This window comes from Chiloscyllium punctatum, chromosome 42 (assembly GCF_047496795.1).
Source record: "Chiloscyllium punctatum isolate Juve2018m chromosome 42, sChiPun1.3, whole genome shotgun sequence".
NCBI classification, from domain to species: Eukaryota; Metazoa; Chordata; class Chondrichthyes; order Orectolobiformes; family Hemiscylliidae; genus Chiloscyllium; species Chiloscyllium punctatum.
The window spans coordinates 32,793,393-32,937,571 of record NC_092780.1 but is presented as its reverse complement, the minus strand read 5'-3'; the positions used below and the strand labels follow the sequence as shown (position 1 = coordinate 32,937,571).

The window sequence follows — 144,179 nt, the reverse complement described above, 5'->3', positions numbered from 1 at the left end:
AACATTTGCCCCTCATGTTTATTTTTAAATCTCTCTCCTCTCACCTTAAAACTATGCCCCCTAGTCTTCAAATCCCCCACCGTTGGGAAAAGGCACCAACCTATCCATTCCGTTCATGATTTTATAAACTTCTATAAGGTCATCTCTCTAACTCCCATGCTCCAGTGAAAAACCGTCCCAGCCTTTCTTTATAACTCAGCATTATCCTGGTAAATCTCTTCTGACCCCTTTCTGACTTAATGATATCCTTCCTATAACTGGGCGACCAGAACTGGACACAGTATTCCAAACAAGTCCTTGCCAAAGCCCTGTGCAATCTCATCATGAATTCCCAACTCCAATTCTCAAAGGGCGGAGCAATGAAGGCAAGTCTGCTGAATGCCTTTTTAACTTGCTCAAGGTTCCTCCATTCTCATGGTATACATGATTGAGTGAAGTAAGCTCAAACCACTGTGATGGTGTTGTGACTTGGTTAGGAGGTAAAATACGGGCTCATTGGAGTTAAGCTTAAGGCTAGGTATTCATGACAGCCTTATTATAGCCTTTTCTTCTAATTTATAAATAGTTTCAAAGGAGGAATAAATGACATTTGTTTACTTTATTAAACTCTTCTCATTATCACAGGAGATAGCTATCCAGCATACACAGGGGTCTGCATAAACCAGACCACATAAACCCCTAAAAAACCCACACACTTCAAATATATAGATGACAAATGCTGTCTTCATAGATTCAGCTTAAATCTGCTGAGAGTTTCCAATACCATCTGTTTGCTGTTTATTTTTCTCTCCTTCTGATCAATGTGTTCAGGTCAGTTTGATGGAAACTGATTTTTTTAAATTGGGAAATAGATAAATACAATTAAGCAACAGGATGCCATGTAGGTAGAAATAACCAGGAGAGAAAAATGGACAAGGAAGGAGATGATGGTATGTTTTGTGTTTTAAAAGCATCAATGTTGTAGCTATGAAGTAGAAGCTCTTGTAAACGAAAAAAATTAAAACAGACGATCATGTATTGATGTTTTTTCTCAACATAGTGGCTCAGTGGTTAGCGCTGCTATCTCACAGCACCTCCCGAGACCCATCTCCCGACCCTGTCCCCGAAACCCTGCATTTCCCATGGCTAATGCACTTAACCTACACATCCTTGAACAGTATGGGCAATTTAGCCTGGCCTGGCACGATGGCTCAGTGGTTAGCACTGCTGCCTCACAGTGCCAGGGACCCGGGTTCGAGTCCAGCCTCGGGCGACGGTCTGTGTGAAGTTTGTACGTTCTTTCCGTGGGTTTCTGCTAGGTGCTCTGGTTTCCTCCCACAATTCAAAGATGTGCAGTTTAGGTGGATTATATTCCCTACAGTATGGAAAGAGGCTCTTCAGCCCAACAAGTCCGCATCCACCCTCCGAAGAGTGACCCATTTCCCTACCCAAATGCACCCATCACTATCGGCAATTTAGCATTGCCATTCATCTGATCTGCACATCTTAGGATTGTGGGAGGAAGCCCACGCAGACACAGGGAGAATGTGCAAACTCCACACAGGCAGTCACCTGAGGCAGGAATCAAACCCGGGTCCCTGGCACTGTGAGGCAGCAGTGCTAACCACTGAGCCACCGTGCCAGGCCAGGCTAAATTGCCCATACTGTTCAAGGATGTGTAGGTTAAGTGCATTAGCCATGGGAAATGCAGGGTTTCGGGGACAGGGTTTGGAGATGGGTCTCATTGGGATGCTCTTCAGAGGGTTGGTATAGACTTATTGGGATGAATGGCCTGTTTCCACACTGTTGGGATTCTATTAAAGAAAATCAGTTTTGTGAGAGATTTGATGATTGGAAATACAGAGGCTTGAGATAAGAAAGAATACTTTGGCAGAGGTAGTTATGATTGTTTCAGCTGAGTCTCTTGATTGAGTTTTGCCTGACTAGCTACTTCTGTGTCAGTTTTCACATAATTTTGCCTGTCACAGTATTGGTTGTGGCTCCACCAGTAACAACAATAGTGCTGCTACTGGCTATGATTGTAGCAGTGCTGTTGGCTGGTTAAATGACCCAGAGAAAAACTATGAGATGGCTGTCGATCGACAAGGATCAAAGTTGTTAGTGTAGCTTAGTATCCACCCATCAAACAGAGAAGAGGCCAGTTGGGAGTATCCTGGATAAACAACCTCCCCACAGAAGTGTCAATGGTAGCACCCTGTGGTAAGTGCAGATGCCACATAAGATCCAGTTGTCCATTGGAAGAGACCCAATTGACTGTAATACAGTTCCTATGTGGAACTGGGTTTGGAGTCAGGCTCATTGGACTGGGGGATCCGATAAGTTGAAGACTAGCTTATTATTGAAAAGATCATCTGGACAGTCCACCCAATGGGTTGTAAAATTCATATCTTCTGTAATAGAAGAACCACATGAGGAGAACAGAATAAACATTTAAGTCGTGTTAAAACTTAGTCAGCTTAATGCCGTGAGTGACAAACATGTTCCACTTGGTGCCAAGGTATAGTGTATGTATACAAGAATTGATGATGTGCACAATTTTGGCACTTGCACATGGTATTATTTGATTGAGGGTTAAAGTGTGATGTTGGTTGTTATTGTTACTTGATGTTTAAAGAGGCTGTAATGGTGTTGGTATTACTCAGGAAAGTAGCAAAGGGCACATCAAATGATGTTTTTGGTAAACTAACTAGATCAGCTTCTAGCTCTATGTCCCAAAGGATGGTAATAGTCGGTGCTTGGTAATCTGCTTCTCTCAGCCCTCTAGGTAACATCTAATCCAGTTCTTCTGTAACATCAGTGGTTAGCCACTAGACGTATTAAATTGTCAGCAGGCAATGGAACAACCTGGACAAAGACTTTCATCAGCATCTCTCAAAATAACCAGATCATTTACCTATTTTTGAAAGAGAGAACTGAAGGTTCAGTTTGAGAGAAGAAGCGTTACCCTCTGAGGAGTGATGGGGTAAACCAGGTTTGAACTCTCTGGAACTCAGAATGACACATGATCTCATTGAAATATATAAACCTCCGAGGGAAGATGAAGGGTTAGATACTGAAAGGAAATTTCCTCTGACAGGAAGATCTAGAAATACGGGTCACACTTTCAGAAAAAGAGGGCATAGAAACCTAAAAAAAACATTGAGCAGGTCATTCAACCCTTGAAACCCACTTCACTGTTTAACATGATAATGAATAAAATCCAAATTATTACCCTCTTTCCATTTGGCCATTTAGGACTGAAATGAGGCAATATTTCTTTACTTAAAACTGTGGAAAAATCTCAGATATTTGTGTCCTTAATAACATTCAAGACAGAATTGATACAAAGAGAACTGAGGAATATGGGGACAGTGCAGCAAGGTGAATTTCAGATAGATCAGCTATTATCCTATTGAAAGATTGAAATAAAGTTTGGAAGGGCTGAATAGCCTATTCCTGCTCCATTTTTTAATATCCTTATGTTCGAGGTATTCAGTTAATCAGCTCTTTGCCAGATACATTTTACATTATTGTATCAAAACATCACAAAGGCCACAGCCTTAGAACTGAGACCTTTGCTTCTGATCTGTGATATCCATAAAAGATACCTGAACACTTTTCCCTTGTATTGTGGCCAGTATTTATCCCTCAACCAATAGCAATTAGTCTGGGCATTGTCTCATTGCTGTTTTTTGGACCTTGCTTTGCTGAAATGGGTTGCTATGTTTCCAAAGTTACAGCAGTTCAAAATGCTGGCTGCAAAGCATTTTGGGTCATTTGGACATCATGGAAGGCAATACATAAAATGTAAGTGCTTTCTTTCTCATGTTGCAACAAAGACAAGGACAATGTTTTTCTATCTTTAAGATAGTACTCTCTAAACTACGACACAAAGGATTACTGCAATCATGAGTGCATCCTTAGCTGATTGTGTCAGTAACGAGAAACCAATCCAGGTAAGTGCTGGAATGTAAAAACCCTCAGCATATATTTGTACAGCAAAGAACATATTTTCCTTTAAGTGTTTTTGCCTTTTAAGTCTTGAAAGATGATACAAAGCTCCTCGCTGATGACTGATTGACACTTTGTTTGACACACCACAAAGCCTTTAAAACCATCTGACACTTTACAAGTTAATAAGAAAGTGAAAGTGAGAACCTTATTGTACTGACAGAGTGAGTGTAGCACCACACAAGCAGCTTCTTGCAGCTGAATTAATATTAATGGAATTCCAAATCAATAAACAGCAGTCGGCAGGAATGCAAGTGAACAAAATCTGGCTGGGTGAACACAACTGCCCTTGAAGGACAGATCAGATAGTCAGCCATGATCTCCATGCAGGTGATAGGTAAATCAGGCAAAGGATTTTTTTCCCTCTGCAAGCATATTTGTCAAGGTAGCACGCAGATGAACAAAAGTCATTCTGCTTTGCACCCAGTGATGCCTCAGTAACTCTTGGTCAAAAATAGGACAATTCAGTTAAAATGCAGACTCTTTCTGACCTCTGTCAGGCCAACAAGGAACTTTAAGTATCGGTTTTAAGGTTATTTTTTGATGTAACAATACAACTGTGTGTACATTTAAAACAGTCAACTCTGACTGATTAGATCAGATTAGATAGAATTTGAACCAACAGTAGAGATAAGCATATGTCTGCATGTGACTGATGATGTACGTGAGTGACATATACTGGGCAAAATAACTATCTCTGAAGAAATTATGTAATGGGAGAACAAAGCATTTGATTGTACTGTGGCAGAAATGAGGATGTTAAAACATGTCCTTGCCATTTTAAATTTAGATTTTGATAAATGATGTATCATTCTGTCACTAAACATGAGGAGTAATATAATTCCTATCATTGTGCCTTAATCACTGCTGTACCACTTGTATTCATAAACTGGATTAATGCTTTGGTATTTTGCACAAAGAGGTTCTATGATGGCTTAGTGCACCTTTCTCAAGCTCACTTTGACCCAAGGGCACATTTGCACTGATTGCCAATGTTAGTAGAAATAACTTAAAAATGTGACATGCCCTGATGATCCTTACGAAAGCTGAGGATTTGCTGCTGAGTTATAAGCATCATTCCAAACACACATTAAAAAAAACAATTAGCTTTCTAATCATTAAGTAACCACTAGGGTTCATATGGTCATTGCAGTGACTATAACGAGGTCAGCCAGGTAGACTGCTTGGAATATGATTGGGGCTGTTAACCTGGTCCAATCATGGAGCCTTGGCTGACAGACAAGCGCAGGAGTGCCAGACATCCTGTTCACTCTGAGAGCTGGCTCTGAGGGAGCTGGATCAGTGTCAAGGACTCTACACATGTAAATAAATGATGCATTTGGTGATGGGATACCGGCATCATTGGAATTATTTCAGTCATTTCCAGATTTCTTCTCATTTCATCTAACTTAATCTTATTTCAGCTAAACCAGCAAATTTTAGATCAATATATACATAAATTATTTTAGCAAATTGCATGGAGTGTAAAACAAGCCATTAATTCATAATTGCCCTAGTGGAAGAGTTGAATTTTACTCCAATGCTCTTACTAATTCCTTGTTCCAAGTGTCGCCACTTAACTGAACTGCATCTCTAGGGCTGCTAACTGGGAATGGTCATGCTATGACAGGATTTCTTTTCCAGGGACAATCCCTCCAACATAAACAGTTTTGAAAAGTTCACACTATTTGAGCCATTCTAATTACAGAAAAAAAAAATCAAAGGGGCGGCACAGTGGCTCAGTGGTTAGCACTGCTGTCTCACAGCACCAGGGACCTGGGTTCGATTCCAACCTCATGCAACTGTCTGTGTGGAGTTTGCACGTTCTCCTGGTGTTTTTTTTTAGATTAGATTAGATTACTTACAGTGCGGAAACAGGCCCTTCGGCCCAACAAGTCCACACCACCCCGCTGAAGCGCAACCCACCCATACCCCTACATCTACCCCTTACCTAACACTACGGACAATTTAACATGGCCAATTCACCTGCCCTGCACATCTTTGGACTGTGGGAGGAAACTGGAGCACCCGGAGGAAACCCACGCAGACACGGGGAGAATGTGCAAACTCCACACAGTCAGTCGCCTGAGGCGGGAATTGAACCCGAGTCTCTGGCGCTGTGAGGCAGCAGTGCTAACCACTGTGCCACCATGCCGCCCACCGTGCTGCCCACACCGTGTCTGTGTGGGTTTCCTCCCACAGTCCAAAGATATGCAAGTCAGGTGAATTGGCCATGCTAAATTGCCCATAGTGTTAGGTGCATTAGTCAGAGGGAAATGGGTCTGGGTAGGTCACTCTTCGGAGGGTTGGTGTGGACTTGTGGGGCCAAAGGGCCAGTTTCCACACTGTAGGGAATCTAATCTAATCTAATCTATTTAGGTCAAAATCTTGAACCTCTTACTGCAGCATGGACTGTAGGTTCTGTTTCTGTGCTGTACATGTCCATGACTCTATGATTCTAACTGATATGTATTCAGTTTCTTGGGTGATGCAGAGTTAAGTGGGATGTCATTTCTGGCAACTTAAAATAATAATAAAATATAATAGAGACATATCTGCTCTCTTGGGTAAAGGATTCTAAGGCACTATGCTGAGGAAGTACAGGTTTTCTGACCATAATCGACATCACTAAAACAGATAATTTCTTTTATTGTTGTTTCTGAGACAATACTGTGAGCAAACTGACTGCATAGTCCGGGACAACACTTCACAAAGTAAGTTCAATGGCTATACAGCACCATGGAACCTCCTCAACAATGTAAGTGTACATTTTTCTTCCTGTTCGTGTGATCAGACAGACCATTTTCTATTTCAAGTAAGGTCTATGGTAGCATAAATTCTCTAGACCTACTGTCACCTCTGGCTTATTAAAGTTTGTTGTATGAGTTACTAATGTAAGGATTCTGTTAGGTCTCAAACAAGACACAAGCAGCTTATGTTTGAAGCTGTGAACATTCCAGCGAGCTGCTGTTTATTTATAAGGCATTGATGTCTGCTAGATTAAGATGTAATTGTACTAGTTAGTTTGCAGTGTTTAATAAACAGGCAATTGCTTGACATTTTGCGTTGTATTTATTGCTGCATCAAATGAGCATGACTGAAATGGCTTAATAATATCTGGAATTATGGGAATATTTTTCAGCAAATATTTTGTCAGAATTCTTTTCATCTTAGATTTCCCTATTTAGGATACGTGCACTAAGACAGTCATCACATTTCTCCATGTTGTATATGTATCTTTCTCTAGAAAACAAATCTCTTTAATAACTTTTAAGTGGATAAATATTTGTAAAGGAAATAATTTAACGGGCATGGGGAGCAGGCAAGGGAATAAGACCAACTATGTGGATCTTTGAGAAAGCTGATGCAGGTATGAAATGCTTAATTGTCTCCTGGCCTGCTGTAAGATTCTGTGATTCTCTGTGATGGAAAATCCCTGCTATTAATTTACACACAAATCTTGGAACCTTAGTGACAAAAGTTACAGCTTCCAGTGAATAGCTGAATACATCCAGTTCCTTATCTGAACATACATAAATAGTAGCTTCACTGTAACAATCTCCCTGTATTAGTGGACCTCTCTGTGAAATGAGGTTTGAGTCTGTTGCAGTCCTTTTGCTGTTATGCTTCTGCTGATGCCACAGTGCTGGAAAATGGCTTAAACCAAGATGTGCAGATTAGATAAATTGGCCATGCTAAATTGCCTGTAGGGTTAGGTGCATTAGTCAGGGGTAAATGTAGGAGAATGGGTCTGGGTGGGTTGCTCTTCAGATGATCGGTGTGGACTTGTTGGGCCGAAAGGCCGGTTTCCACACTGTAGGGAATCTAATCTAATCAGAAACCAATCATCAAGAATGTTCTCTCGGCTTCTGCTGGGACCTGCCGCCAATGCTTTAGTAGAATGTATGTGCGCACAGCTTCTGGCAAACTCCTGCCAATATGATAGCAGCAGAGTATTAGAAGGCCCAAGCAAAGTTCAATCAACAACTCAAATCTTTTAAGGGATAAGCAGCATTCCAAGCAATTGTTAGAATATCTTTGTCACAGAGAATGGAGCAAGATTCTGATGGTGCAAAAATAAACTGCAGAGGCTGCAAATATGAAATAAAAACAGAAAATGTTGAAAATACTCAGCAGGTGAGGCAGGATCAGATACAGAGTTTAATTCAGATCAATGACATTTTGTTTAAATGTTTTTCCGGCTTCATTGTCCCCTGATATTGCCTAATCTACTAAGTGTTTCTAAATTAGCAGTCACAAGACACCAGGTTATAGTTCAACAGGTTTATTTAAAATCACAACCTTTCAGAGTGCTGCTCCTTTATCAGATGAAGTGGAGGGAGGTGCACAGGCAGAGAATGTATAGGTGAAGAGACAACGGCAAGATGTTTTCAGATAATAAAGAGTGCTAACAGAGAAGTACAGATAGTGTGAGTAGAATGTTGACAGGTGAATAACAAGTATTTCTCATAATCTAACAGTGACAGAACACCGTTAATCCCTGTGTGTATGTGGCTATGGGGGCAGTTAGAGGAGCAAGACAGAGATGCTACCTTTATACAACATACTCTGGATACAATAAGTGCACTGAGCTCATCATATTTGTATGTACCAAACATTATATTTCCTTGAAGAATGTACTTTCTGATTTATTGTGTTACTACAAGACAGTTTAGATTTTACCATAGATGTCCCCCGACACAACTTTGGCTGTAGGTTTAATAATTATATCTGTACTGGTCAGAGTTCAGTCTGCAAGAACAACTTCATTTATATCACATCTTTAATGTAATAAAATATCCCAAGGCAATTCACCAGAGCATTATAAAACAAAATAGGCACTAAGTCGGAAAAGGAGATTTTAGGTCAGATGATCAAACCATGATCAAAGGGGCTCATTTTAAAGATGATTGTAAGGAAGGAAAACAAGGCAGAGAGCCAATGAAGTTTAGAAAAGATATTCCAGAGTTTATGGCCAAGGAAATGGAAGACATTGCCACACATTACTTCAAATTAGAACTGACAAAGCTGTATTGCATTAAATGTGATTAATTTGCCTTGTGTACTTGCCCATTTCAGTCTGTCTGTATTTTTGGTGCCATGAGGTTTGAGGTTCAGGGTTTTATTTTGCACATTGGAGAAATAATTATCCTTGTCTCTTCTGGTAGTTTGTGGTCTGTAATGGTTTCTCTTCAACTGTGATTGACTACAGTCTGACTCTGTCAGCTTTCTGAAAACTCTTTTCTTTACCTTATTTTACAGAATACTGTTCTCTGTAAGTTCATTTCTCACTAGTATATCTTTCTTTCTTCACAGTCGCTTGCACATGCCTGTTGATATCACGGTTACATCAATGTTTACATCACCATTTCATTATGGTTCCAGTATACTACACAACGTCCTTTTGAAACCTCCATAAGAAAAATACACCTTTAATTCCCATTCAACCTTCCTCTAATTATCCTATTTTTTGTGGATTTGTGAAGGTTTTTGAGTTCTCTTTTATACTGTCCACTTACCTTTTCTAAGAACTCTCATTAACCTTCTTATATTCTCCTCCAATTGCCCCTGCACTCTCTTCATTTCTCCTGGTTTGCTATTGCATTCTGACCTAATATTTATGATAGACATCCTTTTTCAATGATACAGTAGCCTGTATTTTTCTTTGTCATCCAGAGAACTCTAACCTAGGATTTCTGATCTTTCCTCCAAACTGGAGTATAGCTAGTTTTTGCTGAAATATTTCTGAAGTTGCAATATTGCTCATTTACTGTTTCCTTTGCAAATCTTTCTTTCCAGTTTAGCTGTGCTAGATCACTTCTCAAATCAATGAGAGTGGCTTTCTTTCAACTGGGGATTTGATCTTTCTTTACCTGCCTTTAACTATATTATGATTACCACACCTCAAAAGTTGATCCACTGTCACACGCTCTATATACCCAACTTTATTCCCCAGAAGTAGTTTCAAACAAAATTCTGTCAACTATAGTATGCTTTCCCTTTGCAGAAATATAATATTATTCTTTAAGAATAATGCCACCTTGCAAACTCTTGTCTTGTTTCCTTCTCGATTCCTTCTGGAAACTCTATGGTGAGGAATATTGAGATTCCATTTGTGCCCATGTTTATGCCAGTTCTCCATTCTAATCTCTACATTATAATCCAGATGGGCAACTTGCAGCTGTAACTCATCAAAGTTATCAGCACCACTGCTCACATGAACACACACATTCCAGTACAGTGATCGTCAGGTTTGACCTTTACCCTTTATCTAATTCCTGCACTTTTCTGGCTCTTTTTACATCCTTACACTATGGCAAAATTGCGCATCTGTTGAAGTGTTTTCTTACACTATGAAGCATTCAAGGCATTTAAATATTTAAAGTTATTATTTTCATCAGCACAGTCTTTGCAGTGCTGCACATGCTAATGTTTAAAAGAGCCATTACATTGCTTGCTGACTTCATAACATTGGAGAAATAGTTCTCCCAGATGCCTGACTTTATAATTACTTTTATTTATAGCGTGGATGCTAAGTAACAGATGAAAAATGGAGTAAAATTTCAGAACAAGTCTTCAAAACTAGCAAAATGTATAAAGGTCAACTCAAATATATACCATTCCACAGAAGCTTCCTAAATGCTGCCCTTCATTGTCACACAAATGCTGAGGAGGATGTGGTCAGATTAACATGCCTCCGAATTACACTAAACTGAGCAGTGATTCAATGCTTCATAATATGTCACCAGCATTGGCTTCTCATCAGCTCACTCCTTTGTTTGACAGGCCTGCTCCATGGAGTATAGACACTCACACAACCTTCATTGTGAGCTCTAAGAAGCTTAACTTCTGTCACGTTAGCACAAACTATATATTCCCATCTCAGGTTGGTGGTTTACACCCCTGTGCCACCAATGTGAGTACATCAAATCATCTACCACACAGAAGGTACCATTTAATTTGGATTCTTATCATGGAAGTCCACTCCAGTCACATAATGCTCACTTCCCACCAACTGATTCCATCAAAGCTTCAGAAGGCTTCATGATCTTCCAGTAGCAAGCACTTTGATGACCACTCTTATCTCTGAAGTATGCCATGTGCACATAGCTGAGGTGTCATTATGCCATCCTGTAAATCCCACATTGATTGTATGCAACAATTATTAATATGGGGAGCTGTGTATAACTTTGTTATTTTACAAATAATAATTTAAATAATTTAAATTTAATCAATTTCCCAGATTGATATTGTAAATTATTTGAAGTCATCTTCTAGCCAACATGTTGTGCTCTTGGTGGATATAAAGGATTAGATGATGATTGAAGATAAACAGGGATGTTTTCTTTCTCAATATTTATCCCCAAATAACAACATTAAGATGAATATTTGATTGGTTATCTCAAATCGCAGTTTGTACCATTTTAGGGCAGATTGGCTGCTGTATTTTTCTCATATTACAACATGGACTACATTTCAAAAGCAGTTCTTAGGATGTAAAGTGCTTTAAGACACTCTGAAGTTGTTTGGGTAATCCAAATTGAAGATTTTTCCTTATGCATTTGATGATTGATTTCCATTATAGAGTGAATTCATTCTCAACCAGGATTACCAATACTCCCGTGTTGTCCTGGGATATCCTAGATTAAACTTCTAGACAATACATAACTTTTTTCTTCATTCTCTTCAAATATTTCATTTATAAGTTATAACAGGACTGGGGAAAGCAAGTAGGACAGTTAAACTAACTGAACTATAGCCTGGTGTTGTGTGATTTTTAACTTTACGCACCCCAGTCCAACACCAGCACCTCCAAATCAGTTAAACCAACAGTTGTGAATCAAGTAATTGGCTGATTAAAGTTTGTTCACTTTCCAACCGTTGAATAAAATGATGTGGTCAGTGATGGTTGACAGCCTGTGATGAGAGCGTGGAGAGAGGGGAATGGAAGTGCAAGGATCATGTGCCCTTGATTGAACATATTTTAGGAGATGGTAGACCTGCCACCTGCACAAATGATTCAAAGCTGTGATCGAATATAACGATTGCTGATCTGATAACAGCCTAAAGCTGTGGAATCCACCCTTGTGTAGGTTAACCTCCTACCTTCCAGTGCTGCTGGCCAGTTAGATAGCTGGCAGCTCTCCCATCTCAGCACTGCCACCTGAAGAGATGGCTAATGCTGGTACTGCAGCCAGGCCACCATGAGGAAACATGGAGGAGGACTGATTGCAAGGAAAGTGGATAGTTTCACGACAGAGTGTCGGACAGGCTCCAGTGTAGTGGCTGGGAGGAGGGTGGGGACAACGTGATAAGGGGGGCCACATCAGGGGAAGTTGGAGACAGATTGCCGTCACTGTGAGAGGTCTTCAATGATCACAAAGTGCTTCAACCACTCCCCAAGGCCTACGGGCCCAGCTGCCAAATACCCCATCATGGACACAATTCTAACAAAGCTGGGTGGATGATAGGCATGATTTCCACCAGACAGAGAGCAAAACTCCAACTAATGTGTCCAAACAAAGTTCAGAAACCTATTCTCACTGTGTGAATACTCAAGCTCCCTCTCCATTAGTATGAATGAAACTGACTCAACTATAACCAGTGAAGCATGAATATGGGTATGCTTGAGTACAATTTCAAAGGAATCCTACCCTTCATAAAATTTCGAACAATGTTGATGTACTGTTTACTCTAGTCATGGTTTGGCAAGACTGAAAGACAGGAGAACAGTCAGTGAGGGTCAAAGGAATGTTAAGAGCATCATTAGTGGTGTCAGGTTTTTCCATCCATTCATGGCATCTGTAGCATTCCATTACCTTTGACCTCTCACAGGTTCTCAGCAATAATATGAGTGGAGAGAGTAGCTCACAGTTTTACATCTACCATATGAATTACCTCTTCACAATCGGGGAAAATTAGTTTCATTAGCAAAACTAACCAAGTAGCGTTCACAGAGACCCCTTGTACAAAAGAGTTGGTTTAGAATGCCAGATAAATTTAGACAATTTTGCCTTCTCATGTGATGTTAACATTATTTCAGCTAATTGCTTTATGAAATTAAGAGGAAATGCAGTGAAACAATAGCCGAGTCAGTTCCCAGTCACCATTACACATGAAGAAAATAGACATATTTTTAGCTCAGAGAGGTCTGTGTTGTGTAAACACAGATGGAAGGTTCAGTAAAGGTATTTATGCACTGGGTTATTTACACATGTAGATGACTCACTAGATAGAAAGCTACTACCATAGGACCAAAGGATATAGGAGCAGAATTAAGCTATTCAGACCAAGGAGTCTACTTCACCATTCAATGAGATCATGGCTACATCCTCAACTCCACTTTCCTGTCTAATTTTCCATAAACATTGATTCCCTTCCTGATTAAAAATGTGTCTATTACTTGCTTGTTTATAAATCCCTCTGCAGCCCCTTTATCTCATCACCTGCATTCCAACTATTCCCAGCATACTTTGAATCCAATATGATCTTTCTCCAGAACATTAACTCTGTTGCTCTCTCTACAGATTTTGCCAGATCTGTTGAGTTTCTCCAGCACTTATTTTTAAATTAGAAAGTGACAGGCTTTTTGTGAATGTCAAAGTGACCAGAGAGAAGATATGACTATACCTCTCACCCAGTGGGTTGTTCCGATCTGGTATGTAAGCCTGTAAGATGATGGGAGCAGATGCAATACTAACTTACAGAAGGGAAGTAAGAAGTTACTTTACTTGGAATGAAAAGCTTATCTGTAAGGAAAGCTTGAACAGATTGGGCTTGTTAGCACTAGGGAATAGGAGAGATGACTTCTTTGAAATGTAGATCTTGAATGGTCTTGACAAGGTAGGCATGGAAAGGATATTTCCTCATGGGTGAGTCCAGAACTAAGGTACACAGTTTTAAAATTAGGGGTCACCATTTAAAGACAGAGATGAGGAGATTGTTTTTTTTCTCTCTGAGGACTGTGCAATTTTCGATTTCTCTACCTCAGAAGGCAGGGGAGGTGTGTTAGCTAAGTACATCAAATGTTATCAGGGCTCAGTGGAGGTGTGAAACATTAACAGATCAGTCATGATCCTACTGAATGGCAGAACAGATTTGAGGGACCAATTGGTCTACTCCTGCTCCTAATGCATACGTTTGTAGTTGAAAAGGAAGCATTTGCAAGGCCGAGGGGCAAGACAAGGGGGATTGGGACTAATTGGTCAACTCTATCAAAGAGCTGGTATGATGGACTAAATGGCCTTCAGTTGTGCTGTAAGTTCTTTTCAGATTTTTAAAAAAAATTGGAGTCACAGCATATGTTCATGTGTTACAATCTTCCTTTAAACTTCTATGTGGAAGATTACAGTTTGTCATGTCTACAATTATACTGTAACTTTACGCAACAGTGTGCATCCATGCAGAAAGTATTTAAAAATAGTTAATTACCTCAAATTGGTGCTTTCAGCTATAAGGTATGTTCAAGACTCTACTTTAATAACCTGTAATTTTCTTAACTCCAATTTTGTTTTCAGTTTCATTGTTGACATTTTTAGGTCATACAAACCCACATCAAGAGGTTAATTGCTATGAATTCACAGAGAAGCAAATAAATAGATGGAAACCACTGGAAACAGACTTATTAATTTTATATGGGAAAAAATTTGTTGTATAATTTGTCTTAGTTGCTTTCAGAATGAGTTAGTCATGCTGGTGCTTCTGTTTGCCCCTCCATACAGAACACGACACTGCAGCTGTAGATGGAAGAATAGTGAAGAGCAGTCAAAGGATAGTGATGGGTTGTGAAAAAGATCATGTGTTGTAATTGTCCATAAAGACTCAGCAGATCATAAAATGCAAAAATACTATGCATGCTGGAGATCTGAAATAGAAACAGAAAGTGCTGGAAAAAACTCAGCAGGTCTGTCAGCATCTGTGTTAAAAGCGACTCTTGTACAAAATTGAAGATTTCCTTTACAATCCACATCAAGTTTCCAGGGATAGGATTAGAGTCTGCATAATATACCTTTCCAAGCCTGAAAACAACAAATGCTGGAGATCTCACCATGGATGCTGTCTGAACCATTGTGATCTCTAGTATTTGTTGTTTTCAGTACAGATTCCAGCATCTGCAATCATTTGTTCTTAACTTTCCAGGCAGTTCTCAACTGAACTCGCCTGAGTATCTGTGACCGAATGCTGGCTGTTGGATTTCATGATTATTCAGGAGTGTACTGAGCAGAGACAACATGGGATGACACAGTGGCTCAGTGGTTAGCACTGCTGCCTCACAGCACCATGGTCCCAGGTTCAATTCCAGCCTCAAGCGACTGTTTGTGTGGAGTTTGCACATTCTCTCTGTGTCTGTGTGGGTTTCCTTCAGGTGCTTCAGTTTCCTCCTATAGTCACAACGATGTGCAGGTCAGGTGAATTGGCCATGCTAAATTGCCCATAGTGGTAGGTACATTAGTCAGAGGAAAAATAGGTCTGGGTGGCTTGCTCTCCAGAGAATGGTGTGGATTGGTTGGGAATCTAATGTAATTTAATCTAAAAAAACATGCTTACCTTGAAAATATTCTATTGCATGCTCAACGATAAAGCAAATCTAAAAGAATTCAGCATGTAATAAAACACAACTTCTTTCATTCCTACTCTCCAGCAAGCATATAAGCAAATACAAAATGTCACCCCAGGGCTCAAAAGGGTTTTGTATTTTGTTCACAAGCCTGATGCTTTGTGCCAGATTACATGATTGATAATTTATTGTCTTCAATGATTCTATGATAACAAAAACCATCATTATCAAACATCAAGATATCTATACCTTATTCACCGTTGAGTCTCAAATATCATGTTATTAATCCATTGGCAGTTGCACAATGAGGGTTATGGGAAAGGGTCACTTTGGTTGTGAAAATGGCCTTGTATTTTACTCATCTAAAGCAGTGCAAGGCCATAATATTTTTGTCATTTTTAACACTTTCCAACCACCTTAAAGAAAAACAACTAAGCTGTTTTCATAAATGTCACATTTTTGCTCCTCATTCCATTCATAAATAAAATTAGCCCACTTCGTGTCTTTTCTAATTCCAGCCACGTTCATTCCAATTAGAGTGCCATGTTATAGCTATTGTTAATAAGTATAAGATTTCCTATTTAATTGTGTCATATTGTGTTGGAGATCACTATACAATTAATTGGTTACGTAATTATTAAATTTCAGGAACCAGAGCATGTACATTAATGGAGGAGCTCACTAACACTGCAGATATCACCTTTCAGATGATATGTTAAACAGATGATATGTAAACTGACTACTTGACTAGATAGATATAAAAGAATACCCAGTTCTGTTTGGAAAAATATTTATTGCCTCGCCAACTGCAGATAATACCTCATTATTTGTTGAATTCATTTATGGAATCTAGCTGTCCAGAAAGTCACCACAATTTTCATTTACCAACAACATTGGCGACATTATCAAAAGTAATTATTTAACTGTGAAGTGCAGTCAGATGTCCTGAGGACATAAAAGGGTGTTCTTATAATGTGGTAGTCTTGTTCCTATCTCTGAGCCAAGAGACTGGGATTCAAGTCCCACCTCCTCCAAAAGGTGTGTCAAAACATCTCTCAACAGGTTGGTTAGAATCCTAATTCTTTCTTTCACTTCTGATGATGTTAATTCAGCGCAGTGTGGATTTGATGAAGACCAGTTTTTTTTTATGGGCGGCACAGTGGCACATTGGTTAGCACTGCTGCCTCACAGCGTCAGAGACCTGGGTTCAATTCCCGACTCAGGCGACTGTGTGGAGTTTGCACATTCTCCCTGTGTCTGCGTGGGTTTCCTCCGGGTGCTCCGGTTTCCTCCCACAGTCCAAAGATGTGCAGGTTAGGTGAATTGGTCATGCTAAATTGCCCCCATAGTGTTAGGTAAAGGGGTAAATGTTGGGGAATGGGTGGGTTGCGCTTTGGCAGGTCAGTGTGGACTTGTTGGGCCGAAGGGCCTGTTTCCACACTGTAAGTAATCTAATCTAATCTAAAAAAATTACAATCAAAGGGTGAGCAGGAATAAATAAACATGCTGAAAATGTCAAATCAAGACAAACAAAAAGTCAAGAGGCACACAGTGATCCATGAGATAAGAAAGAAAGGTGTCAGATGAGAACATTCATGAGAACTAGTGATAGAAAATATCTATTACTGCGTTGACTGGAACCAAAAGGAGAGGGGAGTATAAGGGATCTTCCCATATCCTGTGCTATTCACTTCAAACAATGTATTGGAAGTAATATGTTTATGATGTGCGGATCTGTGCTGACTACACGCCAGACAGTGCCAATGGCATGATGTCTAAGAAAATGTGTTTCTAATGTTACAACTTGGGTGGGTTACCCTTCGGAGAGTCGGTGTGGACTTGTTGGGCCGAAGGGCCTGTTTCCATACTGTAGGGAATCTAATCTAATCTTATCTAATCCAAACAACTATTGAAGTAAAATATCTGAAAACTGCTTGATATAGAGGGATAGTGATGGAGATACTGTGGAGTATATATGGGAATTTCCTGGAGGAAAACTGAAAACAGTTAAAAAGCTGACCAAATTCACACCAGGGCCTCGATTACATGTTGGAGCAATTCTCAGACAGCTCCTTCAGTTGCAGGTTGGAAATTTTCTCTGTACTGGCTTACTGGGAGGATCAATTTAATTTTAGAGGGATTCAATAAATCAAGACACTGGTGCTATTGCCTTTTGACCTAACAGGTACAAAGGCCCTGAGTTTGATTCCTTCGACTCACCAGACAGCAGTTGGCAGTTCTACAATGGGTTTCAATTACCTGGAGGCCAGAAAGGCAGGGAAACCATCCAGGATCATTATCCTGATCAGTCTTCATTTACAGGAATAAATAAACCAGCATTTATTACCCATCCCTAATTGCCCAGATGGCAGTTAAGAATCAACCATGTTACTGTTATGTAAGACAGCAGTTACCTTCCCTAAACAAAGGAACATCAGTGAACCAGATGAGTTTTAACCCTGACAATTGGCATGTTTATCATTAGACTCCTGATTTCAGATATTTATTTCATTCAAATTCTATCATCTACCTTGTCAGGATTTGAACCTAGATACCCAGGACATTACCAGGCTTGCTGGATCAACCCCAGGGCATCAATGTGGACTTCACCAGTTTCCTCATTTCCCCTTCCCCCATCTCATCCCAGTTCCAAACTTCCCCATGACTTGTCCTATCTGCCTATCTTCTTTTCCACCTATCCACTCCACCTTCCTCTCTGACCTATCACCTCCATCCCCACCCCCACTCACCTATTGTACTCTATGCTACTTTCTCCCCACCCCCACCCTCCTCTCATTTATCTCTCCACCCTTCAGGCACTCTGCCTGTATTCCTGATGAAGGGCTTTTGCCCGAAACGTCAATTTTCCTGCTCCTCAGATGCTGCCTAATTATGAATTAGGTAGATACCAACAGATGAAACAAGAAACAAATTGTTGCCTTTTAAGAAACTTAGGGAGAGAAATGAACGCAAGCAGTTACACTTCTTGTAATCAGGGTTACTTAATGCAAAATACACCCCCTGCATAGCTTCCCACGAGATAGACTAAAAAACTATCTCCTTAAATGATTAGTTTTAGTTTAGAATGTTATGTAGGTCTGTTTCCTTTCCTTTGGACTAGTTTCTCACTGAATGTGGTATCACTGCATCTATTTAATGTAGCGGATGGGGTTTACAAGACAACTGAAGACAACCCTGTACTCTACATTTTCCTAAAATTAAGCATCCGACAACTTGCTTTCCTTTCAGGATTTTAGCTAAAAGCATGTTGTGAATATATTTAGCAGATTTAAAAATGGTGATTTATGGAGCAATTGTGCAGGTGCCTGGATTATTATATTCCACAAAACAACCTGGAAGATAATAGAACTGGAGCCAATCTTTACACCATTTGTGTTTAAGAGTGACACATTAAAGCTTATTCCTAACTACAGCAACCATAGTTTCAATCTGTATCTATTTAAAGAGGCACAATCTTTTTTATTATTATGAAGAAGTGCTCTTACACACAACTGATTATCTTTTTCTCCATCACCAAATCACTCATTGTATTTTTTGTCAATTATTAATCACCACCCGTAAATCAACCCTGTTCCCAAATGAATAACCTTTGGGCAAAGCCCATTAAGGGCAATACAAACCATCAAAGGTAAGGGAAAGGTAGGGAGGGGAATACAGACACACAATTCACTCCACACTTCATACCAACTCCGCCATATAATTTAACATCGTTAATGTCCAATATCATTGAGATCTCGGGGGATCTGCCTGTCTGTTCTTAGACAGCTCATCTGTAGAGAAGGATCTGGAATGTGTCCTACTTTCCATTTCTCACTCCTCCCCATCATCCCATGTTGACCTCCAAGGGCCTACTGACAAGCATTATACCGTCGTGGAGCAAGGTTGTGGAGGACACAGCGTTCTATCACTTCTCCAGTGAGTACTGGAGGCTTCTCCTGAACAGCACAGCCAGTTGTTTCAGGACCCCAGGGATTTGCTCCAGGACATTCCTGGTGATCGCATGACTCACATTCCCAGAGGTGGAGAGTCATGAGTCTGGTGTGGAGGGCATACCCCTTGTCCTGTAGAATTTAGCCTCTCGTTCTTCAGGTTAAGCTAAAGATGCTGGATATGGCTGACTGGTGCAAGGTAAATATATTGTGGCTGCTGTGAGGATAACAGGCATTATTCAGCAGGATCTCTGAGCCTGATCGGACATCAACTTCACACTCATGAAAATGAAAGCCTCTCTGACAATGGTAAATTTCCTTGTTAATATGTGGGATCTGCAGAGCCAAATGCTCGTGATTAATTGCCACTAGGAATTCTACTAACCTGATAAATTCGTCAGTCCCACTTCTTCTCTCTAGTCTGTGAGGAGACAAAGAAGACCTTCTGTAGGACCTTCCTTCTGTATAGGGCCTCTGCCACCTCCCTAATATACCAATAATGTTGACACTACGATCTGCTTCTAGCAGTGTGGAAATTTAGGAGAATGTCTCCCTTGCCTGGACTGCAGCCACAAAGTTGGTTTGTAGAAGGTAACACAATCCAGCCAGCACATCATTGGTGAAATGGAAGGGCCTCAGACATTGCTCCGACCTGAGGTGGAGCTCAGAGTGTTCCCTAAAGACTCTTGGTATGTGAGGTCTTCTTCTCAAAGACCTCTCCTCCTTCCTCTGTGCATTGCCTCCTCTCGCTGATGACACCGGCAGCTACGTCACTGAAACAGACTCCCTCCTTTCAGCTGATTCCTTCCAATTCTGCTGACCTCTCCCATCAAAACCTGGCCTTAGTCCCTTGTAAATCCAAAACATTTATGAAAGTTATCCTACGATACTCCATACAGCACACTGTGCAGTAAAGGATTGTCAAAAGTCCCTCTCCTTCATGTTCTAGTGTTAACCTTTTAAACAGTACTGGTTATGGGTTGATGGGATGAGTGAAGTGGGGGTTTTGTGTGGGCTTTACTTTTGCATGGGACAAGTGTTCAGAGGAGGGAATTAACAGTATCCACTGTGAATGAATGGCAGAGCATGTGCCAAGATAAATGTTAAAAGATCTTTGATGCCGCAGTCTGTTTTGCATGATTATGCAGACTGCTCAGGGGCAGCACAGTGGCTCAGTGGTTAGCACTGCTCCCTCAAAGCACCAGGGACCTAGGTTCGATTCCATCTTCAAGTAAATATCTGCATGGAGTTTGCACATTCTCCCCGTGGCCGTGCGGGTTTCGTCTGGGTGCTCTGGTTTCCTCCCACAGTCCAAAGATGTGCAGGTTAGGTGGATTGGCCATAGGAAATGAGGGTTACAGGGATAAGGTAAAGGGATGGGTCTGGGCGGGTTGCTCTTGCATGGTTGGTATGGGCTCAAAGGGCTGAATGACCTGCTTACGCACTGTAGGGATTCTACAAATGATTTGTTTGGGTGAGGACACTTGCAACCAGGGTGCATTGTGATAGCCCTATAGAAGTTTAACTGATAGTTTTTGAGTCATAGATTTCCACTGTGATGGTGTCAGTAGCCCAATTGGAGCCCAATTTCTCAGCCAATGATTCCCAAGTATGGTTGACACAACGCATCTTATGCAATTTCTTAAATGCAGTCTGCCCCAAGGACATAAGCGAGCCATTTTTCCAGCATTTTCTCCCTTAATGCAAACCTGCTGCTTCGAAACTGGTTAGTGCCTTCAGTTGTTGAGAAACAAAATAGAGCATAATTTTGTCCCTTGGGGTAGTGCATGTAGTTTTAAGTATTATCGGATTCATGATAGCCAAGATGTCACTTCAGAAAGCATTCCCATTAAAGGCACTTGCGAGTATAATTTGCCTGCAATGTATATAGAAGACATTTTAGACAATATGCAAATTGGAAGGAAATTGTTGTTTAAATTCCCATTTTATCTAAATTGAACGAGACATGGCTTTTGACCCTTTTAATAAGAAATAATAGAAGCAGGATGATGCTCCTGTGATTGATTAATGAAGCTGGTATGGTTTTGCCTTTGGCATCCTACTGTTTTGTCAAATATCCCACAATTTTCAATGGCCATCTATCAATGTTAATTGGGTTTAACTGTCCCAGTGCTGAAGGACACGGTTGTAATCAGTTGAAATGGAAACAGGACTACTTAATCTTATATGTTTCATTTGAAATTCACAATATGTTGTAGTTCAAGATCTGAGCACTCAATAAGGATGGAAGTTATAAAAACATTGAAGCAATTTTGATCTAGAGTGAAGCATTATGTAGTTGGATGGACAGACCTGATCATTTGGTGCTAACATTATTTTGAAACCTTTTGCGAAAGTTCACTCTAGTGTCAAAAAAACGTGCTGTTCCCATTCCACTTAACTTTGTCTCAATCTAATACTTTTTCTAAATGTACATGGACAACGTTCAAACTCATCACTCTGTTCATGTTATATAGTAGTCATGATTTGAGGAGCCGGTGTTGGACTGGAGTGGACAAAGTTAAAAATCACACAATGCCAGGTTATAGTCCATAGTTACTCCAGAGTTACTCCACAATCACCTGACGAAGGAGCAATGCTCCGAAAGCTAGTGCTTCCAAATAAACTTGTTGGACTATAACCTGGAGTTGTGTGATTTTTAACCATGTTATATGCGTTTCTGAAAATGTCAGCTTGATCAGTAATGATGAACTCCCAGTGATGGCAAGTTTGGAAGTAGGAAGGACATCTAAATCGCAGGAAGGTAACATACCTGAACCCCATTGGCTTTTGCCTCCACCAGACTTAAGTTCTGCGTCAGAAGGCTCATGGCTGAACTTTCTATCCCAGGACTAATTGAGGCCCTCACATGGCCGGTTTAAGGACCATGTAAGAGCCAAGGCCTAATACTCTACCTTACGGTAACTGGGCCTACCATTATATCAGCAGTTAAAATTATGAGGCCAAGTCTGGAGTAGGGTATCGCTGCCTTGAGCAGAGGCACTCAGTGCCTAATGGAGAGACTGAGTGTTGGGAATGGTGTGAGACCATTGATAGCCACCTCCTGCCCTTGCTGTTGATTCTCCTGTACTCCTCCCCCAGGGACTCTCACAATGTCATCCCCTGCCCCAGTCCAACTCCTTTCCTTACCAATGGCCTTGGTTATTCTAGGATTGAAACTCTCCTCTACTTGCCCCCACCCCATGGGCACTGCTGAGCACAAGTCTGATTGACTGGTAGCTCTCAGAAACAAGGCATATCCTCTGGAGAAATTGATCCCAGGGGTAGATCACCAATGGCGTCCCCATTTTGTGACAGGCCTTGCCAAAGAGAAGCAACATCTCTTGCCAATTCTCCAAGTGGCAGGTGAGACTCCTGACATCTCTACAAAATTCTAGCCCTGGACTGTTATAAACCTGGAACCATCATCATGTAAGTCATCAACAGAAATTGCTGGAGAAGTTCAGCAGGTCTGGCAGCACCTGTAGAGAGAAAGCAGAGTCAATCTTTAGTTAACTCGACAATCCAGTGACATTTCTTCAGAAGATGCAGCTGTTTTCCTATGGCTAAAGTGATGGTGGGCAGGTCTTTGTTTATATTTGTCAGATGTTGGTGTGTTGGAGCTGCGTCTCCATGGCAGCCACCAGCATGTCCATGGTGTCAGTCGACACACACATCCTTCAGGATATCATATCTACACTCTGAAGCTTTGCAGACTTTACCCATCATGGACCAGTGAAAAGGAGATCCTTCAGGATGCCTCTCAACCCATTGGCTTTCCTGGGACTTCCTCACGCAACATTTAATGGCACCATGGTACTGATAATGTTGGCCGATACCTCTGTCCAGTTTACCAACCTGGCAAACCTGCATGATGTTCCTATGATTGCCTGTAGAGATGTTGTGAAAGGGTTCAGGAAAGACTTACAAGGATATTGCCAGGGTTGGAGGGTTTGAGCGATAGGGAGAGGCTGAATTGGCTGGAGCTGTTTTCCCTGGAGCGTCAGAGGCTGAAGAGTGACCTTATAGAAGTTTGTAAAATCATGAGAGGCATGGATAGGGTAAATAGACAAGGCCTTTTCCCTAGGAAGGGAGAGTCCAAAGCCAGATGTCATAGGTTTAAGGTGAGAGGGCAAATATTTAAAAGAGCCCTAAGGGGAATATTTAAAAGAGCCCTTTTTCATGCAGAGAGTTGTGTGAGTTTGGAATGAGCTGCCAGGGGAAGTGGTGGAGGCTGGTACAACTACAACATTTAAAAGGCATTTGGATGGGTATATGAAGAGGAAGAGTTTGGAGGGATACGGACGAAATGCTGACAAATGGAACTAGATTAATTTAGGATATCTGATCAGCATGGACAAGTTGGACAGAAGGATCTGTTTCCATGCTGTATATCTCCATGACTTTATGATTAATTGTAGTCAATGCATTTTGGTGAGAGTCATGTGCTATGACAGAGTCAGGGAGAGTAGTAGCCCTGTGTGTGTGAGGCAGAAGAGCGAAGATAGTGTACTCACTCCTGCAAGTGCAGGAGATCATTGACCTTCTTGCTGCACTATTAGGCTTCCAGTTTCACAAGGAACAGTGCATTAACTTGTGCTGCAATCTGCACCCAGGCTATGCTTTGTCTGGTGGCTTGGCCAGCTGTTGTGGTCAACAGGGAAGAGGCATGTCCTTCTCTCCACACCAGGTCCTTGTCCATGAAGCAGGCAATCAGCTTAGCTTTCTTCATGACCATGTTTTCATTACTGAGATTGGAACACCACAGAGTGGAAGATAGTTCCTGGCTTGCAGCATATGACATGGTGTGTGTCTGGACTTTATATATGACACCACAGTATGTACATTGCAAGATCTCATCAGTGGTGAACAATTCCATTTTTGTACAAACCAAAACAGTTACATAATTAAGATAATGAAAGCAGGACCATAGTAGACAGAATGTCATGAATCTCACTCTCCATTCCATTCTAACTGTGAAGAGAAGCATTCGACCCAATGTAACACCAAATTGTCAGTGCTCACTTAATGTTTCCAATGGAATGATTTTGATTTGATATTACTGAAACTAAAAGTTGTTGATAAAAACTGAACTGCAATATGTCATATTTTAGGATTTTCTCCTATCATTAGTTTTACCCAAAATGACAAATTCTTCCTTTATCCAACAATTCTGACAACCATACACCTGAACAGCCATTTACCATATACCCAACTGGAAATAGCATCACAATGTTCCCCTGTGCCAGGCTAGTCTGGCCTTCAAACGTCACACAAATATTATGGTCTGCAATAATATAACTGTAGTAACAACTCCAAAAAGTACAGCCTTGTTGTACAGTGTCAAATAGGACAGTCCCTCGAGTTTGCCTTACGAGTACATCCAGTAACTAGGAGCAGAGGGCACTTCTAGGGATGGCCGAGCAATGAATTCGGAACAGGTGACTGGAAAAGGTGATGCCATTATGAGTTTACCAACACCAAATGGACAGCAGCGATTCGAGAAAACAGCTCACCCCCACCTTCTCAAGAGCAGTTTGAGATGAGGATTAAACGCTTGCCCAGCTCAAGTGGGGCCATGCATCCTGAATGAATGAAAAGTAATCTTTACACAAACAATAAGGAAGGTTTGAAAGAATCAAAACAAGATGTGAGGTTGGGGCTATTAAAACTACACAATGGCATTGAGGAGAAATTTAGTATAAAAGCTACATGACATTTACTGGGACATATCCATCCACCTTGTTAAAACCAGCCATATTGGAGCCTTACAAAAGATCAATGACTGAATGTTTGGTGATTGGGTAACACAGTCAAATACCACTACTGTGCTACAGAAGTAAAAATATTCTAATTGATAAAAACTTGATTTCCCATATCTATAAAATTTCATACGAGAGTGAAATGCTTAAGATGCTGAAAATCAGAAATAAAGTCGGCAAATGCTGAAAATATTCAGCAGGTCAGACAGTACCTGTGTAGAGTGAAACAGAGTTAGGCTCAGTGGCTGACAGGAAAGAGATTCAGGATAATTCAATCATTTTCGGCTTTGTAAATTGTAACTAGTGCTATAGGGATCAATGTTGGACCCTCAATTATTTAAAAACTAAAAGGCATGGTTGTAGGACTGTCGACATAATATTCAAATTTGCTAATGGGACAAAGGTAGGTAGAAAAGTAAGCTGTGAGGAGGATACAGAATCTGCAAACTGTTATTGATTGGTGAAGTGTATTGGCAAAAAAATAGCAGATTACAGATAATGTGGAAAAGTATAAAGATGTTTCTTTTGGCAGGAAAAATACAAAAGCACAATATTGTTTAAATAAGGAGAGGCTGCACAACGCTATGGCACAGATTAATCTATATAGCAGTGTGTTACAATCCCTGTAGAGACCGAGAAAATTCTAACTATGTACTATCAATTTCACTATATCAAAAAATAATTCACATTCATGAAAGTCCATTGAAAACATTTCAGTCCCCTCAAGTGCTTTATTTGTTATAAAAATAAGCAGGTTTCTAATCATTAGCCTAAATCAAACAGACAAGTAATCAACTCTTTAAGGAGTCAATCAAATTGTGAATGTCTCCCTGACTGAGAGATAGGTGACCAAAATGATAGATTGCAAATACCAGTTAATCTCCTGTTTGAGGGAATGTAAACATACAAATATTGTAACTACTGGAGCAAATTTTTCTAAATTGCTGCTCCTGAAAGTCTTTTTCTCAAATTTATGAAGGGATTGGGATTTAAGTGACATCACCACTTGAGTATTTTTCTGTCTTTGATTAGCATAGGATTTTCTTTTAAAAGCCTGTGGATTTAAGTAACCTCACAACTTAATAATTATGCAGACCCTATCCCCTCTTTAAGAACATTTAGGACAAACCTAAATAAAAAATTATCTCATATTGTTGGTTAAGGTCATTGCTACAATGAGAATAGAGTCTGTTTGAACTCTGCATGAAGTTCAAATGCCCCTGCTGCGTTTGGACTCCTGTCATGTATGAAACATGACATACTCCCTTACACCTACCGTCAAAAATGGAATCTATTGGAATTGGGATGGGACGATGGATTCTGGTGTCCATCTGTGGAATCTTCATGATTCTAGCTGTAACAATCCCCCTACAAGACATGTCAAAAGCGTCAACATGGACACTACCATTACACATGGGAGCACAACTCACCACATGCACGGCAGGTAGTCATGTGACTCAGCCAACTTTGTCTATCTCATACACTGCAGGCAATGATGCCCTGGGACATGGTATATTAGTGAAATCAAACAGATGCTTTGGAAACAGATGAATGGACACCATTCAACAAGTATTTTGGCTCAGTATTTACTGTGGAAAAGGACATGGAAGAAATGGAATGTAGGGAAATAGATGGTGACATCTTGAAAAATGTCCATATTACAGAGGGGGAAGTGCTGGATGTCTTGAAATGCATAAAAGTGGATAAATCCCCAGGACCTGATCAGGTGTACCCTAGAACTCTGTGGGAAGCTAGGGAAGTGGTTGTTGGGCCTCTTACTGAGATATTTGTATCATCGATAGTCACAGGTGAGGTGCCAGAAGACTGGAGGTTGGCTAACGTGGTGTCACTGTTTACAAAGGGCGGTAAGGACAAGCCAGGGAACTATAGACCAATGAGCCTGGCATCAGTGGTGGGCAAATTGCTGGAGGGAATCCTGAGGGACAGGATGTACATATATTTGGAGAGGCAAGGATGGATTAGGGATAGTCAACATGGCTTTATGCTTGGGAAATCATGTCTCACAAACTTGATTGAGTTTTGAAGAGAGCAGAATGGTGGGCATGATCTATATGGACCTCAGTAAGGCATTCGACAAGGTTCCCCATGGGAGACTGGTTAGCAAGGTTAGATCTCATGGAATACAGGGAGAACTAACCATTTGGATACAGAACTGGCTCAAAGGTAGAAGACAGAGGGTGATGGTGGAAGGTTGTTTTTCAGACTGGTGGCCTGTGACCAGTGGAGTGCCACAAGGATCGGTGCTGGGTCCACTCCTTTTCATCATTTATATAAATTAAAATGATGAGCATAAGAGGTATAATTAGTAAGTTTGCAGATGACACCAAAATTGGAGGTGTAGTGGACAGCGAAGAAGGTTATCTCATATTACAACGGGTTTAGATTACTTACACTGTGGAAACAGGCCCTTCAGCCCTACCTGCCAAAGCACAACTCACCCAGACCTATTCCCCTACACCTAACACTACGGGTAATTTAGCATGGCCAGTTCACCTAGCCTGCACATTTTTGGATTGTGGGAGGAAACCAGAGCACCCGCAGGAAACCCACGGAGACACAGGGACAATGTGCAAACTCCACACAGAGAGTCACCTGAGGCAGGAATTGAACCCAGGTCTCTGGCACTGTGGGGTAGCAATGCTAACCACTGTGCCACCGTGTCACCCAAACAGGATCTTAATCAGGTAGGCCAATGGGCTGAGGAGTGGCAGATGGAATTTAATTTAGATAAATGTGAGGTGCTGCATTTTGGGAAAGCAGTTCTTAGCAGGACTTATACACTTAATGGTAAGGTCCTAGGGAGTGTTGCTGAACAAAGAGACCTTGGAGTGCAGGTTCATAGCTCCTTGAAAGTAGAGTCACAGATAGATATGATAGTGAAGAAGGCGTTTTGTATGCTTTTCTTTATTGGTCAGAATATTGAGTACAGGAGCTGGGAGGTCATGTTGCAGCTGTACAGGACATTGGTTAGGCCACTGTTAGAATATTGTGTGCAATTCTGGTCTCCTTCCTATCGGAAAGATGTTGTGAAACTTGAAAGGATTCAGAAAAGATGTACAAGGATGTTGCCAGGGTTGGAGGATTTGAGCTATGGTGAGAAGTTGAATAGGTTAGGGCCGTTTGTCCTGGAGCGTCAGAGGCTGAGGGGTGACCTTATCGAGGTGTATAAAATCATGAGGGGCATGGATAGGATAAATAGATAAAGTCTTTTCCCTGGGGTCAGGGAATCCAGAACTAGAGGGCATAGGTTTAGGGTGAGAGGGGAAAGATATAAAAGAAACCGACGGGGCAAAGGGTGGTACGTGTATGGAATGGACTGCCAGAGGAAGTGGTGGAAGCTGGTACAATTGTAACATTTAAAAGGCATCTGGATGGGTATATGAACTGGAGGGATATGGGCCAGGTGCTGGTAGGTGGGACTGGATTAGGTTGGGATATCTGGTCAGGTGGATGAGTTGGACCGAAGGGTCTGTTTCCGTGCTGTACATCTCTATGACTCTTTGACTCTAATTGCCAGACAGGGATGTTCCCTCCCAGTCAGCGAACACTTCAGCAGTCAGGGACATTCGATCTCAGATCGTCAGGTGAACGTCCTCCAAGGCAGACTCTGGGACATACAACAATGCACACAACAGGTGCCTTAATTGAATCATATAAGATAATCAGCGGGTTAGATAGGTTGGACAATGAGAGCCGTTTTCCTCAGGTGGCGATGGTTAGCACAAGGGGACCTAGTTTTAAATTGAGGGGTGACTGATATCTGACAGATGTCAGAGGTAGTTTCTTTACTCAGAGAGTAGTAGGGAACCTGGAATACCCTGCCTGCAACAGTAATAGACTTGCAAACTTTAAGGGCATTTAAATAGTCATTGGATAGGCATACAGATGAGAATGGGGTCAAGAGTAGGGTGCTGGAAAAGCACAGCAGCATCCGAGGAGCAGGAGAATTGACATTTCTGGCAAGATAGTGTACATTGGACGGGCTTCAGATTGGTTTAACAGGTCAGTGCAACATTGAGGGCCGAAGGGCCTGTACTGTGCTGTAATGTTCTATGTTCTATCTTGTAAAATGCAGAGTTGCAGAGCAGAGGCTGATAGCTAAGTTCAGTAACCATGAGGATGACCTCAATCAGGATCTTGGGTTCATGTCACACTAAAGGTGACCCCACCAGACTATACACTCTTTCACACACACACTTATACACACGGACACATACACACACATTCTCTCACATAAACATGCGCACACACTCACACAGACTCCCTCTCATACGCGCACACTCGCACTCACAATCTGTCACAGGCATATACTCCCTCACAGTCACGTACACTATCTCAAGCACACACAGTTCTGCACACACTCCGCCCATGCTGTCACATACATATACTCCCTCAGACTCACACACACTCCCTCTCAAACATACACTCACACACACACTCTCTTTCTCTCTCTCTCTCTCTGTGTCTCTGTCTCCCCACACCTCCCCCACCACCCCCAACTGACACATGCACTCTCACACTCCCCCGTATTTACACATATAAATCTTTGGGGTGAATTTGCATTTGCAGATTATTATTTGGAGATACACTCTATTTTGTCCAAAAAGCACACGATCTGTAGACAGTCAGTCAATGTGACATTTTATTCCTACTTTGGAAATAAAATCAGATACAAACAGCTTGAAAAATGGCCTCTCACCTAAGGTATATTGTCTGATCAGAGATGTCACCTTTATTCTAATAAAACATGAAGTTATCTTGGGGCAGGGACTTGAAAGAAATTCTGGGAGTTGCATATTAATCAGTCAAAACCTGCACCTCCATTCTAACTGATTAAAAATGTAACAGCCATCTAGGTTTGTCCAATTCATTCGCAAAAGTTGTATGACTCTTTGATCTTTTACTATAAATTCTGTGTCCAATGCATTCTTTCTCAGTAGCTGCCTGAGGAAGGAGTGGGGGCTCCAAAAGCTTGCAGTTTCAAATAAACCTGTTAGACCATAACCCGGTGTCGTGTGATTTTTGACTTTGTCTACCCACACTTTGTACAACTGCTTCAACTATTGTCTACATGTGTGAACTTCCAGCATTTCGTTCCTGTAAAAAAATAAGCAACACCACTGTGATCATCTCATCCCAGCCTTTACCTTTAACCACCATTAAAACCAGCCTTATTGTCACTGACCAGCCCAGTTAAACCCCTTCATTCTCGCATTGAACTTTAAATTAAAGAAATGCTTTGAAAACGTAAGAATGTTATCCATTTTGTGTTTGTATCACTTGTAGATAATCATAAACAGTTAGCAGGCAGGTACATCATGTTGGGGTAGGGGAGTGCAAACTAGAGGGCATAGGTTTAGGGTGCAAGGGGAAAGATATAAAAGAGATCTAAGGCGCAATGTTTTCACGCAGAGGGTGGTACGTGTGTGGAATGAGCTGCCAGAGGAAGTGGTGCAAGCTGGTACATTTGCAACATTTAACAGGCATCTGGATGGGTATATGAATAGGAAGGGTTTCGAGGGATATGGGCCGGGTGCTGGAAAGTGGAACTAGATTGGGTTGGGATATCTGGTTGGCATGGACGAGTTGGACCGAAGGGTCTGTTTCCATGCTGTCCATCTCTGTGACTCTACAACTCTATGGCGAGCATAGGAAGTACAACATTGGCCTTTATTGCAAGGGAAGTAGATACACAACAGATGCCTTGATGCAATTATGCAGCATATTGATGAGATTATACCTACAGTACTATGTACGGACATGTATATCATATGCTGTTTCTCAGAATGGGTATTGATCATTGACAATTTAAGATATGCTTCCTTAAAGGTATTTGTACATCATATTGCAACAGTATTTTGCTTTTAACAGCTTCAGTGGTCTTCCCTATCTCCTGACACAAGCCCCAGTCTTTAGCTTGTCCTGCAATTCAAGGGATCAGGGGTTTACCGCCATATGGCACTAATTTTCCGATAAGGCAAATGGTGAAATTTAATAGACAGGACCTCAAAACTGCGACTCGCAATCTGGTCTGTAATGAGACCTGCTATTGAATTCAGTCAGAATGCCAATTATCCTGATTTCAGCAGGCTTCTCTTTCTGCTCACCCGAACCTGGTCTTTTTCCAGATAAGCATCAGTGCCCATATGAGCCTTGGATAAGCAATACCTATCATTCAGATCACATTCAGCCTTCAATTCTCCTTATCACAACCACACAGGAATTACTGGAAAATTGATCACCTCAGTCTAATCTGTGTTTTTTACAATTCCTGTTCCATCTGCAACCCAATACATATCCAGTTCCTTATTGAAGAAGTTAGTCAACAATATTAACCATGTTTCATGGATGTTCACTGTTTAGAGATGACTTTTCTCAGTTATTAATCTTGCTTGAGAATTCCAAATTTGGCATCATGGCCTTCTGATATTATGCTCAAAAAGTAAGCCAAGTAATCTACTTTTAACGCGCCATCCATGTCCTTCAGCATTTTAAAGATCCAGATAATTTCCTCATTCAATTTATTTTTCGCTACAGAAAAATATGAGCAACTTTGAAAATCTAATAACATGCAGAGTCCTTAATCTGAGATCCTTCCTATCACTGCTCTCTGAACCCTCTCCAAAACTGCTGTTTTGGATGTTGCTCACACTATTCCAAATATGGATCCACATGTTTGTAACAAATTGTCACATTTGAATCCTTTTAAAATCAGGAACATTTTCAAAATGGCTAGACATCAGCAGTTATTGGTTTACAAAGACATTTGTACACTTTCTAATAGGTAAACCGTTCATTATATCCTTGAATAGATCTTGTCCCACCTGGAAGACAGGTCCAGCAGATGTGGTGACCCAGGGGTATGCAGTCAGGACAAGTGTTGTTTTGGGAGTCATCAGTAATAACTCTGGATACCATAAAGACTCAAGGCTCCAGGTCAAGCATGGACAAGAAAACTTCCTGCTGATTATCACATTAGTGCTCCTTCATGTTGAACAATAGTTGGAGGAAGCATTGAGCGTGACAGGATGCAGAATGTACACTAGATTTCAATATCCACTATCAAGAGTGGGTCAGCAGCGGTATTGATTGAGCTGGTCAAGACCAAAAGGACATTGTTGCTAGACAAAGTCTGTAACAGGTGGTAAGGGAACACCACAAGAAGGAACAATATACAATTATCAGTAATGTGACGGAAAGAGTTGTCTATAATGTTATCAAGTAGCATCTACTTAGCAATAACCTACTAATTGATGTCCAGTTTGGGTTCCACCAGGACCACTTAGCCCCTGACCTCATTTCAGCCTTGATTCAAGCATGGAGAAAAGAGATGAATTCCAGAGGTGAAGTGAGAGTGACTGCCCTTGACATCAAAGCTGCATTTGATGAAATATTAAGGTTCCCTAAAAAAGCTGGAGTTTATTGGAATCAGTGCTAATACTCTCTGTTGTTTAGAGTCATACCTGGCTCATAGGAAGATGGTTGTAGTTACTGGAGATAAATCATCTCGCTCCAGGACATCACTGCAGAAGACATCTCTGCTGCTCATCAGTGACCTTCCTCCAATCCTAAGGTCAAAAATGGAGATGTTTGCTGATGATTTCATGATGTTCAGCACCATTCACAAGTCCATACTCAAGCAACTTATGTTCAAATGCAAAAATATTTAGACAATATCCAGGCTTGGGCTGACAAGTTACAAAGCAACATTCAAACCATACAAATGCCATGCAGTGACCACCTCCAGTAAGAGACAATCTAACCATGGCCCCTTGACATTCAATGGTGTTGCCATCACTAAATCCCCTATTCTGGGGATTACCATTGACTAACAACCGAAATTGACGAGCCATATAAATACTGTGGCTACAAGAGGTTGTCAGAGGTGAAGAATGTTACAGCAAGTATCTCACCTCCTGACTCCAGCGTAGTGGAATACTCCCCACCTGCCTGAATGAGTGCAGCTCCAACAACACGCAAGAAGCTTGACACCCGCCCTTGACTGACACCTCAGCCACCACCAACGCTCAATAGCTACAAAATATACAAGATGCAGTGCTGTTTTGCCAGCAGTTTCCAAACTCATGACCATTTCCATCTCCGAAGGAGAATGGCAAATATATGGAAATACCATCACCGGCATGTTCCCGTCCATGCCATACATCATTCTGACTTGGCAAAAGGTTGGTATTCCTTCAGTGTTCTTGAGTCAAAATCCTGAAAGTCGATCCCTAATAGTATTGACTATGGTTCACGAAAGCAGTTCACCACCACCTTCTCAAGGACAGATAGGGAACAAGCAATAAATTCTGGTCCAGGCAGTAATGCCCAAGTCATAAAGGTGAATAAAAAAATTGGTCATTACAGTTTTTTTCCAGAAGATCAAATGATACACAGGTCAAATCTGCTTTTTTTTTGCCATTAAAACCCTTCCAAACTACTCACTTGAGTTAACAACATATTTCAAATATGGGAATTACCTTACAAGTATCTGTTACAGCTACCATTAAAATCCAGGAGCAGTACATTCTCACATGAATAATATGCTTTAATACAATGAGTCAGCTTCTCTGGAAAACAGCATATTTGACATGCTTGTAACTAATTAAAGTGTTAGGTATGGCTGCTTGCAGGCAAATAATTTCTCAAAATATTAGGCTGAATCTTAAATAGATTGACTAAGTTCCTTTGAGTTCCTTTGAGGTTTTTGGAGAATTTCTTGATGCAAGGCCTTGCCTTGCCACTTAAAAATCACATGACACCAGGTTATAGTCGAGAGGGCGGTGCTAGAGAAGCACAGCAGGTCAGGCAGCATCTGGAGCAGGAAAAGCAACGTTTCAGTCATAAGCCTTTCATCACAAACTTGACTGAGTTTTTTGAAGAAGTAACAAAGAAGATTGATGAGGGGAGAGAGGTAGGTGTGATCTATATGGACTTCAGTAAGGCGTTCGATAAGGTTCCCCATGGGAGACTGATTAGCAAGGTTAGATCTCACGGAATACAGGGAGAACTAGCCATTTGGATACAGAACTGGCTGAAAGGTAGAAGATAGAGATTAGTGGTGGAGGGTTGTTTTTCAGACTGGAGGCCTGTGATCAGTGAAGTGCCACAAGGATCAGTGCTGGGTCCTCTACTTTTTGTCATTTACATAAATGATTTGGATGCGAGCATAAGAGGTACAGTTAGTAAATTTGCAGAAGACACTAAAATTGGAGGTGTAGTGGACAGCGAAGAGGGTTACCTCAGATTACAACAGGATCTGGACCAGATGGGCCAATGGGCTGAGAAGTGGCAGGTGGAGTTTAATTCAGATAAATGCGAGGTGCTGCACCTTGGGAAAGCAAATCTTAGCAGGATTTATACACTTAATGGTAAGGTCCTAGAGAGTGTTGCTGAACAAAGAGACCTTGGAGTGCAGGTTCACAGCTCCTTGAAAGTGGAGTCGCAGGTCGATAGGATAGTGAAGAAGGCGTTTGGTATGCTCTCCTTTATTGGTCAGAGTATTGAGTACAGGTGCTGGAAGGTCATCTTGCAGTTGTACAGGACATTGGTTAGGCCACTGTTAGAATATTGCATGCAATTCTGGCTTCCTTCCTATCGGAAAGATGTTGTAAAACTTGAAAGGATTCAGAAAAGATTTACAAGAATGTTGCCAGGGTTGGAGGATCTGAGCTCCAGGGAGAGGCTGAACAGGCTGGGGCTGTTTTCTCTGGAGCATCAGAGGCTGAGGGAGACCTTATAGAGGTTTACAAAATTATGAGGGGCATGGATAGGATAAATAGACAAAGTCTTTTTCCTGGGGTCGGGGAGTCCAGAACTAGAGGGCATAGGTTTAGGGTGAGAGGGGAAAGACATAAAAGAGACCTAAGGGGCAACTTTTTCACGCAGAGGGTGGTATGTGTATGGACTGAGCTGCCAGAGGATGTGGTGGAGGTTGGTACAATTCTAACATTTGGATGGGAAGGGTTTGGAGGGATATGGGCCAGGTGCTGGCAGATGGACTAGTTGGGTTGGACGAAGGGTCTGTTTCCATGCTATACATCTCTATGACTCTATGACTCTATCAGGCTTGTGCCCGAAATATCGTTTCTCCTGACCTGCTATGCTATGGTTTTACAGCACTACACTCCAACTCTGAGCTCCTCACTAACACCAGGTTATAATCCAATAGGTTTATTTGGAAGTACGAGTTTTCGGAGTACTGCCCTAACTAGGTAACTCGTTACCTGATGAAGGAGCAGCGTTCTGAAAGCTCATTATTTGATGAAAGAGCAGCACTTTGAAAGCTTGTGCTTTCAACTAAACCTGTTGAACTGTAACCTGGTTTGTGGGATTTCTAACTTTGTCCACCCCAGTCTAACACCGGCACCTTCACATCTTGCCTTCCCAGGGTAACTCTCTCCTGACTACATACCATATGTAAGTGCGACAGGACATACTCAAGGATATGATGAACGGTTTTCCTGTTAGGAAGTATACAAGTATTTAAATGTCTTTGTAAACCAATAACTGCCAATGTCTAGCCATTTTGAAAATGTTACTGATTTTAAAAGGATTTAAAATACTACAATTTGTTACAATTATGTGGATCCGTATTTGGAATAGTGTGAGCAACATCCAAAGAGCAGTGATTCATTGGAGAGAGTTCAGAGAGTAGTCATATGAAGGATCTCAGATTGACGACTCTATGTGTTATTAGATTTTCAAAGTTGAACATGTTTTTCCACCGAGCTTTCTTGTCCTAACTTACTAAACCCACCTCACTAATTGTCTACCGCACACCAATGACATCTCTCACATCCTATTTCCAGCCCTTAGCACACACCATTTGGGATATCTGGGAATTTATCTGCATCAGTGCGCCATTTTTAACAGCTTGCAGGGCACAAACACAGTCTGCGGCTGTCCTATATTGTTACTGAATATTTGCTCTGGAATGCCAGGTGGGGTTTGGGAGGTGGGAGAGGTTGGAACCTGTTTTGCAGGTATTCCTCTTCTGCCAGGAGCAGCAGGGGAAACCAGAACACCAAACCATGCCAAGCAATGGTTGTCACTTGTGTTAAAGCCCTCCCAGCTATCTAGAGGAATGCCCAGAACTGGAAGAACATGGTCAATGTCCTTCTCCACTCTGCCAGCATACATATCACCATCCTCTTTCTGATACTTTAGACCCACTGTAGCTCTGTCACTGCACCCACCTCCCACCAAGGATCATGCTGTACTACTCTCACCAGTGCCTGCTCCATCTCTTATTCACTTTCAGCCATTCCAACCCCTGACATAACTAGCTCTGTTCCGCCTATTCACTTGCTTCATCTCCTGATGTGCACCAACTGTTTCCCTTTTATTTTTGTTATAGAATCCTTACAGTGTGGAAACAGGCCCTCCAACCCAACACTGACCCTCCAAAGAGTAACCCACCCAGATCCTATATTTACCCCTCACTAATGCACCTAACCTACACATCCCCGAACACCATGGGCAATTTAGCATGGCCAATTCACCTAACCAGCACATCTTTGGACTGTGGGAGGAAGCCAGAGCACCCAGAGGAAACCCATGCAGAGGTAGGGAGAATGTGCATTCCACACAGACAGTTGTGTGAGGCTGGAATTGAACCCGGCTCCCTGATGCTGTGATGTAGTAGTGCTAACCACTGAGCTACCATGCTGCCACAGATTTATCGTCTGTAATATTTGTCTGTCTCTTAGTAAATGGGATAAAAGAAGACTTAAAATGAGTGGCGAGCTGTCCATCATTCAGCTCCTCACACCTTATGAGGACAGCATTCTGACCCTGACCATTCTGAGCAAGGAATGGACTAGTATCAGAAGCTGTCCTTGCCTCTAAGTGAAGGTTATCTCCCCTGATTTTACCCAGATTTGCTGACAACTATGGTAAGCTTTCTGGCTTTGTGTCTGCAATAAATAATAAAGCAAGATCGCAGTAATATGAGCCTCTCACTCTGGCTGAGGGTGAAAGGCACAATAAGGCAAAGCAAGTTAATTCAGGGCAGGGATATTATGAGCATTCAGGCAAAGTCAAAGTACATGAGCACTATGACAGCAAGTAAAGGACCCAGCAGCATAAGCTGGGTGTGTGTCCCTGAGTGCAGTGTCCTTGCTGCAGTATTATAATCATTGGTGTCAGTGTTACCTACATTACAGCAATGACGTGCGGAATCACCAAAGTAACCTTTCAGGGAATCAGAGACGAGCCATGAGGGTCTTTAAATTCTGGCACAAATAGGATCCCAAAGTCCATGGCCATGGGCTGCTGGTGGCCTACTGAGCATGCCCTGAGATGTTGGTGTCCAATTTCCAACACAGAAGACATTCTGAGCAAGTCATGAGATGAATCTATCGAGTGGTAGCTCTGGTTTCCTTCTTGAATTTTCTCAATGTTGAGCTTTGTCAGTGAGTTTGGTGAGATGGGAGGCTAAATATTGATGAGGTGAGTTGAGGCATTAACAAGGATTTAACAAGTAATAATGAGCTTCAATTGGTATCTTGCTGCTCCCTTGCAAGAATCTTGCCATGATACTTCTCAAAAGCATAGAAATAGAGCTAGATGGTCTTAACATTCTAATGAGCCTTGCAGTACTTAGATTAGATTATGATTTGGAGATGCTGGTGTTGGACTGTGGTGTACAAAGTTAAAGATCACACAACACCAGGTTATAGTCCAACAACTATCACCTGATGAAGGAGTGTCGCTCCGAAAGCTAGCGTGCTCCCAGTTAAACCTGTTGGACTATAACCTGGTGTTGTGTGAGTTTTAGATTAGATTAGATTCCCTAAGGTGTGGAAATAGGCCCAGCAAGTCCACACTGACCCTCCGATAAACAACCCACCCAAACCATCTCCCTACATTTACCCCTGACTAATGCACCCAATACTATGGGTAATTTAGCATGGCCAATTCACCTGACCTGCACATCTTTTAGACCGTGGGAGGAAACCCACACAGAGAATGTGCAAACTCCACACAGACAATCACCCAAGGCTGGAATCGAACCCAGGTTCCTGGTGGTGTGAGGCAGCAATGCTAACCACTGAGCCACCGTGCCACCTCATTTATCACTTAATTCTGCCATAGACCATGTCATTCAGACCCCCCTATAAAATTCTGCCCATTATTCATATTTCCCTATCCACTCTCATATGTAATCAATTGAATTTATATTCCATCTTACCTCATTGTAATATCTCAAAATCTAGCACCTATTGAATTACACTTGAAGTGAACTGATACCTGCCAACTGTCATGCTACAATCCTCTCTCAGAAAAAAACTGTAAACTGATTCACTAGTTAACCTAATTTCCAATGATATTTGGTTGAGTGAGTGGTTTTGGTCAAAATACCAATAACAAGTGCCTTGTGCCAAGAAGACCTTTAATCCTCAGCTAAACAGTCAGGGGGAACTTGATTTGATGTTCTTACTGAAACAGACCTCCAGCAAGGATGCTCTGGAGAGTCAACCTCATGTGAACCAGAGAATCTCTAAGAAGTGATTTACTGAGAGATAAACAACTGGTTATGTCAGAAAGACAGGAATCCATAAGCACAAAGTAAATAACTGCAGTTTTGAAGTATATATATCCTGACATCACTCAGTGGTTTATTCCTGGTAAACCACCACCCTCTATTGTATATCCTGTTTAGATTAAAGCCAGGCAATTGGTTTTTACAATGTTCCAAATATTTCTTTCATTTTAGACTTTGAGACTAAATTGAAGTCAATAGGATTTACTGTTACTACTATATTGTGAAAATATAGAGGGGCCGGTGTTGGACTGTAGTGGACAGGGCCAGAAGTCACATGACACCAGGTTACAGTCCAACAGGTTTATTTGAAATCACGAGTTTTCGGAGCGCTGCTCCTTCGTCAGGTGCAGCGCAGGCTTGTGATTTTAAATAAACCTGTTGAACTATAAACTGTGTTGTGTGACTTCTGATATTGTGAAGAGACTAGGATCATGTTGTCTCTTAATGTTTTTGACACAACTTCACAGTGTCTCAATCATAAATGGAAGCAATACAAAATGTATTGTAATGGTTAAAATGAAAAGAAAGGGGGCAGAAGGTATTTGGTCATTAAAGTCTCTGCAAAACCTTCTAATAGCATGGAACATACCATTTACTTGTCATTCAAAGGTGACTTATCTTTGATAACCTTTATGTTCACAATGCTTTATTTTTTCTGTTATTTTCTTCCCCTCAGGGTGCTGTCATGATGCACGCCATTCTCCTATTAAGATGATGGATGCCTGACCTGATCCCCATCAACTTTGGTCTTCAACTAGTTACTAAGTGGTTTGTAAAAGTGATGTAAAGTTGATCTGCGCGGTGTTTACCCCGTGGCATGGATTGACTGACTGAGATGAGAAAGGTGGAACATGTGTATGAATCATGAGTTTGGTGCTTGAAAGAAAGGTCACTTGTTCTGAGAGACTGAGTGTTTATATTTTTGTGCTTTACTATAATTCATTGAACAGTCTTAATTCCATGTTTCAATATGTAATGTGAACTGTTACACTATTCCCACTTGTGCCATAAATTAGAAAAGACTTACTTTATTTCTGTGAATTATACCAACTTAAGAAAGCAGAATATTGATTGCAATGGGGGCTGAGCCTGCAGTAAATTTGACCTGTAAACTAAGTGGGTTCTTCTACAAAATACTGATGGTACCTCACAATTTAAGAGTTCTGGAGTAATTGAGCTTTTCTGTGCTGACTGACTTTGGTTTTGGAGATTTTTATACAGATAAGAATACAAGTGTTTTTGCCATTGATCTGGGAGTGGTCTCAATTGCATTTTGTTAATATTAACAGTTAGCCCATGCATGGTTCAGTCAGACAGGAATTTTCCAGTTGTTTCCTCCCTTATTGGTACTTTAATATTCTGACTTTTTTTGTCTGAATCTGAGAGATTCAGGTGTTTAGGAAATACACAATAATGAGGGTGAGGCAAACTTGATAAATATGTTAATCTTCTTCTATATTTCATTTTCCTATAATTGTATCTCCAAGTTGGCATATGAAAAGTTTCTAATATGTTTTGCACCCTTAAATCAACTCAAGTGCAGTGTGGAATTTGGCTTGGTCATGTGAAAGGTTGAGTGAAGTTTGTTAGTGCTGTTTATGATGTTCTAATCATTAACGTTAACACTTGGAAATTGCGGGCATTGTATGCTTGTGTTTTCAATGCCAAACATCAGTGAGAAAAGAATCTTAGAGTACAGCAGAAACGGTAACATGGTAGGTCAGTGGTTGGCACTGCTACCTTGCAGTACTAGGGACCTAGGTTGGATTCCAACCTCGAGTGACTGTCTGTGTGGAAGTTAGATATTCTCCCTGTGTCTGTGTGGGTTTCCTCCCACAAACCAAAGATGTGCAGATTGGGTGGATTGGCCATGGGAAAAGCAAGGATTGGGTAGGTGACTGCCTGTGGGTGGGATGCTTTTCAGAGGGTCTGTGTGGACTCAATGGGCTGAATGACCTGTCCCCACACTATAGGGAGCCTATGAAATGTAAAGTGTCACCTATGCAGCCAGATTAGGGGATGGGAGAGACATCCATAATATATTATGGAGAGTACAATATCAACTATAAGAAGACTATACTTGGAATTATAATGGATTTCTTTAACTGATTCACACTGTAAATTTGAAGGTTCACTGACATATATTTAGCAAATATTTTCTCATCCCATAGCCAGTATTGGAATGAGTACTCAATCTACCTGTCCAGTGATGATCTGATGAGAAATATTGGATGGATAAATACATTTTGAATACTTAAAGCTTCAAGGATGAGGATAAAGCGGCAAGTAGTACAGAATCTTATCTGGGTATAGTGGGCAGTGGCGAGACGTGTCGCAGAAACCAGTGAGGTGCTTAGTGAAGCCCAGTCTGACATCTTGGATGCTTTTCTCAAGTGGCATGGCAACATTCTTGCTAGGTAGCAGTAAGTTCTCAATTGATACTCATTATTGCTTATTAAACATCTTGTTAACAGCCTAACTTGCCATGGGTTATACTCAAACCAAACTTACTATGCAAACTAGTCATTAGGAAATCTTAACATGAGAACCAGAGTGGGCGCTTGGGAGGGTGTGTAAGATTTGCCAGCTGAGCCAAAAGCCTCTATGTTGAAGGCATAACTGAGGACTGCAGATGCTGGAAATCAGAGTCTAGATTAGAGTGGTGCTGGAAAAGCACAGTAGGTCAGGCAACATCCAAGGAGCAGGAAAATCGACACTTCGGGCAAAAGCCCTTCATCAGGCTTTTGTGCTGGGCTTTTTCAACACCATTCTAATCTAGCCTCTATGTTGGACACAGGGCACCAACAGCTCAGTGCATACTCCATGGGTACCGGCCACATGAACCCCACATCCATGGAAATTGGCATTGAACATCTACCAGTCTCTGTGAACCGTCATGGACATCTCCGATTCTCTTTCTGCACATTCATGATGCAACTTGAGCTGCACTGGCAGCTATCATTATGATGCTATAGTGAGGAAACTGTGTGCTCAGAGACATGCACCCTGCTCATAGCCTGGGCTAGGTTGTATCCCTCAGTTCTCTGCTTACTTTCACAGTGCAATCACTCTGAGCCCGTCTGGATACCCAGAGCACCCCTGTCTTATATTATCTTGCTTTGCCTTTTTGTCTACCATGAGGGTGGCACAGTGGCTCAGTGGTTAGCACTGCTGCCTCACAGTACCAGGCACTTGGGTTCGATTCCCACCTCGGGCAACTGCTTGTGTGGAGTTTACACATTCTCCCCATGTCTGCATGGGTTCCCTCCGGGTGCTCTGGTTTCCTCCCACAATCCAAAGTTGCGCAGGTCAGGTGAATTGGCCATGCTAAATTGCCCATAGTGTTAGGGGCATTAGTCAGGGCAAATATAGGGTCTGGGTGAGGTACTCTTTGGAGGGTTGGTGTGGACTTGTTGGGCCAAAGGGCCTGTTTCCATACTGTAGGGAATCTAATCTAATCTATTTGCTGCCAAGTCAGAGAAAGCAGGGTCATATTACTGCAACTTTAGTTTGCCATTTAGCACAGACATAAAACCAGGGACTTGTCATAATTGACAGCAAGCCTCAGCAAAATCAAGGGAAATAACCTTTATTCAGGCGATTCCAGCCCAGTAACTCAAAGACAGCCTCTAATTCCACTAAAATAGGCAGTATCATGGACAGTGAGAAAGATTATCTGAAATTGCAGCAGGACCTTGATCAGCTGGGGAAGAGGGCCGAGAAATGGGAAATGGAGCTTAGTATACCTAAGTGTGAGGTCTTGCATTTTGGAAAGTCAATTCAAGGTAGGAGTTTTATCATGCATGGTAGGGCCTTACGGAGTGTAATGGAACAGAGGGATCTTGGAGTTCAGGTTCACAGTTCCCTGAAGTGAAGTCACAGATAGACATGACCATGAAGAAGGCTTTTGGCACACTGGCCTTCATCAGTATTGAGTATATAAGTTACAAAGCTTTCATAAAATTTCATAGGATCAGGCCATTTGGCCCAACATAGTTATGTTACGACATTGGTGAGGATGCACTTGGAGTGTTGTATTCAGTTTTGGTCACCTTGTTATAGGGAGAATGTTGTTAAACTGGAAAGAGTGAAGAAGAAATTTACAGTTATGTTGCTAGACTCAATGGTTTGAGATATAGAGAGAGGATGGACAAGCTAGGATTTTTTTCTTTAGGAGACTGAGGAGGTGACCCGATAGCAGTGTATAACGTCATGAAAGGCATGAATAGAGTGAATGCACTCAGTCTTTTCCCCAAAGTTGGGGAATCGAGAACGAGAGGGCATCAGTTTAAGGTTAGAGGGGAAATAATTAAAGGGAACCCGAGCAGACACGTTTTTTACACAGAGGGTGTTACAAATATGGAATGAGCTGCCAACGGAAGTGGTTGAGGCGGGTACATTAACAACATTTAAAAGACATTTGAACAAATACATAGATAGGAAAGATTTAGAAGGGTATGGGCCAAATGCAGGGGTTAGCATGGATGGACATTTTGGTCAACATGGACCAATTTGGTCCAAAGACCTGTCTCTGTGCTGTCAGACTCTATGACTCTAATTCCAATCCAGGGACTTGGAAACACTGTCAATGAGCTGCTTAGGATGGTCAGAGCCAGGATCCTCTCCTCTTCATGTAGAAGGAGCCAAATGTTTGGCAGCCTGCCACACGTCTCAGTCTTTTACCCAAACTGTGGCCCATTTTCCTCACTGACTGAGAGCCAGGCAGGTATTACAGAAGACAAATGTGGGACTGCTGGTGTATGTGGGCAGGTTTCCTGAGTGAGCGAGCAGGCAACACAGTGCAGACAGGGTTAGTCGTGTCTGGGGTTGTGGTGATTGGAAAAGATTTGCAAGCAATAGTGGTAGAGCATGAGTATTGGTGGGATGTAGGTGCAGAAGCAGGGTTAAAGTGTGAGTGTGAGGTATGGGAGTGATGATTGTGGCACTTACCATGGGTGGAATGGAGAAGGGAATTGACCTTCTTTCTATAGTGCTGGGCATTCCCCCATGCAGTGGACTTGTTGGTCTGAAGGGCCTGTTTCCACACTGTAAGTAATCTAATCTAAGTTGAGCATGCTGTAACCCTTTGGAAACCTCAGAGCAGACTGGCATGGTCTGGTATCCCTGCTGGCCCTGGGAGAAGAGAAAGATCCGCATCTATACCACCCTGTCCGGCAAGTGCTCCAGGATCCTGTCTACAAAGCAGGACACTGACTTTCCGTTGTCTGCCATGTCCAGAACAAGTGACAGTTCCAGACTGACAGTCCGAGTGCACGGTAGGTTTTTAAATATGGAGCTGAATCATGAATCCCGGTCAATTCCGAAAGTCTGCTGTTAAGCAAGTTGCTCTGTGACAGCACATGGTAGGTTGAAATGGAAGTCAGACATGGAACTTGCCATAAGGTCTGAAATGGCAATTAATATATTATGCCACACAGCAGGAATCACTTTAATAATTTTAACTTGCACTTAGCAAAAAGCTGTGTAGTATTTTCAATGAAACATAGTTAAATGTATGATTAAAGTAACTGAGGCAGATTTGCTACTAACAGGGGTGAACAGATACTTTTGGAAATTCCTTTATTCCTGCCTCAGTCCATCTGCTACTGATACCCTCATCTCTGCAACGGCACCTCAGGAGTTAGTTAGCTTAGTTGGCTGGATGGCTGACTAGTAATGCAGATAACACCAACACTGTGGGTTCAATTCCTGTACTAGCTGAGGTACTCTGAAGGATGCACCCTCCCCACCCTTCACTTGAAGTGTGGTGACCCTCAGGATAAACCAGCAGGCCAATGGCCTTGTAGATGCAGGGCACATTTAATCGACCTGACACTCAGTATTCCCAATCAGCCTCTTTTCCATTGCATTCTCTTGAAATGGGAATTCATGTTAAACTCCTCTGTCAGTATCGAGAGTGGGATTAATGATGTAACCATGCAACAGTGCCTACTAGCTGAAGCCCAATTGAACTTCAAACAGGCGCTACAATTGGCTTTGCTGTTAGATGATGCAGCTTATGAATTGCAGGGTATTCCTTGACTGGCTGACTGAGCTTGGGGTACACTATTTGAGCGAAGACAATTGCATAGCCTGTCCCAGGACATATGCTGAAAAGAGAGAGACTCTGGGTCAGCCAACTGCAAAACCCCAAAACAAAGCCAAGCCTCCGCCAAATGGTTAAAAGTTTCTTCAGAATAGGGTCTGGCAAGGCATTGCAGTTGCTGAGGCAGCTAAAGAGTTCCACTAGACCTAAATTGAGTCAGTGAACTCACAGGCTGATATCAAGGAGAGTGCACACCCTGGAAAAGCCATCGACATCTGGTTTGGAGCTGTTAAATTGCGAAGCAACATACAAGTCAAAACCAATCAACATAAACATCTGGTTAAAATGGTCACCCGGTTCTAATGGAGACTGATACCGGTGCAGTATTTTCAGTGATTGCAGAACCAGACTTTAACAGAATTCACTTTGTGATTGCGGAAAACCTTGGCTAGACCAAGAACCTATACTGGGGAATCTTTACAGATTAAGGGTACAATTTTGGTTCAGTTCCCACTAAATGTAGTAAAAGGCTCAGGCCCAAGCCTGATGGCACGAAAATCGTTGTGAAAGACTCACCTTGATTGGCTCACTATTTTTCAATTAGGAAACTGTTGCCCGAGTGAATTAAAATCCAAAAGCTTTTCAGGATGGTCTAGGGACCTTCAGAGGAGCCAAGGCAACCTCACATATTGACCAAGAAGCAACTGAATGATTCCGCAAGACCCAAGAGTGCCATTTGTCTTATGGGCAAAAGTAGAGACAGAAATCAGAGGGGCTGTTCATCTGGTCCAATCAGGGAGCCCTGGCTGACAGATAAAAGCAGGAGTCGCAGACACCCTGTTCACTCTGAAAGCTGGCTCTGAGGGAGCGTGTAAATGGAGGGTGACTTGATGATGGGATACTGGCCTCTGTGGAGTTATTTCAGGGTTGATTTTCAGGAGCTGGATTGATGAGTTCCATATTTACCCTGTGTAGGACCCTTTGAATTATATGATGTGGTTTTATGTCATATTTACAGCATAGCAACGAGCTATTTGGCAATAAAATGTGAACGCTTATTTTTCACAAAATTCTCGTCATACTCTCTGTCATTTGCCCACATCAACATATCTTTTTATCCGTTTCGCCTCATGTCTTCATGTAACTTTCCTTACTCATGTCTACTCTTTTCACCTCAAGTACTCATTGCAGAAGCAACTTAGAAATCTAACAAAGCTTAAAAAAGATTCTCATGAATTCCTTACTGAATTTATTCATGGCAATCTTAAATTTATGGCCATCTTGTCTACCTTGTCCTCTTCCTATTCTTTACAGCTACCCAATTAAGGAAAGCCAATGCCCCAATAGTATTATTGCTGGACTGTTCATCCAGAGACCCAGATAATGTTCTGGCACCCAGGTACAAATCCCACCATGGCAGATGTGGAATTTGAATTCAATAGGTAAAATAAAACCCTGGAATTGAGAGTCTAATGATGACCATGAGTCAATTGTCAGGAAAATCACATCTGTTTCATTAATGTCCTTTCGGGAAGGAAACTGCCATCCTTACCTGGTCAACATGTGATTCCAGTCCCACAACAATGTGGTTGTCTCTTACCTAACCTCTGAGCAACTAGGGATGGGCAATAAATGTTGGCCTAACTAGTGATGCCCACATCCCATGTATGAATAAAAAGAATTAAATATTTTTCATAATCTAAAAGATCTCAGTGAAGGCATCCTTTAATCTTCTCTTTTCTGGAGAATAAAAGTGCTGATATGTTTGATTTTTCCTAACTGTTATAGTACTCTTAGTGCAGGTATTATTCTACAAAAACATGTTATTTGGGTAATGGTTCTGAAAGAGTTAACATTTATTTTAAATTAGTGCCACTCATTCTACTGATGCTACACAATATATGCATGATTTAGAGACGCCGGTGTTGGACTGAGATAAACCTGTTGAACTATCACCTGGTGTTGTGTGATTTTTAACAATATATGAATATTGACTAGGAGTTGTTCTCTAGCTTTCAGAGGGAACAGATGAACTCAACCAGCTCCTTAAGGTGCTAAATAGACTAGATTCCCTAAAGTGTGGCAACAGGCCCAACGAGTCCACATTGTCCCTCCAAAGAGTAAAACACCCAGACCCATTTCCCTCTGACTAATGTACCTAACACTATCAGCAATTTAGCATGGCCAATTCACCTGACCTACACATGTTTGGACTGTGAGAGGAAACTGGACCACCCAGAGGAAACTCACTCAGACATGGGAGAATGTGCAAACTCCAGACAGACACCCAAGGCTGGAATTGGGTCCCTGGCTCTGTGCGGCAGCAGTGCTAACTACTGAGCCACCATGCCACCAAATGGCTATACCTGACAATTATGAAGTTGTACGGATTACTCGCGGAGTAAATCATCTTGTTATATAGGAACAATACCTCTTCTGTTGACAGTCCATAGTGGTGTAACCTCTACCACTGATCAATAGATAGACTCAAAACAAAGCAAAAACAAAGAACTGCCTCTAACAGCCATTCCCCAGTACCACATACTGGTACAGGTGGCAAATATCATGCGGTGCGAGGAATGGTCATCGGGGAAAATACCACTAAACAGTATTTTGCTGATGTTGCTCCAATTGTATTTTGGAATAAGGAGTCAAATTTCTTGGTGAGTTTATTCACTAACCTATTCATCTTTTAGTTCTACCCGTCCACAAATTAACTCTAGTACTTCTTTTTTTAATTAACTTTCATCACCATCTTTATTATTTTGTGTCTGTAGCCCCAGACCCCTCTCGGTGCCATTAAGATATTTATTTTCCAAGGAATCTGTAACCTCCTCATTGTTCCGACTAAAATATACAAACTCATATTTATCTATTTTGAAGTTCTTTTGTCCTTGTCTATTATGCAAGTTTATGAAATTCTGGAAAGAGTAAACTTTCATTCTGGTAAACTGCCTGTTACCCAGCTGTTTTCTAAATGATGAAAGACAAGCAATGGTTGTTATGTTTAACTAAATTGATGATGGCACCTTCTGGATTGTTGCATAACAGCACACATGCAGCTTGAAGAGCATATTGATTCCGACTTTACCTACATTAGCCTAAAGAAACGATTACCTTATGGGTGAAATAGATTTTTCAATAAGAAGCTTTAGGTCAAGGAATGGCCCTTAGCTAAGTAATTCATAGAATAGAATCCCTATATTGTGGAAACAGGCCCTTTGGCCCAACAATTCCACACCAACCCTCTGAAGAGTAACCCACCAAGACCCATTCCCGTACCTTATTACTCTATGTTTACCACTGATTAATGCACCTAACCTACGCATCCCTGAACACTACAGACAATTTAGCATGGCCAGTTCACCTAACCTGCACATCTTTGGACTGTGGGAGGAAACCAGAACACCCGGAGGAAACCCATGCAGACATGAGGAGAATGTGAAAGCTCCACACAGTCACCCAAGGCTGGAATCAAACCAGGTCCCTAATGCTGTGAGGCAGCAGTGCAAACCACTGAGCCACTGTGCCGCCCATCACAAGCATTTTTTAATACCATTCAAACTTCTCATTGTATTCCATTAACTTCTACCCACAACAGTCGCGCTTTCCAAAACCTACTTGTTCTACGTCCTTCATTGGTCTGTTAAGTAGAGGTGAAGAAATTTTATTTCATTTTCTTTCTCATTCTTAGTTTGTACCTTGTGCCTGTTGCTCACAGTGAATGCTTTTCTTAGATCATAACATTTGTTCTATCCATCTTACAAGCTAATTTTCAGGTGTAGTTTTGCAATATTATTTTCTTCATAGGAGTCCTCAAGGCAGTATCATGATGGTCCATTATTAGTTATTGATGTCTATTTTCTTCACACAATGGATGTATTTTATCAAATTTCACTGTGGCAACAGAATGATAAGATAGGGGGATTAGTTTTGAAGCAATTGGTAACAGAATTCTTTGCAAGGGTTGCACCGTCATCGTGGAGAAGTGCAGTAACTCTCTATTTTTCTTCTTTTTTTTGACACAAGCTGCACACATCTTTATTCAATTTCCACCACCAGGAAGAAAAGTAAAACCCAAATGGCCAGTGACAAGCAGTGCCCTTCACATCAAAGGGTAATGCTGTGTGATCATGCAGTACCTCTCTATTTTTCTTTTTTCCTTATCTATAAACAAATGGAGGAAAAGAAGTTTGGCTGATCACTGACATAACTCCACAGAGGCCGGTGTCACATCACCAAGTCACCCTTTATTTACATGTGGAAGTCCTTGACACTGATGTAGCTCCCTCAGAACCAGCTCTCAGAGTGACAGGATGTCTGACCTTCATGTTTTTAATTATTTTTTATTTTTTCTCTGTTTTTTAACCCCCACGTTCCCGCCTAACTGCGGTAGTGCTTATTTTTTCCCCAGCCCCCATGTTGTGTGTGTGCAGGTGTGAGACACAGTGAAAGACACAAGATGCATGAATCTTTATTCAGTTTCCACCACCAGGAAGATAGGAAACACCCGAGTGGCCAGTGACAAGCAGTGCCCTTCACCTCAAAGGGCAATGCTGTGTGATCATATGCAGTACCTCTCTATTGTGCACTGGGGGGGGGGGGGGGGGTGGGTTCAGCAAACAATGTATTTTAACTTCAATCAAAACATCATCCGAATTCAATTAGTGCCAAATTTGGAACTGAATTCGAGCCAACCCTTCTTTCACAGCAGCATGCAGCTGCTTTCTGTATGTTTCCCAGAATGAGATAATTCTGAAGGCAGGATACAACTTTGTTAATTTTTCATTAATTTTTCTTCTTAAATTTTTATATGTCCATAATTGTCAAAAGTGAGGGCGGTTTTTCATTCTCAGCTCACGTCTCCAGAGTTGATAAAGTGTGGCGCTGGAAAAGGCACAGCAGGTCAGGCAGCATCTGAGGAGCAAGAGAGTCAATGTTTTGAGCAGGTTCCTTCTTCAGAACTGGGGAGGGGGAAGGAGGGTGAGAGATGAATGGGAGCAGGGAAAAGGTAGGCGAAAGGTGGACAAAGGCAGGAGGTGATAGTAATAGGTCAGTGGGAAGGGTGGAGCAGATAGGTGGGAAGGAAGATGGACAGGTAGGTCAGGTCAAGAAGGCAAACCTGAGTCAGAGGGTTATGTCTGGGATGGGAGACTTGAAAACTGTTGAATGCAACGTTGAGGCCATGTGGTTGTAGGCTCCTGAGGAGGAAAATGAGGTGTTCTTCCACTAGTTTGCAGGTGGCCTTGTGTAGGCAGTTGGAGGAGGCCCAGAATGGACATGTCATGGGGGGAGTGGGAGGGGGAGTTGAAGTGGATGCCCACAGGAAGGTGGGATTGGTTCGTGCATTCCCTGAACCGTTCCCTGAGTTTGCACTTGGTCTCTCCAATGTAGAGGAGACCATATCGAGAGCACCAGATACAATAGATGAGATTAGAGGATGTACAAGTAAATCTCCGCCAGATTTGAAATGATCCATGGGATCCTTGGACAGTTGTGAGGGTGTAGGTTTTGCATCTCTTGCAGTGTGAAGGACAGGTGCCAGGAGTGGAGGGTCAGTGAGGATTGTGGACCTAAGGACGGAGTCACGGAGGGAACGATCCCTATGGAATGCAAGTAGGGGTGGGGAGGGAAATATATGTTTGGTGGCGTCTCCATAGAGCTACAATTGAGTCAAACCAAATTCACACAACAATTTGTAACCATTGCAGAAAGGAATCTGTCAAGGTACAATCTGGTTCATGGCAATATATCGAATTTTGAATATTCTCCAAAGTTCTGCCCACAATTATTGTTTTTGTTGCTTAACATTTTCCTTTCCTTTGACTTGAACATATGTATTCCTAAATACCTGTGACTTTGCAAGACAGGAATTGTTTCTTGCTGATAAAAAGAGGGTTTAGAATGCTACCATTACATCTCCAACAAGCTGAAGGGAAGATTGTGGTTAACTCTGGTGGCTGGAAGTGATAGAAGGCTGGTAAGGCAGGGAAGTGGAAGCTAAAGTAAACAATACGCAAGGATCAGAGCTCATCAAAGAGCTTAAGGCCTAGAGGGAAAGGAGAAGGGAATGTTCAGATAGAATGAAGCATAGATAATGGAATGGCCATGGCTTGGTAATGAATGAAGAATTAATGCTGATCAACCAACGAACCTACCTTGCTGGTATTTACAAATTAAGCTTGGGACTTCTTCATTTTTCCACTGCTGTTGATCCAATTGAGGAGACTTAAATTTTCACTGCAGCTGTAGTTGAAGAAAATATTTTCTTACAATTATAAAGGTAGAATTGCATAGAAGATGCAGCCCACAAACAGGCTACAAGGCCCAACCGCCCATGTCAATGTTTAGGATCCATCAAAATCCCTCCTAGCTTTCTTTATTTGATCTAATCGCCTTCTTTCATCTCCTCTCTCCCTCATTGACTTACCCAGTTTGCCCTCAAACACATCTTTTGCTATTTGCCTCAAACACTTCATGTGGCAATGAGTCCTGCAGGACCTCCGATCTCCGGATCAGAAGAAGAGGTGCAGGAGTAGATGATAAAACCCCTCTAGCCTGTGCTGTCATCAAATAAGATCATAGCTGACCTTCTACCTCAATCCTATTTTCCTGCACCAATCCCACACCATCCAAAACTCTATTATTCGATTGATTGATTTATTGTCCCATGAACTGAAGTAAAGTGAAAAGCTTTGTTTAAGAGCAGTATAGGCAGATCATTGTAAGCAAGCAAGTACAGATCGTAGGTTGGAAAAAAGACTTAGACAGAGCTATACAGGTTACATTACACAGGACGTCCTCTGGCAAGATCAATGTTAGCAAGATCAGCATTATTTGAGGCTAGAGAGTCCATCCACCAGTCTACTAACGACCTGGAAGAAGATGTTCCTGAACCTGCTCTGCTTGTGTTCAGGCTTCTGGACCTCCTGTCTGAAGGAAGAGGTTGAGGAGAGCATTACCAGGGTGCGCTGGGTCTTTGATGATGTTGGCAGCCTTTCTGTGGCAGTGAGCTGTGTAAATGGAGTCCATGGATGGAAGGTTGGCTTCTGTGATGGTCTGGGCTGTGCACACCTCCTTCTGTAGTTTCTTATGGTCCTGGGCAGAGAAGTTGCCATACCAGACTGTTATGCACCTGGACAGTATGCTTTCAATGATACATCTGTAGAAGTTGGTGAGGGTCCTTATGAACATGCCAAATTTCCTGAGCTGCCAGGCAGGAGTCTGGAAGAACACAGCAAGCCAGGCAGCATCAGAAGGTGGAGAAGTCAACAATTTGGCTGTGACCCTTCATCTGGACTGGGGCTTGGGTGTTGGGGGAGCTGCAGATAAAGGAGGAGATGGGGTTAGGGTGGTGGTGGGGATAAGTGAAGACAGGTAGACAGTAACACAAGGTTGATCAATGTGAGGATTGAATCCAGTGGCAGGGAGCAGTGGGAGTGAGGGGGAATGGCTGGGAAGGGAGTCAGGGGGATGGGGAGAGAGGTTATTTGAAATTGGAGAACTCAATGTTGAGTCCTCTGGGATAAAGGGTGTCCGGGCAAAAGATAAGTTATTGTTCCTCCAATAGGCGCGGTGGATTGCTTTGGCATTGGAAGAGACCAAGGATAGTTGGAAATGGAGTGGGAAGAGAAATTGAAATGGGCGGTGACTGGGAGGTTCGGTCGGCCCCTGCAGGCCCGGCTGCGATGCTCAGCGAACTGCTCCCTAAGTTTACGTTCAGTCTCCCCAATGGAGAGTAGATCACATTGGGAGCACCTGATGCATATGCAGGTGCTGACCTGATCTCCCAGTCAACACCCATTTCCACTCCCCCAACCACTCCCTTTCTGAGATAACCATCCTTGGCCTCCTCCATTGCCAAAACAAACCACACCACAAACTGGAGGAACAATACCTTATCTTCCACCTGGGCACCCTACAGCCTGGAGGACTCAACATTGAGTTCTCCAATTTCAAATAACCTCCCTCCCCATCCCTTGACTCCCTTCCCAGCCACTCCCCCTCCCTTCCATTGCTCCCAGCCACCAACTGGATTCAATCCTCCCATTGACCAACCAGGTGGTACCCTCTACCTGTCTTCACCTTACCCCACCACCACCCTAACCCCATTTCCCCCTTTATCTGCAGGTTCCCCACACCCACTCCCAGTCCTGAAGAAGGGTTACACCCGAAACATGACACCCAAAATGTTACACCCGGCTTCTCCACCTGCTGGTGCTGCTTGGCCTGCTGTGTTCTTCCAACCTCCTACCTGCCTACCTTGGATTCCAGCATCTGCAATTTTTTTGTCTCTAACCAAATTTCCTGAGCCGTCCGAGGAAGAAGAGACATTGCTGTGCCTTCATGACCATCGCATGTATGTGGGACGTCCAGGACAGGTTTTCAGTTATCGTCATTCCAAACCTTTGTTTTGAAAATACAGGGAAGAAAATGATCTAAGGTTACAAAGGGATTTGATCAATCGAGCCAATGGCCTGAGGAGTGGCAGATAGAGTTTAATTTTGTTAAATGTGAGGTATTGCCATTTGGTAAAACAAACAAGGACAGAACTTACGCAGTTAATGGTAGCACCCTGGGTAGCATTGTTGAACAGAGAGACCGAGGGGTTTAGGTACATAGTTCTTTGAAAGTTGTACCAGAGTGGTTAACAGGACAGATAACACTCTTGCCTACATTGCTCAGACTATTCAGTATAGTAGATGGGAAATCATGTTGTGGTTGTATAGGATGATGGTGAGGCTACTTTTGGAGTACTGTGTACTGTTCTTGTCACCTTATTATAGCAAGGATATTATTAAATTGGAGAAGATTCAGGAAAGATTTGTCAGGATGTTGCGAGGAATGGAGGGTTTGAGTTATAAGGAGAGACTGGATAGACTGGAGTGTATGAGGTTTAGGGGAGACTTCCTAGAGTTTTATAAAATCATGAGGGGTGTAAATAAGGAGAATAGCCAAGGTGTTTTCCCTCGGATGGGGGAGTTCAAAACAAGGGGGCATTTTTAAGGTGAGAGGAAAGAGATTGAAAGGGACTCGAGGGACAATGTTTTCACACAGAGGGTAGTTCGTATGTGAAATGAACTGCCAGAGGAAGTCATAGAGTCGAGAGTGTGGTGCTGGAAAAGCACTGCAGCTCAGGCAGCATCTAAGGAGCAGGAGAATCAAAGTTTCGGGCAAGAGCCCTCAAATGGTGATTCTCCTGCTCCTCGGATGCTGCCTGCCATGCTGTGCTTTTCCAGAACCACACTCCCATCTCTGATCTCCAGTATCTGCAGTCCTCACTTTCACCTAGAGGAGGCCATAGACATAGGTTCGGTTACAACATTTCAAGAACAGTTGGGACAGTAATATGAATAGGAAATGTTTAAGGGGATATGGGTCAAATGCAGGCAAGTGGGACTTGCAAAACTTGGTTGGCATTGACAATTTGGACCGGAGGATCTGTTTCCGTGCTGTACGACTCTATGACTTCATAACTCCCTGGTGAGATAGAGAACTCCAAGCTTTTAAGTGAACAAATGTTTCCTTCTGTCAGTCCTAACTCCCGTTCTGAAACTGTGAATATGTTCTAATCTGCCCGGTGGGAAACATTCTCTCTATATCTACCTTATCAAGTCCCTTAAAGAGTCTTACATGTTACAATGAAACCATCTTTCATTCTTCCAAATGCTAGGCAACATAAGCCTAGTTTACTTGATCTCTCCTCACAGGACCACATTCCCAAACCCAGAAATCCGTCTTAATTCCCTGGTGTTTCTATCAATGTCTATTTTAAAATTGTGACCCAAGTACAGGTCTCCACATCTTTGTCATTAAAATATGGAACCAATGAGCCGATACCAGCAAACGAAAAGAATCAGTGGGTGAGGATGCTCTGAATTAAGCTGAAAACCGACATAGGAGCTGGCATGCTGCACAAATATGATTTTATTGATAAATTGTTTTTAATGGGTGGAGCTGGTTCCAATTAGCTCAAATAGCTGCACAAGTTTGTGGAATTTCAGGAATGGGGAGAGGTCATCATCAGTTCACTGTCTTTACTTGAAAGAGAGTAGTGTAAGGATGTTACAGCTGACTTACCATGTTATTGGTGTAACTATCTGATAGGCTTATTAGTCCTATATGGAATGACGATTTTATGGACTCACACAGGCTGTACAGTTTGGGGGTTTGGAGACAAACATGAATATCCTGCTGAATGTCAATTCAGAATTGACAGCCAGAACTCTGGTCTCCATGCATTGGAATTGCCTGATCCTTGCACTTCCTCAGACAGAAAGGGGAATGCTGTTGCTACATCCCAGAGTTGCTCCAATCCCAACCATTAACAATTGGCAAACAGATAATGTGACCTCACCCCCAGTTCTGAAGTACTTAATCCCACCTGGGTGGCTGGCAGACACAAAATGATGTGGTGGGTGAAAGGGGTTTGAATCTGGATTGAATTTTAAAATCACGATATGGATACTGGCAGCATCACATTTCTGAATCTTGGGGGTGGAGTGGGAGCTACAAAGGGATGAAGCAATGTGCTGGTCATAAATAAATGGGTGCCTCTGCTTCTGAGGGGGAACTATGATTCTGATGGCATTGCACTGGGAAAGATATTGTTGCCAACAGAACTGCTTTTTCAAGCTGTCCGCTGGTAATGCTAGTTTCTTGATATTACTCATTGCCAACTGGGTTTGATTTGACTCTATCATTGCTACAACTCAGAATCTGTCCCTTTGTACATCTTTTAAAATGAAGTACAGTTACATCATAAATACATCTAAATATAGCAGCAATATAGTAGAAAAGAGTGAGAAGGAGCTACTGTCACTTTTCATTGAGGAACCAGCTTTGTGTGTACTTTATTTCTTTCCATTAACATCACACACTTTTTTTTTGCCAACCTTTCTGCCAAATCTTCAGAAAACACAAGACTTGCACTCTTATAGATTCGATTCCCTACAGTATGGAAACAGGCTCTTCAGCCCAACAAGTCCACACCAACCGTCCAAAGAGTAACCAACCCAGACCTATTCCCTTAACCTATATTTACCCCTGACTAATGCATCTAACACTATGGGCAATTTAGCATGGCCAATTCACCTAACCTGCACATCTTTGGCTCAGGGGGCAAATAGATTAGACTCCCTACAGTACAGAAATGGACCCTTCGGCCCAAAAAGTCCACACTGACCCTCCAAAGTGTAACCCACCCCAACCCTATATTTCCCCCTTACTAGTGCACCTAACACTATGGGCAATTTAGCATAGCCAATTCACCTGGCCTGCACATCTTTGGACTGTGGGAGGAAACCAGAGCAGCAGAAGGAAACATACGTAGACATGTGGAGAATGTGCAAACTCCACACAGACAGTCTCCTGAGGCTGGAATCAAACCTGGGTTCCTGGTGCTGTGAGGCTGCAGTGCTAACCACTGAGCCACCATGTTGCTCCAAATAAATCTGTCATGTCACACTGGACATCCCAAAGTGCTTTAAAACCAAGGGCACACTTTTTAAAGTGTAGATCCTGTTGTAACATAGAAAATGCAGCAGCCAACTTGTATGCAGTAAGGTTTCCCAAATTACAATGTCACAATTACTGCAACACCTGTCCTCAAGTTACTGGCTGAGCGATAAATATTGGCCAGAATACCAGATAGACATCTACAGCTCTTCTACAAATAGTGTCATAGGATTGGTCAGATCCCATTTGAGAGGGCATTGTTTCAAAAATCCTGATGGGATTTATGGGAGTAGTGCTAATCTTTTCACATTTTTGTCCACATTTATATATCGACAAAAACATCAAAAATGCGCCTTAACCTGCTAACTACACTTTCAGCCTGTGCCAAGGTATTGGAGTACTGGTGACTCCTCAATTAATGTCCACTGCCTGCATGCAATTAAAGACAAATAAGGACAAATAAGGTACAGTTAACAGACAGGCCTTGGTTTAATATCTAATCAAAAGGCAGCACTTCTTACAGTGTAGCACACCTCATGGCTGCCTAGATTTTACCCTCAAGCTTCTAGGGCTGCCTTCATGACTCATGGATGAGCTTGCTACTGAATAGCAGCTGAGATGAGGTCTAACTAATACTGGAGTCAAATAAAACCATACCTCCAGTATTTCAATGATGCAAATATTTAAAGCATTATTGAATTGCAGGGTGATTATTGATGGTCTCACTGGAGAACTTCTAGGAGTATGCGTTGATTGGAAGCAGGGATCATTCCTGATTTCATGCCCCTCTCAGCTCAAGGAATTCACAAGACTCTCTTGCTATTCCAATCATCAGTCTGATTGCGATCAGCTTATTCAGCGCAGACTAGTTATCGACCATGAGACCTTTCAGATCTTAAAGATTAAGTCACATCTTAAGCAATGCTGCTGCTCACTGAGAGCTTAAAAAAAATTATCCTTGAAAAATCAAATACTTAATGCTTACAAAGAATTATGCTGATGACTTCTAGCAACCTTTCATTTTCCTATGCATTTTCAGTCGAAATGTGTAGTATCTCGGTAAATAATGAGCTTTAGTGACACCAGGAAGTGCCTCTTATAGTTCACTATGTTTTAGATGGCAGGGAAGAGTTGGAATTCTACCAATTATTGTCAGCAAGTGTGGAGGAGCCAGTGTTCTTGACAACCTGACAACGTGAGGGAGCTAAATTATATCAACAGAGATATGTTATCAACCCAGCCTGCTTCAGCAATTGTGTCATTTCAATTTCTGCATTTTAATTAAATCCATCACAGACTCAAGCTCAGTAACAGTCATGAAGCCCAGCACTCTGAGGGATTTTTAAATGAATATATCTAACTCCTCTAGACCAGTCAGTCTGTCATTACTTAAACAGAGTAATTCAAGAAAACCAACACAAAAGTTCAAAGTTAACGACATTTCCTGCTAATTGGAAATTCTTAGAAATTGCAGGATGGTGAAAAATACTACTTAAGGCACTATCATAAAGCTGTGGAAAATTATTTGCATCGCTTTTCAAACTGTGTTTTAAAAAACATGGCAAGACTATTCTTGTCATTGTAGCAACATTGAGTAGCTTGTCAATTAAATCATTGGGACATGATAGTGTAAAAGGGCTTTAGATTTGTTTCTAGAGAATTGCAGAATAGTACAGGACAGTAGGAGGCTATTCAGCCCATCCAAACTCTACCAGATTTTTCTTGAAGAGCAATTGAATAATCCCGCTGCAATTTCTTTTCCTAGTAATCTACATTCTCTGTAAAAAGTCTGAAGTCACATGACACTGGACTATAGTCCAACAGGTTTACTTGAAATCAAAAGCTTTCGGAACGCTGCTCCTTCGATGAAAGCTTGTGATTTCAAATAAATCTGCTGGACTACAACCTGGTGTCATTTGACTTCTGACTTTGTCCACCCCGAAACGTCGATTTCGCTGCTCGTTGGATGCTGCCTGAACTGCTGTGCTCTTCTAGCACCACTAATCCAGTATTTGGTTTTCAGCATCTGCAGTCATTGTTTTTACCTTTTTACTTTGTCCACCCCAGTCCACCCCAATACGGGCACCTCCACATCATATTCTTTATACAATAGAACCAAATTAAGTTTATTATAAAGACTGTATCTGCATTGTATTATTTTGCAAGGAACCAATAACTTAAGAGATTTACAACCACAGCAACAGAAAGGCCATGACTCTTAGTTGAGAGATTATAGCTTTAAATTCTCCTCTGGGACTGAAAATAAGGGATGGGCGAGACATACTTTACTGCTTTTTAAACATTTTTGAAATATACAACAAAATACTCAGGCACTCTTTGAAATGCTCTCTTCCACAAACAATTCTAACCAAATTCTAACCAAAAAAAACCATTGATTGAGACACAGTGTGGTAAGAGCGGCTCATTAACTATTTTCCCAAAATTTCCTAATTGACCTTTTTGGAGATGTTATTACACATCTCTGGTGTGGGTGGGACTTGAATCTAGGCCACCTAGTTCAGAGAAAGAGACGCTACCACTGCATTGCAATAGCCTCATCATAAAGAAGCAGTCTGGCACAAAGAAGCATAGGTTCAGTGGAATGTGTTCTTGGCCACACCCACTTGACTGATTGGCAGCTGAAAGAGTAAATAACAAACAGCACATATTGCTGTAATCTCAGTAATTGAAGCAATTGGAAGGTCATGTTTTTAAAGTCCTGTTATTTTACGGAGCATTTCAGAATGAGAGAAAATTGCATGCTCTCTCAGTTCTACAGCCATTTATCTCACCAGCCATTAGTGAGGACAATTACAATTTGAAGAGAAAGCTTTTTGTCAAGTTGCTTGTTCTCAGAAGACAGACATTTTCCGTCTGCTCTGATTTCTCTCTTTGCCTGTGGGCTAGTGCTTCCTCTTTCATTGACACTATCTGGACCCGCCAAGTAACAGGGAGCTGCTTTTTCTGCTTGTCTGCTTGCTTAAACTAAATCTCTCTCGACCCATCATCTTTACTGTCTGCATTAACATGGAGCTTCAACTTTCAGCTACTTGGCATTGAACATCTACAGCCACACAAACAGTTCCAGGAGCCTGTCATAAACTGAGTACAGATTTATCCTTCACCTTACTGTGTTTTTAAAAATAATTCTTTCCGGCAGACTCAACATTTCTAATTACTCAGCTCTCTAAGTAATTAGGTTGAATCTTTGAACTTGTACTCATTAATGTCGTGAAGGTGGTTCTGTAAGTGTACAAGTAAATGAATTGTTTATAATTTGTTAATTTGTGGCCTCTGGTCTCTGTTTTAATACTGAGCTACTAGTCCTGCCATTCCCCTGCCTTTCACGTGTTGCAAGAAATATTTCAGGTGCTTCTATTAACACACAGCCATTTCCTTTTCTGTCAAATCATTAACATGAAAGGAGTTTCACCCACAGCCAACAGGAACCATAGACGTGTGGCTACATTTTCAGTCATTATTCCTGGGCTTTGTGTTGTAGTCACCAGCAGGAAATCATTAACTCACAGGCATCTCGTGGCAGCTCCAGCATGTTAACCCTTTCACTGCCAAGCACTATTCTGTTAAAAAGACGGGCTCCTGGTTGCCATCAACCTGTGAAGGTGCGGGAATAACAATTTACCTCCTCGACAGTCTTGGAATAATCTATGTTTCGGCCTCCAGGAAAGGTTTAACTTAGTTTATTATCACAAAGGAAGGGAGAAATCAAGGCAGATTATCATTTTTGAAATGTGGGCCTGAATGTATAAATGCTCCTGTTTTAGGTCCTGGGATGAATTGAGCATTCATCTGTATGACTCCTTGTTACCTGTTAAATCTTTGCCACGGTTATGACAAAGGTATTCTGATAGAATTCAGTTAGCCTCAAAGAAAAGAATAAGGTGGCAAACACATTCCTAGTCTGTAATGACCTGTTCAAGAAGATTATATTTGTATCCATAAACACAAATTTAATTTCTGTGTTTCCCATGAAAACAACAAGATATGATGTTAGAAAGCACTTTGATACACAAAGGATGGTAGACCACAGAGTCCATTTGGTCCATCAAGACCACACCAACTCCCTGAAGAGCATAGGACCCTGACCCTGTACTTCCTGCAGCTAATCCACCTAACTTGCACATCTTTAAGCTATAGGAAGAAACTGCTGGTCCCAGAGGGGGCCCACACTGACACAGGGAGAATGTACAAACTCCACACAGACAGTCCCCCAGTGCTGGAATTGAACCTGGGTCCCTAGCGCTGTGGGCCACCATGTTGTAATAGATGGTTGGAATTCTCTTCCACAAAAGACAGTAGATGCTGGATCAGTTGTTAATTTTAAATCTGAGATGGAAAGATTTTTATTCAGCAAAGATATTAAGGGATGGGGTCAAAGGCAGGTCTACTGAGTTAGGCCGCAGATCAGCCATGATCTCATTGAATGGCAGAACAGGCTGGAGAGGCTGAATGACCTATTCCTGTTCCTTTGTTCCTATGACTACTTGAAGAACAATGATAACAGGAGACAAAATACCTAAATTACTGAAAATAAAAAGAGCTTATGTTTATTGAGCCACCGTCAGGATCTCGGGACATTTCAAAGTGCCACTTAAATCCATTTTGAAGAATGCCATTGTTGCAGTGTAGAGAAACACTGCCATTAATTTTGCATGTACCCAGCTCACAAACAGCTCCGTGACTGTGGCTGGATTGGAACATGTTTTGATTGATTAGTAGTGGTTTCTGGAGAAAACATTGCTGCTCTTCTTCAAAATAGTGCTACAAAATCCAACTGTGTGTTACATCTCATCAGAACACACCATTTCCAATATCCTTAACAGTGGAATGAAGTATCAGCCTGGATGAGGTCTTTGAAGTCTTTGAAGTTGGCCTTGAAACTCCAGCCTCCTGATGAAGAGGTGAAAATGCCATCACTGCTAAGGCTGACATGTACAGTAGCATTCTTGCAGTTAATGAGATCCCTGTCCATAGATGCAGTACCTGGCAGCATCGGTGGCATCTTCATTGGCAAGGTCCAGCGAGGACTCATAGAGGCAAAGGCATTGGTGGATGTGAGTTGGCACCAAAGAGTAATGACCTTCATTCGAGGGGTGGCACAGTGAAGGAGATTCGTACTTGGCCAACAGGCTCATGATGGAGTACTTAGCATGATGGGGTGGCATGGTGGCTCAGTGGTTAGCACTGCTGCCTCACAGCACCAGGGACCCAGGTTTGATTCCAGCCTTGGGCAACTGTCTGTGTGGAGTTTGCATGTTCTCCCCATGTCTGCATGGGTTTCCTCCAGGTACTCCAGTTTACCCCCATATTCCAAAGATGTGCAGGCCAGGTGAATTGGCCATGCTAAACTGTCTATAATTGTTAGGAGCATTAGTCAGAGGGGGGTGGGTTACTCTTTGGAGGGTCGGTATGGACTTAATGGGCCAAAGGGCCTGTTTCTACACTGTAGGGAATCTAATCTAACAAGGAGGACTGTAGAGTTGGATATCTTCTTTATTTCTTCATTTTTCTGCTTTTATAGTCTGTGTTTTGATTTACTTTTCTGTGTTTTAAGATGGCACTGGAGAGTAGCAACATCTAAAATACTTTTCACTGTATTTTGTAAAAAGGTACACATGCCAAAAAATAAATCAATTAATTAAATCAAGTCAAAATCAGGCACCAAAAATGAACCCTTCTACAGGGGAAGAACTAACTGAATTTCAAAGTGCCTGCTGACCATTGGAGAAAGGAGATCCGTTCAACAGATATTTCTAATGAACCTGTTTTGGCAGGTCATTATAAGCCTCCAGAGCAGGTAGGACTTGAACCTGGGCCTCCTGTCTCAGGGGTACAGACACTACCATTAAGTCAAACAGCTTCAAGAATTTCATGACATCAACAGAAAATGGACAAGGAAATTATCCACGTAGTTTTCAAGAACGAATCAAATTAGTCAAGGAAAATCAAGTTATGAGTCATATGGTGAAGACATACCTATCAAAATATTTGTCAAGGCACAGTGCCAAAGGGCCAAATAGCATCCCAAAAATGGCCTCAAGCAAGTGTTTCTTAACTGGTTAAAAGGACATGTAAGGACATTGTTTTTAATAACTCTAAAACTAGATGATTGGAAGTGAAGGCTGCTCTGGGAATTTGCCTCATTCTTATTTCTGATACACTCCAAAGGTCCTGATCCTTGTTTGTCGTGTACCTTTCATGGGATGTGATAGTCACTAACAATATCAGTAGCTGTTAACCATTCCTGACTCTTTCAGAATGTGGTGGTGTTGCTAGTTGTGTGTTATCTTCTTGAACAGCTACATTCAATGTGGTGTAAGTACACTCGCAGTGCTATTGGAGAGGGAATTCTAGCGTTTGGTGTAATGACAGTGAAGTAATGGTAATATAGTTCTCGATGGTGAGAGATGATGCATACTTCCGAGGGGAATTTACAGGTAATGGTACACCTTTGCATTTGCATCCTTGTTATTCTAGGGGTTGCTAGTTCAGAAGACAGCAGTGAACATCCTAACTTTAAACCTGATGATGAGAGAAGGTAGCTGATGATGCAACTGAGAATGGTTGCACCTAGCTCACTGGATTTCCTAAAGAAATTCTGGGACTGAGGTGATTGACTTCAGGAACCAGAACCATTCTGCTCAGTTTGACTCCAGACAGTAGAGAGTTTTCCACTTGACTGCCATTGACTTTCACTTTATTAGGGCTTCTAAATGCCAAATTTGGTCAGATGTTGCCTTGATATCCAATGCAGTCACTCTCATATCCAATGCTTCACTGCACCTCGAGAAATTAGCTCTTTAGGCCATTTTTAGTCTAAAACTGGCCAGCCCTATTAGAATCCAAACTGTATGTTGGTAAACAAATTCTACTTGATTACACTGTGAACATCTTCCATCATTTTGCTAACAGTTGAGATTAGATTTATGGGGCACTAATTTGCCGGTTTGAATTTGTCCTGCATTCTGTGGGTAGGTCACACCTGGGCAATTTAACACAAAGTTGGGTAAATACCAATGTTATATCTGTAATAGAGGCCTGACCAATCCTGGACAATAATCTTTAGTACCACAGCCAGGATGTTTACAAGGCCCAAACCCTTTGTTTATCAGGTTCTTCAGTCCCATCATGGTATCATGTGGAATGAGTTGAATTAGCTGAAGGTTGACATCTGATGCCAGGAGCCTCAGGAAGTAGAGATGGATCATAGATGCATCAGTTAGGCTGTAAATGGTTGAAGATTTATTCAAATATTATGCCCATGTCTTATTGACTCCAAATTTGCAAAATCCTCTGGTGGTGCGTCCCAACATAAAGTCTCTGTTCCCTGAACACTGAACTATTTCATACTTTCTATGAAATAACTCCCTGTACAGTTCCCTCTCCTAAATTTCCAGACTGTTTGGACTCTTCTCTCAAAATCACTCTGCCTTGACATCTTGCATTTCACAAAGCACTTGATCTGTTAATCCCTGTCTTTAGCAATCTTTTCATTTTCTTTCATTGGCAGTTATTAGTCTGACTTCAAACTGGACATTTGAAATTTGAAACTAATTAGAAAATGCAGGAAAATCCTCAGCAGATTGGCCAGAATTACAAAAAAAATTGAGGTTAATGTGAGGACACAGACCTTTTGTCATGTGTTGTTCTCTTATTCACGATAAGTGATATTGTTGGCATTTATTGTGTTAGGAAAGCTGAGGGGATGCCTTTTTGAATATTGAACATTGAGTCAAGATTAGAGTGGTGCTGAAAAAGCACAGCAGGTCAGGCAGCATTCGAGGAGCAGAAAAATCGACATTTCGGGCAAAAGCCTTTCATCAGTATTGATCAAGATATTTGAGTCCAGAGTTATACAGATGCTGTCACATATAGACAGACCAGATAAAGTGACAGAATTAAAGCAGAAGTTGCTGGAAAAGATCAGCAGGTCTGTCAGCATCTATGTAGAGAAATCAAAGTTAATGTTTTGGTTCGAGTGATCCTTCCTCAAAAGTGATAGAATTCCTTCCTCCTATGACAATTGATAGTTTCAGTAACATAGCTGTTTGTCCATTTGTACCCTTTAAAATGCACTAACTTTGAACCTAAAACACTGAAGTCTCTCCATCAAATCTAATTTTAAATGCATTTTCTATTTAACCAAGCAACTATGATCATGTAATTTTATAGAGAGTATAGGAACAGAGCAATCGAGGCATGTAAGTATACAAATGCATGAAGCTGGCTGGAAAGGTTGAGGAGGTTATATTTTTGAAAAAAAAAGGACCCTATGCACAAGAAATAAAGACATAGAGTAATAAATTAAGATTATGCTAAACCTTTATGAATGACTATTTAGGCCTCAACTGGAGTACAATATTGTAGCTAATTATGGGCACCACATTTTAGGAAGATATCAATAAGACATTTATAATGAAGAAATTTAGAACAAGAACAAAGAACAAAGAAAATTTACAGCCCAGGAACAGGCCCTTCAGCCCTCCAAGCCTGAGCCGATCCAAATGTACTGTCTAAACCATTTATTAGAATGAATAGGGAAAGATAAGGAGGTTTAATAAAAGTTGTCAAAATTAGTCAGTATTTTGATAACATAAATAGAGAGAAACTGTTTCCTGTGGTAGAAGAGTTGGTAACCAAATGACCAGATTATTGGGAAAAGGATCAAATAAGTGATGATGTTGTCCAACTCAATGGCTTTTATGATCTGGAAAGTGCCACATGAGAGGGCGTAAAAGCAGGTTCGATAACACTAAAAATGGAAACAGATCCAGATACTGTAAATCAGAAACAAAAAACAGAAATTGTTCTGAGGAAGGGTTACTCAACCTGAAACATTAATTTGAATTTCTTTCCACAGATGCTGCCAGACAGGCTGAGCCTTTCCAGCAATTTCTGTTTTTGTTTCAATAATAATATTCAAAAAGGAATTGAATAAATACTTGATGAAAAAATTGCAAGACTATAGGGAGAGAGCAGATGTTCCAACCAGCTAGTATAGACATGGGCTGAATGATGTCCTTTTGTGCTGTTTCATGCTATGATTCTAAATGTGTGCAGATTAACTGTCTCATATGATTCAATGAAATATATACAACCTTGAAGAGCAAAAATTTAGATATTCTCCAACCTTGCCTTAAACAGCCACAAAGGTGTTTAAATGGCTGCAAAGATCATAATAGTACCATGCAAATACAAATTTGTTGCTACTAACTTACTCTATTTTTTTGTCTATGTTTAAATATATCTATTTTCAGGGTTTGGGAATCTTGGGCAAGGTGTTGTCACATTGGTGGTAGACAGAAAGTTCCACTTTGTGGACTAATCACAGGACCTGGGACACGGGCAAGGGCAGAAAATCTTCAGGACGATTCCAAAGCAAACAGAGCAACAAGTGTGAATTACCAATCAAACTGTGAATTGGCCACCTATGAACCAAAACAAGAAAAGACAGGTTAGATAAAGATAAACTATTTCCACTGTTTGAGTATTCTAAAGCTCGGGGGTATGGTCTGATAATGAGGGCTAGACCGTTCAGGAGATATGTTATGGAGGTAGGCTCAAGGGGCTGAAGAATCTACTTATGTTCCTATGTTCCTATTTACCAGTACTTTTCCCCACTCCCACTCTCTTTTTTTTGGGAAGTTGCATTCTGTTGACATGGGACAGCACTTCTCAGTAAAAGTATAGCTGGGAGTTCGGGTCAAGATATTAATCTTTCGCTTCACATGCTGACTGATAATGCCGCTGATTTCTGCACTGGAAGAAGACAGAGCCAAAGAATTTGCGTAGCTCTACATACTGCTGTCAGTGTAACCCCTGGCTTTGGGGCAGCTTGGTTGCCAATGTTCTTACAGCAAATAGGTGGCCCCAAGATAATGAGGATCAATTCAGCTACGGCCACTGATAATTGGGTGTATCTAGGTCTGATAGATTAGAATTCCTACAGTGTGGAAACAGGTCCTTCAACCCTACAAGTCCACACTGATCCTCCAATGTGTAACCAATGCAGACCCATTCCCCTACCCTATATTTACCCCTGACTAATACACATCCCTGAACACTATGGGCACTTTAATGTGGCAAATTCACCTGACTTGCACATCTCTGAAGTGTGGGAGGAAACCGGAGCACCCGGAGGAAACCCACACAGACACGGGAGAATGTGTAAACTCCACACAGACAGTCACCCAAGGCTGGAATTCAACCCAGGTACCTGATACTATAAGGCAGCAGTGTTAACCACTGAGCCACCATGCTGCTCTAAATATAGTACTATGGATGCTTCTAAGGTGCTGCTGGTGGTTGTTCATCTCCCTGGCCTGTACTTTGTTTCCTCTGGTTCAATTGTAATTGAATGCTTTCAAAGTAATTGCCAGTTTAAAAATGATAATGACTTGTCAAAGAACATGTACCTCCCATAATTTTCAATGGAATCACATTGGTGCATCCAGGTTCCCTTACATGTTATAATTGGGTGCAACCCTATAATGTTTTCATCGCCTTGCCCATTCTCTTGTACCTCTAGAAAGAGTTTCTAAGCACTTTCAGCAATTGCTTTTCTCTCTCAATACATCAAGCCTTAATAGTCAGATCCAAAAAAATAGGAAAATTACATGAAACATTAGCTGGAATTTTAAAAAGTCTGTTAATCAAGAGCTTGCTTAATGCACACAGATTTCTACACTGGGGCATGATTCCAATGGGGAAAAGTGGAAGTCTTTAGCATACAATTTCTCAATTTCTCCCAAATCCTGCCAAGAGTTACCAATCCTGGTGGATTCAAAATCAAACAGTCCCCTCCATTAATTGTCCTCTGTTTTCAATTACTAAGCGGTAATTAAATTATCTTTATGGCCACTTTGTTCTTCAGATGAAGTTTGATAGCATCCTGTAATATGTTTTTGTCTAATTTTCTCCTTAGCCAGCTTTAGATCAGAAAACAAATATGTGTGCCAAATGTTAGATGAGAATAAGTAATTCAGAATAAACATATTTTCCTTTTGTTTCACTAGCTCACACAATCTCCATCGCTCATACCTGATATCTATAAGCTTCACTCTACTCTCACACTTGGCACAGCTCAGAACTGCATTACATATGGCACAGAAACAGGACATGGCTCAACCAGTCCAAACTGGTGTTAATGTCCCACATGCATCTCTTCCCATCTTTTCATATCCAAATCAATCTTGTAACTCTTACTCTCTTATGGGATTCTCTAGCTTCTCCTGAAATGTGTTTAAACTAATTACCAACCACTTCCTATGGTAGCAAATTTCACACTTTTTTTAGTTAAACAACTTTCTTCTGTGTGGATTTTTTTGGTCACCACGTAGCATGATGGTCTCGACTAATACGCTTCCCTGTAAGCGAAAACATTCACTGTGCTGCATTAGTGGGAGGTGATAGCTATTATCAGTTGTCTATAAATCCAATGACCCAGGTAATATTCTGGGGAACCAGGTGGTGGAATTTGAATTAAATTTGGAACAAAAAAATTTGGAATTAAGAGTCTAATGATGACAAAGAAACAACTATCAGATAAAATACTCACTGATGTCCATCCCTGGTCTGACCTACATGTGACTTCAGAGCCATATTCATGTGGTTGATTCTTAACTGTCTTCCAAGCAATAACAAATGAGTAATAAATGCTAGTCAGTAATGCTCATATCCTGAGAGTGAATAAAACACAAGAGGTATCAGGGTGATGAACTTCGAGCATTGATCAGTACTTGGAACTATGATGTTGTGGCCTTTACGGAGACTTGGATATCACAGGGGCAGGAATGTTTGTTGGATGTTTCAGGGTTTAGATGTTTCAAAAGCAATGGGGGAGGTAGAAGATGTGGGGAAGTTGCATTGCTAATCAGGGGGTAGTATCACAGCTACAGAAAGGGAGGACGTCGAGGAGGGTTTGTCTACTGAATCAGTATGGTGAAAATCAGAAACAGGAAAGGAGCAGCCACTTTATTGTGGGTTTTCTACAGACCCCCCAATAACAACAGAGACGTAGAGGAGCAGATTGGGAGGCAAATTTTGGAAAGGTGCAGAAACAACAGGGTTGTTGTTATGGGTGACTTCAACTTCCCCAATATTCAAATAGTTCAATCGTTTGGATGGAACATTTTTTGTCAGATGTGCTCAGGAAGGATTCCTGACTCAATATGTGGATTCCTGACTCAATAGAGTGAAGGCCATATTGGATTTGGTGCTTGACAACAAACCTTGCCAGTTGTCAGATCTCTTGGTGGGAGAGCATTTTGATGATAGTGATCACAATTCTCTGGCTATTACTATGGTTATGGAGAGGGATAGGTGCAGACAGAATGGGAAAGTATTTAATTGGAGGAGGGGCAATCACAATACTTTTAAGCAGGAACTGGGGTGCCTAAATTGGGAACAGATGTTCTCAGGGAAATGCATGACAAAAATGTGGAGGTTGTTCAGGGAGCACTTGCGATAGTACTGGTTAGGTTTGTCCCACTGAGGCAAGGAAGGGATGGTAGGATGAAGGAACCTTGGATGACAAGGAATATGAAATATCTAGTCAAGAGGAAGAAGGAAGCTTACCTAAGTTTGAGGAGGCAAGGATCAGACAGGGCTCTAGTGGGTTACAAGGTAGCCAGGAAGGAACTGAAGAATTGACTTAGGAGGGCTAGGGGAGGGTATGAAAAAGCTTTAGCGGGTAGGATTAAGGAAAACACCAAGGCATTCTACACTTATGTAAGGAACAAGAGGATGACCAGAGGGAGGGAATTTGTGCCTGGAGTTAGAGGAGATAGGGGAGGTCCTTAATGAATACTTTGCTTCAGAATTTACTAGTGACAGTGACCTTGACATTTGTGAGGACACCGTTAAGACGGAGGATTTGTTGAAAATTTTGAAAAACATAAGGATAGGTAAGTCCCCTGAGCCAGACAGGATATACCCAAGGTTACTACAAGACGGGTAGGGGGAAGAGATAGCTGTACCTTTGGCGATGATCTTTACATCCTCACTATCCACTGGAGTAATGCCAGATGATTAGAGGGTGGCACATGTTATTCCACCACTCCACCAACCTTTATGTCATTGACAAACTTACTAACCCACCTTTCCACTTCCTCATCCAAGTCATTGATACAAATCACAAAGAGTAGAGATCCCAGAACAGATCCCTGCGGAACACCACTGGTCACCAAGCTCAAAGCTGACGACTTTCCATCTACTACCACCCTCTGTCATCATCTGGCACTTGTTTAAGAAAGGGAGTAGGGATAATCCTGGGAACTACAGACCAGTCAGTCTTATGTCTGTTCTGGGTAAATTATTGGAGATGATCCTGAGACATAGGATTTATGATTACCTGGAAATCCAGTTTGATTAGAAATATTTAGTATGGCTTTGTGAGGGTCAGGTCATGCCTCACTAACCTTATTGAATTTTTTGTGGATGTGACAAATCACATTGATGAAGGTAGGGCAGTGGATGTGATGTACATGGATTTTAGCAAGGCACTTGTTAAAGTTCCCCATGGTAGACTCATTTAGAAAGTAAGGAGGCATGGGATACAGTGGTCTAGGTAGTGACCAAAAAGATCCACACAGAAGAAAGTTGCTTAACTAAAACAAAGTGTACAATTCGCTACCACAAGGAGTGGTTGGTAAATACTTTAGACAAAGTTCAGGAGAAGCTAGACAATACCACAAGAGAAAAGAGACGAGATAGGTTAAAAGATTGATTTGGATACGAAAGTCCATTTGAATACAGAATAGAAGACAGAGGGTGGTAGTAGATGGAAAGTCTTCAGCCTTGAGCTTGGTGACCAGTGGTGTTCCGCAGGGATCTGTTCTGGGATCTCTACACTTTGCGACTTATATCAATGACTTGGATGAGGAAGTGGAAAGGTGGGTTAGTAAGTTTGTCAATGACATAAAGGTCGGTGGAGTGGTGGATAGATTGGAGGACTGTTATAGGTTGCAACGGGACATTGACAGGATGCAGAGTTGGGCTGATCAGTGGCAGATGGAATTCAACCTGGAAAACTGTGAAGTGATTCATTTTTGAAGGTCGAATTTGAATACAGATTACAGGGTTTTGTCCTGTATCAGGGAGTTAAGAGTCTTAAAATATTTTTAAGGCTGGGTAGATAGATTCTTGGTAAATAAGGAATATGGTGCAGGTGGAAACGTAAGATTGCAATCTGATCAGTCATGAATTTATTGTGTTACACAGCAAGCTAGAGGAGCCAAATGATCTAATCCAATTCCTAACTCATTTGCTCATATATATTAACTAATATTGAAAGTAACATTGAAGGGAAGCAATAGGACATTGGCAGGATGCAGAACTGGGCTGAGAAGTGGCAGATGGAGTTCAACCTGGAAAAAGGTAAAGAGATTCATTTTGGAAGGTTGAATTTAAAATCAGAGTACAGGGTTAGAGGCAGGATTCTTGGCAGTGTGGAGGAACAGAGGGATCTTGGCGCCTATGACTATAGATCTCTCAAAGTTGGCATCCAAGTTGATAGAGTTGTTAAGAAGGGGCATGGTGTGTTGTCTTTCATTAGCAGAGGGATTGAGTTTAAGAGCCTTGAGGTCATGCTGCAGCTCAAACGAGCCCTGTTTAGACCACACTTGGAATATTGTGTTCAGTTCTGGTCCCCTCATTATAGGAAGGATTTGGAAGCTTTAGCGAGAGTGTAGTGGACGTTTACCAGGATGCTACCTGGACCTGAGGGCATGTCTTATGAAGAAAAGAGGGACCAAGGGCTTTTCTCATTTGAGTAAAGAAGGATGAGAGGTGACTTGATCAAGGTGTACAAGATGATGAGAGGCATAGATAGAGTGAATTGCCGGACACCTTTTCCCAGGCACAGCAGCTAATTTGTATCCATCAAAATCCCACCAACAACAAGATATTAATGAGCAATTAAATCTGTCTTGTTGTGTGAAAGTGATTGAGCAATAACTATTGGCTGGGACACTGGGGAGATCATCTCTGGTCTTCTGCAGAATCATGCAATGAATTCATAGAATCCCTGTGGTGTGGAAGCAGGCTGGTCTGCCTATCGAATTCACACTGATCCTCCAAAGATCATCCATTCACATCCAGCCCCTTACTCTATCTTTGTAACCCTGCATTTCCCATGACTAACCCACCTAGCCTGCACACCCTGGATACTACGGGCAATTTAGTATAGCCAATCCACCCTAACCTGCACATCTTTGGACTCTGGGATGAAACCAGAGCACTGAGAGGAAATCCACACAAATGTGGGGAGAATCTGCAAACTCCACACAGACAGTCGCCCGAGGGTGGAATCAAATGTGGGTTCCTGGTGCTATAAGGCAGCGGTGCTAGCCACTGAGCCATCGTGCCAATTCTCTTATGCCCACTTGAGAGGGCAGCCAAGGATATGGGTTAATGTCCCATTTGAGTAATGGCATCTCTGACAGTGCAAAACTCCTTCAGTGCAGTATTGGAGTGCCAGTTTAAATGGCAAATATCCCACACGCTATTCAAAGAAACATTGAGCCTGCTCTTGATGGTCCCCGCCAACATTCTTCTTGTCGCCTACCTCGCCCAAATGTCTGTTACAGACTACATTTCGTAAGTTACTCATTGCATGAAAAGTGTTTTAGAATGCCCTGAGGTCCCGTTTTATATGCCAGCCCATCTTGTGTTTATTTATCCTATTTGTGGCAAACCCTGTACAAAGTAGTTCCACTGTTCACACACAGTCACTATCAAAATACCTCTCCGTGTGTGAAATTCTTCTGTACATTTCAGAGGGATGTGATAAGTTGTTTTATAAAATACAAACTTATTCCTTATCATTCATTCTCAACAGCAGTTAATTATTTATCTTTCAACAGGACAAGATGCCAGATCACATACTCCAGTGAAAGCCACAGCAGAGGTTGAAGGGATGTTAGGTTCCTAAAGGGGTAACCTCACACGCCAATAATTCTAAAACTCAGCTGTAGCTTTACTTATGATTACTTGCAGTTTGTTCATGAAGATGTGCTGTCATACTTCTGTGTTTTAATTTGGCTGTCAATTGACAAAATTGTCACAATTTCCAGCACTTCCCACTTTTGTGGTTAAATTCACCATGCAGGATTTTCCTCGTTCACTCACTTTCCACTTGGGTGATAAAAACATTGACCATTTTTAAGTGCATTAATAAAAAATTGATTGACATAAATATTCTGCTTTACTGCAGAATTAATTTTAGTTACAGCACATCGAGGAAATTATTCAGTCTGAGACTTGAAGTCGTGTCTCAAGAAGCTTTATTTTTAGTGAATTCATTGAGGGGTTGCTACAGTTGTCACTGTCTCACAGCACTCTCTCAAGCTGAACAGTCAGCCTCGACTTATACAATGATACAAACAACTTTGCTTACATTCCCCACTTTACCATAATTCAAGACAAAGATAAGCACAGTGCAGCTTTTTGATGTTGTTTAAGGACAGAGAAACTAATGAGCTTAAGATGCACTCCCTATATTTTGTCAAATTATAATTACACAATCTCAGTCTTTATCTCTAGTTGTATTTTTCCACTAAGGCTATGAGCCTGAGAGTAAAGATACCTTTTACCTTGGTCAAGTATCCCATCATGCAGCAGTATTCTAAGTCCTTAATATGTCCACACAGTACTTTTCCCAATTTTTTTTAGTTGTGTGAGAGGAGGATGAGGGATGAAAAGAAGGAAATTTGCGATGGTGCAGTGGCTTGGTGGTTAGCATTGTGCCAGGGACCTGGGTTTGATTTCTGCCTTGGGTGACTATCTGTGTAGAGTTTGCATACTCTAACTGTGTCTGCATGCATTTCATCTGGCTGGTACCAGTCTAAAGATATGCAGTTTAGGTGGATTAGCCATGCTAAATTGTCCATAATGTGCAGGGTAGGTAGACTAGACATGAGAAATACAGGGCACCAGGTGGGTCTGGGTGGGATACTCTTCGGAGGGTCAGTGTGGACTCGATGGGCTGAATTCTTGCTTTCAGACTGTAGGGATTCTCTTAAAAAATTCTAAACCAAAAAGTTAGAAGCTTGGAGAAATCACATTCTCTCCAAGAAACCTCAGTATAAGTTCCATTTCCATTCCACAAAGAGTAAAACAAATTAAAACAGTCCACTTACTGCCCATCATTTTAATCTCAATCATCAGCAAAGTGATGGTAGGAATCATCCTGTTATGATCAAGTCAAGAAAAGTAATAACTTGCTCACTGATATTCAGTTTGGGCTCTGCTAGGGCTACTCAACTCCTGACCTCATAACAAGCAAGTGACTGCTTTTTATACCAAGACAGCATTTTCGTCAAATGTAGCATCAAGATGCCCGAACCAAACTAGACACAATCAAAATCAAGGGAAAACTATCCATAGGTCATTGTCATTATTTAGCATCAGGGAAGATGGTTGTGGAGTATCGGAGGTCAATCATCTCAATCTTCTGGTCTCACTGCAGGTGTTCCTCAAGGTAGTTTCCTCAGCTCAAACACCTTCAACCACTTCATCAATAGTGCGTCAAAGTTTGCCGATGACACTAAGATGAGTGGCAGAGCAACGTCTGCAGAGGATTGTGCAAGTTTGCAGGGGAACATAAATACTTTAAGTGAGTGGGCAAAGGTCTGGCAGATGGAATACAATGTTAATAAGTGTGAAGTCATCCATTTTGGTCGGAGTAACAGTAAAAAGGATTATTGCCTAAATAGTAAAAGGTTACAGCATGCTGCTGTGCAGAGGGACCTGGGTGTCCTAGTGCATGAATCATAGAGAGTTGGTCTAGAGGTGCAACAAGCAATTAGGAAGGCAAATGGAATTTTGTCCCTCATTGCTAAAGGGATTGAGTTTAAAAGCAGAGAGAATATGTTGCAGGTATACAGGGTGCTGGTGAGGCCACACCTAGAGCACTGTGTACAGTTTTAGTCTCTTTACTTGAGAAAGGATGTACTGGCACTAGAGAGGGTGCAGAGGATGTTTACTAGTTGATTCCAGAGTTGAGGGGGTCGGCTTATAAGGAGAGACTGAGTCGACTGGGATTATATTCATTGAAATTCAGAAGAATGAGGGAGGATCTTATAGAAACATATAAAATTATGAAGGGAATAGGTAAGATAGAAGTAGAGAGGATGTTTCCACTGGTGGGTGAAACTAGGACAAGAGGGCAGAGCTTCAAGATTAAAGGGATTGGATTTAGGACTGAATTGAGCAGGAACTTCTTCACCCAGGGGGTTGTAAATCCATGGAATTCCTTGCCAAGTGAAGTAGTTGATGTTACTTCAGTAAACATTTTTAAAGCTAAGATAAATTATTTTTTGAACAATAAAGGAATTAAGGGATACGGTGAGAGCATGGGAAAGTGGAGCTGAGACCACAAAAAGATCAGCCATGATCTTACTGAATGGCGGAGCTGTCTCAAAGGGCCAGGTGGCCTACTCCTGCTCCTAGTTCCTACGTTCTTACATTCAATAACCTTTCACAATCACAAGGTCAGAGGTGCAGATGTTTCCTGATGATTGCAGAGTTCAGTCTTCCTCAGATACTGAAGTAATTTGCATCAACGTGCAGCAAGACTTTGACAACATCCAGGCTTGGGTGGGCATGTAGCATGAATACTACTTGCCACTTCAGTGCCAGGCAATGATCATATTCAATTCAATATAAGAATCTCCCTTTGATATTCCCGTTACTGAATCCCCCACGATCAACAGCCTGGTGGTCGCAATTGATCAAACTATCCAACCATATCGACACTGTGAGTACAAGGACAGGTCAGAGACTAGAAATTCTGAGCTACGAGCTCATCTCCTGACTCCCTACAATGTGACCATTATCTACAAGACACTGTTCAGGAGTACAATGGAATACTCAACATATGACTGAGTGAGTGCAGATACAACAAAATTCAAAAAGGTTTAATGTGATACAGAACAAAGTAACTTGATTGGCATCTCTCCTACACTGATGCTGTTTGTACCATCTGCAAGAGTCAACTTGCTTAACCTGCCAAACTATTCTGAAGCAATCAAACTAAACTTGAAAGGTTAACTCTGTATCTTTCACTACAGATACTGCCAAAACTGTTGCATTTCTCCAGCATTTTGTGTGTTTGGTTTAGAAATTTCTAACATTTGCGCCATTTTGTATGTATATAAGGAAACAGTCGATGATTAGTTAGTGGCTTGAAGTCCCAGGTCCCTCCCCTTACTCTCCTAAGACAAATTAACCTGAATAGCACATTTGATCTCACCTTTTTGCTTTCAACACCGCCAGTGCTCAATGAGTTGTAATGTAATTGTAATTATATTTTGCTTTTATCTGCATTTTGTTTGTGGGGCGATTTTCATCTTTCAGGAAGGAGTCTGAATTACCACCTAGGTAGGTCTAGTAAATAAATTTACTCTCTAGGATCATTGTTAGCCTCTTGTTTAAGTAGCTTTGTGAAATGCCCAGAAAAGGATCAGCTTCTGGATTGTAAAGGTTAGCATCTGTTTAATAAATCACTGTTAGTTCACAGGGAGAAAAAAGTAGTTTTAAAAAGCCAAATTGTAACCGTGACGCAGAGTATGTTTTACAGATGCATTAAAGAGATGGCATTTACTTCAGCACTATCACTGATTCATCCCAGACTCAAACATGGTTCAAATTAGCTACATTAAAAGGGATTTTCGACAACAGCTGGAACAGTGCACTATCGCTCAGCAATTATGCAGAGAATGGCACAGAAATCACACAAATCGAAACAGTTTTTTAAAAAAAATGTTCCATTCTGAAGTAAAAACAAATGATATGGATTCTTCAAAGATTTGCTGTTCTTTGTTTATTATTGAAGTCACTTAAATTAAGCAGTAAAAGAGATTCTGTCTCACTCAAAGAATTGTGCACTGATTGAAATATTAATAAAATTATAATTTTAAATCTTCAAAGATTTCAGTTCTTTTCTATCCAACAGATTTTCCTGGGCCCCAAATAAGCCTGAGGTTGGGAATGTTTGTAGGTATCTTGTCTTGAAATCTGCTGGTGACTGTTTGCTGATGTCTGTTGGGAAACATAATGAAGTGTCCTTACAAATGAAGCCTCTAACTTTTCTGGAAGCCACTTCCTATTGTCCCTCTGACTGTGCAGTTATGATCAGGATCCCATCTATCATCAGCTTCTGATTAGTGCCAGGAGAAAGCGAGGACTGCAGATGCTGGAGAATCAGAGTTGAAAAGAGTGGCACTGGAAAAGCACAACAGGTCAGGCAGCATCCGAGGAGCAGGAGAGTGATGTTTCGGACATAAGCCCTTCATCGGGAATGTGGAGGGGGAAGAGGGATGAAAGATAAATAGGGGGATGGGGGTTGAGCTGGGGGCAAGGTAGGTGGGAAGGTGATAGGAGTTGCAGGTGGGTGCTAATTGTGATAACTCTATGGGGAGGGTGGAGTAGATCGGTGGGAAGCAAGATGGACCACCCCTGTGATGAATATCTCGCCCAGCCCTACCCTATCCCTGTTACCCTGTATTTCCATGGCTAATCCACCTAGCCTGCTTATCCTTGCAATCTATGGTCAATTTTTAGAATGGCCAATCCACCTAACCTGCACATCTTTGGACTGTGGGAGGAAACCAGAGCACCCAGAGGAAACCTACTCAGATATGGGGAGAATGTGCAAACTCTACACTGACAGTAACCAGAGGCTGGAATCAAACACAGGTCCCTGACTCAGCAAGTCAGCAGTGCTAACGACTGAGCCATTGTACTGGCCATGGTAAGGAAGTCAATAAACTAATGATAATGTTCCAATATGGCATAGGATTGGATCAACCCTCCCTTCGAAACATCCTTATTGCTCTCCCTTTCAGTTCTGGCCTGGTTCCAGGGTAGGATTCATTGCTACAGAATCACGTGTATTTTTGATGCTGAAATGAGTCATTGTGGCCCGATGCTGACTATGTTAGACAGCGGCTTGCATGATCCATTAAGCATGCTCCCCTTTGATCTTTGGGAAGAATGGTGAGTTCTGGGTTGTACACAGCTTGCCAGCAAGAGGAGTGGCACGTTTTTCGCTGTGTGCATTCAAAGATTAATTACAAACTAATCTGTGAGGTCCTTCCCATCAGCTTTCAATTCCAGATTTTTATTCAATTCAACTTTCATCATCTGCTATGGCAGGATTCAAACCCAAGGGCTGAGAACATCAGTTGGGGATCCTGGTTTTGGAGCCAACATCTTAGCTCTCGCACTGAACCAGTGTTTCCCAAAGGGAGATACGTGAGATGTCGACACAGCAGCATGGTAGGAAAGGTGATGTAACTCTCTTGGGGGAGGAAGTGAGGATGATGATGTTCCTGTATATCTGCCTGTGTCCTTCTGGGTGCGAGAGGTCCCAGGTTTGCTGCAGTGCCTTTTGATGATGGTATACATTGTAAACATGCTTCATAAGTGGTTGAGAAAGTTCATGTTTAGGGGCTGGTTCAGCAGCCAGTTGGGTTGGCTGCATTGTACTGGATGGTGTCAGGCTTCTTGAGTCTCTTGGAACCACACACACTTAGGTGGGTGAAGCCTGTCCCATCAGGTTCCTGAACTGTAGCTTGTGCATGGCAGCAAGGCTTCGGGAGTCGGGAAGTCGGTCACTTGTCACAGTACACCCAGTTTCTAATTTGCTGTTGCAATAGGGTGAGAAATTTTTAAAAATAATGCAATTGACTGTCAGGAGGGGTTCGTTAGCCTCTTCTTGGAATTGGCACTTGAGTGGAATAAGTGCGGGTTAATGGAATCAATGTCATTCAGTGTTTGTTGCTCGGCATAGGCACGGTGGACTGAAGAGCTCTCGAGTGGGGATCGAACCCATAAGTTTCCAAATCGGACAAAGTGCCAGACACCCAGCTAAAGCTGGCACTAATCATAATCGAAAAGGGTGACAGTATTGTATGACTCTGGAGTCATAGAGTCCTTCAGCACAGAAACCGACCCTTCAGTCCAACCAGTCCATGCAGAACATAATCCCAAACTAAACTAGTCCCACCTGCCTGCTCCTGGCCTATATCCCTGCAAACCTTTCCCATTCATGTATTTATCTAAGTGTCTTTTAAACATTGTAACTGTGCTCGAAGGCACCACTTCCTCTGGAAGTTCATTCTGCACAGAAACCACCCTCTATGTAAACAATTTGCTCCTCATGTCTTTTTTAAATCTCTTTCCTCTCATCTTAAAAATATTCCCCCAGTCTTGAAATCCCCATCCCAGGGAAAAGACACCCACCATTAACCCTATCTATACCCCACATTGTTTTATAAACCTCTATAAGCTCTCAAGCTCCTATGCTCTGGTGAAGAAAGGTCCCAGATTATTCAGCCCTTCTTTATAATTCTAACCTTCCATAACTGGCACCATCCTGGTAAATCTCTTTTGAACCCTCTCTAGCTTAATAATATCCTTCCTCTACTCTAATGTAATAAGTGGTGAGTGTCATTTTGAAAGTGAGTCTCTGCTATTACATTTTGAGAAATGTCTGACCCTGAGTTTAAACAAGCGTGGAAGGCCTTGAGCAAAGGATAGAAAGAAGGAAGGAAATCTGCATGCACAGGAGCTAAGGAATCCCTCCAGATGTCTCCCTTTAGATTAGAATCCCTACAGTGTGGAAACAGGCCCTTTGGCCCAATAAGTCCACATCGACCCTCCGAACAATAACCCACCCAGACCCATTCCCCTCCATTTACCCTTGACTAATGCACCTAATGCAATGGGCAATTTAGCATGGCCAATTCACCTAACCTACACATCTTTGGATTGTGGGAAGAAACCGGAGCACCCGAAGGAAAAGCACACAGACACAGAAGAATGTGTAAACTCCACACAGACAGTCATCCAAGGATGGAGCCAAAGCTGTATCCCTGGCACTGTGAGGCATCAATGCTAACCACTGAGCCATCATGCCACTCTGTGTATTAAAGATTCAGTGCTAACAAAGGGAGCAGCAAATAATGTCAGGGCTGCACCACTTTTAGAGCAGTTCTGTTTTATAAAGTCACAGATTGGCAGTCAGTAGCTGAATTGCAATTACTAACAGGAAGAGACAGTGGCAGAAAGGCAAAGTCGACACCCCCCAGGCACAACTTTATTCAGCAACTAGAAGATGCACTGTGGTGACAGTGTGGCTATGGAAAATAGAGGAAAGTGAGCCATACTTAGAAAATATAGAAGCCGTAGCTATGGAGACTCTGGAAGGAGCAAGAGAATGTGAAGTTAACATCCCTAAGGGAAAAAGGAACAACTTTATCAAAAATTGTGTAAAGAGCAGAGAGGAAAGCAGGGGAGCATAAAAGAGAGTTCTTACCTCTCACAGTGAGCCTTCACCACTTTAGACTAAATACAATACAGCAATAGTGAAGGGTACAGAATATAATTTACACCGGGCCTACAGAATCAGGGAGGCCTCAGAATTTATATAAACAGAAACTGAGCAAATTTATAGAAATCTAGTGAAAAGAACTAGTAGAAGAAGAAAGGTTAGGTCAATCAAATATTTGAAAGGATCAGCACTCAGTAATTAAACTGTCATTTCAGGGAAAAGATTTATCAAGGCTACAGACAGAGAACTTTCTTAAAATTTTGTGCAGAAGAAATTGCATGCCATTTTAGTCTGTGTAAGCGGGAAACTGTCCATTTTATATGGGAAGTTCAGAAAATCTCCATCTTGGTTGAGAAGATGAGAAATCCCTGGAAAATTTGGGGGAACCCAGCAAGAAGTACAGAGATACAGGTTTATGAAGAAACAGATTTCAAAAAGCTTGAAAGCAGTAAATCATGAGAGAACAGCCTGTAAGATAACTGAAAACTACATTGAAGAACCTCCTTAGATAGATTACAGTATGGAAACAGGCCCTTTGGCCCAACAAGTCCACGCCGACCCTCCAAAGAGTAACCCACCCAGACCCATTTCCCTGCCCTATATTAACCCCTGACTTGGCAATTTAGCAGAGCCAATTTTGGGCAGCACGGTGGCTCAGTGGTTAGCACCGCTGCCTCACAGTGCCAGGGACCCAGGTTTGATGCCCACCTTGAGCAACTGTCTATGTGAAGTTTGCACATCCTCCCCGTGTCTGTGTAGGTTTACTCCGGGTGCTCCAGTTTCCTCCCACAATCCAAAGATGTGCAGGTCAGGTGAATTGGCCATGTTAAATTGCCCATCATGTCAGGTGCATTAGTCAGGGATAAACATAGGGTAGGGGAATGGGTCTGGATGGGTTACTCTTTGGAGGGTTGGTGTGGACTTGTTGGGCCGAAGGGCCTGTTTCCATACTGTAGGTAATCTATCTAAATCTCATCTATCAATTCGCCCCTAATTATCAGAGTCAAGGAGAAATGCTGAGTTTTAAAAAATGAGCAAATTAAGTGTCACAGACAAGAGGGAGTGCAAATTGAATGATGTCATTGTTCTTGTTGTCTGTCTATAAGTAGAAATAATTTTTAACTTTTTAAAAATTTTTATTTATATTCCGTTTTGATGAAGGCCAAGATGTATTCTCCAACAAATTCTCTGGAAGTCCAACTTTTAAATGACCGATCAGAAACTCTCCTTAGGTTGGTATATTGCTTTATTTAAGCACTCAAGCCCGAGGGCTTCTTTTATAATACACACAAGACTACAAGGAAGAAAATAAAAGGAGTCATAATGATGATAAGTTTTTTTTAGTGGTCTGGACATGAACTCTCATGAGAAAGAACAAAAACTGAAAGAGCTGTTGATGCTATAAATCAGAAACAAAAACAGGAATTGCTGGAAAAACTGAAAAAAAAATTATGTTTTTGGTTCACATGAACAATGGTACAGTATGTCAATGCCTGGTGAAAGTTCCTATAGATGACTGATCTTGCAGAATCCCTTTATGTAGAATCTCAGATGTAAGTGGTGCATATCAATATGATTCTTATAGGAACTTGTTCACTTTTCTAAGTGAACACAGGATCCTACCCAGAAACCAAGTTTCAAAAGAGATTAAGATTTGAGGAAAGTTTTAGTTGAAGCTGCCCTTACCTGAAGCTAGGTAAAAACAAGGACTGCAGACTCTGGATAACAGAGTCTAGATTAGAGTGGTGCTGGAAAAGCACAGCAGGTCAGGCAGCATCCGAGGAGCAGGAAAATCAACATTTCGGGCAAAAGCCCTTCATCAGGAATAGAGGCAGGGTGCCTGCAGAATGGAGAGATAAATGAGAGGGGGGTGGGGAGGAAGTAGCATAGCTACACCGTAGTTACACCAGCACCACTCCCCACCTCTTCCTCCGCTACATTGATGACTGCATTGGCGCCACCTCGTGCTCCCGTGAGGAGGTTGAGCAATTCATCAACTTCACCAACACATTCCACCCAGATCTTAAATTCACCTGGACCATCTCTGACACCTCCCTCCCCTTCCTGGACCTTTCCATCTCCATTAATGATGACCAACTGGACACTGACATTTTTTACAAACCCACCGACTTCCACAGCTACCTGGATACACCTCTTCCCACCCTACCTCCTGCAAAAATGCCATCCCGTATTCCCAATTCCTCCGCCTCCGCCGTATCTGTTCCAAGGAGGACCAGTTCCACCACAGAACACACCAGATGGCCTCCTTCTTTAGAGACCACAATTTCCCTTCCCACGTGGTTAAAGATGCCCTCCAATGCATCTCGTCCTCTGCCCTCAAACCCTACCCCTCCAACCGTAACAAGGACACAACCCCCCTGGTGCTCACCTTCCACCCTACCAACCTTAGCATAAACCATATCATCCAAAGACATTTCCGTCACCTCCAAACAGACCCCACCACCAGGGATATATTTCCCTCCCTACCCATTTCCACTTTCCATAAAGACCGTTCCCTCTGTGACTACCTGGTCAGGTCCATGCCCACAACAACCCACCCTCCAATCCTGGCACCTTCCCCTGCCACCGCAGGAATTGCAAAACCTGCGCCCACACCTCCTCCCTCACCTCCATCCAAGGCCCTAAAGGAGCCTTCCACATCCATCAAAGTTTTATCTGTACATCCACCAATATCATTTATTGTATCCGTTGCTCCCGAAGCGGTCTCCTCTACATTTGGAAGACTGGACACCTCCTAGCAGAGCGCTTTAGGGAACATCTCCGAGACACCCGCACCAATCAACCTCACCGCCCTGTGGCTCAACATTTCAACTCCCCCTCCCACTCAGCCAAGGACATGCAGGTCCTGGGCCACCTCCACCGCCGCTCCCTCATCACCCGACGCCTGGAGGAAGAACGCTTCAACTTCCTCCTCGGAACACTTCAACCCCAAGGCCTCAATGTGGACTTCACCAGTTTCCTCATTTCCCCTTCCCCGATCTCACCCCAGCTCCAAACTTCCAGCTCAGCACTGCCCTCATGACCTGTCCTACCTGCCTATCTTCCTTCCCACCTATTCATTCCACCCTCCTCTCTGACCTATCACCTTCATTCCCACCCCCATTCACCCATTGTACTCTTTGCTACCTTCCCCCACCCTCCTCTCTGACCCATCACCTCCATCCCCACCCCCATTCACCTATTGTACTCTATGCTACTTTCTCCCCACCCCCACCCCCCTCTCATTTATCTCTCCATTCTGCAGGCATCCTGCCTCTATTCCTGATGAAGGGCTTTTGCCCGAAACGTCAATTTTCCTGCTCCTCAGATGCTGCCTGACCTGCTGTGCTTTTCCAGCACTACTCTAATCTTTACCTGAAGCTGCTTGCTGTTTCCTACTCTGACAGAAAAACAAACTGAGCTAATGTTTCAGAGTTATATAATTAAAGTGATTCAGAAATCAATGCTTTTAATCATGGGACAAACTTCCTTGAAGAGTCAGTTAAGCCTAATGAGGTTGTTTTGGCGTCTCTGCTTCTGGTCAAAAACCATTGTGTAATGCAGAGATAAATGTAGGGCCATTAGCACCACTTCAGGCATAATGGGTTCCAAAGGTCTCCTTTGTACAGAAAGAGTAACTGAGGAGAGAACAGAGCCCCTCCTTCAATCTCTTTTTACCCATTCCAGAACCTTTTGCTTTCTTGAAGCTCCTTAACTGGATATTCTAACCTTTTTTATCCCAGAATATGGTGGCGATGGCATATTTAAAAGGCCATTGCACACCCTGAGCAGCACTGGCACTTCAGAGCCACCCTGTACAGATCATGGAAGGTCCTGATGGAAGGGGCTGTCTACTTCACACGGGACCAGCAATGGAGGCCACAGTACGAGACCCTTCCAGCCTGGTCCAGAATTGTCATTCAGATCTGTGCAGTCCAAGCCATCTGCAGGAACGCACAAAGGTGCAGGGAGAAGGTCAATGATCTCTACCCTCCACAAGAATAATTACCACCACCTTCTTTCTGCTATTTCACATTCACTCCGTCTCTGGTACTATAGCCACCTCCCACCAAGGCTCGTACTCTAGCCCTCTCACTATTGCCTGCAATATTTTCTCTCACTCACCCAATCCATCCAAAAACCTCACCGTCCATGGCTCTGTAATCGTTGAGGACACATCATCACCTCTCCCTCAGTATCACTCACACCAACAGTTGTGTCAGCTGCTTTCATCTCAGCCTTTTTATCCTTTTCTCTCAGTTCAGGGGGAACTGGTTCATATGGGGCAGAAAACTAATTGAACAAACATTTAACTACCTACCACCTTGAGGAGAGGGTCCTGACTCTGACTGCCCTGAGTGGTTGAATGACCATGGATTAATGACCATGAGAGGCTGTCTGACTACAAGATGTCTCTCCTGATGTGACTGAGCACTATCCCCTCCTCACTTTGACACATGGCCTTTTGATTGAAGGTACGCTTGCCACATCAATGATGCAAGTGTATAGCATGGTAACATGACAAGCTGCCTGGATTTGCTAGGGTTTTTTGATTCCACACTGGCTCAAATATAGCCTTGATGCCAAGGGCTGTCATTCTCACCTCACTTCGGGAAATCAGCTCTTTTGTCTACATTTGAACCAAAGTTGTAACAAGGTCAGGAGCTGAGTGGCCTGGCGGAACCCAAACTGGGCAGGTTATTGCTGAGCAGGTGCTGTTTGATAACACTGTTGATCACATCTTCCATCACTTTACTCATGGAATGCTAGAGGTCGAGGGGGTAATCTTATTATGATTTATAAAATCATGAAGGGCATGGATAGGGTGAATGGCCAAGGTCTTTCTCCTAGGCTAGGGGAGTCCACAACTAGGTTTAGGGTAAGAGGGGAAAGATTTAAAAAGAACCCGAGGGACAACCGTTTCATACAGAGGGTAGTGCGAGTATAGAATGAGCTGCCAGAGGAAGTGGTGGAGATGGGTACAGTTACAACACTTAAGAGACATTGGATGGATGTTTGAATAGGAAAGGTTCAGAGGGATATGAGCCAAATGCTGGCAAATTGGGCAGTCTAATTGGGATGTCAGGTCAGCATGGACACGCAGGACTGAAGGATCTGTTTTCACTTTGTATAACTCTATGATGGAGAGTAGACTGGTAATTATTTGTGCTGGACATAGCTGGACAATTTTCCATATTGTTGGGTAGGTGCCAGTGCTGCAGCGGAACAGTTTGTCTAGGAGTGTGGCTAGTTCTGGTACATAAGCCGACAGTACTACTGCCAGAATAGGAGCTCCTGTAGCCTCTGCAGTATCCACTGTCTCTAATTGTTTATTGATGTGGAGTGAAGGCTGAAGGCTGGCATCTGTGATTCTGGAAATTCCAGAAGGAAGATAAGATGGATCACCCATTCAGCATTTCTGGCTGACAATTGGTGCAAATGTATCCTTTTTTGAAGTCTCAGTTTGACAACTTAGTTTTAGGTTTTCTGGTTCTGCTCCTGGCACGCCCTCACATACTCTTCATCGAACCTGACCGATGGTAATGGCAGAGAGTGGCTGTGAGGTTGCAGTTTGTGTTGGAATACAATCCTACTGCTTCTAATAGCCTATAGTGCCTCATGGATGTCCAGTCTTGAGTTGCTATATCTGTATATTCCATTTAGCACTGTGATAGTGCCACACCACATGATGGATTGTATTCTCAATGTGAAGATGGAAATTCATTTCCACAAGGACTGTGCACTGGTTACTGTTACCAATACTGTCATGGACAGATGCATCTGCAGCTGGCAGATTGGTAAGGATGAGGTCAAGTATGTTTTCCTTTCTTGTTGGTTCCCTCACTACCTGTTGCAGACCCAGTCTAGGAGCTATGTCCTTAAGGATCCAATTAACTTGATCAGTAATACTACTACTGAGTTACTCTTGAAAACATTGGACATTGAAGTAATCCACCCCATGTAATGTTCAGTGCCCTTGCCATCTTCAGTGCTTTTTCCAGGTGTTGTTCTGGAAGTCGAAAGTAGTAATTTATCAGCTGAGAAGGGGAGTTCTTGGTAATTATACAGAAATGTCCTTGCCCATGTTTGACCTCATTATTACAGGGAGCTGGATTCACAGATCTAGTCTGATCTCTCTTGATTAAAGAGGACAACGATATGATAATTATGGTAGAGGACATGGGATAAGGAATTTAGATCTGCCAGAATATCATCTAAACATTAGCAGTTGAAACTACCCCCAATCCATCACTCTCAACACAATAAAGCAGTCAACCTGAAAAGAAATAATTCAGACCACAGTGGTGTCATTTGTGCTGTTAATGTTTATGTTAATCAAGGAAAGGTAAGGTAATTAAAATACTCATTATGCTGACCTTTGCACCAATTACCTGATTTCTCCATGCATCTGCTCATCTGTTTTCCTCAGTCTTCTCTCTCTTTGTATTGTGCCTGTGCATAGTTACCTCAGGAAAATTGTAACACCAGTCAATCATATTTTTTCCTTCTTCATGTTTATTGACTGGTATCTTGGGGATTTCCTGGTTAAAGTAGTTTAACGTGAACTATTTTTACCTAATAATGTTCTATAATGTGCTGAACTGACTGAAAGATTGTAGAATTATTTTCCACATTAGCGCTCTTGAGGAGACAAGGGAAATGAATCATTTTGAATAACAGTCTGGCATTGTCAACTGTCTCAGACACCGAGAGTGAAAGTAATGCCCTGTTGTTAGAAAAACACTGACATTTCTGACAAATCACATGACAAAGATATGGATCTTAATGGATGAAAATGAGACTGAGCAGCTCAACAAAAAGCCCAGTGTCTATTCGATCAATTGGGACAATCTAATGCAGTTGTTCTTGTTGGAAGGCTGCAGTAGGAGATCAGAAGGAGTGAAGCCTGCATACTGCGGGTGTGGGAAGATTTGTGGTTTACTAACAGACCGCCGTGGTTCAGGCTGTGTGACTCAGTGCAGGCCCTTGATGTTGTGAACATTTAACATTTTTCAGTGATTTGGGGTGGTGGTCATGGTAAAATATAAAAAGCTGCTCTGAGCCACCGAAGACTGCCTTTAATATGCCCTATAACTAAAACAGAATGCTGTAAATCTCATGCTACACAGATAAAATACGCTAGAAGCTTTGCTTTGTCTGTTTAAACAGGACAACAGAATTAAAGTATTTGTTTAATATTACAGGTTTAACTCTCTCCCATGTACATAGTCATTTTCCAATTTGTGTTTCGTTTTCCCCCCAGTTCCTGGTAAATACACAGAGTGCTCAGTGGAGTTCTATTGAGAATGATGTACACATGGGAATGATTTCAAGCCCAGTAACTTTAATCCAGAGTTCAGCAGGAATCAAGTAAAGCACCAGGGAGAAGTAAAAGCAGTTGTCAACTTACTGTCTGAACATTTACACCAGTATTATAGCTGTAAAGTTTTTCAGGGAATCTGTTATTTCTCTTTACACTTGGCAAGACTGCTGTCATTCCCTTGGATTTTGTTTTGGTTATAAGAGCAGCCTTGAATGTGCATGCTGACATTCGCTGTGGTGACACGCAGACTTAAGGATAACATTGTAATCATTGCTGTGCATCAAGGAATAAGTAGCAGGAACATAAGCTGAGAAATGCTCTGTGTCACAGTTTGATATTACAGTTGGGTTAGAGGGTAGAACTAAGGGAGTAATGTTAAAATTCTGCATCAAGAATAAGCCTGAATGGTTGTGGAATATCTCCTGATCTCCATGATTGTGCAGTACCTTTCATTCTCATACAGCTGCTATCTAATCTTATGGTGTCTTGTCAACAATCAGGGCTAAGAGCTCCTTATTCACCACAATATTTTATTGAAGAATCAATGGTTGGTTCTATTGTATTAGAGGAAGAGGCGACATCTTGCTTTCATGTTAACTGACCTCAGATGTATAACACCAGGCTGAAGGAGAACTTGATACTGGAGCCAGCAGTGACATCATTCACCTGCCTTAACTCCATATTCCTTGATGTCCATCCCCATCAAAGATGAATTGCTCTCGGTTTTGAAAGCTCCAGTTTCCTTCCAACATCCTTAATGTTCTTGGGGAGAGTGTCCAGATTTCATCTATTTTTGTTTACAGGAGGAGTTAAGTTTTGTTTTATTGAAGAATATGACACACTGAAAGTGTTGCACCTACTTTGAGATGGGATGTTTCACCTATATTTGTTAAAGCCAGTGCTTTCAGTGGTTTAATATAGACAGCAATAGGACCACACAGCATCCCAAACGCTGAGCTGACAAGTGATAACTCATTCCTGATGAAGGGCTTTTGCCCGAAACGTCGATTTTACTGCTCCTCAGATGCTGCCTGAACTGCTGTGCTTTTTCAGCACCACTCTAATCCAGAAAGTGATAACTCAGGACCAGCATAATCAGGCCAAAATCTTTGTGATTCCCAGCAGCTAATTTCTGGGAAATAATTTAGTTTGGTCATCAATAGTGCTGTGTGATGCAAACAATTTTTGAACTTTAATTCCATCCTGATCATTGATATTAGCTATATATTGGGAGAAACTTGTAAAAAGAAGCAGACACTGTGTTGGTCAGGATGAAAGTTTGATCACATCATCATGGTACTGTGCATACCTGAAATAACTAAAAGGGGAAACAGTAAAATGAACTATTTGCAGACACTCCAGCTAAACAACTGCAAAAACAAATAAATGCATCTGTGAATATTTATGCTTGGCAAAAGAATGGACTTCTACTTAAGCTATATCTAGAAATCAGATCTAACAACTGCTTAATATCTTGTGTCTAATCCATTGGAAACAGTCAGTAAAGGCTATGGTTTCTCACATAAACATAACGAGAACTGTGTTAATGAAGCAGGAGGATGTGTGACTGAAACTGTAGCACTGACTTATCCAGCACTGAAATCATGTTCTGTGATATCAGGAACGGTTAAGATCTTGCATGGAATTTCCTGTCTATTGTTTCAGTGAAGATTTGTAATAAGTGGGTAACCTGGGAACACATTGATTATTGACATCCTGCAGAACAATTCCGCTCTCTGTACCTGTCTGTGGATAAACTACAGCAACAAGAGCATTGGAGAGATTGTGATGAAGACTGGGAAATAGTGAGCTTGAATGGAGAGCCATTTCTCAGACCTGAGTCTTCTTGGCAAAGGCAACCCTGGAGAATTAGAAGGGGTGTTTAACCAATTTAATTTCTAACAAGAACAATAAGCATGTACTTACTATATAGCATGAGCTTGGCTGACATTCAGAAGTAGAATCACAGTATTAGTTGTTCAATCACTAGTGAGCACTGTCTAAGGGCAACTGCCTCTTTAATGTAAGGCAGATGGCAAGTTTCACTAAGGTTAACTTATGTTTCTTCAGCCTGTCACTGGCTCTTGCCACACTCTAGGAGATATAGTTAGCAGCTGCCTTCAGAGTCCATTTTACCAATTAGTATCAAGTACAATTGAATTCCAAAAATTGTGTGCCTTGCTGAAGACCATTTTATAATTAGCACCAGTTCATTCAGCCTTACGTTCCCTTTAAAGAATATCCTGTTGTGTCTGCACACAAAATATTTAAAATTACTTTCATATATACAGTAACATGTTTCATTTCCTTGCAAACAGATTCGATCTTCCTTACCTCACATTTCTTACCAAGCAAGGAACATGATTAAAAAAGACAAATATTAAATATTAATAGAATATTAATCTCCTTTAGGCAAAGCAATTTTTCATTGTATTAAAATAAATACCTCTTTTTTCTCCTCATCTATGAGGAAAAAAATGAAATATCCTCCTGACTCTTCCTGTTGTAGGGAAGTGTCTGGTTCACTGCTTTGCCACTTGCATTGAAGTACAGCAACATATGAAAGGACACCTTGCAACTTCTATATTTTAAAATACTGCTCAACGATGCTGGTGCGTGACAAACTGTGTCCATCAATATATCAATTAAAATCACACTTTTTGATTTGATTTGATTTCTTGTTGTCACATGTACCTAAGTGCAGTGAAAGGTTTTGTTTTGCGAGCAGCACAGGCAGATCATAACATCTGACAGATCATAGGGCGCTTAGACAAAACGAGGCATTCAAAGTTACAACTGCACAGGAGGTGCACGAAAGCACGGTTAACACTAGATTCAAAATTAGAGAGATCCATTCAGCAGTCTAATGACAGCAGGAAAGAAGTTGTTCTTGAACGTGTGTGTGTGTGTGTGTGTGTTCAACGTCTGTATCTTCTGCCTGACAGAAGAGATTGGAAGAGAGTATGACTGAGGTAGGAGTAGTCTCTGATGATATTGGCAGTCTTTCTGCAGCAACAAGAAGTTTAGTTGGAGTACATGGATGGGAGTTGGCTTCTGTAATGGTCTGGATGTGCAAACAACTTTCCGTAGTTTCTTACAGTCCTGGGAAGCGCAGTTGTCATAGCAAGCCATTTTGGGCATCCTGGGGATAAAAAAAGTTTTCAAAATGGTTCCGTTTTGGGTACAGTTTATTCCAAGATCATCTACACTTTACCTTACATTCCAGTCAGTGAGGTATAGTTTCTTCCATGTGGGCAGTTTGCCTGAAATCTCCTAAACCAGCAGGAACAATTGAGGAAATTCAAGAGTAAGCTGTAATCAGGGCAAATTAAATTTCTGCATATTTTGTGCTGATTTTAAAAAAAAATTGAGGCATCAAGTCAGGGGCAGTCAACATTGTAAGGTTTTTTTAAACATTAACATGATTAGATTTACTAAGAAACTGAAGGGTATGCACCAATAGTAAACAGTTCTGTAATTCTTTTTATTTACTTATAATCAGGTTACTCGCAGGTAGGATACTAGATCTGTTTTAACATTCTTATATTTTGTAGTAAACCCAGCTTCAGCTGCATTAATGAAATTGTAACAGGGTTACGACTCCAAAATACACATCAAGTTATAATTTTTAAGCAAAATCATGTTACATTCCAAAATACTGCTTGATTGTAGTGGTTCACAAATGGTTTTACATTTATCATTATACAAATGGATTTGAGGGGAATTTCAAATTAAAACTTCATTAAATTAAAACCAAACTGATTCACAGGGCAATGTATTACCAGATTGCTGATTGCACCCAAAGCAGAAACTGTATCCCGATGCCTCTGCTTCTCTAAAATCAATGCGCCTGAGGAATTTCCAGAGATAGTGAAAAAGACCTCTTTTCTCCTACAGTACATTCAATAGGCATATACAGCACAGCCATGTGTTTGGCATATTAAATGCAGATAAGGCTTCCTTAGTCATTGGCGATTACATGCATCCAGACAGCGAAGCCATATCTCATGAATGAATACTGAAACAAAAACGCAACTTGTGACTTTCAGATACATATGACATTGTTGCTCAGCTGTTTCTGTGTTGATGTGGCATTGCCCATGAGCTCTGTAAATGGATCATTTGTGTAACAGCAGCAGTGGCAGTCCCAGCTTGAAAACGTTCTGGCATGTTTGCAACCCTCCCCATTCCTTTTGTTCTAAGAGTTTCCTTCATCGATCCAGCCCAACCTATTCTGAATTCATCTCTTTAAACTAATCATCTCTGAACTTACAAACAAGAATTTTACAGGCATTACCTTTTGTAGCATTCCTAAGCTCCAACTCCAAGACATACAACACAAAAGAGGTTCCACAGCCCATCTTGTTCATACTGATCTTTTAACACCCAACCATTCCAGCACTTGGCCTATAACCTTGCACACTATTCTATTTCAAGTGTTTGTCTAAATAGTTCTTAAATGTTCTGAGGGTTCCTGCCTTAACCATCCTTTTAGACAGTGTTATGGACCAGACCAGATGCCCTCAAAACCTTTCAAGAAGGTAGCCCAGTCCCTAACTTGGCTAGTTGTTTTAAGCAGGTATAGAGTGGATATTCCAGAAGAGATGCCGCTGGTCAAACTACTGAGTATTAAACAAACAGAATTTATTTACAAGATTACCGAATGAAAAACAAACAACAGAAAACAGAATACGAAAAACTTAACCTATCCATAAACCTAACAGATCATCCCAACTTAAAGATGTTGTTCCCAATACTTGCAACAATGCCCTTGGCATAGAAGGTAAATCAAACATAGGTTCGTACAGGAGAGAAGTCAGAGAGAGAGGATCCAGCCTGGACCTGCTTCTTTCGGTCCAGAAGCTTTTTCTCACACTACTGCTAAAACCAAACCAAACCAGAGCAAAGCTGAGCTGGGAAAATTGGCCACACCCTTTCATTGTACAGGTGCCGTTTTTACAACTTGAAAGCCTTCTGCCTGTGGCAGTATCTGCTAGCTATAAACAAATTGGCCCTGAAACCCGCCAACTCTGGACTGTTTGGAGTCTGTGTCTTTTACAACCTCTTTAAAAAAAAAGCCAAAGACAACATAACCTTGTTGAAGGAGCAGCATCATCACAGCAGTAAGTTCCAAATTCTCACTAACCTCCGGGTGAGAAAAGGTTTCCTCAAATCCCCTCCCACTCCTCACTATAAATCTATGCTCCCAGTTATTGCCTTCTTTACTAAGTTGAAGTGTTTCTCCCTATCTCTGACCTTCAGAACTTTGTGCACCAGGTCCAACGTCAGCTTTCTGTGTTCCAATAAGATCAACTCCCACCCATTTAGTCTCTCTTCACTGCTGAATCACTCCCGCCCTAACAATGTCCTGGTGAATCCCCTTTGCAGCCTCTCATCCTTCTTTATTATGGTGACCAAAACTGCACACAGTCCTCCAGTTGTGACCTAGCTAACATCATATACAGCTCCATCATACCCTTGGTATTGCATTCTTGCAGCCTGGTAAACATATGGTACAGTTGTAGGAAACACTAAATCCTCAATCCACTACTTGCTAATTGTAATGCTAAGCCTACAGACTATAAGCAAAATATGATTGTAAGAATGTACTGTCTTTCTGTAGACAGTGCGACACTTTTCAAAGTGGGTGATTTTAATGAGCCCACACTGAGCTTTTCTTCAAATCCAACTACTTGTCAACCATTAAAATATGATGATATAAAGAGCACAGCAACTGAAAGCTGACACTGGTTTATGTACCCCACCTTCTTGTGTCACGCATGAAAGATACACAGTGTTTATACAGTGTATGTGAGTCATTGGGATACATACAGCAAAATCATTAAATTATGGAACTCTGTAAGGTTATTTGTGGAGTTTTTATGTGATTTATTTTCATCTTGGTTCACTGTTAACTCATTGTCCAGCTTATTTTTTTTAAACCAGAAACATCTATTAAATCTTTTTAAGGTTGTTTTGCAAAGAGCAATAATATATAGGAATGTGTTTTGGCACCAGCTCACCTCAGGATTCAAACAGTGTTCATAAAGCACACAAGCTTGCTTTGTGATTTAGCCTCAACTCCAGGAATTTTGTTGAAGGTTTGCAGTACACACCCCAAGCTACCCTGTTATTCTCTGTGTAAAATCCACAAGGCCTAGGATTTCCCTGGACTGAACTGTCGGTTCATTCTGACTGATACTCATTCAGTATCGCTCAAACATTCAGATCAAGAACGACCCAAGTTTGACCTGGTCTGTCCAACCGAGGAATCACACTGAAGATCCATGCCTCTCACCCCAAGACAATGTTGAGGATGAAGAGGAATAGGGTAGGAAATAATGTCAATCATGAAGCAATAGACATGTCAAGTTTGTAGCCATCTTCCTGGATGAGTCTGAGCCTTTAGTAGAGAGGGAAAGGGATGGTTATTTTAATGGAAGAATCCACAAAGTGAGGATAGTAAACAATATTTAAGGAATGTAAGGGCATGTTGGGAAGAATCTTACATTTTAGATTGGCTGTCCATTCCACTGCTTACTTGTATTTTTTAAAATCATTGAGATATAGGGAAAGAATCATTACGCAGAATATTTTATGAGCAGTTGTTCCATCACCTAGCATTTTATCTTCTGTCAAAGTTGAAAGTTTGTGCCTGTGATATTTGTATTACATTGACTATCTTTGCCTTTCTTCAACTTTCCTACTCTTATCAAATATAACAATAATATTAAATATTCATTTATATTACACAACTTCTAAATTAAAAGTAAATTAATCACAGTCCCAAAGAATGTAAGATATGACTGGTGTGAGTTTAACCTGAGGGTCACCACACCTCAGGCAAGGGGAGGGATTGAGAAAATGGGACCTTTGTGGTAACCCGAAACAATGTATGAATAGAGCCCATGCTGTTGGCACTACTCTGCCTCACAAACCATCTCCCCAGCCAATTGAGCTAACCAGCCCCCTAAACCACCTCTATTTATTCTTTGCTACAGCACAATAGCTAAATGAGAATAAAGAAAAAAATGACTTAGAACATGAAATAGAAATTAGGCCTTATTGCACTACAACAGATGGTATGAGGCCCAACTTCAAAGGCCATTGTCTTGCATCGCAATAACGTATGAAAAATGTCTGATCCAAGTTTGGATGAAGACCATATTTCAGGCTTCTTTGATGGCCACCTAGATCATGGCATTAGATCCCTCATTTACGGACTTAGGGTAACCAACGACCGTTTTAGAGTCATAGAGATGTACAGCATGGAAACAGACTCTTCGGTCCAATTTGTCCATGCCGACCAGATATTTCAACCCAATCTAGTCCCACCTGCCAGCACCCAGCCCATATCCCTCCAAACCCTTCCTACTCACATACCCTTCCAGATGTCTTTTAAATGTTGCAATGAAAGTAGCCTCCACCACTTCCTCTAGCAGCTCATTCCATGCACGTACCAGCCTCTGTATGAAAAGGTGCCCCTTAGGTCTCTTTAGATCCTCTTACACCTTCCTGCTAAACTGTGTTGCAAGCCCCTACCCACCAAAGTGATGATGCTCTACATGAGATGCAATACCAATAACTAACTCCAGTCCTGAAGGCAGAGTCTAGTCATACTCCATAAAAATCAAACCACATTGCTTCCCTTTAGTAGTCTACAACATTGGAGGGAAAGCCCAATATTACAAAACCTCTCTATTGACATTCAATGGAGTACCAAATATTTTTCTTTCTCCACACTTGCAGTACTTTCTCTTTAAAAATTATTCTGGTTTATGTTTGTGAAGCTCAAAGGGAATTATTTACATTTGTCCAGTTTGTACTCTATCATCTCCAGTTTTGCTTAATGTCATACTTCATTAATATCCTTTCCAACTTGTTGCTCCCATGAGTGAGATTCACACTCCCTCCATGAACAGTTAATTGTTCATGCTGCATCTCCATGCCGATGATGACTCTACCAATCAGCGTCTTCTTCTGTTTCTGGATAAAATGGTGTCTATTTTTTTCAGACTGTTTCTTGTGCCTGGTTATGATGAGTGCAGGATGAATATCTTCAACTTCTAGTCTGCTCTTAGCAATATTTAAGTTCAGCTATATCAGTCAGACATAATCTACTGTCAACAAACTGTGTTGGCTGTATAATCAGATTATATTTGTTCAAATAGTTAGTCTACCCTCATAAAATATTCTGCCAACCTCTCCTCAACTGTTGTTAAATGGACAATCTTGTAGCTACCTGATTTCTCTGTCCCACTCTCCTACAGTAATGAAATGGCATGGGTTATTTTCCAGTCTAACAACATAATTCCTGAATCGAGAGAGCTTTGAAAAGTTTAATTTGAAGCTGCTTCAGTTGTCTTATCTATTTATTTTAATACTTCGCAGTGGTCACCAGAATTCCCATTATTTCCACCATCCTGTTTTGTGTGGGTGCTTAACCGGGTGGATGTGGAAAGGATGCTTCCTCTTCTGGGGAAATCTAGGACTAGGGTCAGAGATGAGGAGATTTTTGTCCTGTATCAGGGAGTTAAGAGTCTTAGGATATTTTTAAGGCAGGGTAGATAGATTTGTGGTAATAAATCAACATGGGTTAGGTGGAAATGTAAGATTGCAATCTGATCAGTCATGAATTTGTTATGTTGTACATAAAGCTAAAGGGGCCAAATGGTCTAATCCTATTCCTAACTAATTTGGTCATATATATTAACTAATATCGAAGGTAACAATGAAGGTAAACAACGGGACGTTGACAGGTTGCAGAGTCAGAGCTGGGCCGAAAAGTGGCACATGGAGTTCAACCATGGAAAAATGTGAAGTGATTCATTTTGGAAGATTGAATTTGAATGCAGATTACAGGGTTAAAGGCAGGATTCTTGGCAGTGTGGAAGAACAGAGGGATCTTGGGGCCCACATCCATTGATCTCTCAAAGTTGCCACCCAAGTTGATAGGGTTGTTAAGAAGGCATATGGTGTGTTGATTTTCATTAGCAGGAGGATTGAGTTTAAGAGCCATGAGGTTTGTTGCAGATCTATAAAGCCCTGGTTAGACCACATTCAGAATATTTTGTTCAGTTCTGCTCACCTCATTATAGGAAGGATGTGGAAGATTTAGAGAGGGTGCAGAGGAGATTTACCAGGATTCTGCCTGGATGGAAGGATATGTCTTATGAAGAAAGAAGGGTGCGAGGGCTTTTTTCATTTGAGAGAAGATGAATAAGAGGTGAGTTGATAGAGGTGTACAAGATGCTGAGAGGCAACAATAGAGTGGATGTCCAGAGACTTTTTTCCCAGGGAAAAATAGCTATCTCGAGGGAGCATAATTTTAAGGTGATTGGAGGAAGGGGAGATATCAAAGGTCGGTTCTTTACACAGAGAGTGGTGTGTGTGTGGTAGTAGAATCAGCTACATTAGGGACATTTAAGCGACTCTTGGATCAGCACATGGATGAGAGTAAAATGAAGGGTACGTAGGTTAGTTTGAACTTAGAGTAGGATAAAAGATCGGCATAACATCGAGGGCCAAAGGGCCTGTACCGTGTTGTACTGTTCAATGTTCTATGTTCTATGTAATAAATTTCACCCTTGATGTTTTTTTAGTTTTCTTTCTATCACTAGAGATTGATCCTCTTACTCCGTAATGAATATAAACCAAAGATTAGTTTAATAAATTTGCAATCATCTTGTTATAATCAGTCATATTCTTGTGACCAGCAAAAGAAATAATATCACATCATAAAATGTCTTTTCATAAATTATTAATAAGCAATCATCAGTCTTGTATATTGGACTTGTAGTTTGGAAGGAGTCCGATTGTAAATATTATGCCTCTCTCGAGTAATGTCCTGGAAATCAAGTTCCACTATTCCCTAAGCCTTCACAAAAATCAAAGCTTTTATCAAAGTACCCAAAAATTCCCCATTTTACGTGTCTGCTGAGATCTGGATAAATAGAAACGTGGACCAGAGTTCTGTACTGAAACAAAAATTACTATTTATTACAAATAAATAGACTCTAGCTACTGGTAAACAACTATGAACTGATAACATATAACTACATGTTCACACACATACAGACAGATACAGGCAGAGGATTTTTTAAAAAATGGGCAGTATAGGAGGAGGGAAAAACTGGGAAGGCAAGTCAATTGAGGCACAAGGCAGAAGTCAAGGGTGTGATGAAATACTCCCCGCTTGTCTGAATGAGTGTAGCCTCAAAAATACTCAAGAAGCTTGATATCACCCAAGACAAAGCAGTCCACTTGATTGGCACTACAAGCACCCACTCCCTCCACCATTGATGCTCAGTAGCAGCAGTATGTACTATCTACCAAGATGCAGTCTCCCACAGCGGGCGGCACGGTGGCACAGTGGTTAGCACTGGTTAGCACTGCTGCCTCACAGCACCAGAGACCCGGGTTCAATTCCCGCCTCAGGCGACTGACTGTATGGAGTTTGCACGTTCTCCCCGTGTCTGCATGGGTTTCCTCCGGGTGCTCCGGTTTCCTCCCACAGTCCAAAGATGTGCAGGTCAGGTGAATTGGCCATGTTAAATTGCCTGTAGTGTTAGGTAAGGGGTAGATGTAGATGTAGGGGTATGGGTGGGTGGGCTTCGGCGGGGCGGTGTGGACTTGTTGGGCCGAAGGGCCTGTTTCCACACTGTAAATAATCTAATCTAATCTAATCTAATCTAATCTAAAATGCAGTGCAGAAATTCATTAAAGATCCTCAGACAGCACCTTCCAAACCCACAACCACTTCTATCTAGAAGGACAAGGGCAGCAGATACATGGGAACACCACCACCTTCAAATTTCCCTCCAAGCCACTCACATCCTGACTTGGAAATATGTCACTGAAACTTTCCTATCGCTGGGTCAAATTCCCTCCTTAATGGCATTGTGGAGATGAACCCACAGCAGATGAACTGCAGCATTTCAAGAAGGCAGCTCACCCCCACCTTGAAGTGGGAGACGACATGGGGCAGGGTGACACTAGGCACATGGACACACAGGATGGCTGCTGAACCATAAATTGGCTACTTGACACACAAGATGGCCACCGGACCACAATATGGAGAGAGACAGCAGAGCAAACACAGATGTTGCCTTGTGCCACCAGAATGCCAGCACAATGCACTCACAACCAAGTTGATTAGTTTAAGATTGGTGGGGAAGAGAATACACATGAGTAGCATATACTGCCTGCCAAAGTGTTTGGGTCTAGCCAACACCTTTGATAGAAATGCTAACAGTCTGATATGGACTCAATACAAAGCGCTAATAGCCAGGGCTGCTGTAATCGTCTTTCTCAGGAAGAGCAATTAGCACCCATTACTGCAGCAATGGACATCCACACAGACATTGAAACTGACAATGTCTGCACTGAAACTGACAATGACCTCACTGAAATTACAAAGGCTACGCTGGAACTGACAATGACTCCATCGAAACTATCAACAATTCAGCAATGTTTACAATAAACAAACTATATTACAGAGACAATAACTTCTTCACTGGCCTATTGTCATTGAACCCCGACTCTGACTCCGAGACTGGTGATTTTCCCCACAACAACCTTCTCAACGGCAATTAGGAATGGGCAATAAAAAAAGATTGCTGGCCAGCCAGTAATGCCCACATCCCACAAGTGAATAAATTTAAAAAAACCCTGTCTATAAGATTCACTGAGATGATCCATTTACTTGCCAGGCCTTGCTGTTCTTCATTCTCTTTTCAGGCACTTTTCACTTCTTTGCAGGGGGCACAGAGTGACTTGTTCATAACTTATAAAGTCACTGGTTAAAAGCAACAGCTCCCACCCACTGGTGGGAGAGATTAACTGCTATTCTTCAAGCTTCAGGTACATTCTATTGCAGAGAGACACACCACTGGCTCTCCCAGAGGTCTGAAGATTTCTGGCAATAACATTCACATGCACAAGCTGTATAGCAACCATATTGTTGTTGGCAGTAGATGGACATTGTCATCCATGGCTCATCACAACTCCAGAAACCAATGAATGACTTTTCATCGCACTTTGTAGATACCCCTGATGCCAGCCCATTTCCAGCCAACTCCCCCACTAACTGAACAAAGCAGTCGTATAAACACCACTTACAATTTGTTTTGGTAACTTGTTATTCAGAACTGCAGCAATCCCTTTAACAATCCTTGCCTTTTAAAACAGTTCCTTTCTCATTTCAGTCCACGGGACAAAATGCAGAAGAATAAAAATGTGCGGATTTTTACGTGAAAGACTAAGTTTCAGTACTGGTTGTGATACAAGCTATTGTACCTCCAGGCCTCAGTGTTTACAACAAAAATTATAAAATGGTTGATTAGAAACTGACCTTTGCAATAAGTCATAGCTACAATTATCCACGCTTATTGAACCATATTTATGATTCAACTGATTTTCTTTTTCCCTGGCACACACATAAAGTAATGCAATTAGTACTTTCATCAGTTATTCATCCGGTGCAATTGTAGAGTGACTGAAAATCTGAGGTTTGTTTTTAATTAAAGTTTTCCTAAATATCTTTGATGTACTTATTTTCCTTTTTGGTCAGAATTTTCATTAGAAACAGAACTCTTTCCATCTTTGTTTCTTTGAAGTGAGTGTACAATCAAAAAAAAATTAGTTGTTGCTTCATAAAACATAGACCATAAGTATGTACAGAGATACAGAGAGATATACACAATTGGGCAGACTCACATGTACAGAGAAAAACAGAGGCATAAATAAAATGTTTATACAGAGAAGAACAGATGCTAAACTCCAAAAAACACAGGTCCTGAGATAAACAGCAACATAGAGGAAGATAAATATGGCAATCAGAGGGTTGAGCCCACTCAAGCACACAAATTTCTCATCACATATGGCTGTGGCAACTTTTCACCATTCGACATAGCTACAGTTAGAAATAAAACAGAAACAGAGAAGGTGTAAATTCAAAAATATGCACACTGGCTGGTTTTTACAGGAAAAATACACATGAACATGCAGACTAACTATACACAGGTAGGGACAGCAGTGTGGAATATGGTATATAATGCACATGTGATAAAATGCACTGCAACAATTTAAAAAATTGAGTTCTGTTATTACACTGACAATTGAAAAAAAATTGATTGGATTTATTATTGTCACATGTACTGAGGCATAGTGAATTGTGATTAATTGAATATTATATTTCTGTCTGCCTACTTTAAATATTCCTTTTGTTCAATAGTAATGATGTATCTGAGGAGTCTTATTGAGCATGACATTAAAACGACCAGCTATTGTCTTTAAGACATCTTGTGGTAGAGCGATTTCTCTAAGTAAAACTTCCAATTTAAGAAATTCCTTTAATGTTAATGTTTCTTTAAAAGAACTTGCCTTGGCTGATGCATTGCCAGGTAAACATTGATTGGCTGCACTTGCAGCTAAAAACATGATTTGAGCTGTTATATTAATATTTCAATGGATACATCCTTACTACACAATACAATACCATCATGCCACCTTTCGTTTCTCTCTGATCTCTGATATTCATAAATCCAGGTCAGGCAGCATCCGAGGAGATGGAGAATTGACGTTTCGGGAAAAGCCCTTCATTAGGAGTTTCTTCATCAGCCCGTCCTGATGAAGGGCTTATGCCCAAAACATCGATTCTCCAGCTCCTTGGATGCTGCCTGACCTGCCATGCTTTTCCAGCATCACACTCTCGACTCTGATCTCCAGCATCTGGAGTCCTCATTGTCTCCTAGTTGATTTCAACCCTACTGCGAAGCCTCTCCCAAGGATGCCTACCTTGAATACGTTCTCCTCCTCCCTCCGCAACTCCTGATGAAGCACTTATGTCCAAATATCGATTCTCCTCAGATCTGCCTGACCGGCTGTGGTTTTCTAGCACCACACTTTCGATTCATAAATCCGTACAAACTAACAAAGAAAGTAAAACTGTTTTACTTCCCTCCTACGTGGCCTAACAATGCATCAGTGGTTCCTGCTTTTGCAGATAGTATAAAGGGTTAATTGTCTGTTTATTAATCCCTGTCGGAGAAAGTGAGGACTGCAGATGCTGGAGACCAGAGTTGAAAAATGTGATGCTGGAAAAACACAGCAGGCCAGGCAGCATCCGAGGAGCAGGAGAATCAATGTTTCGGGCATAAGCCCTTCTTCAGCTCATTCCTGAAGAAGGGCTTATGCCCGAACTGTCGATTTTCCTGCTCCTCGGATGCTACCTGGCCTGCTGTGTTTTTCCAGCATCACATTTTTCAACTATTAATCCCTGTCCCCAATATTACCTCTTTCAAAGATGCTGATGCTGAGACTTCCTCACTAGAAGCATTTTTATTTTTTATAACAAACAGTATAGTCAAATCTACACTCATATATTTTATTTCCCTCCCCCAGGTTAATAATTGCTTGAGTTACTGAAACTGGATAACACTATGTAACTCTGTGGGGACCCATAACAAGTTTTACACGAGTCCTGTGAATGTTCATTATCCATTTCCTCAGTTATGCATTGAGACATCGGAACAGGAGTGAGCCATGCAGTTTCTCAAGGCTGGGTTGACTTACAGTTGGATCCAAATCCCTCGATACCTTTACCGAGTTTAATTCTTCAGTTAGGAACCAGTCATAAAAAGCTCAGGTCAGAGCTCACTTGGATTACTGTGCCAGCTCTGGGAACCATAGGAAGGCCATACAAGTCTTCGATAGAGTGCTGTGTAAGATAATATCTCATTCTAAGGACTAAATTACAAGGAAACAATTTGGAATTTAGAATAAGAGGCAAGGCTTGATCAAAGTTTTAAAGTTTTAGTAGGAACAAAATACGTAGAGAGGGAGAAACAATTTCCATTGGAAGATAATTTGAGGGGGAGGAGGGGGAACCAAATCTTTTAGGATTGAAATTTAGAAAGAATTCTAAATATCTGAGATCAAAGGCTTATTTTATTATCTAAAATGATTAAGGGATATGGGGCGAAGGCAGTTATATGGAGTAAAATTGCAGATCAGCCATGATTTCATTGAATAGTAGAACAGCTTCTGAGGGCTGAATGGCCTCCTCCTTTTCTTGCATTTGGTTGGATACCTGAACAGGAAGGGTTTAGAGAGATATGAGTCCAATGCTGGCAAATGTGACTAGATTAATTTAGGACATCTGGTCAACATGGACAAGATGGACTGAAGGGCCTGTTTCCATGCTGGACATCTCTAGGACTCTATGTTCCTAAGGTTTGAATTGACTCAGTTTCAATATCACACAGTGGCACATTATTCATTTGGCTTGATGGATAGCTGGGACTTTTTATCCCTGACCCAACTGAGGAACGAATACAATTAACACACCTCCTACATTCATCTGGTCAAAGAAATAAAGAAGATCTCTGACGATGTACCATTCCACCTCTCTTCGGTAGCTGTTACCATCACCATGGAGCTGGGTCAAGAGACACGCCCCATAAACTTCACTTCTCAGTTGGCTTCCATATTTCTGAGCTTAAAAATGTGTTGCTGGAAAAGTGCAGCAGGTCAGGCAGCATCCAAGGAGAAGGAGATTCAACGTTTCAGGCATAAGCCCTTCTTCAAGAATGAAGAAGCCCTTCTCCTTCTCCTTGGATGCTGCCTCTCCTGCTGCACTTTTCCAGCAACACATTTTTAAGCTCTGATCTCCAGCATCTGCAGTCCTCACTTTCTCCTTCCATATTTCTGTGTTATATACCTGTCATATCCATCAATGATATCAGGAATTCTCTACCTGAAGCCTGTGCTGAAAAATTAACTACGGTTGATTTAAGAACAAGGTCAGCAAGTGTAGCAGATAAAAATCTTACCCCATCTTCCTGGTACCATAGAGTGAAAATCCAGTCAAAATATCAGTGTTTTGAAAAAGAGCATTGTTATACATAAGCTATCAATACATGATGGATTATTGACTAATATATGGTTCGGGCAATAAAGGCAAAGCTGATAGAGTTATAAAGATTTAACAATACTCTATGGAATAGTCATTAAAAGAGAGGTTCTCCAAATGTTGATATGATGTTTAATACCTTCATATAAATAAAAGTTCTAAAGTTATCAGCAAAAGTAACAATAGGTATATCAGAAAAATCTGTTTCAATCAGTTAGTCATTTGGATTTGGAATGGCCTGCCTGACAGTCTAAAGGAAATATGCAGCGCTATATAGAAAAGGCAGGCACGTGACATCAGGTGAACTCATCCTTCAAAGAGAGATGACTTTGTTGTAACACTCTCAGAGGGTTGAGAATCTGTGGAACTCACTGCTCCAGAGTGCAGTGGAGGGTGGAATTAAACAATGGATTCAAAAAGAAACAGATTTGTTTCTGATGAAAAGAAGGATAAAGGAGCTGGGTGGGGTGGGTGGGCAGTGGTGCAGCAAGAAAGGGGAGTTGGATCCAAGATAACATCAGCTGTGATCATGTTAAACAGTGGAGCGGGCTGGGATGGCTGAGTTGTTTACTCCCGCTCCTAATTCCTATGTTCCCAACCAGTCCGTGATTTCTTTGCGGGTTTCTTCGTTGGCATCAGTGAGTTGTCAATTAAATGTGTTTACAGATTGCAAAATGATTTATTGACATTACAATTCTCCCTCTCAATAATCATCTTCTTATCTTACCAACTGCAACAAACAAGTTAGATGTCTAGAATTCTCAACGTGGAAGGCAGTTGGCTGTGAGGGGTCTCCGTGGTGCTCACTGCCAAACAGCATCTCAGAGCATGGTCCATGGGCACCATGCCACATGTACCTCTTGTCAATGCCCAATAGCATTAATGAGCAGCGCTCCAAAAGCTAGTGCTTCCAAATAACCTGGTGTTGTGTGATTTTTAGCCCATTAGCATTGATATTTTACAACCTCTTGCCACCATCATCGTATCTCTCTGATTCACTTTGAGGCCTAGTGCATATTTACATTGCACAGCAACTAACATTGAGGGATTGCAACAGGGACTTTATACAGACAGGAACTAGTTTCCAGCGCACGCTTTGCGCCGGGTTATATCTCAGAGCTCTATACTTCCTCTCCCAGGTCTCGCTGTCCTAGCTTAGAGTGGTGCTGGAAAAGCACAGCAGGTCAGGCAGCATCCGAGGAGCAGGAAAATTGACGTTTCAGGTAAAAGCCCTTCATCAGGAATGGAGAATTCTCTGACCTGCTGTGCTTTTCCAGCACCACTCTAATCTAGACTCTGGTTTCTAGCATCTGCAGTACTCACTTTTGCGTCGATGTCTTAGCACTAACCTCTATGCTCACAACGTTTTTCCTTGCCTTGTCTGTTAGTACATTAACGCTTCAGCCAGAATCTAAATAATATCAGTACTGTATATTGATGTGTTTTTTTGTTTAGACTCATGGATAGACTATTTATCTGTACGGATCTGTCTCGGGCAGGCAGGTGGGGAACACTGAAATGTCAATCTAACATTTACAGTATCCACTAGCTAGTCAGAGACTTTGTGCATATGCGTGTGTGTGTCGGGTGGAGTTTGCAGTCCTCAGTCTAGTCAAGGAGGAGCAGATGTTTGGGTGAATACAGCCTAACATCTGGGTCCATCAGTTGTCCAGGAGGGTTTAAACAGTGGCCTCTGTCAGTGAGCAGTAGGGGGTTGAGATCACTGCCAAAAGGGGTGGGGAGGTCAAGGCTGAGGGCTGGGAGAAAATGAGCTTTTGCAGAAGTAGGACAAGAATGGTTGAGGGATTTGTAGAACATTATCAGAAGGCTTGGTTGGCTTACAGAGGGACTGTTATTGGGCAGTTACCACCAGTAGGGCCTACATAGGGGTAGCATAGAGGAGCGGGAGGGGCGTATCGTTAAGATGTAAATTCAGGGCTTGGGGGCACTTGAAGTCAAAGTTCAATGTGTTGGCTCTCCATTTAGGTAAGAGATGGAAATGGGCTATTGATGTAGTGTAAGCCAAAAAGGGACATGGAGGTTGTGGAAGCTGCATAGCTATTTTCCATTCTTTCGATGAGAAGTGCAGCTAGAAAATAGCTGGCCCTAATATCCAGAGTGGGTGGAATCAGTGTCATTTTGATGGGTGAAGCATGGGATTCTACATTTGCTGCTTGCTGTGACATTGAAGGACAAATGCAAGAAGCAACCACTGGCAAACCCCAATTTATTTTGCAATTGTTCCATGGACTGTTTTCTATGCAATCAGCATGAAGGGGCTTTGGTTCAAATGCTAGTGAATGACAATTTGCACTGTGTCTACAAATTGAACATTGACATTTCATTGCAGATGAAGTCAGGGACAATGACTTGAATAGATGTCAGTGTTGATCAGAGATGACCCATCACTTGTGTAACTTTGAAGGGTGGATGGCAGATACAGATGTCAGTTCATCATCTGTCATTAAGTTGAATGATGAGTGCAATGAAAAGTTAATGAGTGATGTGGGTCTGCCAAAGTAAGGGGATTCAGAGCCCAGAGGGATTCTCTTTTGTTCTAATGTGTTGGTCCCTCACCCGATACAGCACCTTAGCCAAGTTGCTGCACACATTGGTCCTGAAGCTAAATGAATGATGAGACATTGTTGTGTTTTTTTTATTCATTCATAGGATGTGGGAGTCACTAACTGGACCAGTATTATATTTCCCGTTCCTGGTTGCCCAGAGGCAGTTAAGAGTTAACCCCGTTGCTGTGGGTCTCACATGTAGATTAGACGAGGTAAGCCTTCCCTAAAGGACATTAATGAACTATGATCATTATTAAACTTTTATTTCCAGATTATTGTAGAATTAAAATGCCACAATCTGCTATAGGAGGATATGAAACCAGCTCTCCTGAACATGATCTGAGTCTCTAGAGTCTCATTATAATATCACTTGGCCATCAACTATCCAAATGGGTGCAGCCTTCATCTGCAGGGTATGCCAACAATTATTCCTCTGAGACCTATATACCTCTTTCGCTCTTTCTGTTCACCAGCATAGGTCACTTCCACTGAGAGTCCTGCATTCTGTTGCGGTTAGGATGTTGGTCCCTGTGGTGCTTTCCTAAGAAGGTGAAGGTAAATGCGGGACAAGCAGAGATTTTTAACCCTCTAACCCCAATTCCATTTCCTGGGGATGAGTGAGGTGCAGTGCTGATGCAGGCTATATCCCGAGACATTGTGATGGAACTGTGTGATATGCGGGAGCAGGACTGGAGGACTGCAGGATTGGCAGGTGGGGGGAGGGGGCCATCTTATCCTGCGGCTGTGAACCTTTATGCATCTGGCACCTTCCAGTGAGGTACAGGGAACCTGTCTGGGATCTCTCAGTTGTTTACCCAGAAATGTATCAGGGCAGTGACTGATGCCATCTTTGTAAGAACACACTGATTTATTTCCCTTCCCCATGGCGAGGTCAGTGCTGAAGCCAGACAGTAGGATTCAGGAACATAGTTGTGTTTCCCAAGTGCAGGGTGCCATCGATTTGCCCACACATGCAGGGTGCCCACCCTGAAAGGTCAAATCATCATGCTGAGGAATTCATCAACAGGAAAGGGTTCCACTTAATCAATGTTCAGGTGATCTGTGATTGCTGTAAACCCATCCTGGACAGGTGTGCCCACTGCCCTGGCAGCTGCCATTACTCCTATATCCTGGAGCACTTTCATGTACTTAGTGCATTTGACAGTCCAGGTGCCAAACAAGGGACACAGGCTACCCAACCGTGACCTGACTCATGACACCATTGCACAAGCCCAAGTGATTAGACAGAGTTTCATTGACACCTGGTTCCAGTAGAGTAGATCTGGATGCCAACATTTGGTTTACAGTGTGAACTGAATCCTCAATTTTGGTCCCTTTTGGCAGCTATAATTAAAGGGTCATTTTTACAATTGTCCACTTGCTTGCCTGTATGTGATTGCTCCCTCCTGGATAAAGGAAAGTTGTGGCTTTGCAGTGGTCATTGGAGACAGAGTGGCATTGACATAGAGAGGGTGGTTAGACAGGATGTAGCTAAGGACAGAAACTGTTTGGCCTGATGGTTGAAGGGTGACTAGGGTGAGAGAATGTTGTTAGATATGTGAGGGAGTATCAGTTTCAACTATATGCCATGGCTTTGTGGGTGCTATGCCACTATGTCACCGATGAGGGGCAACGCTGAAAGGCCAACAGTTGTTGAAGTGCACAGCAGCCCTTCCAAAGAGATGCCAGTTGTTCAGTGAGTGACGGGTTGTTCTAGAAAGATGTGTGGTAAGATGGGGATAGAGTTGGATGTGAGGGCCACCACTGGGGTGTGGTAGATAGTTAATGAGGTGAATTTGCTAAGACACAGTGAGAAATCTCCCTAGATCTTGCGAAGATTGAATACAAATGACCCAATGAAAGATAAGATTCAACCCAAAGAGATGCATCAGTACTTTTCAGAATAAAATTAAGTTCAATAGAACTAGCTTTCAACTTAACATTAGTCAGTCTATATGGTCCAATTGGATATTTGAACCTGTTTGAAGCAATGTTTGCCATAAAATAAAATATGTAATAAAAGGATTAAAAAGAATGAGTAATTCTGTGAAGCCTGTTTTTGGAAGCATGATGAAAAATTTCGTGATCCTTTTGTTAGTCAGACAGCATTTCACCCACATAGTTTTTTGGGCAGGAACCTGTCTATAAAACAGGAATCCTAGGTATATTATGTTATATTTTATTGATATGGATGAAGCACCACTTTTTTTTATTATCAGTGAACTGCTTCAACTTGCCAGACCAACACCTTACACTAAACTTTCAGCAGCAGCATATGTTGAATACATCAAAATTAATCCATTTACCATATGCTAGAAAAAAACTGAATGACCTAAAGGTGGATAAATCGCCTGGATCAGATGGACTACACCCCAGAGTTCTAGGGGAGATAGCTAAAGAGATAGTGGAGATGTTAGTGATGCTCTTTCAGGAATGACTAGAATTAGGAAGGGATGCAAAGGACTGGAAAATTACTCATGTAACACTACTATTTAAAAAGTGAGTAAGGCTGAAGACAGAGAATTACAGACTGATTAGCCTAACCTCGGTTGAGGGCAAGATCCTGGAATCCATCATGAATGATGAGATTTCTGAATACTTGGAAGTGTTCAGTAAAATAGGGCCGAGTCAGTCTGGTTTCATCAGGGGGAGGTCATGCTTGACAAATTTGCTGGCATTCTTTGAAGAAGTAATGAGCAGGTTCGACCAAGGAAAGCCAATGGATGTTATCTACCTGGATTTCAAGAAGGCCTTTGACAAGGTGCCACATAGGAGGCTATTGAGTAGGTTAAGGGCCCATGGTGTCAGAGACAAGGTGTTAGTGTGGATAGAAGCTTGGCTGTCTGGCAGAAAGGAGAGAATAGGGATAAAAGGGTCCTTCTCAGGATGGCAGCCATGACAAGTGGTGTTCAAGCAAGACTCAGTGTTGGGACCACACCTTTTCACTTTATACATTAACAATCTAGATGAAGGAACTGAGGGCATTCTGGCTAAGCGCACGAATGATACAAAGATAGGGAGAGGGAAAGGTAGCATTGAAGAGGCAGAGAGCCTGCAGAAACATTTAGATAGGTTAGGAGAGTGGGCAAAGAAGTGGCAGATGAAGTACAACGTGGGAAAGTGTGAGGTCATGCACCTTTGCAGGAAGAATAGAAGCATGGACTATTCTCTAAATGGGGAGAAAAGTCAGAAGTCTGAAGTGCAAAGAGACTTGAGAGTTCTAGTCCATGATTCTCTCAAGGTAAACTTGCAGGTTCAGTAAGAAGTTGGGAAGGCAAATTCAATGATGGCATTGATTTTGAGAGGACTTGAATATAAAAGAAGGGAGATAATTCTACGGGTCCATAAAGCTCTGGTCAGACCATATTTGGAGTACTGTGTGCAGTTTTGGGCCCCGTATCTCAGCAAGGATGTACTAGCCCTGGAGTGTGTCCAGAGGAGGTTCACGAGAATGGTCCCAGGAATGAACAGCTTAATGTATGAGGAAAATTTGAGGACTCTGGGTCTATACTTGATGGTGTTTAGAAGAATGGGAGGGGATCTAATTGAAACTTGCAGAATACCGAATGGCCTGGACAGAGTGTATGTTGGAAAGATGTTTCCATTGGTAAGAGAGACTAGGACCCAAAGGCACAGCCTTAGAGTAAAGGGAAGACCTTTCAGAACTGAGTTAAGCAGAAACTTCTTCAGCCAGAGAGTGGAATTCACTGCCACAGAAGGCTGTGCAGTACAGGTCATTGAGTGTATTTAATACAGAGAAAGAGAGGTTCTTGATTGTAAAGAGAATCAAGGGTAATGGGGAGAAAGTGGAAGAATGGGGTTGAGATACTTATCAGCCATGATTGAATAGTGGAGCAGACTCAATGGGCTGAATGGTCTAATTTCTGCTCCTATGTCTTATGGTCTTACCAGTGGACTCTCATCCCTAATAAACCACAAAGTAGACTCCATACCTTAACTGTGCCAGTATGTGGTGGTCCCAAGTAAATGCTGGGTACTTACTCAGAGTGAGTTTGGTAAATTCAGCACAACAGTCAACTTGCCAACTGTTGTGCACTTGCTGAATGTTAACTAGAAAGCAATACTGACAGTGGCTGTACATTTACTCTCAGATGTAGATGGATGATGGTAGAAGGAGAATATGGGAAGGATATGCACAACAAACAAGATCAAAATAAATGGTCAATTGAAAAGCCATTGGAGAACCAGAAGTTTTAATATGGCATTGTATCTTGGAATTATAATGCAGCTATCTTGCCAATAATAACATTGTACATCAGGCTTGTAAAATTTTAACAACATTCAGTAGAATAGTTTAATTACAGAGCAGACAATTGCATCTGGCTAGCATTCTAGCAGTATTCTAATATAAAATTATTACCATTGCACAATTCCAACCTGTAGGGATCTTGTACACTGTAAAACACCATTCTTGGGGGGAAAAAACATCACAGCGTGCACTGAGAGGGAAGAAAAGGATAAGCACCTTTGCTGGTTAAGGCACAGTAAGTGATGCTCTACACAATCGTGCCTATGGTGTTGTCACAGTCTGGAACCAAGTTCCATGTACTGCAAATTGACAGGCTTCAAAATAAATAAACTGAATGAACGATTTTGAACTTTCTAACCTACACAGAAATGCTTGTTGTACAAACAACAATACAGTTCATGGAAGTTCTTTCAAGCGACAAGACATAGCACAGGATGATAAGACGACAGTACTTGAAAAGAAGAGTTGTTTTCTAGGCTTGCTCTAACTTCTGTTTCTCAGTCACCAGCTCCTTCTACTCCCTGGCAACACTCTGAGATTAAAATAGTGTGACTGCAAGTTTTGTGTTACCTTGGATCTTGAGATGAGCTTCTCATCTTAATTATGTGTCTGTATCCTGAGGAGGTCTCCTGAGCGAAAAACCGTAATGACCACCGTACAACCTTGTCACCATAGAAGCTGCAAGACGTGTCAGAGTGTCGACATGGATATCACCATTACGTGTGGGAACACCTCCCACCATGTACGGGGCAGGTACTCTTGCGACTCAGCCAATGTTATCTATCTCATACGCTGCAGGCAAGGATGCCCTGAGGCATGGTATATTGGCAAAACCGAGCAGAGGCTATGACAAAGGATGAATGGACACCGCGCAACAGTCAACAGACATGAGTGTTCCCTTCCAATCGGAGAACATTTCAGCGGTCCGGGACATTCGATCTTGGACCTTCGGGTGACCGTCCTCCAAGGTGGACTTTGGGGCAGGCAACAACGCAAAGTGGCCGAGCAGAGGCTTAGCCAAGTTCGGTACCCATGGGGATGGCCTCAACCAGGACCTTGGGTTCAAGTCACCACATTGCACTACACACACACACACACACACACAGACACACACAGATACACACACACACACACACACACACACACACACACACACACAGCCAGATGCACACATACAGACACACGCACACATACAGACACACTCACACATACAGACACACTCACACATACACTCCCACACTTACACGCACACATGCACCCTCTCACAGACTTATACCCCTTTATACTCACACTCACACACATACACACAGTCTGACAAACACTCATAACTCACTCCTCCCCCCACACACACCCACATACACACACACACACATAAGTTTGTGAGATGAATTTTATTTTGCTCAAAAACTGCATGATTCCATGTAAGATTCTGTAAGTCCATTTTTAGATTAGAATCAGTCTGAACATTGTGGCACAGACAGTCTCACACAGGGCAGCTCACACCTTCAATGCATTATCTGGCTGACATGACACCAATTGTTAAAGTTCACTTGATAATGTAATTTTAAAATGTTCTGTGACTTACGTATGAAAGAACTGAAACCAACACGTTCATTCTAAAAGATGAGAGACTGAGCAAACAATCCAGATCTTTTTCAATATATAATTTCAGTTACATCACACTGTAAACTTTTGCTATAAATTCTATGTCTTACCATCTTATACTCCACAACCATCTGATGAAGGAGCAGCACTCCGAAAGCTAACGTTTCCAAATAAACCTGTTGGACTATAACCTGTTATTGTGTGATTTTTATTTTAGTGAGGGCTCCCTTTTGGTTTTTGGGACTACCTTCGCGATTTTTCCGGTACTTTGTTTCATTCCCACTAACTGCTTTATTGGGTGATGCACTCAGATAGATACCTTCTGTACGTGTGTTGAGGGCAATTGGATTTGCATAAAAATAGAATTAGCTGAATTCATCAACATCATCAATAATCGTCACCACTCCATTAAAATTAAAGCCAAAACACACACAAAAAGCATTAATTTCCAAGAAACTGCAGTTTTTAAATGGGCATGAGACATAAATTAGTAAAAAAAAAAGCTTTAAAAAACTGGCACAGTTCTACACACAAAAATATATCCTAAATGGACTTTCTGCTTGCTGGGGAGTTTGCACCTCAACAGTTATGTTTGCTTCTGACACAGTAACTGCATCTCAAATTATTCGTGTTTGTAAGGTGATTTCATAGAATCCTTACAGTGTGGAAACAGGCCATTCAGCCCACCAAATTCACAATAACCCTCTGAAGAGCATCCTACCCAGCATCACCTCCATCCCTGTAACCCTGAATTTCCCATGACTAATCCAACTAGCCTGCACATCTTTGAACTGTGGGAGGAAACTGGAGCACCTGGAGGAAACTCACATGGAAAAAAATAATGAATTTGCAAACTCGACACAGTCATCCAACAGGGGAATTGAACATGGGTCTCTAGCCCGGTGAGGTAGCAATGCTAACACTGTGCCACCCAGATTTGAGATGTGATAACACATAAATTCAAATCTTTACAAAATAAAGCTGTTCAGAATTAAATTATCCAGTTGGCATAGTTATTACATTTCATTACATTTCAGCAGCCCCTGAACTTCCACATCTTCAAGACAGTGTGTAGTATTTCACAGTGACTTCACATTTTCCTAGAGTATTAATTGCTGAAAGTTTCAAGCTGCCTTTCCAAGTTTGTCATACACTTTTCATTTTGTGGTTTGGAGATGCCGATGTTGGACTGGGGTGTACAAAATTAAAAATCACACAACACCAGGTTATAGTCCAACAGGTTTATTTGGAAACGTTAGCTTTCGGAGTGCTGCTCCTTCATCAGGTGGTTGTGAAGTATAAAATCATAAGACACAGATATTGTAACAGAAGTTTACAGTGTGATGTAACTAAAATGATATATTGAAAAACCTCTGTGGCTATGTTGAAGGCATCTTGGAACCCATTGTAAAGGGGTCCCCCAGCTTCTGTCGCGACACTGCAGGTTTCTTACAGAAACTCAGCACCCACGGACCATTTGAATCGGGAACATTCCTTGTCACAATGGACGTGTCAGCACTCTACACCAGCATCCCCCACAATGACGGCATTGCGGCAATAGCCTCAGTACTCAACACCAACAACTGTCAATCTCCAAGCACCATCCTACAACTCATCCACTTTATCCTTGACCACAACATTTTCACCTTTGTCAACCAGTTCTTCATCCAGACACACGGAACAGCCATGTGGACCAAATTTGCATACCAATTGCATCCACTTTTTATGCACAGGTTCGAACAAGACTATACACCAGGTACATTGACGACATTTTCTTCCTCTGGACCCATGGCGAGGAGTCACTGAAACAATTACACAGTGATATCAATGAGTTCCATCCCACCATCAAGTTCACCATGGACTACTCTTTAGTATTTGTCTCATCCTTGGACACATGCATCACCATCAAGGGTAGGCACCTCGACACTTCAGTATACCGCAAACTCACGGAAAACATCATAATGCTACATTTCTCAGCTTCCACCCGAAACATATTAAAACAGCCATCCCCTATGGACAATCCTAGGCACACACAGGATCTGTTCAGATGAGGAGGAACATGACAGGCACCTGGAAGTACTCAAGGATGTTCCATAAGAACGGAGAACGATGCTCAACTCATTGATCACCAGTTCCGATGCGCCACAGCGAGAAACCGTAATGATCTCCTCAAGAGACAGACACGAGCCACAACCGACAGGGTAGCCTTCATTGTCCAGTACTTCCAGGTGTCGAAAAAATACGCCATGTTCTTCGCAGCCTGTAACAAATTATCAATGAGGATGAGCACCTCGCCAAGACCTTCCCCATGCCCCTACATCTCACCTTTAAATAACCACCAAACCTCAAACAGATAATTGTTCGTAGCAAACTGCCCGGCTTTCAGGATAACACTAGACAGCCCTGTCACGGTAGACACTACAAGACGTGTCAGTGTGTCAACACTGATACTACCATTACACGTGGGGACACCTCTCACCGTGTATGTGGCAGGTACTCATGTGACTCAGCCAACATTGTCTATCTCATACGCTGCCGGATGCCCTGAGGCATGGTACATTGGTGAGACTGAGCAGAGGCTATGACAAAGGATGAATGGACACTGCACAACAATAAACAGACAGGAGTGTTCCATCTCACCTTGGACTTTCGGGTGACCATCCTCCAAGGTGGACTTTGGGACAGGCAAAAGCACAAAGTGGCCGAGCAGAGGCTGATAGCCAAGTTCGGTATCCATGGGGATGGCCTCAACCAGGACCTTGTGTTCATGTGACATTACAGGTAACCCCATTGCACTATACACACACACACACAGACACACCTACAGACCCATACACTCACGCAGACCCTCTCTCATACGCTCACACATACTCTCCCATGCTGACACATGCACCCTCTCACAGACGTATACCCCTTTACACTCACACTCACGCATATACACACACTCTCTCACAGACACTCATAAACCTCCTCCTCACCTCGCACAATCCCACACACACACACCCACATGCACATATAGGTTTGTGGGGTGAATTTGTACTTGCAGAATTACATTTTACTTTGTTCAAAAACTGTATGAATCCATGTAAGATTCTGTAAATCCATGTTTTAGATAAGAATCGGTCTGACCATTGTGGCACAGACAGCCTCACACAGGGCAGCTCACTCCTTCAATACATTATCTGGGCCGACAAGAGCCAATTGTTCAAGTTCACTTGAAAATGTAACTTTTAAATGTTCTGCGATTTACACATGAAAGAACTGAAACCAACATGGTCATTCTGAAAGATGAGAGACTTAACAATCAATTCAGTTCTTTTTCAATAATGACAGTTACATCACACTGTAAACTTTTGCTATAACTTATATTGAATGAGGAAGGAGCACACTCTGAAAGCCAGTGTTTCCAAATAAATCTGTTGGACTATAACCTGGTGTTTTGTGACTTTTAACTTTTTAATTTTGTTGCCTCTGCCTCCCACCTTTGTAATCTCACGATCACCTCCAGTATCTCAGGCTGTTGAGTTTATACACCCTCACTCCCTCAGCCCAGCAGCCTTGTTCCCAGTGTCCTGGCCTTGCCAGCCTCACTGTCCAAACCCATAGCCTACAGTCTTGCTTTTTCAGAGGCCTTGCTCACTGTCATCATCCATCTCCTCACAGCTTGTTTGCAATGCAGAATGAGACCAACAGCATGGGTTGAGTTCATGCAGTGGCTGAGGTTCCCATAATGGACTCTCTGCTCAACCTCTCCCCTTGACTAAGGCATGGTGCCCCTCAGATTAAACCACCACCAGTCGCCTCTCTCGAACGAGAGTGCAACCCCGTGAGACTAAGGCATTTTTAATTTTGAGAAAGAAGAGTTGACTTTTCAGGTCCAGTAATAGTGTTCTGAAGGAGGATCACTGGATCTGAAATATTAACTCTGCTTTCTCTCCATAGATGCTGCCATACCTGCTAGGTTTCTCCAGCAGCTTCTGGTTTTGTTTCTGATTTCCAGCGTCCACAGTTCTTTGGGTCTTTTTTGTTAGTGAATGATCCAGATTATGTATGTAATGGCAGGAGGGGTTTCATGGGTTGAGGGAGTCACAAGCAGAGGTGGATTGCTCTCAGTATCCATCTTCCACACCCACCCCTCACTATTTTTCTATGGGACATCCATTGTGTGTTCCAAAGGAAAGTCATATTGAAATCAAAATATCAACTCTCTCCAACAGCTCCGTGAGACTTGCTGAGTTTCTCAAGCACCTTCTGTTTTCATTGTCATTCTCCATGTTGTAATTTCTACTAAACCCCATGTTTGACCTCTTGCAGCTGATTTTCATGTACTGATGGGAGTCAGTTCTTAATGTGTAGGCTATTTGCATAATTATTCATTTGCAGATCTGGAATGTCCACATAGGCACTCGAGTGACAGGTCCAGAAAACTGCAGATTGCTAAAATTTAAAATGGTGGGATTAAGTAAAGGGAAGTGGTTTTCTTATATATTAGTCCATGTACCATATATCACAGGGCCGGAGTGCTTATTGATACAGATATCTTGAAGTTTATCAACAATGACAAGTATATTGATATGATATCTCAGACTTACTTACACAGTCTGGGTACTATGCCCATTATTACATCATGTACGTGGCTGACTAACTGATCTATACTGACTGACGAGATTAACTGACTGCTAAAACATAAGAGGAAGACCTTTTGCATTATAGCATCACATGTCATAATGCCATCTCATTGTTTTAAATGAGATTGTGTTCTGCTGAGAATCTGGAGCACAACACAACAGTGGCAACAAACAGGTTAAATAGGTCTCGTAGACTCTGCAAAAACTGAGAAATTGTTGCAACCGCTTAGCGACTGTAGCTAAGGCAAACAACAGAAAGCACAGGTGACAGTAACAGGAAAGGAAAGTCTATGTGCAAGCAGAAGACCACAATCAAGTTACTGAGCAACTAATCAGCATTAGCATGGGTTGAGTTGGATCTATCCTGCATAATAGTTGGAGGTGCCTGAGAAGCAGAACGGACAGCTCTACATCTAGCTCCCTAAATACAAAGATCCTACAAAGGCATAGTCCACCTGCCATTTCCAGCAGGAATGATGGGGCCTGTGGATTTGTTTGATTGTATCTTTGTTCAAGCAGTACAGATGAAGGCATGCCCTGCTGTTTAGGGCTTGCTACTCTAAATTACCCTCCATAACTGCAAATGTCCCTCTCTCAGGAATATGCGTTTGCTTCGTCATTATGTACGTGGACCAAAACTGAATGCAATACTTCTTATATTTTTACATGTTGCTCTGTTAAAGCCTTGAATAGCCTTGGATTAACAATCTTAGTTTTATGTTGATTTCTCAAAACAAATGTTATAAGAATATGTTTACCATTGCACTATTCCTGTCACATAGCTTGCAAATTATTAAAGCTCCATGAACAATCAGTCTCAGATTCCCATTTTGATTTGTAAGCTTTAACAGTTGCTTCTTCATGGTGTAAGCAAACCTGTAGTGACCTTAACCGAGGTAAATATTCGTACATTTTAACAGCACTGAAGATCAGGTTAATGCACAAGTTAGGACTGCATTCTTTGGAGGCCATGTGAAAGAATGGATTGAGGATTGGCAAACGCACAGAAGATAGAGAGGTGGGATTAATAGGTCCTTTTCAGGTTGGAATGATATAACTAGTGGAGTACCACAAGGATCAGTCTGAGATTCTCAATTAGCTATTACCTACATTATTGTCTTACAGAGGGGATTGACTGTCATGGATCCAAATAAGTGGACAATACAAACATAGGTCAGAAGTCATGTTGTGATAAGGCCATAAGGGATCTGCAAGGAAATTTTGTTTGTAAGAGTGAGCATGAATCTGCCACACACAGTTTAATCTAGGAAAATGTGAAGTCATGCACTTTGGTTGGAAGAATCAATTATTTAAATGGCAAGAGATTCCAAAAAGTATACAATGCAGAGGGTGTTCATGTGCATGAAACACAAAACTAAAATTTAGGTGCAGTGAGTAATTAAGAAGGCAAATGGAGTTTTGGCCTTTATTACTCGGATTTGGGAGACAGGGAAACCCTGTTACAACTGTTCAGGGTGTTGGGTGAAGCCACACCTGGAATACTAAGGACAGTTTTGGTCCCTGAAAATGAAAAAAAGATATACTGGCAATGAAAGCTGTTCAAACGAGACTAACGGGTCAGATTCCATGGACTAAGGGGTTGACTTATCAAGAACAGCTGAACAGGTTAGGCCTTTATTCATGAGAGTTTAGTGGAATGAAGGGAAAATCATTGGAACAAACAAGATTCTGAGGAGCTTGGCATGGTAGATGCAGAGAGGATGTTTCTTTTATTGGGGGTAGCTAAAACTCGGGGATCTAGTTACAGGACAAGGTCAGACTCATTTAAAACTATGAAGGGATTCCTTTCTCCAGAGGGAAGTGAGTGGAGCTCTCTACCTCCTGCAAAATAGCTTTGAGTTGTTGAAGTACTCAGGGTAAACTCAGGAAGGACATTCCTGTTCCAGAACCACAGTAGTTTTGGAGGCTGGATTACTTAAATTATTTAAAGAGGAAGTAAACGGATTTGTTGCAAGATCAGGGAGTTGCAGGCTATGCTGAGCCAGCAAAAAGAGGAGTTGAGGCCTGGACTAGATCAGCAATGATCTTGGGTCAGGCTTGAGGGGCCAGTTGGCCTATTCCTGCCCCCACCAATTACGTTCTTTTGTATCGTCTGTCAAACCTGCATCCATTCCATGAACATACTCAAATCAAATTGGTAACTTTGATTTGGTTTTAATTCTGAATCTTTTTCAGATTTTTATATCATCAGCAAAGCTATACATTATAATGTGTTCATCCACTTCATTAATGATAACAGACTGTGGCAATTCATTCACGAAGCCAACCCAAAAGTATATTTATATGCTACACAAGCTGCATCTGTATAGTTCAGTCAGTTAATGTGATTAAGGTCTACAAAGCAATGACAAGATTCAATTGTGTATGCAGCGACAAATGATTTCAATTAGTTAGGTCAAGGATACAAGAGGTGAAGCGTATAAATTATACACAAGAAGAAATAGGTCATATGTTAGGTGATTCTTCATTTCCTGAAGAGTGTTAGACTTATGGAACAAATAGTTTGCCTGTGTCCTGAATGCTAATTTAGATATATAGAGCATCACAGGGACATTGGAGTAGAGTTAGTCTATTCAGATCTTCAAGACAGAGTTAGACAAGTTTTTGACTGAAGCACAAATTGCATATAACTTTGAGCAACCATGCCCCATTGAGTGAACTTCATTTGCTCAGAGAAATAAGGACAGTTTGGAATAAGGACAAGGGCAGACTTTTTTAAAACTGTGAAGGGATTCCTTTCTCCGGAAGGCAGTGAGTGGAGGTCTCCACCTCCTGCAAAATAGCTTTGAGTTGTTGAGGTAAGAGACAGGGTAAACACAGGAAGGATGTTCCTGTTCCAGAACCAGGGATCATTGTTTAAGGGTAGTGGGTAGACCACTTAAGTCTGAGATGAGGAGAAATTTCTTGCCTCAGAGAATGGTGAGCCTGTAGAATTCTCTGCCACTGAAAACATTTGAGACTAAAACCTTGAAGGTTACCAAACATAGTTCTTAGGGCTAAAGGAATCAAAGGGTATGGGGAGAAAGCAGGAACAGAAGATTGAATTAGAATTCCTACAGTGTGGAAACAGGTCCTTCAGCCCAAGTCCACACTGACTCTCCAAAGAGTAACTCACCCAGACACATTCCCCTACATTTACCCCCTGACTAATGTACCTAGCCTACACATCCCTGAACACTACGGTCAATTTAGCATGGTCAATTCACCTTTCCTACATATCCCTGAACACTATGGGCAATTTAGCATGGTCAATTCACATTCCCTACACATCCCTGAACACTGTGAGCAATTTAGCATGGCCAATTCACCTAACCTGCACATCTTTGGATTGTGAGGGGAAACAAGAGCACCCAGAGGAAACCCACGCAGTCACTGGCAGAATGTGCAAACTCCACACAGACAGTCACCTGACACCCAAGGCTGGAATGGAACCCGGGTCCCTGGCACTGTGAGGCAGCAGTGCTAACCACTGAGCCACCATGCCACCCTAAAATGCATCTAAATTTGTAAAGACACAGAGACAGAGTGACAAAATGGACTAACAAATTGATCTAGTGCTTGGGAAAGAAGCAGGATCTATTGCTGTGAAGAGCATGAATTGTTTCCTAGCAAAATGCTCGTAAAAGTTGTTTTTCTGTTCAAGAATAAGGAAACAAATCTGCTAAAACATTTCAGCATTTAAGAACAAAAAGACACCATTGTAATCCTGGCAGCTGGGGGTTCTTTCTGGATTACTCCTACTGAATGGATTGATTACTGAAGTTTAAGACAGAAATCAACACAGAGGATGCTGGAGAAGCTCAGCATGTCTGGCAGCATTTTTGGAGAGGGAGACAGGGTTAATATTTCAAGTTTGGTATGACCCTGTTAGAGCAGTAAAAAGGTTAAGCTTGGTGTAGCAGGGAGCTTGCCAGAATCTGGGAATGCCCTGTGATTTAATCTTGGATTGTCATACATCCGACAGATGTTATAAAGTAAAACATTGTATAATTTGATTGAATTAACTGGAGTCATAGCATCATAGAGATATGCAGCATAGAAACAGACCCTTCGGTCCAACTCGTACATGCCAACCAGATATCCTAATCTAATCTAGTCCCGTTTGCCAGCATTTGGTCCATATCCCTCTAAATCCTTCTTATTTATGTACCCATCCATGTGCCTTTTAAATGCTGTTATTGTACCAGCCTTCACCACTTCCTCCGGCAGCTCATTCCATCTATGCACCACCCTCTGCGTGAAAAAGTTGCCCTTTAAGTCCTTTGTAAATCTTTCCTCTCTCACCTTAAACCTATGCCTTCTAGTTTTGGACTCCCCCATCCTGAGGAAAAGACCTTGTCTATTTCCCCTAACCATGCCCCACATGATGTTATAAACCTCTATAAGAGCACCCCTCAGCCACTAATGCTCCAGAGAAAATAGCCCCAGTTTATTCAATCTCTCCCTAACACTCCAACTCTGGCAACATCATTGAAAACCTTTCCTGAACACTTTCAAGTTTCATAACATATTTCCTATGGCAGGGAGACCAGAATTGCAAGCAGTATTCCTATAGTGGCCAAACCAATATCCTACATAGCTGCAACATGATCTCCCAACTCCTCTACTCAATGCCATGATCACGAAAGGCAAGCCTACCAAAAACCTTCTTCATTATCCTATCTACTTGTGACTCTACTTTCAAGGAGCTATGAACCTGCACTCCAAAATCTTTTTATTCAGCAATACTTCCCAGGACCTTACCATTAAGTGTATAAATCCTGCCTTGATTTGCCTTTCCAAAATAAAGCACCTCACATTTATCTAAATTAATCTCCATCTGGCACTCCTTAACCCATTGGCCCATCTGATCAAAATCCCTTTGTAATCTGAGGTAACCTTCTTTGTTGTCCACTACACCTCCAATTTTGGAGTCATCTGCAAACTTACTAACTATACCTCCTATGTTCACATCCAAATCATTTATATAAATGATGAAAAGTAGTGGACCCAGCACCGTTCCTTGTGGCACTCCACTGTTCATAGGCTTCCAGTCTGAAAAGCAACCCCCCACCACCACCCTCTGTCTTCTACCTTTGAGTAGTTTTGTATCCAAATAACAAGTTCTCTCTCTATTCTGTGTGATCTAACCTTGCTAACCAGTCTATCATGAGGAACCTTTTTGAATGCTTTACTGAAGTCCATATAGACCATGTCACTCTGCCCTCATCAATCCTTCTCATTAGTTCCTGAAAAGACTCAATCAAGTTAGTGAGAGATGATTTCCTAGGCACAAAGCCATGTTGACAATCCATGATCAGTCTTTGCCTTTCCAAAGATATGTAAGTCCTGTCCATCAGGATTCCTTCCAACAACTTGCCCACCACTGATGTGAGGCTCACTGGTCTATAATTCCCTGACTTTCCTATATCACCTTTCTTAAATAATGGCACCACGTTAGCCAACTTCCATTCTTCCAGCACCTCACCTGTGACTATCAATAATAAATATCTCAGCAAGGGGCCCAACAATCACTTCCCTAGCTTCCCACAGAGTTCTAGATACACTTGATCAGGCCCTGGGGATTTATTCACCTTTATGTGCTTTAAGACATCCAGCACCTCCTCCTCTGTAATATGAACATTTTTCAAGATGTTGTTATTTGTTCCCCCTCATTCCCTATCTTCCATGCTCTTCTCTACAGTAAACACTGATGCAAAATACTCGTTGAGTATCTCCTAATTAATGCAAAGTATAATTTCTTTAAGTTAGTGGATTATTTGCTTATTAAATAGTAATTAATTTATGCTGATTTTAATTGTTTTTGCATATTGCTGAAAAGATATTTTGTCAAAGGTTTGTTTTTATTTTGCACTCACTAGGATAATTTGTAAGAAATACCAGAGTACTTCCAAAATACTAAATGCTTAACTTTAATTGGCAAAGGCATTGCCCTGAGAAATAACCCATGTTGGTGATTGGAAACAAGTGCAGTGGTTCCATCTGTTTGGTTAATGACTTAAATAAAGCTTGGCAGTTAACTGTCAGACAATTGCAAGCAGTATTCCTGTCAATCACAGTCCACTTGCCAACCAATCAGGACTCTCCTCTCATACAAGGTCCCCCCCCCCCCCCCCCCCCCCCCCGCCCCGGCAGGTTGGTCCAGAAGATTAAGTTGCATGGGGTTCATGGTAAGTTGGACTGTTAGATACAAAATTGGCTTAGTCAGAGAAGTAGTTGGGGAGCAGCATTTTTTTGACTAGAAGGATCAGTGCTGTTATATATAAATGATTTGGATGAAAATATGGGTGGTCTGGTTGGTAAGTTTGCAGATGACACAAATTGGTGGAGTTGTGGATAATCAGGAAGGTCATTAGAGAATGCAGCAGGGTATAGATCAGTCAGAAAGTTAAGTGGAGAAATGGCAGATGGAGTTCAATCCAGACAAGTGTGAGGTGATATGGTTTGGGAGATCAAAAGCAAGAAGAGTAAACTGCAAGACCCTGAGGGAGCATTGATGTACAGAGGAATCTTGGGGTTCAAGTCCACAGCTCCCTAAAGGTGCCAAAGAAGGCATACAGTATGCTTGCCTTCATTGGTTGAGGATCGAGAGTGTGTTGCTGAGAAAGCACATCCTCGGATGCTGCCTGACCTGCTGTGCTTCCCCAACAACACACTTTCGACTTTGATCTCCAGGATCTGCTGGAAGGAATGTGGAGACTTTGGATAGGCTGCAAAAGAGGCTTCTCTGGATGTTGCCTGAATTAGGGTGTATTACCTATAAGAAGAGATTAGACAAACTTGGACTATTTTCGCTGGAGCTTTGAAGGCTGCAGGGTGACCTGTAAGAAGCATATAAAATTAGGGTTGGCATGGCTAGGGTGGACAGTCTGAGTCTTTTTCCCAGAGTGGAAATGTCAAATACCAGCAGACATAGGTTTACCGTGAGAGGGGAAAAGTTCAATGGAGGTGTGTGAGGAAAGTGTTTTTACACAAAAGATTGTAGGTACCTGGAACACATTACTGGGGAGGTGGTAGAAGCAGATATATTAGTAAAGTTTAAGAGGTGTTTAGACAGAGACATGAACAGGCAGGGAATAGCGGGATACAGACCATGTGCAGGCAGATGGGATCAGTTTAGAATGGCAACATGGTTCACATTGACACAATGGGCTGTAGGGCCTGTTCCTGTGCAGTGCTGTTCAATGTTATACAATACAGGCAATCCCTGGTTCATGAATATCTGACTTACAAATGTGATCCCATATTAGTATTAATTTCAAAGATCTGACATGCAAACTTATGCTCTTACTTAATGAACAGTAATTTTAAACTGCACTGTTTTATATTGTTTTCCAATTTGTATATATATCGACATTGAATTGAATTAAAGTGAATTTATTGTCACGTGTACAGAGGCACAGTGAAAAGCTTTGTCTTGTGAAATATACATTCAGATCACCTAGTTAAGTAAATAATAGGGTAACAGCGGCAAAATCAAAAACACAGGTACAGACGAATGCTCAGAGTTTGTGAGTCCATTCAGTATTCTAACAACACTAGGGTAGAAACTGTTTCGAAATCGGCTGGTGTGTGTGTTTGGACTTCTGTCCCTTCTCCCTGAGGGTAGAGGGTGTAGAAAAACATTGCCAGGGTGGGATGGATCTTTGAGAATGCTGGTGGCCTTTCCTTGACAGCGGGCCTGGTAGATGGATTCCATAGATAGGAGGTTGGCCTTTGTGATTGTCTAGGCCAAGTTCACCACTCTCTGTAACCGTCTCCGATCTTAAGTGGTACAGTTGCCATACCAGGTAGTAATACATCCAAACAGAATGCTCTCGATGGCGCACCTATAAAAGTTAGCAAGGGTATTCGCTGTCATGTCAAATTTTCTCAGCTGCCTGAGGAAGAGAAGTTGTTGGGCCTATATAGACGTACTTAAGAAAGGAACACGTTCTTAATCCAGGATCAGCTTTTATAAGAGTTGTTTGCTTTTTTTTGGTTGGTCTTTGTTGCCACCTAGGCGGATAGTGCTGTTAAGAAGGCATACGATGTGTTAGGTTGCATTCGTAGAGGGATTGAGTTCCGGAGCCTTAATATCATGCTGCAACTATACAAAACACTAGTGCAGCCACACTTGGAATACTGTGTAAAGTTCTGGTCCCCATATTTCGGGAAGGATGTGGAAGCCTTGGAAAAGGTGCAGAGGAGATTTACCATGGCGTTACCTGGTCTGGAGGGAAGGTCTTATGAGGAAAGGCTGAGAGACTTAAATCTGTACTCATTGGCAAGAAGAAGGCTAAGAGGAGATTTGATAGAGACATCCAAGATGATCAGAGGATTAGATAGGATAGACAGTGAAAGTCTTTTTCCTAGGATGATGATGTCAGCATGTACAAGGGGGCATAACTACAAATTGAGGGGTAATAGATTTAAGACAGATGTGAGAGGCAGGTTCTTTACGCAGAGAGTGGTAAGGGCGTGGAATGCCCTACCTGCCAATGTAGTCAACTCAGCCACTTTAGGGAGATTTAAACAATCCCTAGATAAGCACATGGATGATTTTGGGATAGTGTAGGGGGACGAGCTGAGAATAGTTCACAGGTCGGCGCAACATCGAGGGCCGAAGGGCCTGTTCTGCGCTGTATTGTTCTATGTTCTATGAATTGTCCTGATGAGTGCAAATCAAAAACGGGATAGTAAAATATATTTATATTTCAGCAGTATTCAAATTCTGTAACTACCAAACCACCCCATAAGTCTTAAAATGTGAAATGTTGACATGTGAGTCTTTCAATTGGTTTCAAGGAAGCTAATTGTCCTTTTAAAAAAAGGTTTTGATCTCTACCAGGATTGTAACAACTATTAGGATTATAAAACCATGCTTTTGTTTTCTTTGTTATGTTAAATTCAGGTGGAATGTATGAGTTAAGCCAAGGAAAAAGACAAAGTCTTCCATATGTGAATCCAGAGTGACAAACTGTCATGGATTCCAAGGTGCATTTTAGGAGCACTGAAACTTGGAAGTTAGCAGCAGGAACAGGCGATCAGCCCTTTGGACCTGCTCCACCATTCAAGATCATTGCAAAACTGATCATGGTTTCAGCTTCACTTTCTTGTCATTTCCCATAACACTTAACTCCCTTGTCTCCTTAAAATGCAACTCACAAGCCTGGCATATGGTTAAAGACCAAACCTTCACAGTTTTCTGAGGGAAGAATTCCATAAACTAATCACGAGCAAGAAATCGTTTTCTATATCTCAATCTTTAAAGGAATATCTCTACTTTTTAAAAGTATGTGTTCCTGAGTTGTAATTGCTCCCAAAAGAGGAAACACCATCCCAACATGCAGTCTATCATCTCTCCTCAGGATCTTACACATTTTAACAGGATCACCTCTCATTCTTATAAACTCTTTTATAAAGTAAAGGCCCAACCCGCTTAACATTTCTTCCAAAGGTGAAGCTCTCATCCCAAAAATGAAGTAGGTAAACCTTCTCTGAACAGCTTCAAATGCAATTTCCATTTTTCCTTTCCCAATCCTCTTCTATCTTTTTCTAAATAATGAGACCAATAGTTCACAGTAATCTAGATGTGGTCTCACCAACTGCAGTTTAATGTTTTATGATAATATTTCATTCGGCTTGCAATAAGAGCAACATACATGTTACCGTCCTGATCAAATGCTGTACTTTCATACTAATGTTAACCAGGAACTCAAAGACACTTTCCATCACTTTGCTGATAATTGAGAGTAGACTGATAGAGTAGTAATTGCCTTGCTGATGGTTCTGAAATCAATGAAATAGGAACTCACACATCAGTGTGTGGGAGAAATATCCATTCTATCAAGGGCAACTTTCTGAGAAAACGCTACAGAGGCTCTTGGGATGTTTAGATTAGATTACAGTGTGGAAACAGGCCCTACGGCCCAACAAGTTCACACCGACCCGCCGAAGCGCAACCCACCCATACCCCTACATTTACCCCTTACCTAACACTATTAGCATGGGCAATTCACCTGACCTGCACATCTTTGTGACTGTGGGAGGAAACCCATGCAGACATGGGGAGAACTCCACACAGTCAGTCGCCTGAGGCGGGAATTGAACCCGGGTCTCCAGCGCTGTGAGGCAGCAGTGCTAACCACTGTGCCACCCACTAAGTTTGTTTTATTCTTTCACATGAGGGCATTGCTGGCTAGGCCAGCATTTATTGCCCATCCCTAATCGCAGAGCACAGTTATAAGTCAACCACATTTTTTGTGGGTCTGAAGTCACATGGAGGTCAGAATTGCAGTTTCTTTCCCTAATTCAAATCAGTGAAAAAGATGGTTTTGTTTTTCCTGACAATGGATTCATGGTCATCATTAGACTTTAATTCCAGATATTTATTGAATTCAAATTCCATCATCTACCATGGCAGGATTTGATATTAGATCCCCACATCATTGCCTGAGTCTCTGGATTAATATCTAGTAATAATACCAGTGGGCCATGACATTCCACAGTGATCTACTGCACCCAGCTCTTAGCTGTTGGAAATGGGAGTCAATGAGGTTGTAACTGTCTTCTAGCACCCAATGTGGCTGAGCTCCTTTCTAATGCTCTTGTCCCCCTCCTGGGAGGACTGTTCCTGACCCCCAGTTCCTCAGCACCAAGCAGATCACCTCGATTGCCTGCTCCACTGGACAGAGTATTGTTCACCAGGATGACGCAGCATAGTCTGACCAGACTACACTGGAGGGCTCCTCTAGACAGGTCCATGCAGTGGACCCACATTGTCGGCATTCTGAACATCTGTTCTACCAAGGCCTTTCAAAGCATAGGCAGAATTAAACCTGCTCTCCACATCGGTGAGGGGGTTGTGCAATGGAGTCATGAGCCATGGTTGCAGATGGATAGCTCTTGGTGCCCAGTAACCGGCCTTGTAAAGCCCCATAACCCTCAATTCTGCAGTAGAATGGTGCTGGAAAAGCACAGCAGTTCAGGCAGCATCCGAGGAGCAGGAAAATCGACGTTTCGGGCAAAAGCCCTTCATCAGGAATACCTCAAACACACCAGGACATAGGAGTCATGGTAACTCACAGGGTAATAGGCACGTACTTCCAGGAAGTGGTGATCATGATTAGAGATCACCTGAACATGAATCAAATGGATCCTCTTCCTGTTCATGAATTCTGCAGCTCTCTCAGTGCCACATGTGGGCAGTTCGATGGCACCCTGCACCCGGGGGATCACAGCTGCATTCCTGAGTATTACTGCCTGGGCAGCATTGACCTCACCAAGGGGGGAGTGGAATGAACCATGTGACCTTTTAAAGATGACATGGGGCACTGTCCTGATGGATTTATGGGAGCACGATTGAGTGAACCCACACAGGTCACCTGCCACTCCCTGGAAGGAGCCAATAGCATAGAAGTTCAGCAAGGCCTTCACAGATACTGGGAGAGCAACTTTCATATCCTATTTCAGCACCCAGCACAGTTCTGTCACAGAGTCCCAGCACAAACAGAGGCTGTGCCAGTACTGCCTCTCACCCTTGCCTAGAGAATGGAGTCACGGCCAACAAACTTAGGAGCTAAATTGGAACAAAAGGAAGAAAAGTGTTCCTTAAATCTCAGAACAGATATTATTGGCAGATGAGGGCTGCATATACTCCTCCACACATTGAGATGTACTGCACTCTGGTAATTAGGGACATGTTTCCATCATCCAGCCACATTCAGGCTCAGAATGTGCAGCGACTTGGTGAAGGTGCCATGCCAGCTGAGTGACCACCTAATGCCATGGAGAGGGAGTGGCTGCAGTGCTCTGAAACTCTTGCTATCCCAGACACTCATCAAAAGTTAACTCCTCACTGCATTCAATACAGAGTGTCATTATACTGACATGCCAGATGAGGAATTGTTGTTGTGTGACTCACATAGGAACTTTGGAAGGTGAATGAAGAATTATTTCCCCTTCTGCTGGCATCGACCTTTTATATGCCACTGCTGTGAACCTCCACATCAACATTCAAGTTGTAGGCAACATTAGCATGTAGTAAACAGCCTTTGACCAACTTCTGACTCCTAAATGCCTCTCTCTGCATTGGATAGCAAATGAATGATAAAATAATTAGATTAATTATAGCTGTGATTTACAAAATGTTGTTTCACATATTTTTTGCTACAATGTCAGAACGTCCAGCAAATACAAATGCTGTGCTTTCGCCAAACAAACTGACACTTACTCCACCCACCCCACATGCTGTTTCAGCCATTTTCTGGTGGTATCTTCCATTAAGAGAATGAGAAATGCTGAGTCCGAACACCGTTCATAACGGAGACCATCAGCATCGAGCCCCCCCGACCCCCTCTAAAGTCTCCATGTCCCTCTTACCTCTGTAAAGACCATGTCTTTTTATTTATCTGCATTTTTGATTGTGGGCTTTAGTGGTTAAAGGGCTTGTTTATGAGGCGAGGATTGTTGTACTTTCTAAAACCAAGTAACTTAATGCTCATTGTAAGTGCTGTTTACACTGCTGTGTGTTCAAACAGTGGAGGGAGGGTTTGCAGAGACACTGGAGTCAAGAGGTGTATACAAATGGAGCTTTAGCTGTCAACAAGTAGCTGATTGGTGTGTGGACTAGGAATGACTTCGCCATTCTGCCAACCAACAGCTCGGAGATTGGTCACAGACAGCTGAACAGTTTGGGGGTGTTGAATGCTTGAGCGAAGCAATCTGACCTCCTGAACAGAAGCTGTGTTTCTACTCTGCAGCTAAAAAGCATCTCAAGCCTGAAGGTTTATTTCCCTTCATCAGTTACTGTAAGCTGTGACTTCATAATTAAGTCAAAAATTTTTATGAGTGTAAGCCAGTCACCCTGTGCCTCCTGCAATCAAATGGAAGTATCTGGAGAAGGAAGATCAAGAAACAGCAATCTGACCAATAGAAGAATCATCTCAGCAAAGCCTATGGACAGGGACCATTGAGCTACCTTTCCAGTTCTACTCAATGCTTATAACACCCATTTTTTTTGTGTCTTTCTGTATGTGTGTGCAGACAGGAAGTTTCATAAGTGGGCTAGCTTTTTAATTAATAGTAATTTGATGATGGCTTAGAATTGTTTGCCTGTCATTAAGATCTATTTATTGGCAACAATTAGTCATTATAATTAAATATGAAACTTGGTCTGTGTTTATGTCAACTTGTGTTGAAAAGGCAGATAAATTAGAGAATTTTACATACTGTTTCAAAATCTTTAACTTTTGAAACAACTCTGACAGTGGGACCTGACTTCCAGTGTGTCACTTCTGTAAGGTCTAATATTTCTCTTTAACCTGCATATCCAGCAATATCATTTATTGTATCTGTTGCTCCCGATGCGGTCTCCTCTACATTGGGGAGACTGGACGCCTCCTAGCAGAGTGCTTTAGGGAACATCTCTGGGACATCCGCACCAATCAACCACACCGCCCTGTGGCCCAACATTTCAACTCCCCGTCCCACTCTGCCGAGGACATGGAGGTCCTGGGCCTCCTTCACCGCCGCTCCCTCACCACCAGACACCTGGAGGAAGAACACCTCATCTTCCGCCTCGGAACACTTCAACCCCAGGGCGTCAATGTGGACTTCAACAGTTTCCTCATTTCCCCTTTCCCCCACCTCACCCCAGTTCCAAACTTCCAGCTCAGCACTGTCCCCATGAGTTGTCCTACCTGCCTATCTTCTTTTTCACCTACCCACTCCACCCTCCCCCTTAACCTATCCCTTCATCCCCTCCCCCACTCACCTATTGTACTCTATGCTACTTTCTCCCCACCCCCACCCTCCTCTCACTTGTCTCTCCACCCTTCAGGCTCTCTGCCTTTATTCCTGATGAAGGGCTTTTGCCAGAAACGTCGATTTTACTGCTCCTTGGATGCTGCCTGAACTGCTGTGCTTTTCCAGCACTACTCTAATCTAGACTCTGGTTTCCAGCATCTGCAGTCATTGTTTTTACCTATTTCTCTCTAACCTGACAGCCCTGACCAATCCATACCTCCAATGTAGAGACACACCACATTGAACCTTGCCCACAACTACTCTCCCTGTCCCCTGAATTACACCTTGATGATGCCTATTCTGCTCCTGCATTCTCTCCTGTGGTGGCCTCAGTGATGATCACTGCTACTCTTCCATCCCTCGCAGCCCATCATACCCTCTGATGGTGTTTCCTCATTTCTCCTCCATCCATTGTATTCCCCAGCACCCTCCATACCCCATCTTGACAGATGTATCTGCCTTCGCCTATCTACCTCTTCTGGCAGAGATTCCCTACTACCCCTACAAGCCCACCATTAAAACCTCTTCAAAGATCAATTCACAAACCTCCAGACTGTTTCCACCCCTGACCTCTCGGTAACTTCAACAAACAGGCCAGGTCTTATCTGACCAGACCCCTGACTACTGTTTTTGCAGCTCCCTTTTTGACAGTATGTGATTCCCGTGACTGCTGCTATGGCACTGACTGCTGCCCACTCCCTGGACTGTCCTGAGGTAGATCCCCTGGCCCTGAGTGTCCCAATTGGAAATCATTGACTATGGCGAAGCCCTGAATTGTGGCCATCACTGACAGCAGCATCCCCTTTGACTGGACTGAGACCTAGCCCCTGTCAGTTCCTGACAAGGCTATTGGGTTGAGTGAATGTGTGATGTGTTTACCAGGTATGCAGCTGGTACCTGCTGTGGCTGTTAGACTGGCGTCTCAGTATGCCACACAGCATGGTGACCCCCCCGAACAGATCCCCAGTACCAAACAATGGCAAGCAGCTTTTTTCTGTGTCTTTGCTCAATAGCACCTCAAAAGGACATTACTGAGAATCTTTGATTCTGGCTGATGGTAACAGGAATGTTATGGCAAGGCAATACAAGGCTTGCATGGCATGAGCATGCAAGTAGGTGCTAATTATGTGAGCACTAATGAACAAGTGAGCAGCCCTGAAATGCAGCCTGGTCCAATCCTTGAGCTGGACACCTGTCCAGGTGTAAATGCTTCCTTGCAACAGCCTTTCACTGTTAGTTGCCAGTGAACCTTGCAAATCTGAGACTTTCGAGCAGTTAGCAATGCATCAGGGAGATGTTATCGTAATCATGATTGTTTGGCAAAGACCTCAGTATCCATGAACAAGAAGGTGTATATGGCTGGAACCCATGAACCTGCCTTGAGATGGAGTTTCATCATACACTCTATTGGAATAAATGATGAACTGAATCCGCCAGGTACCCACTTTGGTTTCTCAATGTCTAACGTGCTTGGCATGTTTAGTCAGACAGGAAGCTGAGTATTAATGATGTGAGTTATGCCATCACCTGGATGTTTAACAAACAATAATCCCCTTGAAGTGATGATGTGCTGCTGCCTGATAAGAAACGTACCACATTGCTTGTGAAAACCCTAACAGACTTCCCACTTTCAAGATGAGCTTCTCTGGACTTCTCATTCAATTTTACACGAACTTCACTCAAGCCCACACCATCCAAACCCCGACACAATTCTGTCGTTCATTTCTTTTCACTACTCTTACTCTCTACATTGTGACACATTGTGACAATTTCTGCGATCTCCCTGAAGCCAAACCCTGTTGGTTTCCAAATAACATACAACTACTTAGCTGTTAGTGAGAAATATCATCTGTCAGGGCAGATACCTCTTTAACTTTAGATATCTGACACTCATCAAAATAGGATTTAATTGTTACTGGACTGCTACTCATGAAACCTTCCATGGCTGTGATTTCTCTTACATTTTCAAAAGTCTGGTTTAACTTTAGTGAATGAAACCAACAAAAACATTTCTTCTTCCCAAGTGAATTTAACAATTGTCTGATTGGATTTTGCCTTCACTGTCCTGAACTTTGATTGGTAAGCTTGAACTTGAATTTATAAGCTTGAGGAACAAATTCATAGATGGTAAGTGCCACATTTTTAACGATATCATGACCTGAAGATTGTGCCTCTTAAATACATGAATGAACATTCATTGCTTTCTCAGTAAGCTACTACACAACAGAAGAATCCCCGTGACCTTTGAATCAATTCTTTAACAATTTTCTCAACTGACAGAAAATAGCATTCTACCCTATCTCTGTAGAAACAAAAGGAAGATTTTTTGGTTAAATCTAAATTCTGAATCAGACTTCCCCTTTCATTTGAATTATAACACTAACCAAAATCTAAGCTTCTCTTTTTCCAGATCATGCTTTCTCATTAAAGTTTGAGTTCATATATTTCTTTCTCTCTCCTTTATATCAAGATACAACTGAATTCTAGCCAATTCAAGCACCTTTCCACTTGGGTTAGTCTTTTTTTTATAGACTTATAGAAACTTATAGAACATAGAACATAGAACACAGAAGAATACAGCGCAGTACAGGCCCTTTGGCCCTCGATGTTGCACCAATCCAAGTCCACCTAACCTACACTAGCCCACTATCCTCCATATGCCTATCCAATCCCCGCTTAAATGCCCATAAAGAGGGAGAGTCCACCACTGCTACTGGCAGGGCATTCCATGAACTCACGACTCGCTGAGTGAAGAACCTACCCCTAACATATGTCCTATACCTACCACCCCTTAATTTAAAGCTATGCCCCCTTGTAATAGCTGACTCCACACGTGGAAAAAGGTTCTCACGGTCAACCCTATCTAAACCCCTGATCATCTTGTACACCTCTATCAAGTCACCCCTAAACCTTCTTTTCTCCAATGAAAACAACCCCAAGTGCCTCAGCCTTTCCTCATACGATCTTCCTACCATACCAGGCAACAACATGGTAAACCTCCTCTGCACCCGTTCCAGTGCCTCCACATCCTTCCTATAGTATGGCGACCAAAACTGCACACAATACTCCAGATGCGGCCGCACCAGAGTCTTATACAACTGCAACATTACCTCAGGACTCCGGAACTCAATTCCTCTACCAATAAAAGCCAGTACGCCATATGCCGCCTTCACCGCACTATTTACCAGGGTGGCAACTTTCAGAGATCTGTGTACATGGACACCAAGATCCCTCTGCTCATCCACACTACCAAGTATCCGACCATTAGCCCAGTACCCCATCTTTTCGTTACTCTTACCAAAGTGAATCACCTCACACTTAGCTACATTGAACTCCATTTGCCACCTTTCTGCCCAGCTCTGCAGCTTATCTATATCCCGCTGTAACCTGCCACATTCTTCCTCACTGTCTACAACTCCTCCGACTTTCGGATCATCCGCAAACTTGCTCACCCAACCTTCTAACCCCTCCTCCAGGTCATTTATAAAAATGACAAACAGCAATGGCCCCAAAACAGATCCTTGCAGAACATTGCTAGTAACTGCACTCCAAGATGAACCTTTACCGTCAACTACTACCCTCTGTCTTCTTCTAGCCAGCCAGTTCCTAATCCAAACCTCCAACTCACCCTCAATGCCATACCTCCGTATTTTCTGCAGTAGCCTACCATGGGGAACCTTATCAAACACCTTACTAAAATCCATATACACCACATCTACCGCTTTCTCCTCGTCCACCTCCTTAGTCACTTTCTCGAAGAATTCGATAAGGTTTGTGAGGCACGACCTGCCCTTCACAAAACCATGCTGACTATCCTTGATCACATTATTCCTATCCAGATGTTCATAAATCTTATCCCTTACATTTCTCTCTAAGACTTTGCCCACAACAGAAGTGAGACTCACCAGCCTATAGTTACTAGGGTTATCCCTACTCCCCTTCTTGAACAAGGGAACCACATTTGCTAGCCTCCAGTCTTCTGGCACTATTCCTGTAGACAACGAGGACATAAAAATCAAGGCCAATGGCTCTGCAATCTCCTCCCTTGCTTCCCAGGGAATCCTAGGATAAATGCCATCAGGCCCAGGGGACTTATCTATTTTCACCCTTTCCAGAATTTCCAACACCTCTTCCCTACATACCTCAAAGCCATCCATTCTACTTAATTGTGACTCAGTATTCACATCGACAACAATGTCCTGTTCCTGAGTGATTACTGACGAAAAGTATTCATTCAGTGTCTCCCCAATCTCTTCAGCCTCCACACGCAACTTCCCACTACTATCCTTGACTGGACCTATTCCTACCCTAGTCATTCTTTTATTCCTGACATACCTATAGAAAGCCTTAGGGTTTTCCCTAATCTTACCAACTAAGGACCTTTCATGTCCCCTCCTTGCTGCTCTTAGCTCTCTCTTCAGGTCCTTCCTGGCTACCCTATAACTCTCAATCGCCCCAATTGAACCTTCACGCCTCATCTTTACATAGGCCACCCTCTTCCATTTAACAAGGGATTCCAATTCCTTATTAAACCACGGCTCCCTCACACGACCCTTTCCTCCCTGCCTGACAGGTACATACTTATCAAGGACACTCAATAGTTGCTCCTTGAACAAGCTCCACATATCAATTATGCCCTTGTCTTGAAGCCTACTTTTCCAAGCCATGCATCCTAAGTCATGCCTCACCGCATCATAATTTCCCTGCCCCCAGCTATAACTCTTACCCTGCAGTGCACACTTATCCCTCTCCATCACTAAAGTAAAAGTCACCGAATTGTGGTCACTGTCCCCAAAGTGCTCACCTACCTCTAATTCTAACACCTGGCCTGGTTCGTTACCCACAACCAAATCCAGTATTGCCTCACCTCTTGTTGGCCTGTCTACATATTGTGTCAGGAAACCCTCCTGCACACATTGGACAAACACCGACCCATCTAACGAACTTGAGCTATAGCTTTCCCAATCGATATCAGGAAAGTTAAAGGCCCCCATAACAACCACCCTATTACTTTCACTCTTCTCCTGAATCATCCTCGCAATCCTTTCTTCTACGTTTCTAGGACTATTAGGAGGCCTGTAAAAGACTCCTAACAGGGTGACCTCACCTTTCCTATTTCTAACCTCAGCCCAAACTACCTCAGATGGCGAGTCTTCATCCATCGTCCTTTCCACCGCTGTAATACTATCCTTGACAAGCAATGCCACACCTCCCCCTCTTTTACCCCCACTTCTGACCCTACTAAAACATTTAAACCCTGGAACCTGCAACAGCCAATCCTGTCCCTGCTCTACCCATGTCTCCGTAATAGCCACAACATCGAAGTCCCAGCTACCAACCCACGCTGCAAGTTCACCTACCTTATTTCGTATACTTCTTGCATTGAAATATACACACTTCAAGCCACTTTCCTGTTTACAGGCACCCTCCTTTGAGATTGATGCCATGTTCCTAACCTCCCTACACTCCAGGACCTGCACCCTAAAGCTACAGTCTAGGTTCCCATGCCCCTGCAGAGTTAGTTTAAACCCCCCCCAAGAGCACTAGCAAACCTCCCCCCAAGGATACTGGTGCCCCTCAGGTTCAGGTGTAGACCATCCTGTTTATAGAGGTCCCACCTTCCCCAGAAAGAACCCCAGTTATCCAAATACCGGAATCCCTCCCTCCTGCACCATCCCTGTAGCCACGCATTTAACTGTTCTCTCTCCCTATTCCTCGACTCTCTATCACGTGGCACAGGTAACAAACCAGAGACAACAACTCTGTTTGTTCTAACTCTGAGCTTCCAACCCAGCTCCCTGAAAGCCTGCCTAACATCCTCAGCCCTCCTCCTACCTATGTCATTGGTGCCAATGTGGACCACGACTTCGGGCTGCTCCCCCTCCCCCTTGAGGACCCGGAAAACACGATCAGAGACATCACGTACCCTTGCACCTGGGAGGCAACATACCAAACGTGAGTCTCTCTCACCCCCACAAAACCGCCTATAGAGTCATACAGCTTGGAAATAGACCCTTCAGTCCAACCAGTCCATGCCAAACATAATTCCAAACTAAACTAGTCCCACCTGCCTGCTCCTGGCCCATATCCCTCCAAACGTTTCCTATTCACGTACTTATCTAAGTGTCATTTAAATGTTGTAACTGTGCCCACATCCACCATGTCCTCTTTTCTTCTTCAAAACCCAGATATTGTGTGATCATCTCGATTTGCTTTCTTTGTCCCAACTTTTAATTCTAATTTGAATGTTTCTGCAATTGCTAATAACCTACCCTTGGTGAACATTTGCAACTTGCTTGTGGATAAAGCTTACAAATCCAGGAAAGACATAGCAATTGAAAAAGTAATTTTGCTTTTTCAATCCCTAAAATAACATTCACTGCAATAACCTTAACCAGCATTAACCTCAGCTCGTCCCAGAACTCATAATTTTAGGGCTTTTGTGGATTATAATTTCTACAAAAGCCCTAAAATTATGTTAATGTCACAGACCAGACTGTCAAATTTATAGTTACGATCCCAAATGAGATCATCATATTGTATTATGATCCTGGAGGGTACCATCAAAGTATGCTATGGTCTGGCTACAGAACAGTAATCTTTGATTTATAAAGTAGACAAAAGTTGAGATCCAGGGGGCATGCTAGGAGACTAAGGCCACAATATTCCACAGTTTTGAACAAACAACAATACTTCACTCTGTAAGAACAATAATATAATCCATTGTCAATTATAACATATGTTTAACACCAAGAATTAAACTGTGATAAAAACTATTGACTGTAATTAAAAATTCATTCTATGTGATTTTTAGCAAAATAGGACACAGAGCAAAAAAGTGACTGAGAATGTGGAAATAAAGAAAAAAAGTTTAGGTTTATTGTCATGTGTACAAAAGAACAGGTAGACAGTGAAAAGTGCACAATGTTGTCAACACAGGCATTTTGGGTACAAAGTAGCTAAAATGGAGAAAATCAGGAAAAAAGTTACACTACATTACAGATATGCATAGAATAGGTTGACATTAGGAAAATGAAAATAAAATTAAAAAGGTAGACATTGCAGCTTCTCCATAGGGGCTTTGACATGGCCTGACCAGGCGCAATTGCTTCCTAACCAGTAGCCATCTTCAGCCCATGCCACTGGGCGTCCCTGGTCTGCTCAGGGCCCACTAACAGCTATTGCAGCTCCAGGCTGCTGACCAACCCGCACTGCTCCAGGCTGCTGACCAACCCGCACTGCTCCAGGCTGCTGACCAACCCGCACTGCTCCAGGCTGCTGACCAACCCGCACTGCTCCAGGCTGCTGACCAACCCGCACTGCTCCAGGCTGCTGACCAACCCGCACTGCTCCAGGCTGCTGACCAACCCGCACTGCTCCAGGCTGCTGACCAACCCGCACTGCTCCAGGCTGCTGACCAACCCGCACTGCTCCAGGCTGCTGACCAACCCACAATGCTCCAGGCTGCTGACCAACCCACAATGCTCCAGGCTGCTGACCAACCTGTACTGCTCCAGGCTGCTGACCAACCCGCACTGCTCCAGGCTGCTGACCAACCCGCACCGCTCCAGGTTACTATCCAACCCGCACCGCTCCAGGTTACTGTCCAACCCGCACTGCTCCAGGCTGCTGACCAACCCACACCGCTGCAGGCTGCTGGCAGAAGTAGAGAAGACAGAAAAGACGCAAGAATGAACAGAAAAGAGTGAAGAAAAAGGAAGGGAGGGAGCAGTTGAGCTCAGGCTGGAGCATCCTACACTGCCGCCATCTTGCTGCTTTCTGAGCAATGTAACTCAGTGACAGGCCTAAAGGCCAGTGTGGATTATCCCCATCCCACAGGGAGACCCTGGATTGTCAGACCTGGCAGGAGCCAAGGGAGTTTCAAAGATGAGCACTTCAATGAGAGAAGTTCACCGCAAACTGAAATCTGATCTCCTGTGAATTATCTCAGACTACAGGTTGTCCTGGTATAACACACATTTCATCAACATAAATTGGCTAGAATGTGATTGATGAATTGTGAATGCTGTTTGGATAATGCGAGCTTTCTACTAAACAGGTATAATAATTTTATATAGCGATCTTCTACAGTGCAATTTTCTATAGTGGTTTTCCATACCGCAATTTTCTATAGCACGCAATTACAGAGGAACGCAACTGTCATGTTATATCAGAATAACCTGTATAAAAATGATGGCAGAAAAGACAGTAAAGTGGGAAAGAGACATATTAATAAATGCAAAATACTGTACATGCCAGAGATCTGAAACAAAACCGATAAGTGGTAGAGAAACACAGGAGGTCTGACAGGGTATGTTCAGAGAGAAATAGAGTTAGTGTTCTGAGTCCAATGATTTTCTTTCCCTTCAAGAATATACAAGAAGCAAGTTTCAATTCCAATCTGCGTGCCTAGTATGTGAAGGTGTGTTCTGAGAGGATCATAGCCAAGGAACCCCCAGTCTGCTCTGTGCTGCAGGTTAAAAAAAAGGAAGTCTCTCACTCTCTCTATTTGTTAGAGGCCATAAAGCAAATGAAACAAGAGTCAGAAGGAAACAGGAGAAATCCCTTTTGGGTTAAGCCACAGATCAACCATGATCTTATTGAGTGACAGAACAGGATCAAACAGTTGAATGGCCTACTCCTCATAGATAGGCATAGAATCCCTATAGTGTGGACACAGGCCATTTGGCCAATCCAGTCCACAACGACTCCCTGAAGAGCATCCTACCCAGACCTACCCTTCTGCCCTAACCCTGGTACTCTGCCTAATGCTCATAACCTGCACCGTGGGAGGAAACCAGAGCCCCGGAGAAAACTCATGCAGACAGGGGAGAATGTACAAAATCCACACAGACTGTCACCCAACGGTGAGATTGAACCCGGGTCCCTGGCACTATGAGGCAGCAGTGCTAACCACCGAGCCATCATTTTACCCTTACTCCTGTTCCCATGTCCTTTATTCCTTGAATGTGTTGGATTATTATTTCTTCTTGTGTTTTGTAACTAATAAACTTTCTCTTTCATTAACAAAAATGCCTGATTAAGTTGGAAAGCAAAACCATTTGGTCTAAGAACAAAGCAAGCAATAGTTTCTTTCTAAATTAACTTTGTTACCACTGACCAAGGGTGTGGATGAATAAAGAAAGGTCAATAGTTAATTCCTCCTCATCTATAAGCTTGGTAATTTGGGTATTCTGCCCAGTACTGTAATAAATTCAGAAACATTGCCCAGCAATTGGTTGGAATAAATTGGAAGAGGTGGTGGGGGCTCATCAAGATTTAAAGCTACAGATCAAACGAACAATTTAGAATGGGTAAATGCTCACTTTGATACAACATTTATTTTAACAGCTGTAAAAGGTTTGCTTGAATTTGCATAGATACAATGCAGAAATATCCATATTTGATATTCACACTAATCTAGCAGAGGATTTTGAGGGTTTAGAAGTCCCATAGTTAAACGATTTAGCGAGGATTGGAATTTCATGTGAAAGCCAGAAACCTCAAAATTTTTTTATCAAGGAGGCCAATGGTTTACATAGTATGACATTAAAGATGATGGAACAGAAAGAGTAATGGTAGAGAGGTGAAAAATGGAGTGTCAGAAATAAGTGTTTCATGACAAAGAGAAGGACAGAAAGAAGGGGAAGGAAACAGAAAGGAACAGGGAAACAGGAAAGGAATGGCAAGGGAGAAGGTTTAAGCAGCTTATTTTTAATCAGTAGAGCAGAGCTACTGGCAGAAGCCACTCAAGAAAACGTTGGTGAAATAATTGTCCTTCCAGAGAATTATAGACTCCATATCATTCCCGATAATATTAAACCGAAAGAAAATGATAGTAACTGGGTCTAAATTGGCTGATGATTCTGAACTGATCCACAAAGCTTTGCTTGATTTCCTTCCCCAGTCACCTCCAAACTGACTGGAGAGAAGAGAGTCAGAGAGTGGATTCGGAACCTGAGGTGCCAAGGGAGAGAGGGAGATATTGGGAACCCTCTTTAGCATAGCAGTGGTGGTACAAAGAACCTTGTGTATTTAACAGCTGAGAGACAGGGTAAGGCAGGCCAACTACTGGAGACTATGGTTATGCCTTTGCCATTTATCAGGGCACACTCCTTGCTACGATTACCTATTAGTGGCATTAGTCTTCTGAGTCTGTTTAGTTTCAGGAACATTCCCAAGTCCTGACTATCAATGCTGTAGGACTTCACTGAGCCAACTACACAAACCTGTGTCACTCTGTAGCCTTCAGCAGCACAACTATAGCAGTTTCATCCCCTAACATGGAACCTCTGTCCCCTTCTCCAACAGCAAAGCTGCTGCTAACCACCACCTCAACTTCCCTGAGCCCAGATCACTCTCCGTGGTAACTGGAACTGAACTGTGTCCTTCAAACTCCTTTTCAGTGACTCCCAAATTGTCCTGAGAAACCTATTGCAAAACTTGCAATTAGCCTCTCATCTTTTGCTGAACTGAATTGAGTGATGCTACCTAGTAATGTTTGGAATGGCCTGTTCTCTGAATGTTCTTGGATATAGAATGCTGGCTTGCTTAGTACAAAGTAAAATGCAGCTAGAGGACTTCATTGTAAATGCCAGGATTATTACCTGTTCTAATTATCATTTGATGTACCTATAAATTGCTCCTAAACAATATTGTTGGGGGAATTAAAAGATCCGTAAGTACTTTAGAGTTCTGATTCACCATCGTACAGTTATACAGTCGTAGAAATGTACAGCAGAGAAACAAGCCCTTCAGTCCAACCCATCCATGCCAACCAGATATGCCAACTTAATCTAGTCTCATTTGCCAGCACTTGGGCCTTTCCTTCTAAACCCTTCCTATTCACATACCCATCCAGATGCCTTTTAAATGTTGTAATTGTACCAGCTCCACCACCTCCTCTGGCAGCTCATTCCATGCATGCATCACCCTCTATGCGAAAAAGTTGCCCCTTAGGTCCCTTTTAAACCTTACCCCTTTCACCTTAAACTTACATCCTCGAAATTTGGACTCCACTATCCTTGGACAAAGACCTTAGCTCTTCAACCTATCCATGCCCCTCATGATCTTATATACCTTTGTAAGGTCAACCCTCTCAGCCTCTGAGGTTCCAGGGGAAAATAGCCCCTGCCTATTCAGCCTCTTCCTGTAACTCAAACCCTCCAACTCCAGCATCATCCTTCTAAATCTTTTCTGAACGTTTTCAAGTTTGAAAACATCCTTAAACGCAGTATTCGAGTGACAATGGCAAATAGTTCACTCAGCCATTGAATATGTAATATTCTTGTGGATTGCTCAAAGTCCTATGAGTTCAAAACAGTAATTAGAATCTGATAGATCTGTTCAGTTTTCAGCAAAGGTATCTCATGAGTGAGTGTTGAGCTGGAATTAACATCTTAATGGACGAGCAAGGGGATTTCACTTATTTCCGTTTCATTGAGCCCATTTTAAAACGAGGGACCTAATGCTCAGAATAGTGGAGTGAACAAACTAACAGCACAATTAGCATTTCATTGGAACTCACTGTCTGTTTGCCCATGCAGTTTTTCGCCCTGTCTAGATTAAGGCGCAGAGGAAAATGTAGCCTTACTTATCAGCAGGAAGCCCTCTCAAATATACTGTTCAATAATCAAAAATTGTCACATTAAAACCTCATTTAGTTTCTACTTTTGATCTATTGCTAATGTAGGGTGATGAAGACTGGTGAGGTGATTGTGTCAAAAACTGCACCAAGGAAAGTGCACAAATGTGCCCCCGGAAAATGACTTCAGGTTACATTACAAAATAATAATGATAATTATTATAGATAGAAGCAAAAAATGCTGCAAATACTGAGCAGATAGTTAGAATCCGTGGAGAGACGAGCAGAGTTAACATTTCGAATTAATGACCTTTCATCAGAATTGATTTTGCCTATTGAGAGGCCTCAATACTCAACCCATACAGAAATCTGTTTATTTTAACACAGCCACTTTCTTTGATGCTGGTGCAGAGATTAATTCATCGATGTCTTTTGCAGTCACACCAATCAATCTCAACTTCTGTACTTTCCTTGAATCCCACAATTTTAAATGATGAAGATCAACTGGATACCATAAGGAAAATGAGCAAAAAACCCAGTAAGCTAGGATTGAAGTTGACATTCGAAGCATTTTTGCAAAGAAACATTGCCTGTTTAAGAAACACACTATCCGACTGCAAACAGATGGATGACAAACCCCTATGATAATGGCAGTGAAAGGAATAACCTCAAAACCTTACTATTTGAAAAGCTGGTCTCGGGCAATGTTGTGGAAAGGAAACTGTGTGAGACTTTTCACTCTATCTTCTTTTAGATCTCCAGAGAAATCCTGTACAATTGCTGCTTTGTCTTAGAGAAGGACTAATTTTGTTCCTTTCACTTAACTAAGTATATAAATGGTAATTTAGCTGAGCTTATAGTAAGGACTAATTCTTTTCCTTTCACTTAACAAAGAAGTATATAAATGGTAATTTAGCTGAGCTTATAGTGAGGCCAAGTTGCCATGAAAGACATTAGATGACAAAATGTGGCACATAAATAGATACAAAACAGAACAACTTTGAGTGAACAAAAACAGATTTGTTTTCAAATTAGCAAAGTTCACAAAAAATAATGCAGACTCACATATTAGAATTCTTCAGGGTGATTTAAGACTAGATTCAGGTAGAATTCTCTGAAATGCATTGAAATGACTGCAGTGAATAATATGTCGAATCATTTTTGTAACAAAGCACCTCTTGACAAACAGCCCATCTTGGCAAATAGAGAAAGGATACTGCCTCTTTGACCTAGCCACCACAACACAAAAGCACCTCTCACAGAGTGAAGAATGCCCAAAAATAGTTTTAATGACTTCTGACTGTGGCAGCTGAGACATTCTTTTCAACAAGGGTCAAAAAGGCTACAGACATCTCAGTGCAATTAGTGATGTCTGACTGGGAAGCAGGCAGTGTCTTCCTAACTCTCTGAATGTGGTAAAAAATAGTGATAGCCATAGACCATAACTAACCGACTGCACAGTGTTTGGCAAGCATGATTGTTAGCACATTTTAAAAAATGCACTGAAATAGTTGGGATTTTCAGCTGCTTTGTTAGATCTGTCATTTTTTCCTACACTTTTCACGCATTAATCAGACAAACTGTTGTAGTCTTAGTATCAATGGCATCATTAACTTTCTGTTTGTTTTGCTTGAGTCCTGTTGTCATGGTGAAAAGGATCTTGTAAGATATCTTTCCAACGTTTATCACATATTGTCATAGATTTTTGACTCTGTGCAATAGTGCAAAATGGGTGCAAATCAGAGAGAGAGCTGTTTGTGTGACAACATTACTATCTCACCTCCAAATTAAACTGTAACTCCAACTGGAACAAATTTGTTCCGAACAGTTAAAAGCCAGGCTAAAAATTAAAGTGTGAATTTTCACCTTGGCATAAACAGTTTCTGAATTTGAGCATAAGAAAATAGAAATGAGAAATGATAAAGGGTCATTTTATCCAAATCTTTCCACGAGCTGTACAATGCATGGGTTTTACCCAACCCACTTACACTATGAGAAAAGAATTTGCAGAGTCTGCCAAAGCGATGTTTAGAGCATCCACAATATTTATTTAACCTTACATAGTATATCATTAACCAGATATCTACCCCAGCACCACATTTTCCATTGTGCTGCAACTCAGAAACTTAATTACCGTATGGAAACAGGCCCTTCGGCCCAACAAGTCCACACCAACCCTCCGAAGAGAAGCCCACCCAGACCCCTTCACCTAACAGCACTATGGGCAATTTAGCATGGCAAATTCACCTAACCTGCACATTTTTGGGCTTTGGGTGGAAACCAGAGCATCCAGAGGGTGCTCATGCAGACACAGGGAGAATATGCAAACTCTACACAGACAGTTGCCTGAGGCAGGAATTGAACCCAGGTCTCTGGCGCTGCGAGGCAGCAGTGCTAACCATGGTGCCACCGTGCCACCCACTATTCCACATGGAATTCAACTACCTCTATCTGCACTTGCAGCACAGAAAGACTTGAACCATATTCTCCATATACACCAATCACAACCACAGCATCGTAACCAAACTGATGATCCATTTGAGGAAGGGCAAGCAACGGAACCATAATCCACATTGATGGCATTAACATTTTGACCATTTTCTCTTTGCTGTAATCTTTGTTTGAATAGTAAATGAATGACATGATTACTCATTGAAATCTGACAGCATTAAAAAAAAGCTATACTCTTGCTTTCTAATCTGGTTAGTTGGACAGTGTGGGAGGATTGTAAGTATTATTATTGCACATCATAATGGCCATCAGTGTAGAATTAGCCATGCTGCAAACTGAC

The 144,179-nt window shown here is 42.0% G+C and overlaps 1 long non-coding RNA gene across 1 annotated transcript; it reads right to left on the bottom strand.

Moving 5' to 3' along the window:
- Window positions 1-49,475: 49,475 nt before the first annotated feature.
- On the bottom strand, window positions 49,476-142,595 carry LOC140465880 (uncharacterized). Its single transcript, XR_011955179.1, has 3 exons — window positions 142,454-142,595; window positions 51,034-51,121; window positions 49,476-49,792 (listed from the first exon to the last, which is right to left on the bottom strand). It is a non-coding gene; the product is annotated as an uncharacterized lncRNA (long non-coding RNA).
- Between the last annotated feature and the right edge of the window lie 1,584 nt (window positions 142,596-144,179).